Source organism: Silene latifolia, unplaced genomic scaffold (assembly GCF_048544455.1).
Source record: "Silene latifolia isolate original U9 population unplaced genomic scaffold, ASM4854445v1 scaffold_158, whole genome shotgun sequence".
Classification (NCBI taxonomy): Eukaryota; Viridiplantae; Streptophyta; class Magnoliopsida; order Caryophyllales; family Caryophyllaceae; genus Silene; species Silene latifolia.
The window spans coordinates 149,096-292,130 of record NW_027413142.1 but is presented as its reverse complement, the minus strand read 5'-3'; the positions used below and the strand labels follow the sequence as shown (position 1 = coordinate 292,130).

The 143,035-nt window shown below is 40.2% G+C and overlaps 8 protein-coding genes and 1 long non-coding RNA gene across 14 annotated transcripts; 8 read left to right on the top strand and 1 right to left on the bottom strand.

Moving 5' to 3' along the window:
• The first annotated feature begins 27,912 nt into the window (after positions 1–27,912).
• On the top strand, positions 27,913–29,172 carry LOC141637950 (uncharacterized). Its single transcript, XM_074447369.1, has one exon. The coding sequence runs from the start codon at positions 27,934–27,936 to the stop codon at positions 28,870–28,872; it is 939 nt and encodes a 312-aa protein (XP_074303470.1). The 5' UTR covers positions 27,913–27,933; the 3' UTR covers positions 28,873–29,172.
• A 3,110-nt stretch (positions 29,173–32,282) lies between these two features.
• Positions 32,283–34,181, top strand: LOC141637935 (uncharacterized protein At4g26485-like). 2 transcript variants are annotated; one of them, XM_074447352.1, is made up of 4 exons: positions 32,283–32,444; positions 32,674–33,171; positions 33,262–33,454; positions 33,719–34,181. In XM_074447352.1, exons 2-4 carry the CDS (start codon positions 32,697–32,699, stop codon positions 33,990–33,992), a joined length of 942 nt encoding a protein of 313 aa, XP_074303453.1. In that variant the 5' UTR covers positions 32,283–32,444; positions 32,674–32,696; the 3' UTR covers positions 33,993–34,181. The 2 variants fall into 2 exon arrangements, with proteins under 2 accessions (XP_074303453.1, XP_074303454.1); XM_074447353.1 differs by lacking the exon at positions 32,283–32,444 and having other exon boundaries at positions 32,644–33,171.
• A 1,718-nt stretch (positions 34,182–35,899) lies between these two features.
• On the top strand, positions 35,900–39,587 carry LOC141637910 (uncharacterized). 3 transcript variants are annotated; one of them, XM_074447316.1, is made up of 5 exons: positions 35,903–36,369; positions 36,737–37,059; positions 37,096–37,918; positions 38,720–38,912; positions 39,000–39,587. In XM_074447316.1, exons 2-5 carry the CDS (start codon positions 36,778–36,780, stop codon positions 39,271–39,273), a joined length of 1,572 nt encoding a protein of 523 aa, XP_074303417.1. In that variant the 5' UTR covers positions 35,903–36,369; positions 36,737–36,777; the 3' UTR covers positions 39,274–39,587. The 3 variants fall into 3 exon arrangements, with proteins under 3 accessions (XP_074303416.1, XP_074303417.1, XP_074303415.1); XM_074447315.1 differs by having other exon boundaries at positions 35,900–36,369; positions 36,743–37,918; XM_074447314.1 differs by having other exon boundaries at positions 36,737–37,918.
• A 4,318-nt stretch (positions 39,588–43,905) lies between these two features.
• Positions 43,906–46,578, top strand: LOC141637912 (uncharacterized). 2 transcript variants are annotated; one of them, XM_074447318.1, is made up of 4 exons: positions 43,906–44,359; positions 44,718–45,476; positions 45,811–46,003; positions 46,089–46,578. In XM_074447318.1, the coding sequence occupies exons 2-4, from the start codon at positions 44,759–44,761 to the stop codon at positions 46,360–46,362; spliced, it is 1,185 nt and encodes a 394-aa protein (XP_074303419.1). In that variant the 5' UTR covers positions 43,906–44,359; positions 44,718–44,758; the 3' UTR covers positions 46,363–46,578. The 2 variants fall into 2 exon arrangements, with proteins under 2 accessions (XP_074303419.1, XP_074303420.1); XM_074447319.1 differs by lacking the exon at positions 43,906–44,359 and adding an exon at positions 44,373–44,623.
• Positions 46,579–47,337: 759 nt separating this feature from the next.
• LOC141637913 (uncharacterized protein At4g26485-like) lies at positions 47,338–78,298 on the top strand. 2 transcript variants are annotated; one of them, XM_074447320.1, is made up of 5 exons: positions 47,338–47,615; positions 75,448–75,605; positions 75,926–76,812; positions 77,427–77,619; positions 77,720–78,298. In XM_074447320.1, the coding sequence occupies exons 3-5, from the start codon at positions 76,278–76,280 to the stop codon at positions 77,991–77,993; spliced, it is 1,002 nt and encodes a 333-aa protein (XP_074303421.1). In that variant the 5' UTR covers positions 47,338–47,615; positions 75,448–75,605; positions 75,926–76,277; the 3' UTR covers positions 77,994–78,298. The 2 variants fall into 2 exon arrangements, with proteins under 2 accessions (XP_074303421.1, XP_074303422.1); XM_074447321.1 differs by lacking the exons at positions 47,338–47,615; positions 75,448–75,605 and adding an exon at positions 73,973–74,160 and having other exon boundaries at positions 76,316–76,812.
• LOC141637911 (uncharacterized) lies at positions 47,419–66,326 on the top strand. The gene is made up of 4 exons (XM_074447317.1): positions 47,419–47,511; positions 64,437–65,242; positions 65,567–65,759; positions 65,841–66,326. Exons 2-4 carry the CDS (start codon positions 64,480–64,482, stop codon positions 66,118–66,120), a joined length of 1,236 nt encoding a protein of 411 aa, XP_074303418.1. The 5' UTR covers positions 47,419–47,511; positions 64,437–64,479; the 3' UTR covers positions 66,121–66,326.
• On the top strand, positions 55,571–56,781 carry LOC141637915 (uncharacterized). Its single transcript, XR_012541951.1, has 4 exons — positions 55,571–55,732; positions 56,030–56,222; positions 56,328–56,430; positions 56,546–56,781. It is a non-coding gene; the product is annotated as an uncharacterized LOC141637915 (long non-coding RNA).
• A 3,677-nt stretch (positions 78,299–81,975) lies between the features above and the next one.
• Positions 81,976–85,894, top strand: LOC141637945 (uncharacterized protein At4g26485-like). The gene is made up of 5 exons (XM_074447363.1): positions 81,976–82,167; positions 82,961–83,433; positions 84,144–84,336; positions 85,428–85,646; positions 85,732–85,894. The coding sequence occupies exons 2-5, from the start codon at positions 83,007–83,009 to the stop codon at positions 85,892–85,894; spliced, it is 1,002 nt and encodes a 333-aa protein (XP_074303464.1). The 5' UTR covers positions 81,976–82,167; positions 82,961–83,006.
• A 72-nt stretch (positions 85,895–85,966) lies between these two features.
• On the bottom strand, positions 85,967–88,016 carry LOC141637944 (trans-cinnamate 4-monooxygenase-like). Its single transcript, XM_074447362.1, has 3 exons — positions 87,099–88,016; positions 86,675–86,808; positions 85,967–86,562 (listed from the first exon to the last, which is right to left on the bottom strand). Exons 1-3 carry the CDS (start codon positions 87,881–87,883, stop codon positions 85,967–85,969), a joined length of 1,515 nt encoding a protein of 504 aa, XP_074303463.1. The 5' UTR covers positions 87,884–88,016.
• Positions 88,017–143,035: the final 55,019 nt, after the last annotated feature.

Genomic DNA, 143,035 nt, shown 5'->3' with positions numbered 1-143,035 from the left:
ATACTTTTCACAATTCTGGAGTCGTGCAGCCCTCCACCGGCGGAGTAATCCAACCGGAATTCGGAATGCCGATAATACCGGACACGCCGCTGCCCGCCAACCAGGTCACCATCATGGGACAGGTGGTTGACGTAGCAAAACTGAAGATGCTCCTGGACCTAATCGGGAGTACGCCAGATCACCCTGTCACGCCGACAAGAACGGCGGAAACCATCCAGGAGACCAGGGCCCAAAACGTGACTCCGAGAAACTTGAACGAAGCACTGAGAGAGGCAGATCATGCCAAGACGCCGGAGGAGCCCAAAGTGCTAGTGGTAGACCTGAGCCTGTGGGAAATAATCTGTATACTTCCCTTTAACATGAAGGATTATAACGATGTAATAAAGATGATCTACGGTCATAAAATAAAATACATAAGCATAAGTAAAAATATTTAGAATTAACCTCGGGTCCTTGCAAAATTGGCCTAAGAACAATATCAAAATTGATATTCACCTATTAGTTGCACCCAAGACGATCTAAGATATACCCTTTGATTATGCTAGAAATCAATCTAAAATTTTCTGTAAAATTTTATTGTCTTTGTGTTTTGTGATGAGAAAGAGAGGCTAGGTCAGAAAAAGCATTAGGTTAGAAATAATTCTCCCCTTCTCTCTTATATAGACCGAAATACCAATCAGATTAGGAAACATATTTCCTTATTTTGGTCTTTCCAAAAATATATAAAGTGTGTTAAATTGTCATCTAGTGAGGATCGAACCCGTGACCTCTTGGTATGTGTACCCTCACTATTACCACTATGACACATTCAACTTGTTGATTATTAAATACAACTGATTATATTTAACCACGAATTAACAGATTAATTCGTCCAAACTAACCTTATATATATATTTAATTAAATATAACTTATTATATTTAATTTACGAATTTACAGTTAATTCGTCTCAACTTAATATTATTTAATTTTCACTAAATAATTTTCTCATCAACACATTGACTAACTTTTTAGTCATTTTGGGCATCAATGTAATTATATTTCTATAACCACATTTCTCAAATACGTCCTATAGGTGTGACCTTTAGGGACCAGTTGATCACCGCCATCTGTATGATAATAACGTCAAACTTTCTAGCAAGCCAACCGTTATTAGGTAAACGTTAATCAACTGATTAAATATACAAAGTATACCCTTGTGAACCCGTAAGAGATTTACAAATGTTATCACACTAATTTGTGGAGGACACCACTCAACAAACTCCCACTTGTCCTCACAAGTGTATGTGCGATAACCGATTCTCATATCCTATAAAATTTCTCCCACTCAATGTAAAACAATTTGCAAATCCGAATTCACAAAGGTCGTATTTTACAAGCGATCAGTATCAAGAGTGGTTTTCCCGACTAGAGAGTAACTTAACTGATAAACGAATCAACATTCGAGCATGGCCATGCATTTCAGTTACAACTCCTCGAGTGGCCCTGAGAAATAACTATACCTGATAAGGGTTGGATATTTTCCTCAACTCGAATCCTGCAGATTTAAGCACAGTATGAAATGACCCGAAAAAATCTACTTAGCCCTGATTCACGGTGAGACCGTGAGAAAGAAACCAAAGTCACCCAAAAACTGCCTTAATCTCAAGAGACAATCGATAGTCAAAAGAATCGACTCTAGGAACACAATGGATGTCCTATCCACGACCTGGCACCGAATGTTATTAAACATTTAGGATTCCATTACGTTGTCACAAAAAGTTGTCCTACGAGGTATCGTCATAATCTCGTATCTCGTGATCGATCACCAACCGTTTGACTTATGGCTCGTTGAACCCACCATCAATCGACTGCACAATATAATAGCCGGAGTTATCAGCTCACATTGGCGATTACGGACAAAACAAATATAATGTAATTCAGTTCACTTTGTGGCGTTCAATGTTGTCAGTACAATCCACATGAAAAACAAAATATTATATATAAAACGATGAAGTTATAAATAGTATATGAAAAGATAATGTATCAAATCCATAATCAAGTACTACAACTCAGGAACATGTTTAATTCCCATGGAATTAACATGCCCTACATGCTTATCATAATTCAACGATTCAATAGTAGAATCTGCTACAACACACTAAGAGTGAAGACGAACCGGACTGAGATCCGTTTTGAAGCTAGCATCTGCGTAACCGGTTGCGCATAGCTTAGTATCTCCTCCATAAGTCAATACCCAATCCTTAGTCCTCCGTAGGTACCTGGATTCTTTTGGTACCGACTCGTCATACTCAATGCATGTGCCACGTCTGGACGTGTGCATATCATGGCATACATGATTGATCCTATAGCTGATGCATAAGGAACACGATTCATGCGTTCAACCCCTTCAGGCGTCGTGGGTGACTGAGACTTGCTCAATCGCATCCCGCGTCATAGGAAGGTTCCCCTTCTTGGAGTTGGTCATGCTGAACCTCTCAAGAACCTTATCCAAATAAGACTCCTGACTAAGTGATAACGTCCGTCGTGATCTATCTCGGTAGATACGGATTCCCAAAATGCGATGTGCCTCACCCAGATCTTTCATCTGGAAATGGTTCTTCAACCATTCTTTAACCGAAGATAGGAGAGGAATGTCATTCCCAATCAAGAGTATGTCATCGACATACAATATCAAGAATACAATATTGCTCCCACTCGACTTGATATATAAGCATGGTTCTTCGACCGATCGAGTGAAACCATACTCTTTTATCACTTGGTCGAAACGATGATTCCAACTCCGAGAAGCTTGCTTAAGTCCATAAATGGAACGCTTAACCTTGCATACTTTCTTAGGATGTTTAGGATCTATGAAACCTTCGGGTTGCACCATGTACAACTCTTCCTCCAAATAACCGTTTAAGAAGGCGGTTTTTACATCCATTTGCCAAATCTCATAATCATGAAATGCGACAATCGCTAAGATTATCCGAATGGAACGTAGCATGACTACAGGTGCAAAAATCTCATCATAATGCAATCCTTGCACTTGAGTGAAACCTTTTGCCACAAGTCGTGCCTTATAGATATCTGGTTGCGCGTCTACAGAACGCTTTATTTTGTAAAGTCATTAGCACTGTAGAGGTTTTACCTTATTAGGTAAATCAACTAGATCCCATACGTTATTCTCATACATGGAGTCCATCTCGGATTGCATGGCTTCAAGCCATAGCTTTGAGTCGGAATGTTATAGCACCTTTATAGGTTGCGGGTTCATTACTTTCTAGAAGTAAAACGTCATTCTCCTCGATCATACCAATGTATCTGTCCGGAGGATGAGAGTCTCTACCCGACCTCCTAGGTTCCTCAGGAATATTAACCGTATCATCACTTGGAGGTACAGCTTCCTCCATCTGTTCCTCGGTTGTTGGTTCTGGAATCTCCGACAGCTCGAAGGTTCTATTACTCGTCTTGTTTTCGAGAAATTCTTTCTCTAAGAACGTCGCACTAGCCGCAACAAAAACTCGATGTTCGGTAGGCGAATAGAAGTAATGACCAAATGTTCCTTTTGGATAACCTATAAAGTATGTCTTGACCGATCGCGGGCCGAGCTTATCCTCGTGTCTCCACTTGACATAAGCCTCGCAGCCCCAAACCCGAATAAAGGACAAGTTAGGTACCGTTCCCTTCCACATTTCATATGGAGTCTTGTCGACAGCTTTAGACGGACTTCGGTTAAGTATAAGAGCGGCCGACAAAGAGCATAACCCCATAATGATTCGAGCACTCTTGTGTGACTCATCATGGATCGAACCATATCAAGTAAGGTTCGATTTCTCCGTTCGGATACACCATTTAATTGAGGTGTTCCAGGTGGAGTTAACTGTAGAGCGATTCCACAGTCTTTCAGGTGTTGATCAAACTCATTTGAAAGATATTCGCCACCCCGATCTGACCGGAGTGCTTTAATCTTTCTACCCAGTTGGTTCTGTACCCTATTCTGGTATTCCTTGAATTTTTCAAAGGACTCACTTTTATGCTTCATTAAGTAGACATATCCGTATCTACTCAAATCGTCCGTGAAAGTGATAAAATATCTATAGCCATCTCTAGCGGTAATTGACATAGGTCCACATACGTCCGTATGTATGAGTCCTAATAGGTCACTAGCGCGCATTCCAACACCTTTGAAGGAAATTCGAGTCATCTTGCCAATGAGACATGATTCACACGTGCCATATGCAGAAAATCCGAATGAGGGAATAGTCCCATTATCGACGAGTTTCTTTACGCGTTTCTCATTTATGTGTCCCATTCGACAATGTCATAGATAGGTTTGATCTTTGTCACCAACCTTTAATTTCTTATTATTCATGTGTAATACTTCCGTGGTTTGATCTAAGATGTAAATTCCATTCATGGAAACTGCTTTGCCATAAATCATTTCATTAAAAGAGAAAATACAACTATTATCCTTTATTGAAAATGTAAAACCGTCTTTAGCAAGTACGGAAACTGAAATAATATTCTTAGATAAACTGGGTACATAGTAACAGTTATTTAAAGATAACTCAAAACCACTAGGGAGTTGGATTACATATGTTCCCTTCGAGGCGTGACTACTCGTGCTCCATTCCCGACTCGCAGGTCCACATCACCTTTTTCGAGAGGTATGATGTTCTTTAGGCCCTGCAAATGATTACACAGATGAGAACCACAACCAGTATCTAGTACCCAAGTTCCGAAACTTGCATGGTTAATCTCAATCATATGAATATAAGATGACATACCAACAGAACGACGCGGCTGCCTTGATGTCCTCACGGTAGACGGGACAGTTCCTCCTCCAATGTCCAGTCTTGTGACAATGGTGGCACTCTATGTCACCGCCCTTGCTCTTTGTCTTGCCCTGTGAGCCACTAGTCTCACTAGGCGCACTCTTACCGTTTCCTGGCTTCTTAAACTTTGGCTTACCTACAGCTAGGTCGCCATGAGCCTTGCCCTTACCTTTACTCTTGTTGTGAATCGTGAGAACATCCTGCTTCATGCTCCCACTCAATTTCATATCCTTCTCGGTCTGTACGAGAAGGGAGTGTAGCTCATGAGGACTCTTTTTCAAGTCATTCATGTAGTAGTTCGCCCTGAAAAGGGCAAAACCATCGTGAAGAGAATGAAGCATTCGGTCAATGACAATGCTCTCACTGATTCTACAATTCAGTGACTCCAGTTTCTCGACATTCTCAATCATGTGAAGAATGTGTGGGCTAACCGGTTGGCCCTTCTGGAGTTTCGCATCAAAGAAGCGAGAGGTATGCTCATATGTAACGATTCTCGGTGCCTTTGAGAATTCGTTAGTGAGCGTGGTGAAAATCTTGTTTGCACCTTGGGCAATGAAGCGTCTCTGCAAATTGGTTTCCATTGCAAAGATGAGTACGTTCTTTATCGCACCCGCTTCCATAACGAAGTCACTATAAGCAAATGACTCGTCGGCTCTTGCATTTGGGCCTGGGTTGACCGGTATTGGCTCAGTTAAATACCTGAGCTTACCGTCAGCAGTGGCAGCATTCCGTAGTGCCGCCTCCCAGTCCGCAAAATTGGACCCCTCATTCTTCAGTCGAGTGGACTGATTCATTTGGTCCATAAACATTTTTAGCCAGGACGAACGATCTAGTGTGGCACTAGGTATTGGGATTGCGTTATTTCCAGCCATTTGTTGTAACAGTATTATTGATAATAAGCGTGTTCTACACTGCGAAAGAAGAATAAAATAATAAGCATGCATCGTTTTTATTTTAAGTCTAATGAACTAATGTCATAACGCGAAGACTCAAAAACATTTATACAATTGACCTCCCTCAAGAATTATATAAATGACTCCAAGACTCAATTATCTGTAAATTGATAAGCTAACCTTTTAGCTAATTCTACCGTTAGAATTCTTGGTCGATAAATTTCTGTAAATACTATCTTTAGTCCATCATAATCACGAGAAACTCTTCGGACTACAATGTTGAGGTAAACTAAGTCAACACAACTACTTACCCAACGTAGAAGGGGTCATATTAGGCCTACCGACGAAGAAGGGATTCATAGATGTTTGCCCTTATAAAGACTAATCTCAATTTCCGTTTTAGAGGAAGATCCCATCAACTTTTTAATTCATTTTAAGTGAACTATAATCTAGCATGCGAGAATGATTTAAACTAAGGTGATGGCTTAAAGATCGTGACATCTCGCATGTCCATGAAAACTAACATACAACCTATATGAGTCAATTTTCATGCATTTTAGTAGTAGGTGGTTTGGTTTTAGGCGGAATATGATGCAATTACTAGCATGTGAATGAAAAGCAATAAAATGAAAAACGTAAAATAAAACAGTAAAAGTCCTAGTGTGGCCTATCCTATCAAAATGAACAAAAATACAAGTTTGGAATCCATCCTTGGACCCGAGAAGCTTGTCTTGATGTTCCATCTTGATCCATGTAGCGGGAGTGAGCTTGAATCTTCATCTTTAGTCTTCTTTGAAATTACAATAATTAAAATTACATAATTGACCTATTAATTACATTCTAATTTCAAAACCCAAAACTAAAATAAAGGAGATTCGAGATCTCATAATTACATAAAAATTATGTTTCCATCATTACGAAAACATAATTGACTAAGGCCACACTAAGTATTACAAATTACAACCGATTGCAAAATTAAATACGTAAATAAAATTCATTCATTCGATTCATTCAACATTATTAAAAGCATCAACTAAAATTAAATTAAACATACATAATACAATAAATAAATTATGTTGATTAAATTATCCAAACCACCTATTTAAATTAAATTAAGTGACAATTCCGCAATTTAATCACATTAATTTCAAACATAATCCATATTAAACTTGTAATATGAATTCTATCCGTCAAAAATTTTAAACTGCTTTAAAATAGCTCGGTATCATTAAATTGTGAACCGATTCACAATAACTAATTGGCCAAAATAAAAAAACAAAATCCAATATATTTTTTTTAAATTGGTCACGGCAAAAAAAAAAAACGATTTTTTTTTTTTTTTTTTTTTTTTTTTTTTAAAGTTTCAGCTGCACGGCTGAAAAGTTTTTTTAAAAAAACTTTTTCCTATTCAAATTAGGTAAATAGGAAAAACAAGAAAAACTTTCCTAATCTTTTTCTGATTCGGTAAATCAAAAATACCTAAAAACAGTTTTTTTTTTTTTTTTTTTTTTTAGAACACTATTCACGTGAACAGTACCGAACGAAAAAAAAAAAAAACAACGGCAAAAAATAAATAAAACAGCCGTCAAAATTAAAACTTGCGGCAAGAATTGCCCTAAAACAAGATTTGATGATCAATTGTTTACCTTTGCTATTAGAACATGATTAGCATATGACATAATAAACATGGTTAATTTATATGCCAAAATTTATATAGTAAAAACAATCTTTTAATCATAAACATGACGATTCCATTTGATTTTAACTTAATCTGCATTAAATCAAAAACTACCAATTCTTCATATGATAATTTTAACTGATTATAAACTATAATATGAAAAATAGAATGGAAGAACTATCATCAAACGGGAAAAAAACGGCACAACCAAACGGCATAAAAAAATTTTGATCCAAAAATCGAAACCCTAAATTTTTTCTTCTCGAAAATCTTATCGTTTACATACAAATTTTATGAAAATCATCAAGATTAAAATCGTAGCCAAAGGCTCTGATACCACTTGTGGGAAATAATCTGTATACTTCCCTTTAACATGAAGGATTATAACGATGTAATAAAGATGATCTACGGTCATAAAATAAAATACATAAGCATAAGTAAAAATATTTAGAATTAACCTCGGGTCCTTGCAAAATTGGCCTAAGAACAATATCAAAATTGATATTCACCTATTAGTTGCACCCAAGACGATCTAAGATATACCCTTTGATTATGCTAGAAATCAATCTAAAATTTTCTGTAAAATTTTATTGTCTTTGTGTTTTGTGATGAGAAAGAGAGGCTAGGTCAGAAAAAGCATTAGGTTAGAAATAATTCTCCCCTTCTCTCTTATATAGACCGAAATACCAATCAGATTAGGAAACATAGTGTGTTAAATTGTCATCTAGTGAGGATCGAACCCGTGACCTCTTGGTATGTGTACCCTCACTATTACCACTATGACACATTCAACTTGTTGATTATTAAATACAACTGATTATATTTAACCACGAATTAACAGATTAATTCGTCCAAACTAACCTTATATATATATTTAATTAAATATAACTTATTATATTTAATTTACGAATTTACAGTTAATTCGTCTCAACTTAATATTATTTAATTTTCACTAAATAATTTTCTCATCAACACATTGACTAACTTTTTAGTCATTTTGGGCATCAATGTAATTATATTTCTATAACCACATTTCTCAAATACGTCCTATAGGTGTGACCTTTAGGGACCAGTTGATCACCGCCATCTGTATGATAATAACGTCAAACTTTCTAGCAAGCCAACCGTTATTAGGTAAACGTTAATCAACTGATTAAATATACAAAGTATACCCTTGTGAACCTGTAAGAGATTTACAAATGTTATCAAACTAATTTGTGGAGGACACCAGCTCCAACAGAGCCCTCCCCGTACTCACGAGAGGACAGCATCGCCGGAGCACCGACGAGGTGCAGACCGGGGGAGCCAGAGAAGCCCAACTCAGCAGAGTCGGGGAAGGAGCCCGAGTCAGAGAAAGAGCCCTTCCCACTACGAGGAGAGGAGCCGGACCAGAAATGCGAGGAGCCAATCGCCGCGTACCATTCGACACGTGGTCAGACAGCCCCTCAGTGCTTACGTCCTTGACATCGCCGTGCCAACTAAACTGAAGTTTCCGGCATTCACGTACAAAGGAGACAGTGATCCGACCGACCACGCCGAGGCTTTCGAGTCCTACATGTCGGTATGGGAGCAGCCCGATGAGGTCTGGTGCCGAGTCTTCCCAACAACTCTGCATGGGATGGCTCAAAGTTGGTACAAGGGGCTTCCCGACGGTTCGGTATACTGTTTTGCCGACCTAAAGAACGCCTTTGTAGCCCAGTACTCTTGCAACAAGAGGAGAGCCGTGGAGACGTCGGACCTCCTAACTATCAAACAGGAGGAGGGCGAGTCTCTACGAAGCTATGTGAAGAGGTTCGACGGCAAGGTTCAGCAAATTAGGGAGATCAATCCCGAGCTGGCGGCTTTCGCACTGATGAAAGGTCTCCCAAGGGGAGACTTAAAAGATGAGCTCATCAAGTACGGGGGCCTGGGCCTAGACGCCGCTAGGAAGATGGCCGACCAGGCCATCAAGGTGGAAGATTACCACAAAACCTGGGTAGGCCACAGCGAGACTGGGCACTCAGAGAAGAGGAGTCACCGGGAGAACAACCCGGATGAAAGGCGCCGTGACGACAATAGGTCACGGTCCGACAAGTCCGACAGGAAACAGAACCCGGCGGGCGCCGGGGGGAGTCCAACACCATACTACCGAAAGCAGTACAATGATCACACCCCCCTGGTCGTATCCGCCGCAGAGGTCTTCGCCCTGAGCAAAAGCGAAGGTCAGAAGTGGGAAAGGCCCCCCAAGCCGAGGGGCGACGGTGACACAAGCCAGTACTGCGAGTACCACGGCTACACCGGCCACCTAACAAACGACTGCCGGCATCTGAAGAATGCCATTGAAGAGCTGATCCGGAAGGGGAGCTTAGGCAAATACATTGCCGGAGGCCAAAGAACAGACGCCGACGGATCAAATAAGAAATCCGTCTCAGAACGGAAAGGAGTAATCAATGTTGTCATCAGGGGCAACAAGAACGGTGAGTCCACTCGTAGGTACAAACGGCACCTGAATGAGCTATATCAGGCCGTCAACTCCGTGCCCAACACAGCAACCCCCGCTTCCGACATCCCCGACATGACCATTGGGAGGAGGGACTACGATGGAGTCATCGTCCCTCACATCGATCCACTTACAGTCAACCTGGGCATAGCCAGTCACCTAGTAAAGAGGTGCCTGATTGACACGGGCGCCTATACAAACGTCATGTACAGAGAGTGTTTTCTCAACCTCGGCTTGAAGGTTGAGGACCTGAACCCCTGCACTAACCCGTTATACAGCTTTTCGGGAGCCGGCCTGGTACCCATGGGGAAAATCAGACTGTTAGTCAGGTTCGGCGAGGGGAGCGCGACCAAGAATGTTATGTCTGAGTTCGTGGTTATTGACGGCTCGTCCGACTACAACGTTCTCATAGGCCGAGTCACTTTAAGCGAGGTCGACGCTGTGATGTCCGTCCGGGCCCTAACATTGATGTATGTCTCGGACCAGGGGGAAGCGCATAAGCTCGTCTCGGAGAACGAGAGAGATCCCGGCGTATGGGAGGTTCTCGCTAACGGCGTTTCCACAACGAGTAGCTCGAAGGCCAGCATCGTTATTATTAGCCCAAACGGAGACATGTTTGAGCATGCCTTGAACCTTACCTCATCGGCTTCGAACAACGAATCCAAGTACGAAGCGGTGTTAACCGGAATCGAGCTAGCTAAAGCCGCCGGGGCGGAGCATGTCATGGTAAAATCAGACTCTTTCCTAGTAACCAGCCAGATCAGAGGGGAGTACGAAGCTCGGGACCATGGGACGATGAAATATCTAGAATGGGTGAGAGCTAGCGCTTCAAAATTGAAATCCTTCCAGATACGGTACTCCCCCAGGTCCGGAAACGACCGAACCATCGGCATGGTCGAAGGAGCGGAGACCGAGGAGGTTGAGATTGACCTGGGCCGCACCGTAACTGTCGGTGTCAACCTGGAACCAAAATTCAGAGCCGACCTCCTCGACCTGCTGAGGAAAAATAAAGATGTTTTCGCCTACTCAGCGGCCGAGATGCCAGGCGTGAGCCGGGAGGTGATTGTTCACAAGCTGAACGTACTCTCCACCGCTCGCCCAATCAAACAGAGAATGAGGAACTCCTCGGCCGAGAAGGATGAAGCCATCAAGGCCGAGGTAGATAAGTTGCTAGCGGCGGGCTTCATTATGCCATGTACTTATCCTGAGTGGTTAGCCAATGTCGTGATGGTGAAGAAATCATCGGGGGCATGGAGAATGTGCGTAGATTTTACCAACCTTAATAAAGCATGCCCCAAAGATTGTTACCCTTTGCCTCGGATAGACAGTTTGATCGACGCCACGGCAGTTACACCATGCTTGAGCTCTTTGGCCGGACGCCTTCTCAGGGTATCACCAAGTATTCATGGCCCAGGAAGACATGCCTAAATGCGCATTCATCACCGCGAACGGCACATACATGTACAAAATGATGCCGTTTGGCTTGAAGAACGCCGGTGCAACGTATACAAGACTGGTGGACAAAGTGTTCCAAAGTCAAAAAGGGCGAAACATTGAGGCTTACGTCGACGACGCTATTGTGAAAAGCAAGTCTGACAGCGAGCACCTGGCCGATTTGCACGAAACATTTTGCTCACTAAGGAAATACAAGATGAAACTCAACCCAATGAAATGCAACTTTGGTGTCCGGGCAGGTAAATTCCTCGGTGTACTTGTCAGTGCCAGAGGCATCGATGCAAATCCAGACAAAGTCCGAGCAATCCTAGACCTGCCAGAACCGAGGAATCGAAAAGAGGTTATGATGCTGACCGGGAGAATGGCGGCTCTCGCCCGTTTCATCTCTCGGTCAGCCGACAAGAGCACCCCATTCTTCAAAGTGTTGAAGGGGAATAAAGACTTCACTGGGGGAGGAACAGAGCACGCTTTCAAGCAACTAAAAGCTCATCTTCGGACTCTCCCAACTCGTCTGTGCCGATCGGGGAGACGCTATACCTATACATAGCAGTTACCTCGGCCACGGTCAGTGCCGTGATCATCAGGGAAGAAGACAAACAGCAACACCCTATCTACTTTGTCAGCCATACGCTGTTGCCAGCCGAGAGAAATTACCCACTAATTGAAAAAGCGGCTTTCGCCGTCGTCGTTGCCGCAAGGAAGTTAAAACCCTACTTCGACGCACATCCCGTGACAGTCCTAACTGACCAGCCAATGGAGAAAGCCTTGGAGAAATTCGAACAATCCGGTAGGCTTATCAAATGGGCAGTAGAACTCTCCGGCTTCGGCATTCAGTACAAACCAAGGCCTTCGATAAAGGGGCAGGCACTTGCAGACTTCCTGGCCGAATGTACATATCAAGAAGAACCAAACCCAGGTGTATGGGAGGTTTACACCGACGGCTCCTCCACGACGAACAGCTCGGGAGCCGGCATCCTTATCATCAGCCCAAACGGGGACGAGTTTGAGTACGCCTTGAAATTTACCTTCTCGGCCTCGAACAACGAGTCCGAGTACGAGGCGGTGTTAACCGGGGTCGAGCTAGCTAGAGCTGCCGGGGCAGAACACATAGTGTTGAAGACAGACTCCCTCTTGGTAACTAACCAAATCAGAGGAGAGTTTGAGGCTCGAGACGACGGAATGGTAAGATACCTGGAAAGGGTGAAAATAGACACAGCAAAGTTGAAGTCTTTCAAAATTCAGTGCATCCCCAGGTCCGAGAACAATCGAGCCGACGCTCTCTCAAAACTTGCCAGTTCAACCATTAAGAACATCAGCCGAACCGTGCTAGTGGACATCAGGACCGTTAAAAGCATCACCGACACACTCTGCATGGTGGGCAACATCGAAGCCGAAACGACGTGGATGACTCCGATCATAAAGTACAAGCTCACAAATGAATTGCCGGATAACCGCAGTCTGTCTCAGAAAATAAGAAGGATCGCCGCCAGGTACTTGTTATTAGAAGGAGAACTGTACAGAAGGTCCGTAATAACACCCCTCTTGAAATGTGTCGGCCCAGCCGACGCGGAATTAATTCTGACAGAGATTCACGAGGGCATCTGTGGTCATCACATGGGGGCAAGAACACTAGCCCACAAAGCTCTCCGAGCCGGCTACTTCTGGCCCACCATGCTTCAAGACTCCAGAACGAAGACCAAGAAGTGCACGAACTGCCAGATGCATGCCCCGGTGATACATGCTCCTTCCCGAGACCTACAACCGGTGCTTAGCCCCCTTCCTTTCGCACAGTGGGGAAAGGATATGCTAGGGCCGTTTCCAACGGCCTCCGGAGGAAGGAAGTTCTTGATCGTCGCCGTTGATTACTTCACCAAATGGGTTGAAGTCAGCAGATGCAGGCGAAGACCACAATGGCGCCGTCGAAAGGTAATCTGGGAAAATGTTATAACCCGTTTTGGATTGCCCCAAGTCATGGTATTTGACCACGGCCGAGAATTTTGGAGTGACCTGATAATGAACTGGTTAGAAGAGCTTGGCATCAAGTATGCATACTCCTCCGTCTGCCACCCACAGAGCAACGGACAGGCGGAGGCAGCCAATAAGACGATCCTCAACGGTTTGAAGAAGACAGTGGAAGACTTTAAAGGAAGATGGGCCGATGAACTACCCGGTGTCTTGTGGTCCCTACGGACCACGGAGAAAGAAGCAACGGGGTACACTCCTTTCCACTTAGTCTACGGATCCGAAGCAGTCATACCAATTGAAGCGACGGTGCCAACATTCAGAACGGCTACCTTTAACCCAGTCGAAAATGAGGAAGGCCTTAAAGCCTCCCTGGATCTGGTCGAAGAAAGCCGAGATACAGCACGCCTCAACTTGGCAGTATACCAAAACCGAATGAGAAGAGCCTACAACCGAAGAGTCCACAAGAGGGACTTAAAAGTAGGATATCTAGTCCTAAGAAAGTCGGCCGCCACCAACAAAGGAAATATTCATGGTAAACTAACGGCCAACTGGGAGGGTCCCTACAAGGTGGTTGAAGAAATGAGGCCGGGTACATACCGGCTGACAGACATGAAGGGTGTGCCTTTGATGAGCCATTGGAACACCGACAACTTAAGAAAGTACTTTGTATAGCGGCGGAGGTGTCCAAACCCAATGTGGACACCCCAACGCGTGATCATAAATGAAGAAACAACCAAATTTTCCATCCAAGTGCTTGTCCTCTCCATAATTGCCACCCAAAGAGAAGAATTGCTATCGAGCCGTAACCCCGATTACCTCGGCTACTTGCCGAGAGCGACGGGGACACAACGACCGGTATGCTAGAAGAATTGCTATCGAGCCGTAACCCCGATTACCTCGGCTACTTGCCGAGAGCGACGGGGACACAACGACCGGTATGCTAGAAGAATTGCTATCGAGCCGTAACCCCGATTACCTCGGCTACTTGCCGAGAGCGACGGGGACACAACGACCTTGCTAGAAGAATTGCTATCGAGCCGTAACCCCGATTACCTCGGCTACTTGCCGAGAGCGACGGGGACACAACGACCGGTATGCTAGAAGAATCGCTATCGAGCCGTAACCCCGATTACCTCGGCTACTTGCCGAGAGCGACGGGGACACAACGACCGGTATGCTAGAAGAATTGCTATCGAGCCGTGACCCCGATTACCTCGGTTACTTGCCGAGAGCGACGGGGACACAACGACCGGTATGCTAGAAGAATTGCTATCGAGCCGTAACCCCGATTACCTCGGCTACTTGCCGAGAGCGACGGGGACACAACGACCGGTATGCTAGAAGAATTGCTATCGAGCCGTAACCCCGATTACCTCGGCTACTTGCCGAGAGCGACGGGGACACAACGACCGGTATGCTAGAAGAATTGCTATCGAGCCGTAACCCCGATTACCTCGGCTACTTGCCGAGAGCGACGGGGACACAACGACCGGTATGCTAGAAGACGCTACACAGTTGAGATATGCATTCAAACTGCCTCGGCCATACCAAAGGTAAAAACGAAGGCACTCAATTAATAAACGCAAGAGAACAAACAAGGGATTGTGATCAAAGCCTCGGCCAAGCCAAAGGCCAATGGGACAAACTTTGTTAAAAATAATTGAAAGAAGAATACAGACGACGGCCGTCCCCATAGGGGTAAGCCTAAACACAACCTACCAAGAAAGTTTTTACAAACAAGGAAAAGAAAAGCAAAAGATTACAAGCATATCAATTGAAGCGTCAAAAGGTGGCAGGGAGGAAAGGCTCAATAGTTGGCCCCCGAACAGCTAAAGCTATCCGAGATGCCGGGTGAGTCTGGTGACGACCGCCCGTCTCCCTATGCCTGTCGCTGCCTTCCATCGGTAGCAGCAGCATCTTCGGTGGCCGGCTCTGAAGAAGGCTCGACATTTTCAAGCGCCTTTAGCCTCTCATCCTCCCTCACCTTTGCATCATAGGCCGCTTTGGCCTCAGCTATCTGAGCCGCCTTCGCCGCCTCCGCCTTCTTCGCAGCTCTGCCGCTCCGCAAAGATCGCCATCTCATCCAGGAGCTGGTCAAATTTATCCCACGGGAAGGAGCCGTCGGGGATGAGCTTTCGATTGCCTCCCGGGTCGCCTCCTCGGCTGGTCCCTAATTGAACGCACATTTTAGGGAGGAGATCATCTTGAAGCATTTCAATATCCTTCTCTTTTTGAGCAAGGATAGCCTGTGTGTCCCTGAGCGTCTCCGCCTGCTTCTGGAACAGATCCTCCCACTCGTCCCTCTTAGCAACCATAGCGTCGTAGGCGCCCTTGTACCTGTCCCGCTCCTCCATCATCTTGGCCGTGGCGCCATCAGCATCCTCAACTTTGGCCCTCTCGGCCCTCAGCAGCTTCTCAGCTTCCTCCACACGCTTCTCGGCAGCAAGGAGATCCCGCTTAGCCTTCCCGGTTTCCCCCCTCGCAGCAGAGAGATCAAGCTTAAGCTTTGCGATCAGTGGCCCAGATTGGGCCATGGTCTTTTCCTGCTCCATGACGTGGGAGCCGGCTAGACGGATCCACTTCCCCAACCTTTTGTATATTCTCTCACCCTCCGCCACGAGCTCGGTGGGAGGAATTTTCTGAGCTGAGGAGTCAACGGTGATATTTCTATCACCCGCCTTCTCAATAACCTTCTCAGGCTGCTTCCCTGATTGCCGTTCAGTCAGAACGCCGGCGGCCGATGGTGGATCTACAAAAAATTTACACAGAGCATCCATGTCGCCATGCATTGACACATCAGAAAGTCTGTCATCAGGAATGTCCAACGAACCGGCTAAATCCGAACCACAAGTTAGATCCGTACCAGTTTGGACCCTCTTAGTTGGAGGGCTGGTGGAGGCAGGCTTCTCCCCGGCAACGGTGGAAGCAGACGGTGGCTCTTTCCTCTTCTTCGGAGAAGGGACCTTAGCAACGGTCACCTCCCCCTCAGTAATATTGATGACCTCCACATGATCCTTTTGGACCACTGGGGTCGAAGAGGGAGTTGGCATTGAAACCGCCGCCGACTTGGACGCTGCCTTCTTTGATCTCTTCGGCACGCCTCCGAGAACCCGTGCATGGGCCGTCTCCTGATCCAACCCCCTCGTCTGCTTGTCCATGATTTCGTTGGGGGCTAGTCTGCGATCACGAAAATCAGCTGTAGGACGCCGCTGAAGGACCTTCCCGTCCTTGTCAAGCCCTAACCTCTCCAAGTCCCTCTCAGACAGATCCTGACCAAACCGATCTGCAAGAAATCAAACAAGAGTTACACAAAGGAAGTAAAACAAAGCTCTAAAAACAGGAATATAGCAAGCAAAGGTGGGCCTCACACCGACCCCACTCACCCTGGTTGAGGGCCGGTATGAGGCCGACGCGGCAAAGCAGCTCGTCTTGGAGAATGATCTGAGTCGGAGGCAGCCATCCTTTCTCAGCGTCAAACACCGTGACGCCCGCTTCTCATCCGCGGTAAGGGGGACCAACGAAGCGTCCAACTTAACCTTACCCCGGGAGGTACATTTCTCGTATTCTTCCCGGGTCTCACACCGTAAGTAAACGGGGCTCTGGAAAGACCGAGGCAATGGGTAGTCCTCCGGCACTTGGACGTACACCCATCGCCCTTGCCAGTCTTTGCAAGAAGTAAGTTTGTTCACGGAGACATAACCTGGCTCCGTCTGTACGCTATACCACCCCACTTTGCCGGATTTTGACGGCCGAAGACTATGGAGTCGGCGGAACAAGTTAACCGTAGGGGTCTCCCCCTTAAAAACACAGAGCCATACAAAGCCGACTATCGTCCTCATGGCCAACGGATGCAGTTGGGCCACGTCAACGTTCATAGCTTTGATGATGGCCATGACGTGTTCATTCAAAGGAAACCGGAGCCCATACTCCAGGTGCCTGATATGCACGCCGATATGACCCGGGGGAGGGCAGCAGACCGCCTGACCCTCCCCAGGGATAACAATTTTATACCCCTCACCGAGGGAGAAGTGACCTCCGAAAAGAGTCTCTCCGGAGCTGCTTGCGAATTTATTTGTCCAGACACGGTCGAGGCCAGTCGTGCAGGCCTCACCATGATCCGGGATAGTCGTCCTCTCACCATCAACAGGAGTCCTCTCATCGTCATTAGCATCATTGGCATCATCCTCATCCTCCCATTCCTCCGAAATGGGCAGATCAGCTACGGGAAGAGGAGACCTAGGGCCCCCAAACCTTAGCGGGATGGCCTCTAGTACCCCCTCCTCATCAAAACGCGACGGGGAACCCCCCGGCGCAGAAGTACTAGCCCCGGCATCAGCAGAAGACATGTTCACAGCAATTACTAACGAAATAAGAAGTGAGAAAATTTGTTTGTTTACCTCGAAGAAAAACACTCGCCGGATCGAAGACTGAAGATGGGAAGGAGAGGAAGCCCTTGAAAGTTTAGAAAGATGAAGATTTTGGAGAAAATTTGAGAAGATGAATTTGGTGGCCAAAATCACGGAATAACTGCCCTATTTATAGGGAAAAGCCCATGAAGAATGACCAATCAGGGCACAGCCCATGAAGCGTCAACCAATCAGCGAACAGACACGTGTCAGACATGCAACCACGGAATGTCAATCGTTGCAACAGTTAAATGTCAATCAATGCAACAGTGACCAAGCGTATTCAATACGCCCATTCACATCTCTTCGCCTGTTTATCTTCCTCAACAAATTCCTAGGTACCTGCTCTCCGCCGGCCACATGATCAACCAAGCTAGGAAGCACCGGCCGGGGGCAATCAAAAACAACCGGCACTCTCAGCCCTGGTCTCGGCCAGCGTCACATTCTTTTCCACATCGGATACCCTTTATGCATCCATGTGGAGGGGGGATATGGTACGGCCTAACAAGAACCACGCCGATGCATCAGAAGAAGCCGATACCAGAAATTTTGCAAAAATACTTGCGCAGAATATACGCTCAACATACATCGGAGCCCATACCACGGCATAGACTACGCTGGGGGCAAATTGATGGGGCATATTCTGCACCGCTGACCAAGTCAACATATTGAGCAAGGTCAAGGGTATCCACAGCAAAGTCAACGGCTTAGACAGTCTAGCCGATGCAATCCATCGGCCTGTAACCTGGGTCTCGGCCAGGCAACTGACCAGCCGGGGCACATATCCGCGTACTCATATCCAAGACCCCTCGGCCAGCCTGCCATAAGTCCATCGGCCGAGGGTAGAACGGTCTTTCCACCTGCTAGCCACTTGGCCACTTGGCCACTACGTGACAAAATGTGAAAGTCTATAAATACTCCTCAACCTTCATTGATGAAAGGATCCACAAATTAACCTAAAAACCACTATTCATCTGGTAATATCTCTCTTATCTCTCTACAATACACGTTTAGTCAAGTAACACATACTTAGCCCTTTAAGTTTACTGACTTGAGCGTCGGAGTGAGTACGCTCGGCAAAAGCCGAGCCCTCAGTTTGTTCATCGTTTCAGGAGAGATCAAAGGAGGATTCAAGCAAAGATGTCATTCTACAAGCTACGAGTGGTAACAAATATCTGCTCTGGAATTACACCCGGAACAAAAGCAATTTGAATAAATGTTAGTTCGTTGTTAACATTGGCATTATTAAGCTAATTTGTTATCGAATCATCGATCAAGTTAATATATAATCTGGTCACGACTCATCTAAGATCAGTTCTGGTTTGAAGAAATAGAGTATTGATTGTCGATCCAAAGCGTCTTGCTTGTGACGGGCTAATCCCGTCACAAGCTGAAGACCTCTCACAAAAAGGGAGATGGGACAAGGTGGGGCACCCCTCATGTGCTTCCCCACTCACCTCTCATGGGTATTTTGTGAGAGAAAATGGTATCCGTCACAAGCTTGTGACGATATCGCCGTCTTCAATGAGATTTTGTGTTGTCGATTAGACCTCAATAACGCAGAGTTCATTCCAATTTATTATGTCGCGTCAATTTCTACCAATTTTAAAGAGTAGTCACACCAAACAGTTAATTTCTAATTCGTTCTTAATTAGTATCGTCTTGTGTTTTTCTCAATTTTTTTTATCTATTTATGAACAAGGTTTACTATTTTTTACAACACAATTTTTTGTTTAACACACGTATATCCGTCTTAACTCTTAACCATGAAACAAATCAAATATATAAATGAGATTGAAAAAAATAGAATTTCTAGCCTATTAGGTAATGACAATAAACTTGTCCCATAGGCTTATATACGGGACGATTAGTGGATAATCCTTACTTATATAGTTTAGCATGAAATAATTTAGAATAAGTATTGGATAGATTAGTTAATTAGGTTAGTTAACTCAATAACTAACCAACCTAAGTTAGTTAAAAGAACTCTAACTAACTCCCTTAGTTAGTTGAGGAAAGTTGTTAGGTTGTTACTATAAATACCAAACATATCAATCAATTGTAAGATACTTTTACATGATTCAATAATACATTCAACTAGATTTTGTGCCCGTACGTTGTACGGGTTATAATATTGACTCGCCTCTAATTGTATCTTCTCAATTGAGAAATTATGGTTACTTTCTTAACATTAGCTTTGTTGTGAGAATGCGAGTATATATAAATAAATTGACTTTTTTTTTAGAATATGTGTATATAGAAATAAATTAACTTTTTTATGATTTGTGTATATAGAAATTATAATCACTTTTGTGGGAAGTCTATGATTCTAATCAAACTAAAATTTTGAAGTAGAGCTTTAAATGCGGGTTTGGGCCGGACATGGGTCGGGTTGTAAAGAAAAAAGTTGTTCTTTAAGACCTTAGTGGATGGGTTGGGCCTTAATTATTGGTCAATTATCTTTGCCCTTGCCTGCCCTTTAGTCAAAGTCGGGCGAACTATGGGCTAATGGGTCGTAACACGAAAATTCAATTTAGATGTTTTATTAATTAAAATATATAAAGGTACCCAATATATAAATATTTTTGTTATATTTTAACCTTTATAATTTACGTATTATTTTAGTTTTCCTCATCCATATAAAATTGATACAATTTTCTTTGAAAATGTCTTTTTTTTAAAAAAAGTAAAAGTGAAGGATTTAAATAGTAAACGGACCTAATGGGCTGGCCCACGGGTTTTTCTTGTTGTCCATACCCGCCCATTTAACTTGGCGGACTGGGCTTGGCCCGCCCTCTTAATTTTTCAGGTAAAAAATACTTGTCCAAGCCCAGATAATAAGCGGGCTGGACGGGCGGGCCTAATAGGCGGGATGACCCATAAACTGGTATGAGTTTTAATATATATATATATATATATATATATATATATATATATATATAGTTGCACGGATACTAAAATAATTTGCTAACAATAATGTGTTACACTTCTTCATATTATTCTAATATGAGAATATGAGGTTAGACTTTTAATACAATTATTAGTACTAATAATATAGGATAAAAGTTCGGTAGACATGATAGAAATTCTCTTACTTGTTTTTGTTAACAAATTGTGTTTCAAAAAGATAAGAAAATTTACAAATTTTTTCTATCCAATCGATTTTCTTAAGATTTTTAAAACTGATGGTGTCCTAACATTCCACACACTTTACTTATTAATAGACTTTAGGGTAAAATAAAAAAAAAAATTATAGCAGATTAACTTGGTTAGATATTTTAAGCTAAATTTAAATTTTAAGTGTTTTAAATAGTTGGAGTCATGATTGACTTAGACTAATTGTGGAACTCTACTTAAAAGCGAATTTACAAAGTATTTATTTTGACCAAAGTTAAATTTTATCTCATAACTAAATAAATACGTATTTATTTTGACCAAAGTTAAATTTTATCTCATAACTAAATAAATACATGTGATCGTAAATATCTTTTTCATCTTAACTTATTGAAAATAAGATTAGAAAAACAAAGTATAATACTCACAATAAATCATGTTGGTCTTAGAAATCAAATCTTTACACTTGGTTCCTATTTTAACCGATCCTTAGGTTAACGAACTCATACATAACCCGTTCGACCGTTCCATTTGATAAATATATGACTACGTATAATAGCAGACAAAGTATTAGGAATCGAATTCAAACCCCATCTCTCGCTGTTTTGATTCGTGATTGCAAACTCGTACTATTGGATGAATTAAACATTATGCATATATCTTTCTGGGCTCAGAATTCATTTGCAGAGAAATCCAACCGCATCTCACGCTATTTTAATCTCGTGCGTGGTATATTTAGCCTTACTCAAAGTACATAACAATAGAGAAAGGTCGCCCCAAGCCCCTTCTCATTAAGTTAATTCACTTTCGTGATCGTATATATGTATATGAATCTTCATCTTAGTGTAATGTGATGCGTTTTTATCACGAATCTTCAAATATTAAACAGTGGAAATTATCATTGCCCTCCCCACATCACAACATTCATTCACATTACGTAACTTAATGTTTCCAATTCCATCGTTGATAGAAAACACTCAAGTTTTGCTCTATATGGCCAATCAAGATGTCACCGTAAGTAACGGCTCTGATCATCGTCGAAGCAGTGTTCTGTCTTCCACATAACTGAGGATATGATAGTGTGATACCTCATTGAATGTTTCATCAGTTAAATCAAAGCGAGAATACATAACCTTTTTATAATCCAATGCGTCTTCCCGTTAACAATGTGCCTTGCGTATATCATCAAGGAAAATACCATCTTCAAATAAAAATTTGTAATCATTAGTAGTTCCCGAGTATCCAAACGTTGCGATACATGATTCGAATAGACGATTCACTTTAGGAAAGATAACTCCTCGGCAGTTTCGAGTGGTCGGGTTATAAAAATAGAGCCTTTTCCAGTCAATATTAAGGCATAGTAAGCCATTACATGAATCGATAAACTCAATCCGGGAGCCTTGACTTATCGGGTCATGGTCAGGGTTTAAGTCTCGATGAACAACCACGTCTTGGGACTTAATACTACCATCATCTGCATGATTAAGAAAGAATATTGAATGCTATGCGTGAGCAAGGTAAGATGTTGGCTGGAGATCGATCGATGGAGATTGAAGTTTAGTAATGATAATGAGGGAGGGAGAGAGGGGATGTACAATATCAAAGGCTTTTATAGGGTAGTATCCTAGTTCAACGTAAATAGGCAAGTGTTGTAGGACTCTCATTATATTATATTTTATTTTTCCATTAGATTATCTTTTAAGTGAATTAATTAATAAAAATAAAAAAAAGTGTTTTGAAATAGTTGGAGTCTCTCACGGTGCCTGAAAAAAGCCTCTTTTATATATATATATTGATTGATTCTCTCAATGTCTTAATCCTTACTTTTAATATGGTATCAGTCTACCAAGGTGATTGATCCTTCACATCTTCATCCGTCCTTCACATCTTCATACTCCCTTCTTCGCATCTTCATCTGAATATTCATAAATTCTTCATATCTTCATCAATATATCTTCATCCTTCTCACGCTTCCGCATATCAAATCACAATCATACTTAATCATAATCAAGATTTCAATCTTTCATCATGCCTGAATCAGATTCTACTCCCACTAATAACAATACCAACTACGATTACTATGATGATCCGCTGTTTCTTTCCACTTCTGATCAACCATTCTCACAGCTCTCTCAATCTCTGTTTGATGGTCATGATTTTCTTGGGTGGAAACAAGATATCATCATGGCACTTGCTTCGAAGAATAAACTGGGTTTTATTGATGGGTCTTGTTCTCAACCTCCCAAGACAGACAGGAAATACAACCAGTGGGTACGCAGTGATCTCATGGTGATGCGCTGGATTCTTAATTCTTTGGTGAAGCCTATCAGGGAAAATCTCAAGTATGTCAGATCAGCTGAGGAATTATGGAGTGAGATTACATAGAGGTATGGGCAGGCCAATGCTATTGAGGTATATCAGTTAAAGAAAGATCTTGATGCTATTACTCAATCTAATATGTCTTTAGTTGATTACTATAGTAAGCTTAAAGTTGTCTGGGAAACTTTGGATAGTGTTGACCCTTTACCTCAATGTTCATGTGGCAAATTGTCTCTTTGTTCTTGTAATCTGATGAAATCTATCATCACAAGAGAAAATAATGCTAAACTCATACAATTCTTGATGGGACTTAACAATGGGTATGACACCATTAGGACACAAATCTTGTCTATGGACCCCTTGCCAACTATCAATAGGGTGTTGGGAATGTTACAAAACATTGAGAGACAGAAGCAAGTAACTGAATCAGTAGAAGTCTTAGCTGATGCTACTGCCTATGCTGCATATAAATCTGTTAATACTTCAGTCAAGAATGTTAAGTCTGCTGGAGAGTCTTCTAAGTCAGTTAAGAAATATTGTTCACATTGTAACATGGATAACCATAATCTTGATGAATGTTTTCGAGTAAATCCATGTGCTTATTGTGGCAAGGAAGGCCATAAGATTGAGAACTGTTACAGGCTTGTTGGTTTTCCTACTGATAAGGGTGCTGATAAAAAAGGGAAAGGGAAGACTCTGCCACCAAAGGGGGGATACAAGAAAACTGCACACAATGTTGATGTTGTTCAAGGTGTTTCTCCACTGGATACTCAGGATGATGGTCAGGGGTGTAGCACTTCTCAGGGGTTTTCTGTTGATCCTAGTATGCTTGATGGATTGGTCTCTTCTGTTATAGATCAGGTTTTAAAGAGGATCAATGAAAACACACCTTCTTCTTCAAATGCTAATTTTGCAGGTATGATTCCAAACTCTCATGTTAATTCAGTTAGTAGTAATTTCATGTTGCATGATTGGATCATAGACACAGGTGCATCTGATCATATGACCTTCAATTTACGTTTGTTGCATAATGTTAGAACTTTATCTAAACCCATGATCATAGGACTGCCTGATGGAACTCTTAAGACCGTTTTCAAGATTGGTGATGTGCATTTAACATCTGACATTTTGTTACATGATGTATTATATCTCCCTGATTTTAAACAAAACCTACTGTCTGTTAGCAAACTTATTGACAAGAACTCTTTATATGCTGTGTTTACTGTAACCAAATGTTTATTTCAGGACCATTCCAGTAAGACTGTGGTTGCCTCAGGGAGCAGGGTAGGAAATCTATACAGATTCCAGAATTTTAACACCAGGGCTCTTGTTGACAAAGTAGTTACTATAGTTTCACAAAAATTAGCATCTAATAAACCAGAAATTGTTCCTAAGTTTCAGCTTAATAAATGTACTGATCAAAGTGTATCTTTTGTTAATTCTGTTGCTTTGATTCATAGTAGATTAGGTCATATGTCTTTTGACAGACTGAAGCATGTACCTGGTTTTTCTGATCATAATAAAAGAAGTGTTCACTGTGAATCCTGTGTGCTTTCTAAACATCATTTATTGCCATTCCCTGTTAGTTCTTCTCGAGCTTCTTGCCTATTTGAATTGATACATATGGATGTATGGGGACCTTACAAGGTTCCATCTTTGTCTGGTGCTAAATACTTTTTGACTATTTTAGACGACTATTCTAGGAATACTTGGACAATTCTGTTTCAAACCAAGGATCAGGTTGCAGGGTTAGTTAGGGATTTCTTTTCTTACATTGAAACACAATTTGCTGCCAAATTAAAAGTAATAAGAACAGATAATGACACTGAGTTTTTGCAACAAGTTTGTGGGGACATTTTTAGGTCTAAGGGTCTGTTACATCAAACTAGTGTTGTTGGTAGGCCTCAACAGAATGGTAGGGTAGAACGCAAGCATAGACACCTACTTGAAACTGCTAGAGCACTTAGATTTCATGCTTACTTACCTATCAAATTCTGGGGAGATTGCATTCTCACTGCTACTCATCTTATAAACTTAATGCCGACTTCTATCATTGGTTGGAAAACACCTTTTAGTCTATTGTTTAACAAGGAACCTGCATATGATAATTTGAGAGTCTTTGGGTCTTTATGTTATTCTAAAATGCCACCCACTTTCTCAGACAAGTTTGGCCATAGAGCTAGAAAATGCATCTTTATTGGTTACCCTCATCAACAGAAAGGATATAGGCTTTATGATCTTTCTACACATAAAGTATTCATTAGTAGAGATGTTATTTTCAAACATAATATTTTTCCTTTTCAACAATCAAATGAGTCCAGGAATACCCTTGTTCAGTCAGATATTTTTGTCAATCCTGCTACAACTACCCTAATTATACCAAATAATACTTCAAATATTAACAACAATATAACTTCTAACCAAACTAGTCCTATGACTGGTGATACTACTAATACTCCATATATTACTGAACTTACTGCTGCAAGCCCTCACGGCACAGCAGTTGATGATCCAATTCCCTCAAATACAAACATGGAAACTTCTGAACCTTCAGTCAGACGGTCTGCAAGAGATACACAGGTCTCAGTTTGGTTAAAACCATATCATTGCCCTGTGAAGTTGCCAACAAGAAGTTCTTCAACCAGGCCAGCTGCACTTCATGCTACTGTTCTAAGTGACCTTCAAGATTTTTCTCCATCTTATGTAGCATCTTTGGCATCTACTCTGCAAGAAGTTGAGCCGTATACTTTTAAACAGGCCAGCAAAGATAAAAAATGGGTTGATGCTATGCAAAAAGAGATCAAGGCATTAGAGGAGAATAAGACTTGGGAAGTAGTTGATTTGCCAACAAGGACATAAACCTATTGGTTCTAAGTGGATTTTTAAAATTAAATATAAGGCAGATGGTACTATTGAACGTTTCAAAGCAAGCTTAGTAGCCAAGGGCTACAATCAAATCAAGGATAAAGACTATAAAGATACATTTTCTCCAGTAGCAAAATTCACTACTGTTAGAACTCTACTGGCAGTTGCTGCAGCAAGAGGTTGGCAATTGCATCAACTAGACATCAATAATACTTTTTTGCATGGCTACCTTGATGAAGAAGTTTATATGAAACCACCAGAGGGTTACTCTATTCCTAATGGTCAAGTTTGTATGCTAAAGAGGTCTTTATATGGCTTGAAGCAAGCTTCAAGACAATGGAATAAAGAACTCACCAAGTACCTAACCAGCATTGGTTTTCAGCAGTCTAAACAAGATTACTCCTTGTTCACAAGATTATGTCCTACAACAAGTGCTTTCACAGTTGCTTTGGTATATGTAGATGATGTTCTACTTACAGGAACTAGTGAGTCAGCTATCAAATTGGTAAAAGAAGGTTTGGATTCAGAGTTTTCTATCAAAGATTTGGGGAATATGAGATATTTCCTAGGATTGGAAGTTTCTAGGAATGAAACTGGTATAATGATAAATCAGAGGAAGTATATCCTTGATATATTAACTGATATGAACATGGAGAATTGCTCTCCATCCAATTTTCCAATGCCAAGAAATCTGAAGTTATCAACTGATGTTGGCGAGCTACTCACTGATCCTGAACAATATAGAAGACTGGTGGGGAGGTTGTTGTACCTCAATTCTTCTAGACCTGATATATCATATGCTGTTCAACACTTAAGCCAGTTTATTAGTCAACCTCGTGTCCCTCACATGCAAGCAACTGTCCATGTATTGAGATATCTCAAGACAACAATCAATACAGGACTCTTTTACTCAGCAAAATCAGATTTAACACTCACAGCATTCAATGATGCTGATTGGGGTCAGTGTGCATTCACTTGCAGGTCTTTGAGTGGGTTTTGCATTTTTTTAGGACAATCCTTAGTTTCCTGGAAAACTAAGAAACAAAGGACAGTAAGTAAGAGCTCAGCAGAATCAGAATACCGCAGCCTCTCTTACACTACTTCAGAAATAGTTTGGCTTGACAGCATTCTTCAAGATCTAAGGGTTGATATTCCAAAGCCAATTCCCTTATTCTGTGATAATAAAGCAGCAGAACACCTCACCCAAAATCCTGTGTTTCACGAACGCACAAAGCACTTAAACATTGACTGTCATTATGTTCGAGAGAAGCAACATGATGGGTTCTTGCATACAAGGCATGTTCGTTCAGGATTACAGTTAGCAGACATTATGACTAAAGCATTGGGAGCTGATCAACATCACTTTCTCTCTTCCAAGCTTGGTCTCATTTCCACTCCAACTCAAGCTTGAGGGGGGGCTATTGGATAGATTAGTTAATTATGTTAGTTAACTCAATAACTAACCAACCTAAGTTAGTTAAAAGAACTCTAACTAACTCCCTTAGTTAGTTGAGGAAAGTTGTTAGGTTGTTACTATAAATACCAAACATATCAATCAATTGTAAGATACTTTTACATGATTCAATAATACATTCAATTCTCTCAATGTCTTAATCCTTACTTTTAATAATAAGGCTATGTTTTCTTCGGCTTATAAAAGCTGAACTGAATTGAAATTAGCAGAAATTATCCGAAAAGAACAGGTCTAAGACTTAAAAAGTTCAAAGATAATCTTACTATATAGTTTAGCATGAAATAATTTAGAATAAGACCCTATTCTTTTTGGCTGATATAGGAGCTAAACTTAACTGATAAAGCTGAATTGAACTAAATAGAGCCGAACTAAACTGAAATTAGCTGAAATTAAGCCGGAAAGAGCAATGAACTCAAAGAAGATATATAATTACACACTATGACACACAAATTGCAGCCATACATCCTATGATTCCTATCCAATACAGTATGCAAAGAGCAATGCTCTCCCTTTCACCATTTCTTCACCCAAATTCCATCTCCTCTCCATCCCAAATCCCTCACTTTAATCCCACTTTTCTCACTTCAAAACCCTTTACAAAACCGCTTCGTTCATCATCCCAAAACTCCCCTACACAAGAACAAGAAGACGATTTTCGCGTATTAACCGCGACAAAAACAGAATACAACAACATAGTAATCCTAGAATCCTCAACTTCCAAAATCCTACTATTAGATGATTCCTGCAATGTTCATAGCATTCTGTACAAATCCGAAAAATGGACTAACTCATATTGGGATGAATTCACTACTTTACCTGCAATAATCCCTGATGGACCCATTGCAGTATACGGCCTTGCAGGCGGAACAGTTGCACACCAACTGTTACATTTCTGGCCTGGTTTAACCATTCATGGATGGGAACTAGACGAGATTTTAGTCGATAGAGCGAGGCAGTTTTTCAGACTGTCTGAACTCGAACAGACGAATAGTTCAGGTGGAATTCTAAAAATTCACGTAGGGGATGCATTGTCTAGGATGGCCAGTGTAGAAGGTGGTTACGCGGGAATTGTCGTAGATTTGTTTTCTGATGCTAAGGTATTGCAGGAGTTGGAAAAGGCTGAGACGTGGCTCGAAATGAAGGAGAAGGTTATGCTTAATGGTAGGATTATGGTGAATTGTGGGGGTGAGATTATGTCGGATGAAAGTGGTTGGGAGACGAACTCGACAATTCGAGCTATGTGTGAAGCTTTTGGGAAGGAACTGGTGAATTGGAAGAAGATGCCTTTGGATCAAAGTGGGAATTATTTAGCATTTACTGGTTCTTTGCCGGATTTTGATTTGTGGTGTAATGCTGTTCCTGAGAGACTTGGATCGACTGTCGCGCTCTGGAGGGCGTGTGGATAGACCTGTCAAACGGGTTACTCGGGTTGGATTATTATTATTCTGAGTCATTATAGCAGTTTGTTTGGGTGATGGGTAATGAATGTTAAATTGTTTTGATTAATTTCTGAATCAGGACTAATTCTGATTGTTTTCTTCGGGTTTGGTCAATTTTGTAAGTTAGTACTAGTAGATTAATGGGGCGTTTGTTTCAACTCATAAAGGTATGTGGTATGAGTTTGAAATGAGAAACTCATACTAGGTGTTTGTTTGGTAAAAATAGGGATTTTATACCCCCCATATCTCAAAAAAATTCATTTAAAATCATGAAACCCCTATTTTAAAATGTCTCATATGAGTTTTTTTTTTCTATTTTGGGAATATTTTTGATGAACAATTTGATTATTCACACCCAATTTGGTCAATTTGTTATCAATAATTGGTCATCTGCTTTTTTTTTTTGACTTTGTGCCAAAATAAAAGGTAAACAAATGATCGGGACTGACGGATACAATTGAGCCTATTTCTACATATAAGACCCTATACTTTTGAACTGAAACTACTTGACCTGAATTGAACTTATTGGAGCTGAACTGAATTTAATGGAGAACTGAAATAGTTAATTTGTGAATAGAATAGCTAAAATGAACTGAACTGAACTAAAAAGAGCTGAACTATACTGAAATAGGCTCAAGTTAATAAAAAGAACAAAGGCTAACTCCATGTAAATAGGGATGCCAATGGATTGGGTTCGGGTCGGATCGGGTGAAGCTTCATTTGTCATCTATCTGTCCTTTTAAAATCTCATCCAACCCGTCCATCAGCCGTGAAACATATCATCCATCATCCATAGATGAAACGGGTGGATCGAGTGATAAACGGGTGTTGTGTATTTATATGTCTAAAGTTAAAAAAAATGATGATTTTTTATTCTCTACAAAAATAAAGTTAGATGATTATTTTAGTTTAACTTTCTAGTAGATAAATTCACAAAATATTTATATTGAGAGTATAAAAATATGAAAACTTAAATATTTTATATCTTAATAATGCGTTAAATATATATAAAAAAAATTAAATAAAAAGTAATAAAATCGGATGATGGATGGATGGCGGGTGAAATTTCTTCTTCCAACCCATCATCATCCAGATTTTCATCCATCTTTTAGGATCGGGGGTGGATCGAATTTCAATCAGATGGGTAGACTACAAGTCTACAATCGGTCCATAATACTCCGTATGAAACTCGACCCATAAGCTGAAGACCTCTCACAAAAGGGAGAGGGGGACATGGTGGGACACCCCAATGTGCTTCCCACTCACTTCTCCATGGGTATTTTGTGAGAGAAAACCGTATCCGTCACAAGCCCGTCTTCAGTGAAATTTTGTGAAAAAATTTGGCCTCCATGAATCATCTCAAACATCTCCTTCTTCCGAGGAAGATGAACAAATCGGTATACTTGGTTGTTGAAATCAGTAAACACCACAAGAATGACTTACGTACGGCAAGTTAAGGGCAAATTGATTGTGCGTCAAGCTTATAAGTCATTCTTTTTAGGGTGGTTTGAGCGAGAGCGGATTCTCTGTCCCATTTTGTGTCGAAATGATCATTTCTCGCAAAATAAGAAAATACTGATTGCATCCTTCAATGACTCACTCCGAGCCAACCGAGTCAGCCATTCACGGTTGCAATCAATATTTTCCTATTGTGCATACCAAGTGTTCGACTAAATGCCTCGCAAAATTAAGAAAATACTGATTGCATTGTATTTTCTTATAGTGCATACCAAGTGTTCGACTAAATGCCTTAGAGAAATATGTGTCAGCTCTGTGTGTTATTATGCAGGGGAATAACAGGAGACTCGTAATCGTTGTTGCATGGTGCTTTGTTGTGCCATTGATGGCTCGTGATCGTTGTCGCATGGTGCTTTGGTTTGCCATTGATGGCTCGTGATCGTTGTCGCATGGTGCTTTGGTGTGCCATACTGCCATTGATGGCCCGTGATCGGTGTGGCAATGCTGTCACTTTTCCATCTAAATTTTATCAGTTGCAGGTACTATTTCTTTCTATTTCTAATTTTTTCGGCGTAATTTTGATTAAGATATCGGAATAATTATACATTGGTCAGCTAAGTTGTGTTATTTGGTAAAGAATTTTGAATTGTGGTATTTTTGCGTTTGGTTAGCTGCCTCCGCCTTTTTAATCGTTTGAATTTACGTCTCTATTGACAAGTGAATTGTAGAGCCTTAAAACGAAAGGCGAATAGTTCAGGTGGAATTCTTAAGGTTCATGGAGGGGATGCATTGTCTAGGATGGCTAGTTTGAGGGTGGTTATGACTTATGTGGGCATTGTGGTGGATTTGTTCTCTGATGCTAAGGTATTGCAGGAGAGACGTTGTTCGAAATGAGGGAGAAGCTTATAACTAATGGTAGGATTATGGTGAATTGTGGACTTGTGGTGGTGAGATTATGTTGGATGAAAGTGAATGGGAGACGAACTCGACAATTTGGGCTATGTGTGAAAGCTTTTGGAAAGGAATTGGCAAAGTGGAAATTATTTAGCATTTACCGGTCCTTTGCCGGTTTGATTTGTGGTGTAATGCAGTTCCTGAAAAACTTGGATCGACTGTCGTGCTTTGTAGGGCGTGTGGTAGACCTATAAACGGGTTGGATCATTTTAGTTAAGAGTCATTCCGGGGCTTTGGTTGGATGAGGGGTAATAATTAATAATAAAGGTTAAAAGTTGTTTCGATTAGGTGATCAGGATTAATTCTGATTGTTTTCTTCGGGTTTGGTCAATTTTGTAAGTTAGTACTCGGTAGATTAAGTAGTTTCACGGCGGAATCAGGTATCCTGTAATTGCGAACACATAAATTAGCAATTGAAGTTATGTCACACAATGACATTGTATTATGTAACAAAAATTGTTTCTTTGTGACAATCTATTTGCATATTGCTATAAACTAGTAGACCATGACAGCTAATTAAATAACCAATCATGCATATCCCGGAAGAGCGAGATGGATACATTGTAACCAACACCGGCTCATTTCCTTTGAACAAAGGTTACCTGATTCGTTAAGCATACACCATATCTTATGCGCGATACACTCTTATAGTCTTATATCACGTCTTTATTAATTCCTACTAAAAATAATATAATTGGTCATTCGACCAAAATATACCCGTCCTTAATCCGTCCACTCGACCCGTCTGACAAGTCTAAGATAAATCATTAACCATAGGCCCATACTAATAATTAACCGATAGTGGGAGACTAGGAGTGTGTTAAATTACTTGTTAATGAAGTCTTTGGCCAACTTACTTTTATGTAATTGTTCTTTATGTAAAGAAAGACAAGGAAGAGTACGAACCAATTAGCACATTGAATGTCACTGTTTTTCCCTCTACTTTTAGTCTTTTATGTTTCTTTCTTTTGATTGTTTCATCAACTGTGACTCTCACAATTCAGATTATCAATCCAAAAACTGAAATGAACTGATTCTAGCGTGATCCTTGAGACAGCATTGATCGTGTGTCGTGACTCGTGAGTTTGCGAAAATCGTCACCTTTTAGTTCATTATTTGAACGTCAGGTAATGTTATTAGCAGTATGTGCTATTTATAATTTCGGTCGCTTTTGCTGTTTTAATCTGTTCAAGTCATCGCTTGTACGAATATCTAGTTTGGGTAATTTAGATTCATTTGAGATGGTTGTAAGCGTGAAATGAATCTAAATTACCCAAACTAGATATTCGTATAAGGATACAGAGTATTAACATAATTATAATTACTTGACTCTCTACATAAAACTTGACCTCTTAGCATCAGCAAAAGCGGAAAACACGATGGGTCAAGTATTCTCTTACATATGGAAATGTATTCATCGTCCAAACATAGAAGCCGACACCACCACAACAACTCCCCAAAATGATCAATACGCCCACATGGAGGCGCAGAGCTACTACTTCACCATCCCTGACGGAGATATGTATACAGCTCAGCCGGATGCTATTACTGAAGTACTACCCTTCATTGCCGTTAATTTGGTAAACGACCGGGCAGAACAAGATGAGGAGGCGGAGGGGGAGGAGGAGGAAGAAGAAGTCGTCAAGAGAATGATACAAGTAGTAGTGCAAGAAGAGGTGACTAGTCAAGTATTTGATAGGCCTATCTCAGAAGAAACAGTTTGCAGGATCGGACCGTACAGTAGCATTCAGAAAATTCTGCTGGTTGGAGAAGGTGATTTTTCATTTTCAACTAGTTTGGCTGTGGCTTTTGAATCTGCTTCCAACATGATCGCTACTTCCCTCAATTCTCTAGGTATGTTTTATCGTTGGTTTACTTGAATGCAATACTCGACGTAATTTTCAGTTTACAAAGGTTGATTTTGGTTTACTCGAATCTCTGTAGAGTTTCTGACAAAACATTACCGCAAGTTCCGGACAAACAAGAAAAAGCTGGAGAGTCGTGGTTGCACTGTCATCCATGGCGTCGATGCCACAAAAATGATTCAACATCCTCTACTTGGGAACTTAAGATTTGATTGTATCATTTACAATTTCCCACATACCGGAAACTTTGGTAAAACTGACGCTAATATGCGGTAAGAATTTAAAAACCTTCAGTTAGTCTTACTTATAACCGTTCTAACTGAAAATGGAGGGGCCAAAAAAGTACTCCCTCCGTCAGGTCATTTGTTATCCTTTGGTTTTGGCACAAAGACCAAGCAAATGAGTCGTTCAACTCCCCATTTATCGATTGTATATAAAACCAATGATGGGTTGGAACTTGGAAGTAAGAAAATTCTACTGTATCGTCTGTATGACATAATGTCAAGTATTGAACAAACTGAGTTTGTTTTTCGCAGCAAAAATCAGAATTTAGTACGAGGTTTCATTAGGAACGCGAAGGAGATGATGAAGGAAGACGGTGAAATACACATCACACATAAATCAAGCTGTTTTTACCGAAAATGGGATATACCGAAAATAGGATGTGATGAAGGTCTACATCTGATTGAAGAAATCGGGTTCAAACAGAGAATGTATCCTGGATATAGGACCAAGTTAGGTTTCGGAAGCAATAAGGATTTTTGTTGCTACCCCAGTAAAACCTTCAAATTTGGCTTACATTCGGAATAGAGTATAAAAACATAAATTGCTTTGTCTGTACAATAAGTCTTGCTTGTGACGGTTATGACGTCTCAGAACCCTCTTTCCTTTTTAACTTTATGTAAATCGGTTTGAGTGTTGATTTAACTTGTACTTATTATTGACAATTCATCCCTGTTAATGGTGATGGCTCAATGAAGAGAAATTAATTGGCTTGTTTATTGAACTAGTGTACTTAAAACAAATATTTATGCTCTTAAGTGAGCCACAATGGTAATTTTGATGTAAACGAGATTTGAACCCATGTCTACAGCTTGTTGTTACGACCTTTTATCAGCAGCTCCAACTTGAGGGGGCTGTGAGTCAGGGACAGATGATGCAAATACACAGCAACAGCACCTTAGATATTTGTATAGAAGCTTCTAGAGGTTGGAAAGTTTGTTATGATTGTAACAAACTTTGACCGCTGTAACTGATTTGACTAGGATTAGTTAGTTGCTCTTCTTCTTGTATATATATACTCATACTTGTACATTCATCATAAGTTAAGTCAATACATTCACAAGTTTTATTTACTCTTTGTTTCCTCTATAATTCTCTTCATATTTTCTGTTACTAAGCTCGCAGTGTTCATCAATGGCGTTTCGTGAGTTTTATGCCGCCATTGTTACATACATCTTAATTTTACGACCAGTTCTTGTTTTCCTCTAAATTTTACGACCAGTTCTTGTTTAAGACCATCTTAATTTTAGACTTCTTAGTTCTCACCGTCTTTTCAGCATTTATGTTAATCGGATGTGAGAACTGTCATAAGTTAAGACGTCTTAAACAAGAACTGGTGATAATACAAGCTAGTGGAAGGGTGTTAAATTACTTCTTAATGAGGTTCTCTTCGTCTGCTAACTTTAATGTATAAAATGACTTTGAGAAGCACGAACCTATAAGCTCATGAAACGTCATTCAAGAATTATTTTTGATCCAATCCGCAGGAATCAATAAAAAAGGCAAAACCCTACTTTTTTTTTGCTTTTCAAGTCTTTTTTGTTTCTTTCTTTTGCTTCATCCACTGCACTGCCACTCTCAACATTCACATTAACAACACAAATTCTTATTTCAGACCGCCATATCTGTCTGAAATGGTAAGACGGATACTATTTCCTCTCATAAAAAAACCCATTTAGGGTGTGAGTGGGAAAGCACATGGGGTGTCCCACCACCCATGTGCTTCTCACTTGTGAGAGGTCTAATTACGGTCTGAAATAAGACGGTCTGAACTCTGAAGCAAGACGGACTGCATTAATAATCACAAAACTAAAAACATCGGGGATTCGGATTAGCCAATATGAAAAGAAACTTGCATGATCTATGAAAGTATGAAACGATGGGCATTTGATCGTGACTTCGTGACCTTCAAATTCTTGATTGCAATATCAGGTTATCTATAAGGCATTACTTGTACGATAATTATTGTGTAAGACGTCTTAGGTACAAAATAGGGAAACTCCCCTTATTTTATTCAATCAAATCTCACAAAATGGGTTAACTTTATTCATATTATCACAATTTGGTATGAAACCGACCCGCCTCTCCCTTGTGACGGATAGTGCAAGTCACAACTCACAAGGGAGACTAATTGATGAAATTGGGGGTTCGATTGTCACCCACGACATTGTGCGCTTAGTTAAAGAAAAAAAAAAGACAAACATCTAGTACTCTCCATATCTCAGTCAATTGTTGTCCTTTATCTTATATACTCATTAAGACAAATAATCAAACAAGATCACCTACGACTATATTTTACATTATACATTGGAGTTATTTTAAACACTCTCTTCCTGTATGAATAGTTTCCAAAAACAACAAAGGACAATAATTAATGGGATGGGGGAGTAGGATAAGAGCCGGTGCTAAATTACTTCCTTCATAACAAAGTCTTTGGTCAACTCATGGAGGAAGTAGGATAAGAGCTCGTGTTAAATGACTTCCTTCTTAACGAAGTCTTTGGCCAACTCATTTCACATCAAGTCTCTCTCGTAAAGGTCATATCCATTACAAGCTTACGATGGGTCTAATATTACTTATATTGGTAGATAAAACAAAACATAATGTTACTCACTAGGTACTCTTTTTCTGTCTTATCTACTCACATAGATATGTTTACCGTACCGCAAACTTGTGACAGATATACCTGTCACAAATGTGAATTCATTTGTGCTCATTTTAATGTAAAGAACAAACTAAAGGAAGTACGAACCAATAAGCTTTAGTTCCTTTATGTTTCTTTCCTTCAATTTTTCCACTGCCACTCTCACAATTCACACTGGAGAAGAACCATTATAAATTTAAAGTTGCTTGATCTTTGAAAAGGCGTCCTATCGATCACCGGTATTCATAATTGTAACGTCAGGTAATGTTACTCTATGCGTATTTCTTATTTTTCTCAAATTCTTATTTAAGATATTTAGTTACAAGTATATTATATGCGTACAACGGTCTTGTACAAAACTTGTTGGAGTTCAAAGTTGCTCCAAAACTTAAGTGTGATAACATTTGTCCCACATTGGAAAAATAGCGGGGGAATGTTATCTTTATATATGAAGTGGGTTAACAAGACTATATAGGATAGACTATAGTCTCTCCACGCGTGCTGCCGCCGTCCGGCTCGACTCGGCTCGTGACACGTGCGCGGTGTGATTGAGAACAGTTCCACTTTAGTCTTTGGTGTGCAACAATGTACGGAAGTCTAACTGATTTGAGTTGTTATTGAATGCCAGAATCAGCTAACCTCTGAGCATCGGCAAAACCAGAAAAGACAATGGGTCATGTATCCTCTAGCATATGGAGATACATCGGAAATGAGGAAGAACAAGAAGCCGTCGAAAAAGTGAGAGACGTAGTAGTCAAAAGAGAGGTGACTAGTCATGTATGTCCAAACGACAGCGGAAATGAGGAGGAACAACAAGAAGCCGTCGAAAAAGCGGTACACGTATTAGTCAAAAGAGAGGTGACTAGTCATGTATGTCCAAACGACAGCGGAAATAAGGAGGAAGAACAAGAAGCGGTCGAAAAAGTGATAAACGTAGTAGTCAAAAGAGCGGTCGAAAAAGTGATAAACGTAGTAGTCAAAAGAGAGGTGACTAGTCATGTATGTCCAAACGACAGCGGAAATGAGGAGGAACAACAAGAAGCCGTCGAAAAAGCGGTACACGTATTAGTCAAAAGAGAGGTGACTAGTCGGCAGGTATTGGAGACGCCTTATAAGGAATTTGGTGTCTCAAGAAAAACGGTTCTGAATAGAGAGGTGACTAGTCTTCAGGTATTGGCGAGGCCTTATAAGGAATTTGGTGTCTCAAGAAAAACGGTTTCGAATAGAGAGGTGACTAGTCGTCAGGTATTGGAGAGGCCTTATAAGGAATTTGGTGTCTCAATAAAAACGGTTCTGAATAGAGAGGTGACTAGTCGTCAGGTATTGGAGAGGCCTTATAAGGAATTTGGTGTCTCAAGAAAAACGGTTCTGAATAGAGAGGTGACTAGTCTTCAGGTATTGGCGAGGCCTTATAAGGAATTTGGTGTCTCAAGAAAAACGGTTCTGAATAGAGAGGTGACTAGTCGTCAGGTATTGGAGATTCCTTATAAGGAATTTGGTGTCTCAAGAAAAACGGTTCTGAATAGAGAGGTGACTAGTCTTCAGGTATTGGCGAGGCCTTATAAGGAATTTGGTGTCTCAAGAAAAAAAACGGTTCTGAATAGAGAGGTGACTAGTCTTCAGGTATTGGCGTGGCCTTATAAGAAATTTGGTGTCTCAAGAAAAACGGTTACGGTTCTCAGTAGGGGACCATATACTAGCATGCAGAGAATTCTGTTAGTTGGTGAAGGTGATTTTTCATTTTCAACTAGTTTGGCTGTGGCTTTTGGTTCTGCTTCCTACATGATTGCTACTTCTCTCAACACTGAAGGTATATTTATTATTTGACTTACTCGTATCCATTTTCAGTGTCCACGTAATCACTTTTTATTTTTATTTTCAATTTTTATACAAAATGTTAAGAAACCTTGCGGCTTTACAAAATGTCATCGTATAAATATTTGTATCTGTTTTATTATTAAAAAAAAAAATAAAAGCAAGGCCGCTGAGAACTTGAGCGGCTTATTCCAAAGTTTCCAACAACATGCATTAGCTACAGCCTAGGGGTGGTCAACACCGCGGGTCGGCTGGGTCCGGGCCGGGACAGGTTTTGGGAGACCCGAAACCCGGTAAGGGGCCGGGCCGGGTCAGAAGTGACCCGTGAGGCGGGTCAAGGGCGGGTTTATGGGCGGGTCCGGGTTTGACATTTGGGGACCCGTAACCGGCCAGGATATAGGGTGGGTCGGGCCGGGTTCGAGTCAGGCGGACCGGTTTCATCAGCGGGTCACAAGCGGGTTGGGTCCAGGTTAGCAAGGCCGACCCGCACTGTTGACCACCCCTAAGCTACACTACAACATGACCGTACTAATATGATAAGCAGCTAAGATTCCTAGCGGTTTTGCCTTATAGGTTTCTTAGTGGTTCCATATAAAAATTGGAAAATAAAAATGATGACATGGACACTATGGACCCAAATAGTTTCAAGTGAACACTTATTACGTAATTATTTTGCTAATTAACGCTAATTAACCAAAAAATTCTTTTTGTTAGAATATAAACCGATCTTGAGATTCCAACCATCAGCTTAAGAAGTTGGAGTCATATTCTAACAATATATATCTCGAATTTGTAGGGTTTTTGATAAAAAATTATAGCAAGTTCTTGACTAACAAGAGAGAGTTGGAGATCCGAGGTTGCTTGGTCATCCATGGTGTTGATGCCACAGATATGATTGGACATTCTGTACTCGGGAAGTTAAAATTTGATCGTATCATATACAATTTCCCACATGCGGGATGCTTTGGTAGAAGTTTTTCTGATATGCTGTAAGAATTTTATCACACAATAACAATGTGAAATTCATGTAGCATAGTGTTGATTATTGTTTTCCTAAATGTGTTCGCTTTTGACAGCAAAAATCGGAACTTGGTAAGAGGTTTCGTATGGAACGCAAAAAAGATGATGAATGAAGATGGTGAAATACACATCACACATAAATCAAGCTACTTACTCAATTTATGGGATGTACCGAAAATTGGACGTGAGCACGGTCTCCATTTACTTGAGGAAATCGATTTCGACTGCAGTATGTTTCCAGGGTATAATCCCAAGTACGGATTTGGAGGTGACAAGAATTTTGATTACGATCCCAGTAAAACCTACAAATTCGGATTGCATCCTAAGTAGATATAAACCTGCTTATGGCGAAGTATTCAAGCATGTTAAGGGGTGATAGATCCTCTCTACTTCCTCTCACAAACCCATTTAATAATATTATCTCATCTATACTCTATTAACCCTTTATTTTTATGCAAAAATCGTGAACCGTTCGATGTTGACAGGATACAATCTGAGCCATTGATAGGTAACTAGTATAGACCACGTGCAATCTATGCACGGTATAGATAGTATTTTACTTTTTTAGTGTATTATTTATAGATTTTAAATTGACAAATCCCATTAATTTTTCATGTTTTTTACAATATATTTTGATTTAAAAATTAAAATTACATTTACTCAAATTAAAATCGTAATAAATCTTGAATAACTCATTTAAAATATTTTGTGGGGAACATGATATATTGAATCTTAAAAATATTTACATTTAAAATTATGCCTTTTTATAACTCATTAGACATATAATATCGTACTCGTATATGCTAAAAATACAAAGTCCAATTTTAGGAAATATTTTTTAGGCGGGAAAAATGATACTTTTTTCTATTCTTTTAGTAGATAGGGGATTATAGCAATGATTGACAGTATACAAATTTTTTGGCAGTGATTGAGGAATTTATTTTGGGGAGTGCTAGGACGACACCGGGTGTTACCGAGTTTCGGTAACACCCTAAAAAAAAAAAAAAAAAAAATTAAAAATTAAAAAGTTATTTTATTTTTTGCGCCAAATATCATAGGGATAAAACCGGTAATTCACTATATATTAAAAAATAAAATATAAAAGATACTAACTATAATTAAACTACCTATATCTAATACTCTGTAGTCTGTAGTATAGTAGAATACATATCATAAAAAACCAATCTTCCTCCCGTTATATGTTTACCGACAATTAACACAAAATAACGGAGAAAATTTTAATTTATTGTCATACCTAAAATGACAAATACTTTACGAAAAATTCCTTCAATAAATTCATAGTTGTTAACGTACGTTCAATTATACGAACCTCCGACTACTCACTACCTCCCATAAGTTAGTACCACAATAGCAAAGTGATTTGTATGCACAAACAGTTGAATCATGGTCTACATGATTGTGTGAGTAGTGATTTCTATGGTGAATGCTACTAGTCAACATATATTTTTCCACACTTCCATCAATATAGCACAAAATATCGTACAAAATCTTTCATTTTATTTTGTTAATTTTATTTTGGTTTTTCTATCCTATGCTCACTAGGCATAGGATAAGAAGCTAAAATAAGAAAGTATTAAATGTATTTTTTGTGAAGAAAATTAAAAGTGATGAGATATTACAATTTCCCATGAAAATATCATTTAATACTTTCTATTTTTGGTTTATTATCCTATGCCTAGTGGGCATAGGATAGAAAAACCCATTTTATTATTATCATTAGGGATAAATTAATTAATTAATATTAATTTCCTAAACTACCCTTTACCACTAACAAAATTTTAAATTTTGATGGAGGGAAAACAAAATACATAAGTAAATTACAATAATAACCCGAAAGTCGCTCAATTTGAGTAACACCCAGTGTCGCCGACTCGCCGTCTCATCTTCCATTTATTTTATACTTACTCCCTCCAATTTCCTATTATCTTCCCTCTTTCTTTTTTCACACAAGTTTGATTATCTTCCCTCTTTCAATTTTTGGTAAATTTCATTCATTTTTTTTATTAATTTCTCTCTCCTAAAAAATCAACAACTCTCATTACTTTATCTATTCTTTATTCATTATTCATTCTTTATTATTTTATCTCCCTTATAAATTTCACAACTTACAATACTTTATTCTACTTTATTCCTTTTTTCTTCCCCTTTTTTAATTTTTGTGCCCAAAAGAAAGGGGAAGATAAAAGAAAATTGGAGGGAGTATTTTTTAGCAATCAAATTTTACGTTATTTTTGGGCAAGATCATTGATCTAGATTTCGCACAAACCAACCTGATGTAGAAATGTATCTAGAGATGTGTCGTATTACTATAAAAAAAATTTAACGATATTGAGGTTAAATAACAAAGTTAGTTTATAAGCCCATAGTATAATGCAAAAATTAAGCTCATTTAGAAGTTAATATTTTAGACGCGAAAAAAGTAGAATCACCTATTCATTTAGTAAATAGGGAATAGCCTTTTCATTTCTTTTTAGAAAATGAAGAGAATTTTGGCTATCGGTTATTTGGTAGCTCTTTACTCAATACTAATCATTAACATCTAGTAAGACAACGAGAACAAGATCAAGTCTTAAGATATTTTACTCCCACTATAAAATTGGAGGTTCAATTTTCACCCATAATATTGTGCACTTATTTGAAGAAAAAAAAAATCTAATACTCCCTCTATTTCAGTCAATTATTATCCTTTATTTTACGTACTCATTGAGACAAATTAAACAAGATAACTCACAACTATATTTTACATTATGGATTGGAAGTTATTTTAAACACTCTTCCTGTATGAATAGTTTTCAAAAACAAAGTACAATAATTAATGGGACGGGGGAGTAGGATAAGAGCCCGTATTAAATTACTTCCTTCTTAACGAAGTCTTTGGCCAACTCATTTCACATCAAGTCTCTCTCGTAAAGGTCATATCCATCACAAGTTTATGATGGGTCAAATATTACTTATGTGGGTAGCTCTACCAATAAACATAGTTTTATGTGCTTAAGCGCAACAGAAGAAAGCATCAAACATTTAAATCAACTACTTGAAAGTGTAAAACTCCGCTAGGAAAAAGGACATATTTTGAAACATGTTTTCACAATTGTGGTTACAAAATTCATTGTTGACGCTAATTGGGTCTTAACCATCATCTTAAGAGTACCACGTTTGGAGGTTATATTTGTCGCGTTTATAGATTCAACATTAGTTCCATGCCGGTAATTGTAATCTATTCTGATACTGTCAATCTAAAGGGGGCATCATCATCGTCGTCAAAGAGATCTATTATTCTATTTCATCTCTAATAGAAGTAGCCGAGTAAGACGTCAGTCAAAACATGGTGAAATAAGGGTGGGGGTTCAACTCTAGTATCTAACTCACATGTAGTGCCATGTTCGTTTTGCTTCTAGAGGTTGTTGGAAAGTTTGTTATGATTGTAACAAACTTTGACTGTTGTAACTGATTTGACTAGGATTAGTTTGTTGCTCTTCTTCTTGTATGTATACTCGTACATTCATCATAAGTTAAGTTAATACATTCACAAGTTTTATTTACTCTTTGTTTCCTCTATAATTCTGTTCATATTTTTCCTGTTACTAAGCTCACAGTGTTCATCAATTGCGTTTCCTGAGTTTTATGCCACCATTGTTACATACATTCTGGCACCATTTCACACTTTCCTATCGTATCGCAATGAAGAAAAAGTCATTAACTTGTTTTCCTCTAAATTTTACGACCAGTTCTTGTTTAAGACCATCTTAATTTTAAACTTCTCAGTTCTCACAGTCTTTTCAGCATTTATTTTAATCGGATGTAAGAGATGTCACAAGTTAAGACGATCTTAAACAAGAACGAGTGATAATACAAGCTAGTGGAAGGGTGTTAAATTACCTCTTAATGAAGTTCTCTTCGTCTGCTAACTTTAATGTATAAAATGACTTTGAGAAGTACGAACCTATAAGCTCATGAAACGTCATTCAAGAATTATTTTTATCCAATCCGTAGGAATCAATAGAAAAGGCAAATTCCTACTTTTTTTTTTGCTTTTCAAGTCTTTTGTGTTTCTTTCTTTTGCTTCATCCAATGCCACTGGCACTGGCACTACTGCCACTGCCACTGTCACTACCACTCTCAACATTCACATTAACAATCCAAATTCTTATTTCAGACCGTCATATCCGTCTGAAATGGTCAGACTGATACCATTTCATCTCACAAAAAACCCATTTAGAGTGTGAGTGGGAACGCACAGGGGGTGTCCCACCACCCATGTGCTTCTCATTTGTGAGAGCTCTTATTACGGTCTGAAATAAGACGGTCTGAAGCAAGACGGACTGCATTAACAATCACAAAACTGAAAACATCGGGGATTCGGATTAGTCATTATGAAATGAAACTTGCATGATCTATGAAAGTATGAAACGATGGGCATTTGATCGTGACCTTCAAATTCTTGATTGCAATATCAGGTTATCTATAAGGCATTACTTGTACGATAATTATTGTGTAAGACGTCTTAAGTACAAACCTAAAATAGGGAAACTCCCCTTATTTTATTCAATCAAATCTCACAAAATGGGTTAACTTTATTCATATTATCACAATTTTTTATGAAACCGACCCGTCTCTCCCTTGTGACGGATAGTGCAAGTCACAAGGGAGACTAATTGATGAAATTGGGGGTTCGATTGTCACCCACGATATTGTGCGCTTATTTAAAGAAAAAAGAGACAAACATCTAAGACTCCCCATATCTCAGTCAATTGTTATCATTTGTCTTACATACTCTTTAAAACAAATAATCAAACAAAATTACCTACGACTATATTTTACATTATGCATTGGAAGTTATTTTAAACACTCTCTTCCTATATGAATAGTTTCCAAAAACAACAAAGGACAATAATTACTTCCTTCATAACAAAGTCTTTGGTCAACTCATGGAGGAAGTAGGATAAGAGCTCGTGTTAAATGACTTCCTTCTTAACGAAGTCTTTGGCCAACTCATTTCACATCAAGTCTGTCTCGTAAAGGTCATATCCATCACAAGCTTACGATGGGTCTAATATTACTTATATGGGTAGATAAAACAAAACATAATGTTATTCACTAGGTACTCTTTTTATGTCATATTTACTCACATAGATATGTTTACCGTACCGCAAACTTGTGAGAGATATACCTGTCACAAATGTGAATTCATTTGTGCTCATTTTAATGTAAAAAGAACAAACTAATGGAAGTACGAACCAATAAGCTTTAATTCCTTTATGTTTCTTTCCTTCAATTTTTCCACTGCCACTCTCACAATTCACACTGGAGAAGAACCATTATTATAAATTTAAAGTTGCTTGATCTTTGAAACGGCGTCCTATCGATCACCGGTATTCATAATTGTAACGTCAAGGTAATGTTAGTCTATGCGTATTTCTTATTTTTCTCAAATTCTTGTTTAAGATATTTATATTTATTTTAAACTTAAAACGGGTTAAATAGTATGATTGGAAAAAAAAAAATGCTGGGAATAGGCACTAGCTAAAGTTTGCCCTATCTATACAAGTGCAATGTTATTTGACCCGTTTTAATCTCGATAATTTACAAATTGTGTCGCAAGATCATGCTTAACGACCTCCGAAGTTATGCATGGTGATAATGTCTTTGAATCATAAAGGTTAGTAATGATTGTTGAACCATGTTCCACTTTAGTCTTTGGTGTGCAACAATGTGCGGAAGTCTAACTGATTCGAGTTGTTATTGAATGCCAGAATCAGCTAACCTCTGAGCATCGGTAAAACCAGAAAAGACAATGGGTCAAGTATCCTCTAGCATATGGAGATACAGCGGAAATGAGGAAGAACAAGTAGCCGTCGAAAAAGTGATAGACGTAGTAGTCAAAAGAGAGGTGACTAGTCATGTATGTCCAAAAAACAGCGGAAATGAGGAGGAAGAACAGGAAGCCGTCGAAAAAGTGATAAACGTAGTCAAAAGAGAGGTGACTAGTCAGGTATTGCCGAGGCCTTATAAGGAATCTGGTGTCTCAACAAAAATGGTTCTGAGAAGAGAGGTGACCAGTCATGTATGTCCAAAAAATAGCGGAAATGAGGAGGAACAACAAGAAGTCGTGACTAGTCAGGTATTGGCGAGGCCTTATAAGGAATCCGGTGTCTCAACAAAAACGGTTATGAGAAGAGAGGTGACTAGTCATGTATGTCCAAAAAACAGCGGAAATGAGGAGGAACAACAAGAAGCCGTGACTAGTCAGGTATTGGCGAGGCCTTATAAGGAATCTGGTGTCTCAACAAAAACTGTTCTGAGAAGTGAGGTGACTAATCGTCAGGTATTGGCGAGGCCTTATAAGGAATTTGGTGTCTCGAGAAAAACGGTTACGGTTCTCAGGAGAGGACCGTATACTAGCATTCAGAAAATTTTGCTTGTTGGGGAAGGTGATTTTTCATTCTCAACTAGTTTGGCTGTGGCTTTTGGTTCCGCTTCCAACATGATTGCTACTTCTCTCGATACTCAAGGTACACTTTACTATCTCCCGTGTATCTTGATAGATGAACCATCTCAAAGAAAAACCTTATTCCTATTACGCCCCTTTACTCGAATGCCCATTGGGCCTGAAGAGTGGTTAGAGCACAGACTCCCTCAAACCATGTGCTGAAATTCCAATGAACCATCTCAGCCAAAACGTTAAGGTGATAATTGGTGTCCAACTATTATAAGTACGAATTTAGGATCGATACAACATGAATTGAACTGAATGGAAATTTAGTCGTTCAAACCGAATAGGCTCCGTTACATTTTGTAAGAGTGATATCTCGTATGTGTAAGAGTGATGATATCTCGAATTTGTAGAGTTTTTGACAGAAAACTATAGCAAGTTCCCGACTAACAAGAGAGAGCTGGAGCTCCGCGGTTGCATGATCATCCATGGTGTCAACGCCAGAAAAATGATTCGACACCCTGTACTTGGGAACCTAAAATTTGATCGTATCATTTACAATTTCCCACATACCGGATGCTTTGGTAAAAGTAATGCTGATGTGCGGTAAGATGTTAGGCTGAAATTCTGTAAGAATTTTATCATACATATAAAATGTAACTTGTACTAAAATACGGTTCGTTATTCACAGCAAAAATCAGAAATTGGTAAGAGGTTTCGTAAACAACGCAAAGAAGATGATGAATGAAGATGGTGAAATACACATCACACATAAATCAAGCTCTCTTTTCCGACAATGGGATATACCGAAAATTGGAAGCGATCAAGGTCTACATTTAACTCAGGAAATCAAGTTCAAACGCCGTATGTTTCCAGGATATAGCCCAAAGTACGGATTTGGTGGCGACGACAGTTTCCATTGCGATCCCAGTAAAACCTACAAATTTATTTTGCATCCTAAATAGATAGATACTTTCTTTGTCTCATTCATTTGTTTACCTGATGTATTCTTCTTTGTGAAGGGTATTTTAATCGGAGGTAAACAAATAATCGTAAACGCAGAAGTATAAGCGTGTTAATTGCTTTGTTTTTTAAGTTTGGAAGTTTGTCAAATTACTGGAAGATGTTAAGGTATTGTGATGTATGTAAAATATATAGGATGTGAAGAAATCGGGTTCAAACGCAGCCTGTATCCCGGATATCAAAGGCGCTAAATGGATAAAACACATATCGCCCCTGAACTCGTTTAACAGGGTTTATCGCCCCTGAACCCGTGTTTTCTGTTAGTAGAGGTTATCGATATAAAAACACATACTCCTATTGCTTTGCTTGTAAGAGTTGAAACAATGTTAAGGACTTTGTATCATATATACCTCATTGAAGAGATATTCATTTGGCTTGTTTATTCAATAAACAAGACAAAGTAGAATATATCTTGGCTCTTATATACGAGTAGTTTTTTTGTTGTAAGGGGGCCTTAATATCGATGTTGATGCTAACGGGATTTGATCTCAGGTCATAAACACTACTTTTTATGACTTAATCAACTAAACTAATTGACATCTGGAGTAACCCAATACTAAACCAGAGTAACCAAATTCACATTTATAAAGGGTACAAGCAGTCTGCCGGTCCATGCTAATCTGCAACCAGTGTCTGTCTATAATGAGCTGGACTGCCCGTTTGCCAGGTCCAACAACAAAGCATTATTTTATGGATAATGATAGGGCGTCACCGGGTGGCGCATAGATTTGGTGTCACCCTCTCACATGCATCCATTATTGTAGGGTTCTCCACTTATTGTATATAAGAAAGTGACGCCGAAATTGGGTGTTAAATTACTTATTAACGAAGTCTTCTCCGTCCTCTAGTCACTTTAATGTAGAAAATGACTGTGAGAAGTACGAACCTATAAGCTCATGAAACGTTATTGACTTACTGTTTCTCCCTACTTTTCTTGCTTTTAAGCCTTTTATATTTCTTTTGTTTAGCTTCATCTTGTGCCACTCTCTTAAAAAATGGAAAAACCCGGGATTACGAAACGGCGGGTATTGATCCTGAATTTATAATAGTCGTGAGTCGTCGTGACCTTCAATTCATGATTGCAACATCAGGTAATCTTCAAGTCATTACTTGTACAATAATTATCAATGGTCATTTTATATATAAAAAATCTCGTTTAACCAATAGAAGTACGGTCTCCCACTTCATGTTACTAGTGCTTACTCATTTGTGTTCTTAGGGGTCGTTTGGTTGCCCACTAAATTACACAGGAACTTTAATTCATGTGAATTGCAAAATGGGTAGGTTGTTTGGTTACCCCAATTCACATGAATTGGAACTTCCCATGAATTCCAATTCCTCCATAATGGAGGAAGTTGCTTACCTAGATCCCCCTAGGTAAGTGGGAATCTTACTACATGAATTACAATGCCTACATGTAACCAAACAACATTTTCTAATTCACATGAATTCTAAAATCATGTGATATGACACTTCCTAGGCATTGTAAGTTCCCGTATGTAACCAAACGACTCCTTAGATGAATCTATTAGAGATATATTAGGTTAGGATTATATTGTTAGAGATAATATAGGAAAAGATATAATAGATGATATTATGAGTATCATAATATCTCCGGAATATGCTAGGAATATTACTTGGTCATTGTACTATATATGTAACCGATTTCATTAATAATAAATCACTTCATTCAGTTATACTCTCCCTCCTATTATTAACATGATATCAGCCTAAAATCGATCCCCACAAAACTTCCGCTTTGCTACAAAATAGTGCGTACACCACCGGCCGGAGATGGTGGTCTTATACCATCTCCGACAGGTATACAATCCGTAGGCTAAAAGTACTTTGACCTTTCTTTATAGTAGTCGTATTAAATTAGGAAATAAATAAAGAGGTTTTGGTCTCATGGGTTCCACCAACTACACCCTTCCCACCAAATTCCCATACCCCGTAACCTCTTTGAAGAGTTAAGAACGATTAACACTTAAGAGGGGGAGGGGGTGAATTAGGTGTACCTTTTAAAATTTTATTCTTAACTTGGTTAATTAATTAACTTAAGTAAAGAATATTTGAAGTACAAAATTTGAGAAACTTAATTAAGTGTAAGTCCACATGAAGGTACAACTGTTCTATGTCACAGTATAGGTGACTATGACACAGAACTTGATTAGGTATATGCGAGAAATAGCAAAGTGGAAGAACGTAAAAGTAAATGAACAAACAAACGACATTTTAAAAATTGGTTCAGCCTCTACTCTGAGGCCTACGTCCAACCGTTATTTTATTGCTTGTTTAGAAATTTACTCAAACTACTAAACCCCTTATAATGAAAATAACTCGCCAACCTACTCCGGTTGCACTTAAACTTAAAGCTAATCCGCTTCAAGAGTTTATGGGTTCTATCTCAAGGTGTTACAGAATCTTGAATCTCAAGAGTTCACTTAAATGAACATGGAGATTACAATGAAAATCTAACACGAGAATCATGGAACAAACTCATTATGTCACAGTACAGCGAACTGATACTTGGAGGTTTTACAGCTTTTTCGAAAACAATTTTGAAGACTTAAAATCAGAAAACCGTTTTGCAAACACTTGAAGAACAAAACTTTAAATGCACAAATGATTTGCAAAGTTTTTACAATAAATACTTTGGAAGTCTTGAGAAATAAAAGTGACTAAGACACTCTATTTATAGTGAATTTAGTCTTAGGTAAGTACAACTTAGAAAGATTAAATCCAATATTAAAATGATAGCTTTGAGTGATGGTAAGTGTTAGACTATAGGCTTGAGGCTTAAGAAATCAGAAAACTTAAACTACTACACTCAACATGTGACAATTTACCAAAATGGCAAAAAGTTTTTCTTACTTTAGAAGTTTGACAAGTCTTCTTTGTCATTTTAGTAAAAGGTGTTTGCACAAATCTAGAGGCTTAGTCAAGTGGGCTTGTGACTCCAAAATTTCAGATTATTTTCAAACTTTTGAAAATTCAAATGTTTAAGGTTTAAAGTTTGCAAAGTTTTGACACTTAAAAACATTTGGTCGAAATTCCTCCTCCGTATGATAGTAACAGAAACCACAGTACAACGTACTGTTGCATGGTTTTGCCATTACTTGACTTAAATGAGAATGTTACACTTACTCTTACATTTTTCGACTAAGGCTTGGAAAATATCATTGTCTTGACTTCCTTGATTAGGTTGATCATCTTGAATCATTGTTGAAAGTCCATTTGATTGCTTCAATCACTAATTATTTCAACTAAGAACAAACAATCAAATAACAAAGGGACTTGGCATCATCAACCCAATGTGTTCTAACAAATTCCCCCTTTGATGATGACAAGTCCAAACATGTGTGATATTCCCCCTTAGCCCATGGTTAGTCGATCTTTGGTCATTTCAACATAAACATGATTTATAAACATGATCAAGGTAGTCGAAAGGTGCAACATGGTTGGCTAAGGTAAAACTTCTAATCATGGAAGCTAAGACATAGTCACGATGAACGTTAGCCTAAAAGTTAGAAGATCACACATAAGCATGATTAATTACTTCCCCCTCTTGACATCATGAAGGGAGGAGAAAACATGTTCAAAAGTTAAACAACACGATTTAAACACACACAAATAGTTCAAGCAAGATAAAAAACAAACATCCGAAAGTGCAAGAGAGTGTCTTAAAAACAACAAAGAGCCAAAGTTCATAAAGAGATAAACGGGTTAGGAGGGCATGAGCTTAGGAGGCATTCGACTTGGTAATCTGAAGACGTTCAAGTAGATCTTCATTCATACTGCGAAGATCACCCACCTCATCCCTTAACTTGCCCTGTTCTTTGACCAACCGATTGACAATTCCAAGAAGTTCATCCAACTTTGCTAGCACCACACCCAATTCAACAGTAGAACCCGCTGTAGAACCCGACTGATTTTTCCTTTCCAATTTCTCATTCTTAATCTCCAAATTCATCCGAGAAAGAAGGCCCGGTGTCATTTCATCACTCAATTTTTCAATTGCGGGGCTTCCCTTCAACACTAACCCCTCCCTCATAAAGATAATAGAGAGCCACATACCATAAGGGACCACGACATTTTTGTCAAAGTTGCCGCTTTGGAACTCAGTGGACATCTCAAAAATTCGGTGAAACATAAGGCGAGGAAGGTTAATGGGTTTGTGTTTGACAATGTGATGAATAAGGAGCATATCAAGGAGAGAACATATCCCACGGCTATTGTTGCTAGGAACAAGGTTACGAAAAACAAGGTTAAAGATGAACCTGATGGGTGCGGTTAATTCAAAGGCATATATGTTGGTTGGGTCATCGTCATCATGAGGTCGAAGAACCTTCATGACCTGGGTAGAGGTAACCTCGTCAACTTCACCCCAATCACGTTTGGGAAAGGAAGTAAGCCCGACATCACATATGTCCAGATGGGCAGCAAGTTGGTTGATTGTAAGGACAAAGGGTTTCTGATTTATATAGGCAGAGAGAGTTTCAAATGCAACATCTACCTTGAATGTTGCATAGAATTGGATGATTTCGGACAAGTATATAGGACTATAGGTGTCCAACAAATTCACCCAACCCTGTGCATACATAGCCTCTTTAAAGTATTTGAAAGTAAGAGAGGTGTCATACCAAGATTTCTTATAACGTCTTCCACTGTGGAAGCAACAAATCAGCATACCGTGGCATATCTTGAAAATCTCATCCGGAAGATCGAGAGAACTAAGATGGTTGAGGACGTCATTCTTGATTGATTCACCATAAGGAGAAATAACAAGGTCCATGCATGCGTTGAGTGGAACCTTCTCCTCAATAATCCCATTCTCATCTATACTTGGCAAATCCCGATGATAACGAGCCCGTTTGGGTGCTTTGGTCTTTGAACTGGATCCCCTTTTCCTTTGAGTGACTTTGGGTTTAGGAGGGGATGCCTCCGGTGTTACATCATCATCATTATCACCGAAGATCTCGATCATCTTTCGCCTGGACCGGGTTCTTGATGCCAGTTTTGAAAATAATGGGTCAAGCCCATAATCAAACATCTCTTTGGCATCACCATGGTCCTCAACATCAACTACCTCTTCAACATACGCCGTCATCGTTGAATCAGTTTTTGGATCTTCAATATTGGGACCGATTTCTCTTTCAACAGTTGAAGCCATAGTTGCATCAATTTTACTCATCTCATCCTTCTCCAAGTTTTCACTCACCAAATCTTTTAAGAGCACATCATCATCATTCTTTTCAAGTGCATCATTTTCATCATCACTAATCTCCTTCTTTTCCTTTTCTTTTGAATCACCTTCATTCTCTTTTGATTTTTCCTCACTTTCTTTTTCTTTTTCTTTGTCTCCCTCTAATTTTTCTTCACTTTCTTTTGATTTTTCTTTGTCTCCCTCTGATTTTTCCTCACTTTCTTTTGATTTTTCTTTACTTTCTTTTCCCTATTTTGATTTCTCACTTTCAAGTTCCCCCTCTTTCATCTCACTTGATTGATCTTCTTTTTCATTTGTTTCGGGAACATCACTTGGTTTTCGAATGTCTTCATCCTTTTTGGTTCCCTTAGAACCGGAGTCCTCTTCATCGGTGTCAAAGTCCACTTCAGCATCTAATTGGAGATAAATAGGAGGATTCCTACTTCTTCCTCCTCTGCCACGACCACCGCCCCTTTTGGCGGTTGTCTTCTTTCGTGTAACGGTTGGTTTGGCAGTGGCAGAGAGGATCTCATTTGTTTTGGCAGCGATTTTGGGAGCCATTTTCTTTTTTGGCAATGTATTTTGGGTTAAATATATCTCTGAGTTGAAGAATCTCTTTTGAGAACCTTGGAGGCATTTTAAGAGAGTGGAGAGGGAAAGGGTATTGACAGTTTTGGGAAACCGAAAAAGGTGAAGGTTGGTTATTGTTTAGTGGGTAATAGGGAGTTTTAGTGTGGAAACAGGGAAATAAATGAGGGGTTGGTGTAGTTAATCAAGGTGAGTGGACGGTTGAGTGTTGAGAGAATGAGGCTAGGGTGTAGACTTTAGGTGATGGGACATAAAGTGATTTTTGGAGGCTCAATGCAAAGATTAACACAAGTGCACATAGACGTTTGTTAATCTTATTTTGTTCGACATTTGCATGCATTCAACCATATTAGCTAAAATTTAATTACATGTAAATCCTTCCTCTAATCAATCATTGGAAAAAGTAACTTAATTTAGCGATATGTCACCTAATAAACTAATTTCCGGCCGGAGTCTTTCGAATTGTTCTCTTTCTAACGGTTTTGTAAAAATCACTAGTAGAAAAAACCCCTATCGTGACGCCTTTATCGCGGCGGTTCTAATAAAACCGCCACAAAAAGCCCAAAAATTTGGCGGGAGAGAATTTTTCATGGTGTAGAAGGTCTTTTGTGGCGGTTTAAATTAAGAACCGACGTAATAGTAGTAGCTATTTATGGCGGTTTTATTTAAGAAACGCCACCATAAGTCAATTGTGGCGGTTGTATTAACAACCGACGTTAATAACGACGCTAAAGGTAATAATACATGACAATACTTTTTAATAAAAAAACCGCCATCATATGTTTTTGTGTCGGTTTTAACAAGAACCGCCATAAATACCCACTAAAAAATAAACACAAAACCCTTTAGATTTCATAACCGACATAAATCACCATTTTTTTTTTCTTACCCCACGCAAACCCTGTTCACCTTCCTGCGCAGAAATCTCCATCTCTTAATCACTTCTGCTAAAACCTCAATATTTAGTCACCGTCGACCACCAAGGTACCGTCAATACAGTGTCCGCCTCTACCCCAATCCGAATATTCGAACTACTTCTACACGGCACTTTCACTCCGAATGTTGGACCTCCTCGCTAATACTTTGTTCACCGGCCCTACTGGTTGTTTCCGGCTAAACCGCGCCCTCCTCTGCCTCAATCAAAGGTAATCTATTTTGCCCCTATATAATTCCAATTTCAGTTCATTAAAATTATACAATACCATCTTTATCAATTTCATCACATTGATTGTTATTTGGGATCCCTTGTTATTTTGATTTATTGAATTATTGTGTATAAGTAGCATCTGTACAAGGATAATAGTATGAGCCGTATTCGTTTGAGCCGTATTCGCTTTAGTAGCATCTGTAGTAAGTAGCATCTTTATCAACCTTGTGAATTATTGGATTATTTTGATTCATACGAAGTAGCATCTGTATAAGTATAATAGTATAGCTTGGAATACTTGATTTAGGTTCTTGATTAAATATTGAGTTTAAAGTCGGGCATTTATTGTCCCGTATTCGTTTTAGTATGAGCCGTTTTGCCGGTTATTTTGTCTCAAATTGCAGTGTGTTGAACGAGGTTGTTAAAGGGGTCGAAGGGTATGAAACTAGGTTGTGTTTCATGACGTTTTAGAGTTGAAGTAGAGGCTGACGGTCCCTGTTCTAGTCAATTTGCATTGTTGTAATTTCTGGTAGTGTATTATACAATTGCCAATAAGTAATGCCAAAATCTGGGGTTGACAGTGCATCCCATATTCGATTTTTGTGCTATTATACTGAGAATATTATTGAGTATAGCATAGTTCATTGTTGGTATAATATCATCTATATTATACAATCACAATTATTGAACCTTTGCCTGGACAGTGGATTTTGCATACTGCACAGATTCCATCTCTTCCTTTATGGCTTCAGTCTCATCCACAATATCACCATTCTCGTACATTTCTATTATCTTCTCTCGTTGACGGTGAAGAATAACAGTATTCAGATGATTGGGATTGACATTATGATCATCTAGTAACGCTTTTGGCATTGCAATAACACCCAAAGCTTCTTGACAATTATTGACATAAGGAAAGTCAGACTCTTCCAAGCATAACTGCAGTTTTAAAGCCGCCCATTATTCTCCATCAGTTAATACTGGCAAATCCCTGCTGATACTCAGTATTATTTTATCAGCAGAAGTTCTAGGAATACAGTAGTCTAAAGACAGCTCAAACTTCTCAGCCAGATTAGAATTAAATCTGACTGACTGGACACACCGCTGATCAGGATAACGGTTGTCATGGAGTGAAATAGTCACTGTTGTGAATACTGAGTGAGCAGACACAAGAGGTACAAAGAGTCCCATAACAGAACCTAGCCTTATGTATTCCTTGCCTCTTCTTGGAACAGCTTTGTCTAATGTTAACTGCTTACTAGCTTTTGTTAATTTAATTATAGGCAATTTACCCTCAGGAATCAATGTCTTGTTGACAGCAGCTGAAAACGTAACAAGTCTCCTGATCCTAACACCATAGTTTTCAGATGCATTCCCTGTCAGTGCCACATATTGAAACCGCTTGCCAGGCTCATATGTCCTTGACAGACCATCAAAACCGGTTTCAGCAGATGGCAAAGAGAATTCATACATTTCCTTTTTGTTGTTTCTAGTAGATGCTTCAGCGATTATGGGATCTGTCCCCATCAACATCTTACTCTTCCTCTTGCTTTCTTTCTGAGACTTGACTCTCAGGTCCTGGTGCTTCTTTGCAGGAAAGCTAGAAAAGAGTTTCCCCAACATTATAGGCAGTTTAGAGTATTGAGATTATGTTGCTTGTAGCAATGGAATCTGTGTGAAATTCTTGCAGTTGTATTTATTGGAGTTGTATTTATTGGAAAGTTTGTTTATGTGATGATGGGAGTATGTGTGCTGATCTGAACTTATTTAATATAAGAAGCAAATTGAGTAGTGATTGAAATGGGAGGTGAGTGATGTAGGTCGAGCTGTTCTGTTTTGGTCAGAGATTCATGTGAACTAGATTTAGTCTTATGTAACATAAGCAAGACTAACTAGGCTTTCATTCTTTTGACAATTCTCCGTTTTGTAAATCTCCTTTTGATTTATATTATTATTACATTTTAACAAAAAAATAAATAAATAGAATGATTGTAATAAAACAGTAGTGCATAAAGTAGAGTGACATCAAAAAAGAATAATGGAAAAGCAATAAAACTTAATTATATTCAAACTTGTTACATAAGACTAAATTGATTGTGGATGAGCTCAATTTAACTTGTGTTTAGTCTGGTAGTTTTTATACTTGTTCGTTATGTATTATTCTTCATTTACTAATATAATCAATGTACAATGTACGTAGTTTCCTGCATCAATGTGCTACTGAAAGCGAAGCAACAAAAGTAGTCGGATACCTGTGTGCGGTGAAACTTTCTGAATATATGCAAAGGGGACGACAATGTGAAGATTATATTGCACATGTTTGGAAGATTCAAGAGGAAAAGAATTATATCTTGGGCGCATTTTATGAGAGGTAATAATTTATGGGTTATTTAACAAGAATACTCTGAACTATTAGGGTCCTACTCTAATTACTTCAAACTATAATTTAACTCGCATTATAGTCAACTATCACACTCCTTATCTTTTAATAGAATTGCGTCTTTTATAACCTGAAATAATATTCTAGTTGAGAAAATAAATTAATTAAGACAATTAATTTGAATTTAGATAAGCCTTATCATGTGCCTATTGGGCACATTATAGAAAAACCCTTTTAATAATATATGATTTATTAATATTAATTCTAATTATGAACATATATGTGTAGCAACCATTGGATGTTGATCGTTACTTGTTTGGGGCTAAATACTATTTATATTTTGGATTTGGATCAAAAAACAACAAAGAAATTGGACATAAAAGGAAGACTAAAAAACGCTTAGTTCTTACATTGCGCTCAAGGCGGAAGGCGTAATTTTGCTAGAAAGAATAATAAGCTCATCATAAAAGATGACGTCGTGGTAAGTGAAATATAAACTACTTTTATATTGTAACAACTAACTTTAAATTATAATTACATTTTACATTCTATATAATTAATATCATGTTTTTTCTATAAATTTTAGTGTCCTCAACAACCAAGTGATTACGAGTGTGGTTACTATGTTATGAAGTGGATGTATAATAACTTTTTTATTTTCGAGAAGCAAAGAAGAACAATTTGAGAAGGTATGTATTATTTAAATTTTTGGTATGGTTTATTTATCTAGTTCTAGCTTTATTCTCTTACTCATTGTAGTTCTAGCTTTATTCTCTTACTCATTGATCTATTTGTCAACTATAGCTTATGGCAGATTCATCCATGTCCGATGGCGATATTTATGAGATCAAAGAAGAGTGGGCTACCAAATGTTTAGAGAACTTGTAGATTAGTTTATCAGCTAAGGCGTGTGTTATTCATACACTTGGATGTATCTTTGGTGATTGTGATGATGTTATTTTGTTGGATGTGATGACACATGAATGTTAGTTTGTTGGACTCGTGTTGTTTGAAATATTACAAATGTGGTTACATTTCTATTCACAGGTCTTGTGTGGTTCATATAGTATTTGGAATCGTTAAATTTATGGGGAGGTGCTGCTGAAATTTTCGTAGAAATTAAAATATATATAATTATTACGACGGTTTCATGGTTTCATTAAAACCGACGTCAAAAGGTTAAATTTTTTTTTAAAAAAAAGGCCTTTAATGGCGGTTCTTCACCAAACAACCGACGTTATAATTACCTATAGCGGCGGTTTCCTAGTTACAACCGACGTTATAGATAACATGTAGTATCGAGTTTGAGTGGTAAATTTTTTTTGAAATACCTATGGTGGCGGTTTTAAAGAATTACAATGGCGGTTCTTGGTTAAAAACCGTCGTATTAGATAGGTTTATAATGGCGGTTTTGTATAAAAACCACCACTATAGGAGAGCTATAGCGGCGGTTCAACAACCGTCTACAACCGCCGTAAAGTTTATACGACGCCGCGATAAACGACGCACCCTAAATCTCTACAAACCGCCACAAAAGGTCATTTATAACCGCCACCGTAGGGGTTTTTTCTACTAGTGAATGTCCGCAATTTGATTTTCTGTTTTATAAAAGCTTAGACATATATTACCTTTTTCAACTTGATCACGTAGAAAATAATGTCGTATGTCGATGTGTTTAGTTCGTGAGTGTTGTATAGGATTCTTTGATATATTAATTGCACTCGTGTTGTCACAAAATATAGGGGTAGTCTCGAAAATAAGGCCATAATCATGCAATTGTTGACATACACAAAGAATTTGTGTACAACATAGAGCGGCACTCACATATTCACTTTCGGCCGTGGACAATGCAACGGTGTTTTGCTTCTTAGAAGCCCATGAAATGAGACACGGTCCTAGGAAAGTAGCAATGCCCGAAGTACTTTTCCTATCCAATGTATCACCGGCATAGTCCGCATCCGAAAAACCTACAAGATCAAGTTCGTAGTGAGTTGGGTACCAAAGATAAAGCCCTTGTGTTCCAATCAAATACCTAAAAATCCGTTTGACGGCTTTGAAATGTGATTCTTTAGGATTTGCTTGGAAACGGGCACATGCACACACACACTAAATTGTATGTCGGGTCGACTAGCAGTTAAGTAAAGTAAGGAACCGATCATACCTCGATATACCTTTTCACTAATGCTCTTACCGTTTTCGTCTTTTTCAAGCTTGACTTTAGACACCATTGGTGTAGGCATAGGATTAGAATTAGTCAACCCAAACTTACTTAGCATTTCTTTTAAGTACTTTTGTTGGTGAATCATCGTTCCATTTTCACTTTGTTTAATTTGAAGACCAAGAAAGAATCCAAGTTCTCCCATCATAGTCATTTTAAATTCCGAAATCATCAAATCAGAAAAGTACTTATAAAGAACATTGTTAGTTACTCCAAAAATAATGTCATTGACATATACTTGCACAAGCAACAGTTCATCTCCTTGTGACTTGATAAACAACGTTTTATCCACGGACCCACGTATGAAACCATTTTCCAATAGAAACTTTGAAAGCCTATCATAACAAGCCCTAGGAGCCTGTTTTAAACCATAAAGTGCTTTATCAAGTTTAAAAACGTGGTTGGGAAACTCCTTGTTTATAAAGCCCGGAGGTTGTTCAACAAATACTTCTTCATCAAGGTATCCATTTAAAAATGCGGTTTTGACATCCATTTGAAAGCTTTATACCTTCAAAAGACGCAAAAGCTACAAGTATTTGTATGACTTCAAGCCTAGCTACCGGTGCAAAGGTTTCATCGTAATCAATTCCTTCTTGTTGGTTAAAACTTTGCACCACTAGTTTAGCTTTATTCCTTACGATTTCTCCAACATCATCTAGCTTATTGCGAAAGACCCACCGTGTACCAATTACAGTACGTTGGGAGGGCCTAGGGATAAGATGCCATACCTTGTTTCTTTCGAATTGCTCCAATTCCTCTTGCATTGCAATTACCCAACATTCATCAGTCAAGGCTACTGTGACATGGTTTGGTTCAATTTTTGAGATGAAGGCATTGTGTGCACAGAAATTTTGGAGCGATGATCTGGTTTTTATTCCAGAGGTTAAGTCACTGGTTAGATTTGATAAAGGATGTGAGCTTTGGTGTTTCCATTTTTTGGGAATAAGTGGGTCAGTGGATTCGGTTTGTTAAATGCATGAGAGGATCATTGCATGAGGATTGTTTGAAGGAGGTGATTGTGGTTCATTTATGCTTGGATTGGGCTGTTCTTCACCATCCTTGTTCCCCCTGGATGAGGTAGTATCATCTTGTGTAGGAGGACGATTAGTTCCCCCTAAATTTTGGACATCCTCCTCATGCAACAGTGGCTCCAACTGTTACTCAGCCTCTTCCACCACTTGATCCATATCATGTCGGATCATACCAATCACAAAATCATCATCATATTCATCATCCTCATCATCAACCTGTGTGTTTGACACAAAAAGACTAGATTCGTCAAATATTACATGAACGCTTTCTTCAATTTTCATAGTCCTTTTGTTATAAACCTTATAGGCTTTACTATGATCGGAATAACCAACAAAAACTCCTTCATCACTACGAGCATCAAATTTGCCAAGGTTGTCTTTTCCATTATTGTGCACAAAGCATTTACTACCAAAGCATTTTAAATGTGAAAGATTAGGTTTTCTTCCTCGTAGTAGTTCATAAGGAGTTTTCTCAATGATTTTTCTAATCATGACACGGTTGTAAATATAACAAGATGTGTTTACGGCTTCGGACCAAAAATTCTTAGGAACTTTAGAGCTAATGAGCATGGTCCTAGCCATATTTTCAAGAGTTCGATTCATTCGTTCCACAACCCCATTTTGTTGTGGGGTTCTTGCGGCTGAAAAGTTATGGCTAACTCCATACTCATTACAATAGGACTCAAATGACGAATTCTCAAACTCGGTTCCATGGTCAGATCTCAATGAGACAAGTTTATAACCAAATTTGTTTTAACCTTTTTGACCCAAATTAAGAACTCATCAAATGTTTGATCCTTAGAACTTAAGAAGAGAAGCCAAACAAATCTTGTGAAGTCATCTACAATGACACAAATAAAACGACTTCCACCTCTACTCACAACTCGCATGGGACCGCATAAATCGATATGAATGAGTTCAAGAGGTAAGGAAGTGCTAACAACCTTTTTGGATTTAAAAGAGCATTTAACTTGTTTTCCTTTAACACAATCATCGCAAAGTGATTTAAATTCAAACTTAATGTTAGGAATGCCGTCAACTAGATCAAGTTTCTTGAGGGTGTTAAGTGTCTTAGCATTTACATGACCAAGTCGTTTGTGCCAAAGCCAAGGGTCGTTCTTTTGAACACTCATGCATGATAGTGATTGACCCGACAATGCATATAAGTTAGTCATGTAGACATCTTTGATACGTTTACCTTCAAGTATGAGTTCTCTAATTTTTCCATTGATGATTCTACATTCACTAGCAATAAATTCAACAATATTACCTCGATCACATAGTTGTGAAATGCTTAAGAGATTGTGTTTCAAACCTTTGACAAGTAACACTTTGTCCACGCATAATGACTTTGACTTACCAACTTTTCCAATACCAATGATTTCACCTTTCTTGTTGTCGCCAAAAGTCACCATGCCACCATATAGGCTTCTAGCGAGAGGAATTGGTTTTCATCTCCCGTCATGTGACGAGAGCATCCACTGTCTAAGTACCAATTGCTGCTGCCCCTCACTAGTGCCTATAAGAAATCAAACATTTAGTTTAGGAATCCAAACAAGTTTGGGCTCCTTCTTGACAACGACCTTTTTGACTTCCTCTTTCTTGATCCACACTTGTTTACCATTTTTAGTGTTTCTTTCTAGGTCACGGACTCTCTTGTCACAACCATTAAACTCATGACCTGTTTTGCCACAATAGTTACAAATGATTTACTCAGGAAGACCATCATACTTTCTTCTTCGGAAGTCTGTTTGACTTGGATCCTGGTTTCGAGTGCAACAGTGTGTGCTACTATTGCATTTGAAACCAAGTCCAGCATTCTTTGCAAATTTTTCGTATTTTTGTGATTTTTTCAAGAGAAACTCCAAAACATTCTGACTTTCTTCCCATTTTAAGTAGAACATCTTAGCCTCATCTAGCTCTTTAGTCAATGTTTCGATTTTAGCAAGATGATTAAGATTCAACTTACCTAAATTGTCGAAAGCTTGTTTTGCAAGTCTTGCTTCGTCACTAAGTAACATCCCAATTTGTTGCAATTGTTTATTATCCCTTTGACATAATTTGAGGTCAGTTAGAAGAGTGTCACGTTCCTTAGTCAAAGAAGACACTAATTTCGTGAGAGTATCTACTTCTTTCTCGACTCAAATGCCACAGTAGAGACCTCTGTGGCATGAGTCTATTCAGCTCTTTTTAACATGTCAACTTGAGCAAGAAGGTCGTCATTTGATTTTTGAGCTCGTTCTAAGGCACTTTTGACATGACTAGACTCATCATTTAACATTTCAGCAATCTTAACAAGATCATCCTTTTCGTTGTTACGAGTAGCTAAGTCAATCAAAAGTTGATCACGTTCTTTAGTTAGTAATGACACATTTCCTTTGTTAGAACTGGATGCAACAGTGCAGGGATCTGTTGCACTGGTTTCATCGAATTTGTTGGCTAAAAACAAATTTTGTTTTCGAAGTTTTTTGATTTCTTTCTCAAGACTCAACATTGAACTAGGTTGATCATTCCCATTTAGACTTTCTTTTAGGACTATATTTTCCTCAGCTATGTCCTCAATTTCGATTTTCATAGCTTCCAACTTATTATTTTGGACACGACATTTATCTATGAATTGATCTAGGAGGAGACAAACTTTGTCTTTAGAGAAAGATCGAACATTTTTCTTGAGCTTAATTACCTCATGGTCTGAATCAGAGTCTGAATCCGCGGAGTGAGCCATAAGACACTTGATGTCTTCTTTCTTTGATGATTTGGAAGCATTTTTTGAGGAACTAGACGAGATGCTAAGTTTGGCGTCTAATTCATCCTCAAGGACATCGTCCTCTTCAGAATCAGACATGCCCCAAATAGCAGTCATTACCTTGTTTTTGTAATCACGTTTTGCAAAGTCACGTTTTTCCTTAGATTTGATATCCTTCCACTTTGGACATTCCTTGATTTGGTGACCTTTGTCAACACATTTAAAGCAACCAACAGTGGAGTTAGATCTTCTCTTAGGAAAACGGCGTTTACTAGAGTTGTTGCTATACCTTTGAGAGTTTCGACCATTGATCATGCCAACAATGTTTTTAGTGAACATTGCAAACTCATCATCTTCATCCTCCTCATCACTTGAGAGAGTATTTAGAGCGAGTCCTTTCCGTTTAGAGCTTTCACTAGAACGCTTCATGAGAGTTAACTCATGAGCCATAAGTGAACCCATAAGTTCATCAAGGGTGAGCAAAGAAAGGTCCTTAGCTTCCTCAATAGCCGTAACCTTCGGTTGCCACTTTTCAGTTAGGCTACGAAGGATTTTACGGACTAAATCCTCGGATTGAAAACTCCTACCTAGACTCTTAAGGTCATTGACAATACTAGAAAAACATGAAGACAAACTATTAATTGACTCATCTCGTTCCATATTGAACATCTCATATTGTTGCATGAGAAGATCAATACGGTATTTCTTGACTTGTGACGTTCCCTCATAAGCAAGGTTTAGGGTGTCCCAAATCTCTTTGGCCGAAGCACATCCAGATATACGATTAATCTCTTGGTCATCGATCCCATATTGAAGAATGGACATGGCGTTAGAGTTTTTCTCGATTTTCTTATAGTCGGTCTCAACATACTTATCCTCACTTTTCAAGAAGCTAGTGCCATCAGCATTAGTCACTTTGATTTTGAGGGGACCCTTTTGAATGATTAACCAACATTCATAGTCCGCACTTTTGACATAGTGCTCCATGCGATGTTTCCACCAGGCATAGTTTTCTCCCTTGAAAATGGGATACTTAGTGTGTTTTGAATTGTCCATAACTATAGGATCAACTTGAGAAACTTAATTAAGTGTAAGTCCACAAGAAGGTACAACTGTTCTATGTCACAGTATAGGTGACTATGACACAGAACTTGATTAGGTATATGCGAGAAATAGCAAAGTGGTAGAACGTAAAAGTAAATGAACAAACAAACGACATTTTAAAAATTGGTTCAGCCTCTACTCTGAGGCCTACGTCCAACCGTTATTTTATTGCTTGTTTAGAAATTTACTCAAACTACTAAACCCCTTATAATGAAAATAACTCGTCAACCTACTCCGGTTGCACTCAAAGTTAAAGCTACTCCGCTTCAAGAGTTTATGGGTTCTATCTCAAGGTGTTACAGAATCTTGAATCTCAAGAGTTCACTTAAATGAACATGGAGATTACAATGAAGATCTAACACGAGAATCATGGAACAAACTCATTATGTCACAGTACAGCGAACTGATACTTGGAGGTTTTACAGCTTTTTCGAAAACAATTTTGAAGACTTAAAATCAGAAAACCGTTTTGCAAACACTTGAAGAACAAAACTTTAAATGCACAAATGATTTGCAAAGTTTTTACAATAAATACTTTGGAAATCTTGAGAAATAAAAGTGATTAAGACACTCTATTTATAGTGGATTTAGTCTTAGGTAAGTACAACTTAGAAAGATTAAATCCAATATTAAAATGATAGCTTTGAGTGATGGTAAGTGATAGCTTTGAGTGATGGTAAGTGTTAGACTATAGGCTTGGGGCTTAAGAAATCAGAAAACTTAAGCTACTACACTCAACATGTGACAATTTACCAAAATGGCAAAAAGCTTTTCTTACTTTAGAAGTTTGACAAGTCTTCTTTGCCATTTTGATAAAAGGTGTTTGCACAAATCTAGAGGCTTAGTCAAGTGGGCTTGTGACTCCAAAATTTCAGATTATTTTCAAGCTTTTGAAAATTCAAATGTTTAAGGTTTAAAGTTTGCAAAGTTTTGACACTTAAAAACATTTGGTCGAATTTCCTCCTCAGTATGATAGTACCAGAAACCACAGTACACCGTACTGTTGCATGGTTTTGCCATTACTTGACTTAAATGAGAATGTTACACTTACTCTTACATTTTTTGACTAAGGCTTGGAAAATATCATTGTCTTGACTTCCTTGATTAGCTTGATCATCTTGAATCATTGTTGAAAGTCCATTTGATTGCTTCAATCACTAATTATTTCAACTAAGAACAAACAATCAAATAACAAAGGGACTTGACATCATCAACCCAATGTGTTCTAACACTCTTCATCTGCCCCACCAATCAGCCCTTCAATGTAACCAAACCATCTCCAGCCGCTCCTACCGCCAAACCACTAAACCACCGCTTGACCTCCGCCCAACCTACCACCATCCTGACCAAACCCACCTGCCACACCATAACCTAAATACAAATAAACCAAACGCCGCCAATCCTTCGCACAACCATGCCGCCATCGCACAACCACCACCCATAACCAGTACTATATATGTAACCGGAGATATTATGATACTCATAATATCCTCTATTCTATCTTTTCCTATATTATCTCTAACAATATAATCCTAACCTAATATATCTCTAATACCAATGACTAGATTAACAAACTAATTAACTCTTTTTATTTAGATTAATTAACTTCTGAGCATTAGCAAAAGCAAGAAAAACAACAATGGGTCAAGTATTCTCTTACATATGGAGACGCATTCGTCGTCTAAACAATGTAGTCGATACCGATAATTTGCAAAATGATCTACTTGCCCCTCTGGATGACCAAAGCCACCGCATTACCATCTCTGACGAAGATTCGGCACAGCCGGATGTTGTTACTGAGGAGGAGGAGGACGATGACGACGAAGAAGAAGCTATCCAAGAAGTGATACAGTTCACTCCTTTGGAGCAGCGAAGTCTCTACATTGACAACCCTGGTAGATATACATTTCAGCCAGGGGTTGTTCCGGAAATTACCTTCATTGGGGTCGATTTCCAAAGCTACAGTGTCGAACATGAGGAGGAGGACGACGACGACGAAGAAGAAGCTATCCAAGAAGTGACACAGTTCACTCCTTTGGAGCAGCGAAGCCACTACATTGACAACCCTGGTAGATATACTTTTCAGCCAGGGGTTGTTCCGGAAATTACCTCCATTGTGGTCGATTTCCAAAACTACAGTGTCGAACATGAGGAGGAAAAAGAAAACGAAGAAGTCCCGGAGAAAGAGATACAAGAAGTCGTGAAAAAAGAGGTGATTAGTCGGGTATTGGGGCCGAATAAGGAATATGGTGTCTCAGAAGAAACGGTTCGTAAGATCGGACCGTATACTAGCATGCAAAGAATTCTGCTAGTTGGGGAAGGTGATTTTTCATTTTCAACTAGTTTGGCTGTGGCTTTTGGTTCTGCTTCCAACATGATCGCCACTTCTCTTAATACTCGAGGTATATCTTACATACTCTTGTTATCAGTTCACAAATAGGATTATACATCCAGCATTGTACAGTCAGGGTATAAGAATCTGAGCTTATATGTATTTTTTCTGAGCTAATTCAGAGTTCGTTTTTAACATATCATAGAACATAATACTTAGATATTTTATCACAAAGCTTAGATTCTACACTGTACAACATATACAACGTAACTGGTTGTATAATCCATGAATTGTTATCAGTTTATGAAGTTTGTGATTGTTGTTGAATCTATTCCGCATTTTATTTTCAAGTCCTGTCGAGTGCGAATGCTGATGGGATTATTCCAATTTGTAGAGTATTTGACAAAAACTTATCGTAAATTCCCGACTCACAAGAGAGAGCTGGAGACCCGTGGTTGCATGCTCATCCACGACGTTGATGCCACAACTATGGTTCGACATTCTGTACTTGGGAAATTAAAATTCGATATTATCATTTACAATTTCCCACATATTGCAAGCTTCGGTAGAGATTCTGCTCATTTGCGGTAATAATTTTTTTACCATCTAGTAGTTCATTCATTATGGCAAAATGTCGATTATTAACCTAATGTGTTTGTTTTTCACAGCAAAAATCAGAAATTGGTACGAGGTTTCATAAGGTGCGCAAAGAAGATGATCAACGAAGATGGTGAAATACACATTACGCATAAAACAAGCTCTTTTTATCGACTATGGAATATACCAAAAATAGGACGTGATGAAGGTCTACATATAATTCAGAAAACCGAATTCATTCTCAGTATGTTTCCAGGATATCACACCAAGTATGGTTACAGGGGCGATAAGGACTTCCACTGTGATCCTAGTAAAACCTACAAATTTGGATTACGTCCTAAGCCGGTATAAGTTCATCTGTTGCTTAGTTTGTAAGAGTTGGAGCAGTGACAAGTTTTGGAACATGTTTGATATTGTAAGTCTGTAAGACTGTAACCTATGTAACTCCGACTCTTCATCTCTGAATATAATGAAGAAAAAGTTATCGGCTTGTTTATTGAATTTGTGAACTTACACACTTATTTTTATTTTTATAAATTTTTATCTCGATTTACTCCCGCGTTACATTTCTAAGAGTGATATCTCGAATTTGTAGAGTTTTTGACAGAAAACTATAGCAAGTTCTCGACTAACAAGAGAAAGCTGGAGCTCCGCGGTTGCATGGTCATCCATGGTGTCAACGCTAGAAAAATGATTCGACACCCCGTACATGGGAACCTAAAATTTGATCGTATCATTTACAATTTCCCACATACCGGATGCTTTGGTAAAAGTAATGCTGATATGCGGTAAGAAGTTATGCTGATAGAGATTCTGTAAGAATTTTATCATACATATAAAATGTAACTTGTACTAAAATACGATTCGTTATTCACAGCAAAAATCAGAAATTGGTAAGAGGTTTCGTAAAGAACGCAAAGAAGATGATGAATGAAGATGGTGAAATACACATCACACATAAATCAAGCTTCTTTTTCAGTTTATGGGATGTACCGAAAATTGGGCGTGATCAAGGTCTCGATTTACTTGAGGAAATTGATTTTGACTGCAGTTTGTTTCTAGGGTATAATCCCAAGTACGGATTTGGAGGTGACGGAAGTTTTCATTACCATCCGAGTAAAACCTACAAATTCGGATTGTATCTTAAGTAGATATATGTTAAGAATACATAACCTCCTGCATATATTCTTTCCTATTCTTTCTCATATTGTTAATATTGTTAATAGTCAATATTAGTTCCTAGTCTTTAGCTAGTAGTTCCTCTTATCTAGCATCTTGTTATTTAGGTTAACTAGGTCTCCTTTGCTATATATTCTGATGTACCTTGTACGTTGTATTTATTCACTCAATATACATATCATTCATATTTTACATGGTATCACGAAGCCTTCGATCCTCACGATCATAAAACCCGAATCCCCGACTTTACTTGTCTCGTATATTCGTCACTCAGTCCAAGTTCCCTTCCTTCTGCAATGGCCAATCACCATCTCCAACTCGCCAATGCCGCACAACCAAACTCGCCCCTCACTCTTGTCACCCTCTCCAACTGTATTCAACTTAAGGATACTATGACCTTTCGACAATGGCGATTTCAAGTCCGCGCCATTATGAACGGTCTTCAACTCTTTTCCTACCTTGATGGCACGAACCCTGAACCACCCAAAACCATCACGGTAGCAGCCACCCCCCTGCCACCGAACCCACCATCGAACCCAACCCAGCCCATTCCACTTGGTACCGTCAAGACCAACTAATTCTTGGTGCCCTCACGGGTACCTTGTCTTCTCTTATCGCTGGACTTATTGTTAATGACAATACGTCCCATGAAGCTTGGTCTACTCTCACCCGGACCTTCGCTAATTCATCCCGTGGTCATCGACTACAAATTAAAGATCGCCTTGATAACATATCTCACACCGAAACTATGTCCATTACCGAGTACATGACATCCGTCAAAGCATGTACCGATGACCTTGCTCAACTCGAACATCCTATGGACATTGATGATATTACCAACAAAATCCTCAATGGCCTCGATCAAGAGAAGTATCGGTCCGTCATTGAAGCGGTTCGTGCTAGAGATACCCCGATTTCCTTTGAAGCTCTACACGAGAAGCTCATTCAACATGAACTCCGTGTCAAACACACCACAACCCCATCCGTCCCCACACCATTTCAACCATCCGCCCATGCTGCTACTCAATCTCGCTATCAATACTCCAACAATAATCAAAATCGCTCCTATTCTTCCTCATCGAAACCTGCCTACAACAACAATACCTACCAAAATTCGAACCGTACCTTCCCTCCCAATTCGAACACCTCCTATTCCCCGAAACCCTACCGCGGCAGATGCCACTTCTGTGATGAGGTTGGTCACGTCGCCTGTGCGTGCCCGCTTCTTCAGAAACTATATCCTAATGTGGTCTTTCCCACCCGCCAAAACAAAGGCCCACGTCCTCAAGCCAACACCGCCACCCAATCCAACACTGCGCCTCCTCGCTCTTGGGTTGTTGACAGTGGCGCCTCTCACCATATCACGGATGACTTGAATACTCTATCCCTTCATAACCCGTATGAAGGACCCGATGATCTTCTCATTGGTGATGGCTCGCCCCTCTCCATAACTCATACTGGTTCCTTTTCTCTTCCTTGCTCATCTCGCTCTCTTTCCTTTTCTAATGTCTTAGTTGTTCCACAAATATCTCATAAATTATTTTCCGTCTCTCAATTCTGCCGTGATAACAACGCCTATGCTAAATTCTTATCTGACTCATTTTCTTTCCATGATATTCAGACGGGCTCAATCCTACTCCACGGCAAGCTCACTGACGGCATGTACTATTGGACTCCGTCTTCGCCTCACGCACACACGGCTAAAGCTTCCGACTCTTCCTCGTGGCACCACCGCTTAGGCCACCCCTCAAATAAAATTATGCAGCTTTTTAATTCTAGGTTTAATTTACGTCTTTCTAGTTTTGATCATTGTATTTCTTGTCAGCTTAATAAAAGTCATAAATTGCCTTTCTCTATTTCTACATTACAATCCTATGCTCCTCTTGACTTAATCTTCTCTGACCTATGGACATCTCCCGTCACTTCTCCCGAGTCATTTAAATATTATGTCATTTTTGTCGATCACTTTACACATTATATATGGATTTATCCGTTAAAACAAAAATCCGACACCGCATCCACTTTTATTAAATTTCGAGCCATTGTTGAAAAATATTTCAACAAGTCCATCAGACAATTTTACTCCGACAACGGAGGAGAATTCATCAAACTTACACAACATCTTCTCACTAACGGCATAAATTTTCTCACTTCTCCTCCGCACACTCCCGAACACAATGGTTTTGCTGAACGCCGGCACCGTCACATTGTTGAGACGGGTCTCTCACTGCTCTCTCACGCCCAACTCCCCACTTCTTTCTGGCCTTATGCGTTTTCCACGGCAGTTTATTTAATCAATAGATTGCCCACACCGACTCTTCAAAATAATTCCCCATACTCTATCCTATTTAAATCCGAACCAAACATTAATAAACTCCATAGCTTCGGTTGTCTCTGTTTTCCGTGGCTTCGCCCATATACCCGACACAAGCTCGAACCCCGCTCTCTCCAATGTATCTTTCTTGGGTATTCCCAAACCCAAAGTGCCTATTTGTGTCTCGACCCGATTACCTCACGGGTCTACACATCTCGACATGTTCGTTTTGTCGATACTGTATTCCCTTACTCTACCCTTCTCCACCTTTCTGAAAACCCCTCCTCGATCAATCCCACTGACTGGTGCTCTTTCTCTGTTCCCGTCCTTCAACCCGCACCCTCACCAGCCACGCCCTCCCCTGCCACCACCAACGAACTCACCCAAAACCCTACCACCTCCTCTGCCACCTCCACTGGACCCAACCACACCACTACCACCTCCCCTGCCATCCCTGCCTCTAACCCCGACGCCAATCAGCCTCACCCCTCCTCATCGATACCTTCATCCTCTACCTCCCATCACAACACTCGTCTCTCCAACAATATCATTAAACCAAACCCTAAATACGCAAAATTATCCTCCGTTCCTACTGCATATGCTACTCCAACCACCGTGAAACAGGCTCTCGTTGACCCTCGATGGCGAGCAGCTATGCAATCTGAATACGATGCCCTCCTCCGCAATAGCACGTGGACTCTCGTCCCTCCCGATCAAGCCCAAAACATTATTGGCTGTAAATGGGTTTTCCGAATTAAATACAATCCCGATGGTTCCCTTAAGCAACACAAAGCCCGTCTTGTTGCCAAAGGATTCCATCAGAGACCTGGCCTAGACTATACCGAGACCTTCAGCCCCGTTATAAAACCCGTCACAATCCGTCTTATTCTCTCCCTTGCCGTCTCCAGTGGTTGGTCTTTGCGTCAAATTGACATTAATAATGCCTTTCTTCAAGGAACTTTGACTGAGTCCGTATATATGGTTCAACCTCCGGGGTTCGCGAATACTGATACTCCAAATCACGTTTGCAAACTAAGCAAAGCTATTTACGGTTTGAAACAAGCACCGCGTGCTTGGTACACTGAACTGAAAAATTATTTACTTTCATATGGTTTTCGAAATTCAATTTCAGACACCTCCCTATTTATTTTTGATCGCGCCAATGTTCGATTAATCGCTCTTGTCTATGTTGATGATATTGTTATTACAGGTCCTAACTCTACTGATGTTGATCAGTTTATTCAAGCCATATCAGCCCGTTTCTCTTTGAAGGATTTAGGGCCTTTGTCATACTTTTTGGGCATGGAAGTAACTCCAACGCAGCATGGCATTCATATTAATCAGTCCAAGTATATTTCTGACATTCTTGTTCGGTTTAATATGCTTGATTGCAGTCCCTCGACAACTCCCATGCTCTCGCATCCTCACTTGATTCGTGAAGATCATCTGCCAATTCTCGATGCTACGAACTACCGAGCAGCTGTTGGTAGCTTACAATATCTTTCTTTAACGAGGCCTGATATTGCTTTTCCGGTAAATAAGTTGGCTCAGTTCCTCACTCATCCGACAGCCACGCATTGGGGGGCGCTTAAGCGTCTTCTCCGTTTCTTAAAGGGTACAATTCATAAGGGCATCTCATTTGACAAACGCAATCAATTCAATTTTCATGCCTATTGTGATGCAGACTTGGCCGGTGATCACAATGACTACTTATCGACTACTGGTTTTATTGTCTTCATTGGTAAACACCCTATCTCATGGTCGTCAAAGAAGCAGCGTGCACTATCTCGCTCGTCAACAGAGGCGGAATTCCGTGCTATAGCCGATACAACTTCTGAAGTTCTATGGCTAAAATCCCTCTTCAGTGAGCTGCATATTTCTTTACCAAAATTACCTGTTATATTTTGTGATAACCTAAGTGCCACGAACTATTCTGCCAATCCTATTTTTCACTCTCGTATGAAGCACTTAGCCTTGGCCTTCCATTTCGTTCGTGAGCAGGTGCATCTCGGGCATTTACGGGTCCAACATATCAATGGAGATGATCAACTCGCGGACACCTTAACTAAACCCTTGTCTAGACCCCGGTTCGATTTGCTTGCATCCAAGATCGGTCTTACACTCCGTCCGTCCGTCTTGAGGGAGTGTGTTAAGAATACATAACCTCCTGCATATATTCTTTCCTATTCTTTCTCATATTGTTAATATTGTTAATAGTCAATATTAGTTCCTAGTCTTTAGCTAGTAGTTCCTCTTATCTAGCATCTTGTTATTTAGGTTAACTAGGTCTCCTTTGCTATATATTCTGATGTACCTTGTACGTTGTATTTATTCACTCAATATACATATCATTCATATTTTACAATATAAACATGCTTATGGCGAAGTATTCAAACATGTTAAGGGGTGATAGATACTTCCATTGCGATCTTATAGAAGCAACCGTGTTCAAGCGCACCATGTATCCTAGATATCACACAATGTGTGGGTTCAGGGGTGATAGGTATTTCCATTGCGATCCAAGTAAAACCTACAAATTTGGATTGCGTCCTAAATCGATATAAAATCATCTACCCCTAACCCATTTGTTTGTAACTTTGTAAGAGTTGTAACTTATGGTACTGTAATGAATTGCTTTGCTATATCATCCCTCAATGATGAGGAATTTACTGAGTTTGTGCCTTCTAGACTTCGAGTCTGCCACCCTCGGGTGACTTATCTGGTATACGTGATTTGCAGGCTATCACGTATACCCGAGGATTTACCCAATGCGTACTGAAGGTAGCGGCTGCGGTACTGTAAGAGTTGAAGCAATGTTAAGGACTTAAAATAGTGCATCATACCTCAATGAAGAGAGATTCAATGTTAGCACCATCTTTTATGACTTTACTGACTAAATTAGTTGACATCTGCTATTAATATATCCCCCTACTACTAAGAGAATAAAAATTCTCTTAGTTTTCCCACCTAAAGTGATTTTTTCTTAATTGGGCCTATTTTTCTGGATACTACTAACACAACAAGATTTGATGGATTGTAAATTGTAGACCATATACGTAGCCCACTTTTTCTATCTCATCTATCAAAGTAAAAGTTATTAATAGCCCATAATTTTGGACTCTACATGTCATATTATAAGCTAGATGAGTGAACTTGATTTCGTATAAATTTAAATTTATATTATATTTATATATTGCCTCTTTTGTAAGAAGTCATCAGTTATTTATTATGTAAATTTTTGTCTTAGTAATATGGACTTTTTTTTTGAAGGATGTAAAAACACTTATGTATTTTCTATTAGAAATAAAAAAGTGAAAACATTATTTTAATATTTCGTAAATCGTTTTTTTCGGCGCGAGGAATAGTTTTTACTGCTTTTCGTTTTAAGGTCAATATACGTTTTAATAAAATTATACAACTAACTTAATAATTGTACTATTAATGTCATAAATTAGTTGCATGTAATGGTATAAAATTATTGTATTATTTTTAATAGTAAAAAAATAACTTAACTTAAAATGTCTTCTTATGGTAGTAGACTTTTTTTTCAACCTCTTATTAATATTATATTTAGTAGATTTATAACATTAAATTAAAAATATACTTCATTCATGTAAATAATTTAATTGATAATATCTCTTTATAAAATAAATCTAAAAAGTACCGTGCTACAGCACGGGAACTACACTAGTTATTAAGTAAGCGTAAGCGTCATGCTTGAATACACACACTAACCAATTCATAATTCTCTTGAAGGGCAACTAAATCCTGAAACCCAACACTAAACCATTTCTTAAGATTCATCAAGGGTACTAGTAGTCTGCCGGTCCATGCTAATCAACAACCAGAGATATAACTAATTTTGAATTTAAGTGTAGTTATGTAGATATCGAAATGACAATAGTTAAAACGGAAAATGCACGCGGTGCTCTTGAATTTTGATGTTTTACCCGAAATACCCAACTTTTTGATCCGGAAAACTTTAAGAGGCTATAACTCGTGTTTACGAGCTCAGTAAGTGGCGATTTTTTTTTTTCAAATTGATTATCTTTTCGAGAAGTACGACTTAAAAAAAAAAATTGTCGAGTTTGATATTCGTGACTAAGAGATATGGTCACTCAAAGTTTGTTCGGCAAAAAAAACTTTGACGTACAAAAGTTCCTAGTCACGGGATCCAAATACGACATTTTTTTTCCAAATCGTACTTTTCGGAAAGATAATCGATTTGAAAAAAAAAATTATCACTTTCTGTACTCGTAAACACGAGTTATAGCTTCTTAAAGTTTTCCGGAACAAAAAATTGGGTATTTTGGACAAAATTCGAAACTTCAAGGACATCGCGTACATTTTCCTTAGTTAAAAAAACGATTCTAGTCTGTCCAAGAATTAGTATAACCCAAATTACACACGATACTTTATCCATTCACCTGACCCGTTTACCAGGTCTGGTCTATAAAGCATTATTTTACACAAATCATTATCAGCTAGTGCAAGGGTGTTAACTTATTGTATATGTATGAGAGGGTGAGAGGGTGGCACCAAAATTGGACACCACCTGACGGCCGGCGCTAACTCATTATCCGTGTTAAATTTACTTCTTAATGAAGTCTTCTTCGTCAACTCATCACTTTAATGTAAAGAATGACTTTCGCACCAAAAAAAAAAAAAAATGTAAAGAATGACTTGAGGGAGTACGAACCAATAAGCTCACTCAACGTTACTGACTTACTGTTTATTTCTCCCTACTTTTCTGCTTTAAATCTTTTATGTTTATGTTTTTTCTTTTGCTTCATCCACTGCCACTCTCACAAAAAATGAAAAAACCGGGGATTTTGAAACGTATATTGATCGTGAATTTGTGATAGTCGGAACCCTTCAATTCATGATTGCAACGTCAGGTAATCTTCAAGTCATTACTTGTACAGTAATTATTGTGTAAGCCGTTTTAAAGTGTGCAATAGTCATTTTATATAATTTAAAAACGGATTATTTAATAGGAATACTCTAAACTATAAGGGTGCTGCTCAAAATACTCCAAACTCTATTTTAACTACCAATAAAACCAACTAATACCCATTTTACTTATATTATACTAGGTCGACCGGCTACCTGCAAAACAAGTGAACTCTCTTTTTACAACTCTTTTACCCTCTAATTTTCACCATTCTTAAATCTATCAACCAAAACAAACGCAGAACCATCACATTACTTGTACATTCACAAAATTTTAGATTTAAAGACTGAAAGATTGAGAAGCAGAAGAGCCATTAAACAAGTTCTCTTGTTCAACCCTATTATTTTTCTCAAAATCCTCAAACTCTAAAGCTTGGATTTTGATATACCCTTTCTCCCATCAATCCTCTTTTTTGGGGATCATTTGTTTACCCAGAAATTAATTTACTGGAATTTCATAAAATTTGGGATCAATATTGATGGTGGAATGAAAGGGAAAATGAAAATGAAAGGGAATTTAATTGGGCACTTAAAAAAATATTGAATTGGGCACTCTAAAAATCAATACTTTGTGGCATAACATCATGTTATGCGGTGCGCAATGTTCGATTCGGAGTTTTTTGCTAACCATATTTTATCTCGCAAAATTATATCATTGTATTCTTATCAGTTCAATGATATTTTCAGATTTGGGTGAGTTACTGAACATCCCATTTGAAGTAATTTGGGCTGTTTTTGGTTGATTGGTGGTGGTGGTAGTTAGGGTGGTGTTGGAGCTTTGTAATGGTAGGAGGAAAATGGTGGCTTCCATGGTTGAGGTGGTGGTCGATGGATGTATGAAATTGGGGAATTTACCATGTTTTAACGTAAATAATTATGGTACAACATTTTTTTCCGCATGAGTTACGTAGTAGAGGGAAATTGAGGAATTGGGTCTTAATCCCACTCTTGTAAATGAGAAAGATGAAAACTGGAAAAGGAATAAAGAAGGGGTGAAAGATGAAGATGATGAAGATTAATTAAGAGGAAAAAAATTACCTGTTATAACAGGTTAACAAAATACCAATTCTATTCAAAGTGAAGCGGGTCATTAGTTGATTTTATTTGTAGTTAAAATAAAGTTTGGAGTATTTTGAGCAACACTCATATAATTCAGAGTATTTACATTAAATAACCCTTTAAAAACTCTCGTTTAACCGATAAAAGTACCGTCTTACACTTTATGTTAGTAGTGCCTACTCGTTTGTGTTCTTAGATGAATCCTTGTTATCTCTGTTAATGTTTCTCGTAGTACTTCTTTGTTCTGTTTTGATCTACAATCATTTTTACGAGTTAAATTAACCATTAAGTCTCTCTTCAGACGGATATATAGAACCATAGATAAAAACAAGTATGTTGCTATTATATACTTCCTCCATTCAATTTCACTCTACTTATTTGTGTTTTGCACAAATATTAAGAAGGGTGGGTTTGGGTGGAATATATTGTACTCCGTAATAAATAATGAGGTATGGTGTAAATAAGTGGGGTATGAGTGGAAAAGGATGGAGTTTAATGTAAAAGTAGTGGGGTATGAGTGGCAAATATTGTAAATAAGTAATGAGGTATGAGGATAAAATGGTCATTTATCATCCTTTTTAGGAAATAGGTAGAGTGGAGTTGAATGAATGAAAAAAGGAAATATGGTAGAGTGGAGTTGAATGGAGGAAGTATACATTTTGTTTTTGTCTTATTTATGAAAGTGATAAATATTTGACCTTCTTAAGCTTAAGACAGATAGTGCTCGTGTTAAATGAGAATTTCCGTAAATTAACATGTGAAAAAATTACCCTAGGTAATTGTAGTTCCAACTCCGTATTATGAGCCAAACGACTACTAAAAGGTTTATTTTTTTCCGAATATTCTGAGTTATGGTATACTCGTTAAACTCTCCAAAATTTTCGATATTTTACAAAACTCGTATGAAATAAGTTATAAGCATACAATAGTCTTACACGAGACTATTTGCCAATATTTTGTAAGTTTTAATTTTGAAATTTGAGTCGCGTTTGCACGCGATTGGATGAGCTGTGACTCTGTGAGCGTCATTGAATTCCATAGAAAACGGGCATTAGTTAAGAAAATGGGTCAAGTATTCAGCAAAAGCAGAGAAACAATGGGTCAAGTATTCTCGTTAATCTCGTACTTTTGGAGATGTATTCGTCGAATCAAACAAGCTGAAACACCAACAACAACAACTTCGGAGCAGCAAAGCCACTACATCGCTATTCCTGATGGAAAAACAGTTCAGCCGGAGGTTTATCCGAAAGTACCCTTCATTGTCGTCAATTTGGAAAACCACATAGTAAAACTCGAGGAGGAGCAGGAGGAGGAGGAGGAAGAAGAAGTCGTTGAAAAGGTGATACAAGTAGTAACCGAGGGAGACGTGAGTACTCAAGTATCGACTGGCTCGGGAGAAACACTTGGTTGGATAGGACCGTATACAAGCAAGCAGAGAATTCTGATAGTTGGGGATGGTGATTTTTCATTCTCTGCTAGTTTGGCTGTGGCTTTTGGTTCGGCTTCAAATATGATCGCTACTTCTCTCAATCGTCAAGGTACTATTTACTATTTTCGAAATGACTGAAACTATCTGAACTGAACTGAAATTAAGACAAAAGAGTAAGAATTCAGTCGGCCAAAAGTGATCGCTTTCATGCTGAATTGTTTGTAAACTAGTTTAGAACCCGTGCACTACATGCACACAGTATAATTTTTCACATTTCTCATCATTGAATTTTATTTTGTGGAAAAAAAAAATAAGAATTGAAAATTCATCAAGAAAATTGAGTAATAAGCCGAAATGTATTTAATGAAACTATTTTTATACCACAAAGTTAATGATTTCAATTTATAATTTTTTCTCAATTTTTTTTTTGTCATGAAACTAATAACAACGATTTATAGTTTTTTTTTTATTATCTAATAATATTATCAATAAAAGATTTTAATGAAAAAATAATTAAATGAAATAAATTGTAATCATTAGTTTTCTTATTTATTAAATACACTTAATTATCATTAGTTTCCTTAATTAATTGAGAAATGAACTAGTTGTCGATTGATGAATTTTCGTCTTTGGTTATTTGAAAACTGTTTATTTTCGTTTACAAAAGAGTGTAATAATAAGTTGGATTTCGGAGACACTAATCGTTGTTGTCCCAACTTGTAGGGTTTTTGATAAAAAATTATAGCAAGTTCTTGAGTAACAAAAAAGAGCTGGAGAGCCGAGGTTGCATGGTCATCCACAACGTCAATGCCACAAATATGTTTCGACATCATGTACTCGGGAAGTTAAAATTTGATCGTATCATATACAATTTCCCGCATACTGGATGCTTTGGTAGAAGTTATTCGGATATGCTGTAAGAATTCTATCACCCATGACCCATGTCGAACTTTATACATATGGATTATGGCATAATGTTGATTGTTCAACTAAATTAAAAAAATTGATTTTGACAGGAAAAATCGGAGATTGGTAAGAGATTTCGTGTGGAACGCAAAGAAGCTGATGAATGAAGACGGTGAAATACACATCACACATAAATCAAGCTTCTTTTTCAGTTTATGGGATGTACCGAAAGTTGGACGTGAACAAGGTCTCGATTTACTTGAGGAAATCGATTTCGACTGCAGTTTGTTTCCAGGGTATAATCCCAAGTACGGATTTGGAGGTGACGGGAATTTTCATTATAATCCAAGTAAAACCTACATGTTCGGATTGCATCCTAAGTAGATAAAATTAGTGAGATGGTCCTGTGACACTAAATCGCGTTTATTTTTATCAATATTAAGCTTAATAATTGTCGGGTTATCAATCTAATCGAGTCAATATATATTGGGCCGGGTTTTATGTTGGTTAGGGTCAGGTTTCTGGGCACTGATCATCGGGTTATATAGGGTATCAGGTTGTTAATTTTTCGGGTTCTTTCGAATCGGACCAGTTTATCAACTTTCCTTTCAGAATTCAGATGATAGGTGGAAGTCTGAAATGTTCATAGCATTTTGTTCAAGGGTAAAAAAATGGACTAATTTTTCTTACTGGGCTGAATTCACTACTTAGCCTGCTATCATCCCTTATGGGCCTGGCCCAATTGCAGTATTTGGGCTTGGAGGTGAAACAATTGGCCATCAATTGCTTTAATTTCTGTCTCAATCATTTGCTTGCATTTGTTTAAGATGAATACGCTCTCAATTGACATTTGCTTAAAATATTTTTTCCAAAGTAAAAGCCAGCCTGGGAAATATTCCCGTCGTACCGTTCAATTCTTTATTTTAGCCGAAAGACCAAGAAAATAAGAGAGTATTGAGTTCATGCTTAAGAAATAGGAAACGAGAAAATCCGACATGTGCATGAGAACAGTCAGTAAAATCTATGGATTACATATCGAAAACATAAACGTCAAAAGCTACCCGCAATCCCAAAATAAGATAAACGTAAAAGAAAACGACTGAAAATATACTCCGTATTTGATATTACCATTGTGTACATAAGACTTATAAATAGGGTAAGATTGACATTAAACCCAAATTTAGAGGACATTACCTTCCCTTTTTATAATTAGTTGTGGTATCGAGCCCTATTACGCGGGGTATTTCAACATTGAAAATAATATTTCTATTGTGAAATAATAGTGGTGCATCAATAAAAATGACCTTTGCCAAATTCATCACTAAATGTTAAGCAATACTCCCTCTTGTTCCGTGATTAAAATACCCCTTGTATGGAGTAATGAGTTAATGTTGTAGTTTCATGTAATAGAAGAGGCTCTGTTTTCTTGCCTTAATTTCAACTTATTTTAGTCCATATAGCTCAGCTTCATTCAGTTCATTTTCGCTTTGCTATATACAAATTGACTTTTGCTTCAAATCTATTCAGCTCAGCTCAGCTCAGCTCAGTTTCATTCAGTTCAATTCAGCCGAAAGGAATATGGCCTTAATAGAAGGGAGTTCCTTCTTTACTCAGGGCTTAAAAGTGTAGGGATTTATTACATTTTTAACAAATTTTAAATTACTTTCTAGAGGGCTTAAAAATTGTATTTAATTCATTTTACACTTAAATTAAAGATAAAAGTTACTTAAAATAAACATAAAAAGTACATTTTTAGATCAAGTAGTATAATGCCATATGGCCATATCTATGATGGTTTAGTGAAGAACAATTAGTCTTGCTGAAGACGGGTCGGAACAAGTGACGGATAATGCCACTCACAAAACGGATAGGGGGGACAAGGTGGGGGCACCCCCATGTGCTTCCCTCTCTCCTCTATTTGGGTCATTTGTGAGAGAAAATGGTATCCGTCACTCCAAAGTGACTCCAAAGTAACGGATACGTCCCGTCACAAATGAGATTTTGTGAGTGAAGAATCACTCCTATAGGCTATAGTCCTTGGAAGCTAGGAAGTAGGAGCATTGTATTGTCTTGTCGCTCATGACACCCATTACAAAATGCAGCTGACGTCTTCTATTTTCACGCAACAATCGAGTGGGATGGGACATTTTTCTTTTATTTTAAAAGTACGAAGCATTTTTTTCAACACACATCTAGACCTGGCAAAACGGGTCAACGGGTCGGGTTCGGGTCGGGCCAATTCGGGTCGGGTCAATTCGGGTCTCTCGTTGAGTTCGGGTTAATTCGGGTCGGGACGGGTCTTTTCGGGTTTCGGGTCTATTTCGGGTTTGTTGTCGGTCTGCTTTTGGTCAAGCGGGTCGGGTTGTTTCGGACCGGGTCATTTTCGGGTCAATGAATAATAGAGAAATAGCCATTTCAAGTCTTTTCGGTTCAATTAGAGTTATATTTTGTCGGGTCATTTTCGGATTTAGTGGTTTCGGATCGGGTCATTTTCAGGTCGGGCCAGTACGGGTCAAGAAAGCTCGGGTCATGTTCAGGTCGGGTCGGGTCAATTCGGGTTTTCGGGTCACATTCGGGTGATGTAGTTCGGGTCACTTCGGGTCTCGGGTCAACTTTTTCGGGTCGGGTCAGTCGGGTCGGGTTGCTTTTGCCAGGTCTACACACATCCTCTCCATTTCTTCTTCTCTCCATTTCCTTCCATTTCTTTTTTAACGGTCCGGATCATATTTTAGAACGATCTAATGGTGCAAGTAATTGATGAGATAAATGAGGAATAATAATATAATATATGAATGTGAGAGGAAATTGACAAGAAATGGAGAGGAGGAAATGGAGAGGATCCTTGCTCCATTTTTTTCTAGTGCGGGGATATAGCAAATTACCCCCATAACTTATTTACTATACAACTATTATGTGCAATTTAACTCCCTAAGTTTCACTTGTAGCAAATTATCTTCATAAGTTTTCAAAAATGTGCAATTAAGCCCAAATTAATTTTTATACCATTTTTTTTAACTAAACCCATTATTTTCTATTATAAAAATCATATTGAATAACTACTAAAAATTAGATACAATATTTACATATTTTTTCAACAAAAAATGTGAATCAAATTTAAGATCAAAAAAAATTTGGGCATGTACCTTTTCATTGTAACTTGACTAAAAAATAAAAATTCTCATATTATGAATATTTTTTCACCAAAATACCAAAAAAAAAAAAATTGAACATGTTTTTTAATAATTAGGAATTTTAGGATTAATATTTTGATCAATAAATTTGACTTTTAATAATAATAAATATATTTAATTTAGTAAATTTCATTAATTTCATTACTAAAAAAAAATATATATGGTGAATTGCACATTAAGATAAACTTATGGGGCCTATTTACTACATGGGTTTTTCTAAAATGTGCCATAAGAGCACATGTTAATAACCTTAATATGGTAAGATTGACAACATATTCTCATGAGATGTTCAAATATAAACTCATTGTTACCATAATTAGTGGGAATATATTGTTAATATTACCATATTAAGGTTATTAACATGTGCCATTAGGGCACATTTTAGAAAAACCCCTACTGTATTTATAAGTTAAAAGGTTTAATTGCACATAGTATCAAACTTATGGGAGTGATTTGCTATATTCCCGTTTTCTAGAGAGATGGAAGTGGGAATTGGGCCGTGACTCGTATCGACCTACCTTACTTGGCGAAAAATATAAACGGTGTAGAAATGAGAAGGTGCACAACCCACCTAGTGTCGAGTAGTGCTTAGAGGTGGCAAACGGGTAAATTGGATAAGTTTCGGTTCGGGTTCTTTCGGATCGGGTTATTTTGGTTTATCTTTTTTTTTTTCGATTTCAGTTTGGTTCAACTCAGGTTGGATTCAGTTTTCACTTTTAATCGGTTGTAGATATTTCAGGTCGGTTCAGGTTCGAGTTTGGTCAATATCAGTGCAAATAAGGTTCAAGTCCAGTCAATATCAGAGCAGATGAGATTCGAGCCAGGTCATAATCGGATCGGATGTGCTAGAATTTGGACCGGTCGGATCAGATTATTTCGGGTTCGAGTCATTTTCGGATCAACTATTATCAAGTTATTTATGAATAATAATCAATTTAAAATAATAAATATTCGGTTCGGGTTATACTAAATTGGGTCAATTCTGATTTTGGGACAAATTCAAGTATTAAGTTCGTGTGTCAAATCGGGTCAAATTTAGCCGGTCTAGCTTAAAGCCTTAAAGTCACTTTAAACTTTAAAGTACATAAATACTCGGAAGTAGTGAAGTACGAACCAAGTAGCTCATTGGACGTTACTAGACTTAATTACTACTTCCACTATTCCATGAGTATATTGTGGCTCTTTAACTTGTTCAACTGCCACTCTTCCACTAAACATTGAACATCCCAATTCCCAAATATGAAAACACCAAGAATTGACTGTGGATAATAATATCAACTCATGATCTTGCAAACGGCGTCGTATCTCCCACATTTGACTATTTTACCCCAAGTTCAAGTAATATCAACTCTTGATCTCAACAACAGGTCTAGTCTCTACTAACATTCTTCGTCTCCTTCCATTTCGTATTACAAGTCGTTTAACAAATTTTTGTATGTCAATTTATTTTCTCTTGTGTATTATACGTATTTCCTCCGTCTCAGTCAATAATTTACATTTTCTTTTTATATTCACTGTGACAGGGAGTAACTAATAATACCACATTTTAACAATTAAAGTTATTCCATTGTAGGTTAAAGTTTTTAGTTCATGGAATTTGTTAAAAGATGACATAAACAGGAAAAACTTTATTTTAAGAACTACCATTAATAAAATAATTTTGTTGCAGTTAGTCTTGCTATAGACGGATATATCCGTTTATAGTTAAAGACGTGTCAAATAGCTTGAAAGTGATGACAATTTTGCCCCCACTACCCCACTTGTTGCTTGTTCTATTAGAAATGTGGTATTGTATTTGACCTGTCTTTAGTTATAGACGGATATGTGCCGTCTATAATGAGATTTTGTAATTTTGTTGTGTGTTTACACTTTGCGTAAATGTAGTCTTTTCGATTATGTATGTTTTCATTTGATAAAAAGTTGCATATACATTTTATTTATTGCTAATTTGCTATCATTAAATGGGATGAACCGTCTTAGACGATAATTAAAATTTCTGATTCGGCTTTGATTTTGCATGCAGTGAATGAATATCACTATAATCCGTAAAAAAATGGTCGTAAATATTCAAGACAATAAACAACAATGTGTTTCTTCCCAACATAAAACCTTCAATTTCCAATGACTAGATTAACCAACTAATTAACTCTTTTTATTTAGATTAATCAACTTCTGAGCATTAGCAAAAGCAAGAAAAACAACAATAATGGGTCAAGTATTCTCTTACATATGGCGACGTATTCGTCGTCCAAAAAATGTAGTCGAAACCGATACTTTTCAAAATGACCCACTTACCCCTGTGGATGACCAAAGCCACTACATTACCATCACTGACGTAGACGCGGCTCAGCCGGATGTTGGTACTGAGGAAGAAGAAAAACAAGAAGTTGTTGTCGAAAAAGTGATACAAGAAGTAGTCAAAAAAGAGGTGACTAGTAGTAGTACTAGTCAAGTATTGGATATGCCAGTTAAGGAATATGGTGGTTTAGGAGGAACGGTTCGTAGGATCGGACCGTATAATAGCATGCAGAGAATTCTGTTAGTTGGAGAAGGTGATTTTTCATTTTCAACTAGTTTGGCTGTGGCTTTTGGTTCCGCTTCCTACATGATTGCTACTTCTCTCAACACTGAAGGTATATTTATTACTCGTATTTGTTACTTACTCGTATCCATTTTCAGTGTATGACCGTGATTAGGGTTGAGAATCGGTTCAAGACCACCCGACCGAAGACCGAAAATAAAAAGTTAGTGGACCGAACACCGGACCAAACCTGAAATATTTAGTCTGATCCGGTCTTGGTTAAAATTGGACCTAAAATTAGTTTTTTTTATTATTTCGTATACGATAATTACATTTTAATTCCGCTAAATAAAATGCATTTACCACCTAAAATAATTAAACGACTTTTTGAATACTAATTTCTAATGTCTTTTGAAGATAAAATATTAATTTGAATAATAATATTTTTATATTACGTCATTAAAAGCATGAAATTTGGTCTGGACCTAAATTAACCGGTCTTGGACCGGACCGGACCGAAAACCAAACCTTGAAAAATGAGGATTGAGGACCAGACCAAAATAATTCGATCCGGGTTTGGTCCAAACCATTTTTGGCAAGGCTTGCTAACAGAGGGAAACCTAGCTAGAAGCAAAGGGTAGCACTCGCTACCCCAAAATTTCAAAATTTGGTTAAAATTATCGATTTTTACTATACAAAATTCTTATATATGAACTTTAACATGAGTATAAAACAATATTAAAAAAATCCGCTACCCCAAAATTTTATTCCTAGATTCGCCCCTGCTTGCTAAGGCTCTGATGGGATTGTTCCAATGTGTAGAGTATTTGACAAAAAATTATCGCAAGTTCCTGGCTCACAAGAGAGAGCTGGAGAACCGCGGTTGCATGCTCATCCACGACGTTGATGCCACATCTATGGCTCGACATTCTGTACTCGGAAAATTCAAATTTGATATTATCATTTACAATTTCCCACATACTGGAAGCTTTGGTAGAAGTGATGATGATGTCCGGTAAGAACTTTAGTAGCTATGAAGTACTCCGTAATTAGTTCGGTTAAATGGGTTGGTTCTGGGTCGTGTCAAAATACAAGTCCAGTCAGATACGGGTTATGGGTTAGGTTACGGTTTGAATACGGGTCAAGAAACATTTTTTAATGTCTTTTGTTAACGATTTTTTTAATCAAAAAAATACTCCCTCCTATTCTAAATAACTGTCCTATTTGTCATTTTTGTCGATTCACATAACTGTCCCATTTGCCATATTTGGAATGGTTTTTTACTTTCCTACCCTTAGCTCTTTTCTTTATTTATTACCCCAACCAACTATAACACATCATATTCAATACTTTTCATTATTTAGCTCATATATTCTTACCCCTATGCAATAATTTTCATTATTTTAACTATATCCCTTAATTTTCGTGTCATTGTCCAAATGAGACACTTATTCGGAATAGGAGGGAGTATTTTTTAAAAATATAAAATATATTTAAAATTACAAAGCGTCTTGCTTGTGACGGACTAATCCCGTCACAAGCCGAAGACCTCTCACAAAAAAGGGAGAGGGGACAAGGTGGGACACCCCCATGTGCTTCCCTACTCACCTCTCATGGGTATTTTGTGAGAGAAAATGGTATACGTCATAAGCTTGTGACGGATATCGCCGTCTTCAATGAGATTTTGTGTTAAAATTAATATTTTAATCATATTCAATATTTACATTAATTATTAAAATAAAGTATTTTTAATAATTATTTAATTATTAAATATTATAAAACTTAAAAAACTTTTGAACTTTTTAATCATGTTTGTAATTTTCAGTAATAAAAAAATTGTTTAAAAACTGTTTTTTTCAAATATAATATATAAATAATAATATTTTAATAAAATTCTTGATTTAACTTTGATCCAACGGGTCGACTCATTTAGGTCGGGTTTCGACCCAAAATAACGGGTCATTGTGGGTTCGGGTCAAACGGGTAACCGGGTTCAAATTTACGGGTCTTGAACCTAAAAATGGGTCGGGTTGGGTCGGGTTGGGTTTTTAGGTCGAGTGAGAATTTGACGAAGTTCAGCTCTTGATGATGTTTTGTTTTCCGCAGAAAAAATCAGATTTTGATTAGAGGTTTTGTAAGGAACGCGAAGAAAATGATAGATGAAGACGGTGAAATACACATCACTCATAAAACAAGCCGGTTTTTCCGACAATGGGATATACCGAAAATAGGATGTGATGAAGGTCTATATCTAATTCAAGAGATCAAGTTCAAACGCACCATTTATCCTGGATATTACACCATGTTTGGATTTGGGGGAGATAGGTACTTTCATTGCAATCCTAGTAAAACCTACAAATTCGGACTGCGTCCTAAATCGATATGAATACATATATCGCTTTGTTTGTAGGAGTTGGAGTGATGACTTGTATCGGAACATGGTAAGGTACTGTAATATCGACTTATCATTAATCCTGTTAATGCTGATAACTTATGCATTGCTTTGCTATCGTATCTCGATGAAGAAAATGTCATTAACTTGTTTATTGAATTTGAATTTACAGAAGAAATAAACAAAATCGATTAAATAAAGCTAATTAGAAAGAGTAAATATATCCGACACAAGAAAAATAAAAATTTCAGCCTTAAACCCTGGATTTAAGCACAACGGTGGAGTGGTTGCGAACATGCAAGCTAAACTGTCCACATTGCTCCGTTGTATCGACCTTGGACTGCCCGGGAGGGGGAAGGAGGTCGAAGTTTTGGATCAAGCGGCCGACAGTAATGGATATGATTGGGAGGGCAAGGATAATACCAGGGCAACTCCTTCTACCAACCCCAAAAGGAAGGTATCGAAAATCATTCCCATTTGTTTCGACTTTGGACTCCTCTTCCAAGAACCTCTCGGGTCTAAACTCTTCAGGTTTTTTCCAATGTTCAGGGTTGTTGGCGAGCCACCAAGCGTTAACTAATACCTTGCTTTCAGCAGGGATGTCATGACTGCCTAGCTTGGCTTCGTGCACATTCATGTGAGGTACCAGCAACGGGATGGCCATTCGCAACCTGAGCGTTTCTTTCACCACAGCTTGCAAATATGGTAACTTATGTGTGTCTGCCTCGGTTATTTGGTTCCCTTTTCCGAGTACATTGTCTAGCTCTTCCCTCACCTTCTGCTGAATGTCAGGGTGGTTCACTAACTCTGCTACTGCCCATTCTATTGACCACAATGTTGTTTCGATTGCTGTTAACGTTCAGTACAGTTCAACTCATTAGTATTCAGTTCCTAAACACTATACATACAATACAAACAAGTCGTAGCGACGAGCTGAAGAAATTTTTATAAGTTTACTCACCAGCTATGTTGATGTTCTCAACAATGTACATTACGTTTTGTTCCGTGATTTCGCCTCGATTTTGTGCTTCCAGGATGTGATCTATGGCACATTTTGGTTCAGTGTTGTTTGCTGCCTTTGTTCCTGATAATTTCCTGTATTTTTGACAATAATTTCATTAATAATTTGTTTGTTTAAATTCAAAGTTTTAGAAAATACTTGGTGGGAAACTAAAATATTATTCCAACAGGTCTTTGTTTTTCAAGGTCAAACTTTGACTATTTTTGGTCAACGTTTGGCAAACTAAGTGCTTTGACAAAAAATAGTTGATAGACGGTGACAGTGACAGTGTTATCGATAAATACTATCTGATGACGTCCTATCATAATCTAACCCAAAATTACGTGACAGAAAAGTGAAAGGGTAAAAGCAGAGATTATCGTACCTCCGGACGTCGACGAAGTAGTCCTTGAAGAGATTCAATCTCTTATCTCTGATTTTTATACATAACTTGAGATATCCCCTAAGGAATGGTCGTAGTACTGGTATAAAATCGGCGTAATTGTAATCAAATGTTTGAGACAATAGCCCTCTTTCGGCATTAATGGAAATGAGTTTGTTGTAAAGAGGGTCGTCTACACTCTCAAAGCGACGGTTAAACATGATACGGTACATGTTATTGTACATCATGAGCTGGAGACGTTTACGTAGTACAATGCCAGTGGAGGAGGACTCGGGGTGTTTGATAACATCGTCAACCACACTCGCAGCCTCCTCCTCCCAGCCGGACTTGTGTTGTTGTACCACCTTGTTGGTAAAAAAAGGAACTGTCATGATCCTTCTCATTTTTCTCCAGTGTTCACCGTACTCAGTGAACACCATATCTTGTCCTCCCCCGGTGAATATGTCAAACACTAAGTTTCTCGGCCTAGACCCGAATTCAGCTCCCTTTGTCAGTAACACCTCCTTGGCATGTTCGGGAGAGGACACAATAACCACATTTCTAACCCCCATTCTTAACAATACTATATCTCCGAACCTCTTGGCAAGGTCCAAGAGGTTCCGATGGTTAAGATCATTCCCAACCTGAAGCCAATTCCCAAATATGGGAATTGGCAGCGGTCCTGGAGGAAGCTTCAACTTCTTTCCCCTCAGCTTCGATATTGTTATCGCAACCACGATCGCAAAGAAAAGTGCATACAAGGCCTTTTGAACTAGCACGATATCCATTTTTATTGATTGAAAGTGTATGAGGTTATGTTATAAGATTGAAAGTGTATGTATGTGAAAATGTGATGCTTAAACAAATTGAACAATTTTCTCTTATATAGAGGGTAGTGGTAGTTGGATTGCCGGAGAATACGTAAAACAATGTGTGTGCATTGAAAATTACTCAATGCAAACAGTGTAATTAAGTAAGTGGAGGAGGATCCAACCTCCTCGTCATCAAAAAAAAAAAAAAGTAAGTGGAGGAGCTGTTTATGAGTCGTCCCGTTTATTAAATCCGACCCATTAAATAACCGAATACAGGTAAGATATTTTATGTAAAAAATATAAAGGCTTAACCCGGTAACCCGTCCCCAACCCACTAAACTGCTTGTTTATAAGCAAAAAAAATTAAACTTTAACTCGATCATATTCAATCCAAACCCGCATTTGATCGGCTCCACCAACCAAGGGGTGCGGGAAAACAAGTTGCAGCGTATGTATGATCCAGGAAAATGCACCTCTCCATGCACGACTATTATTTGATTCGCGCGTTTAGATAATTGACTTGTCGCATATTCTTAGAATGTGGGGTTGTGCGTCAACCACCCACTTTTAGCAAAAATTGCACTCATATTGGGATTATTATGAGTGACTTGTATTTGGATTTTACTTGTTTCTTCAATTGTTCGATTCTAGAATGTTTAAGATTCTAGAATGTAGGGACTAGGTTAATCCATATTTATAGTTTTTTTTTTTAATAGAATGATTGTGGCAGAAAATATTGATGGTACAGCTAGACACGGCGATGTAGTAAATTATCCTCATAAATTATATATTATGTGCAAATTAATCCCTTAAATTTCACTTATAGCAAGTTAGTCGTACAAGTTTTAAAAAATGTGCTATTAAGCACAAATCAAGTTCTCTACCATTTTTTTAAACTAAAACCTATCATTTTCTGTTATAAAAACCATTTTAAATATATCTAATAAAAATTAAATACAATATTTACATATTTAATGAAAAATGTGAACTAAATTTAATATAAACAAAAATTTGATCATGTAACTTTTAATTGTAACTTCACTAAAAATTCTCATATTATGAATATTTTTTCACCAAAATAAATAAATAAATAAATAATATTTGAACATGCTTTCTAATAATTAAAAATTTTAAAATTAATATTTGATCAAAAATTTTAACTTTCAACAATAGTAAAATATTTATTTTTAAATTTCATTCTTAAAAATAATATAAGTGGTTAATTGCACACTGAGAAAAATTTATGGGGCCGATTTGCTACATTCATAAGTTAAGGGCTTGATTGCACATATATCAAACTTATGGGGGTGATTTGCTATATTTGTAAATGAATGATGGTGAGATTTGAACCCCTAATCTTTCAGCACACAGTATGGAAGATATGCGTTGCATTTACACTTCAAGTTGAAAGGGTAGTCATGTGGAAGGGCACGTTACATTATAAAATCATTCATGGGCCTTCAACCATTATTTCGACCCTATTGGAGTTAGGAAATACAATAAACTAATTAATAAGCTAACTAGACAATAAACTAATCCTATGATGTTTAGGAAACTTTTATTTGTTGAATAATAAACTCCTAAATAACAATAATAATATAATATAAGATGACAATATAAATTAATTCCCGAGCTGAACTTAAGCTAAAATGCTTCCTTGTTTTGCGTGAATTACTTCGCTCAACCCTAACATTCCGAGTTTGATCACTACTCAAACCTCTAGCTCATGTAGCCTTGTCATTTTTGGATCAGATCCTCAGATACGGTAAAGCGGTCACGCCAAATTTAAGGAGCAACAAAGGACATTTTGAGGTGCTTGTATTTGATTAACCAGCATTCGTCGAACCTCGGATAATCGTGAAAAATAGTTTAATACTCGTTATTTGGACCTAAAATCGAATTGCGTAACTCCATAAATGGAGATGTGGTTAAAAAATCCGGATAAAAGAAACATGGTCCGGTACGACCTCCCGAACGACTAAAATCGAAGTGTATAACACACGGTTTTCGAGATTACAGAGTCTAAGAACAAAATTATCCGGAAATCACACAGAAGAATTCTTGGATGAGGTTAAGCGGTCCTACAAAATTTGAGTAGCAACGGAGGACATTTGGGGGTGCCGGTATGCGATAAATCAGCATTCGTTGAACCTGAGATAATCATGAAAAATAGATTTATACACGTTATTTGGACCTGAAATCGAATTCGCTAACTCGAGAAACGACCTCGGACACGTGGTTGAAAAACCTGGAAAAAAAGAAACGTGGTCCTGTTCGACCTCTGGAACGGCGCAAATTGAAGTAATATAATACACGGTTTTCGGGATTACAGAGTCCGGGAACAAAATTCTCCTGAAATCACATTGAAGGATCCTCATATCAGATAAAGCGGTCACGCTAAATTTGAGGAGAAACGGAGGACATTTTGGGGTGCCGATATTCGATTAACCAACATTCGTCAAACCTCGGATAATCTTGAAAAATAGATTAATACTCGTTATTTGGACCTGAAGTCGAATTGAGTAACTCCATAAATGAGCCCGGACACGTGGTTTAAAAACGAGGAGAAAAAGAAACATGGTCCTGCACGAACTTCTGAACGACTTAAATTGAATTGTATAATACACGGTTTTCGGGATTTCAGAGTCTCGGATCAAAATTCTCCGGAAATCACACAAAAGGTTCCTCGGGTCAGGTAAAGTGGCCACACAAATTTGAGTAGCAACGAGGAGATTTAGGGGTGTCGGTATGCGATAAATCAGCATTCGTTGAACCTTGGATAATCGTGAAAAACAGAATAATATTCGTTACTTGGACCTGAAATCGAATTGGGTAACTCATGAAATGACCTGGGACACGTGATTGAAAAACCAGGAAAAAAAGAAACGTGGTCCAGTACGACCTCCCGAAAAGCTTAAATTAAAGTGTATAATACACGGTTTTCGGGATTAGAGAGTCCCGGAACAAAATTCTCATGAAATCACATAGAAAGTTCTTCGGACCAGTTAAAGCGGCCATACAAAATTTGAGAAGCAACGGAGGTCATTTGGAGGTGCCGGTATGTGATAAACCAGCATTCGTAGAACCCATGATAATCGCATATCGAAGTATATAATACACGGTTTTCGGGATAACAGAGTCGCGGAACAGAATTCTTCGGATATCAGACAGAAGGAATCTTGGATCAGATAAAGCGGCCATACAAACTTTGAGTAGCAACGAAGGACATTTGGAGTGCCGGTATGCGATAAATCAGCATTCGTTGAATCTCGGATAAATGTGAAAAATAGATTTATACGTGTTATTTAGACCTGAAATCGAATTGGGTAACTTTAGAAATGACCTCAGACACGTGGTTGAAAATCACGGAGAAAAAGAAAGGTGGTCCGGTACGACCTCACAAACGGCTCAAATTGAAGTGTATAGTACACGATTTTCGGAATTCCAGTGTCTCAAACCAAAATTCTCTAGAAATCACACAGAAGGTTCCTCGGATCAGGTAAAGCGGCGACAATAAATTTAAGTAGCAACGGAGGACTTTTAGAGGTGGCGGTATGCGATAAATCAACATTCATCGAACCTCGAATATCGTGAAAAACGATCTAATACTCGTTATTTGGAAGTGAAATCAAATTGGCTAACTCCAGAAATGATCTCGGACACATGATTGAAAAACATGGAGAAAAAAAACGTAGTCCGGTACGTCCTCCCGAACAACTCAAATTGAAGTGTATAATACACGGTTTTCAGGATTACAGAGTCCCAGAACAAAATTCTTATGAAATCACATAGAAGGTTTTTCGGATCAGGTAAAGCGGCCACACAAAATTTGAGGAACAACGGAGGTCATTTGAGGGTGTCGGTATGCGATAAACCAGCATTCGTAGGACCCATGATAAGCATGAAAAATTGATTAATACCTGTTATTTGGACCTGAAATCGAATAGGGTAACACCAGAAATGACCTTGGACACATGGTTGAAAAAACTGGAAAAAAAGAAACGTGATACGTTACGACCTCCCCCAACGGCTCAAATTGAAATATAATACAATGTTTTTGGGATTTTAGTGTCTCGGAACAAAATTCTCCGAAAATAACACAGAAGGTTCTTCGGATCAGGTAAAGCGACTACAAAAAATTTGAGTAACAACGGAGGACATTTGAGGGTGACGGTATGCGATTAACTAGCATTCATCGAACCTCGGATAATCGTGAAAAATGGATCAATACTCGTTATTTCGACCTGAAATAGAATTCGGAAACTCCAGAAATGATCTCAGACACGTGGTTGAAAAACCGAGAGATAAAAAACTGTGGTTTGGTACGACCTCCTGAACCGCTCAAATTGAAGTTTATATACGGTTTCGGGATTTCAGAGTCCGGAACAAAATTCTCCCGAAATCACACTAAAGGATCCTTAGATCAGATAAATCGGTCACGCCAAATTTGAGGAGCATTGGAGGACATTCAGGGGTGCCAGTATGCGATTAACCAACATTCGTCCAACCTCGGATAATCATGAAAAATGGACTAATACGCGTTATTTGGACCTGAAATCGAATTCGGTAACTCCATAAATTACCTCGGAAACGTGGTTGAAAAAGCGGAAGAAAAATAAATGTGGTCCGGTACGATCTCCGGAACAGCTCAAATTGAAGTGTAATACACGGTTTTCGGTATTCTAGAGTCTCGGAAAAAAATTCTCCGGAAATCACACAGAAGGTTCTTCGGTTCAGGTAAAGCGTCCATACAAAATTTGAGTAGCAACAGAGGACATTTGGGGGTACCGGTATGCGATAAATAAACATTCGTCGAACCTCAAATAATCGTGAAAAATGGATTAATACGCGTTATTTGGACCTGAAATCGAATTCGGTAACTCTAGACATGACCTCAAACACGTGGTTAAAAACCGGGAGAAAAAGAAACAAGGTCCGGTACGACCTTCTGAACAGCTCAAATTGAAGTGTATAATAAACGGTTTTCGGGATTGCAGAGTCCCGGAACAAAATTCTCACGAAAACACACTGTTCCTCATATCAAGTGAAGCGGCCAAACAAAATATGAGTAGAAGGGGAGGACATTTAGGGGTGCCGGTATGCGATAAATTAGCATTCGCCGAACCTCGAATAATCGTGAAGAATGAATTAATACTCGTTATTTGGATCTGAAAGCGAATTCGGTAACTCTGGAAATGACCTCGGACACGTGGTTAAAAAATCATGATAAAAAGAAACATGGTTCGGTACGACCTCCCGAACGACTCAAATCGAAGTATATAATACACGGTTTTCGGGATGCCAGAGTCTCAGAACAAAATTCTCCGGAAATTATACATAAGGTTCCTCGGATTAGTTAAAGTGGCCACAAAAAGTTTGAGTAGCAACGGAGGACATTTAGGGGTGCCGGTGTGTGATAAATCATCATTAGTCGAACCTCGTATAATCGTGAAAATGGATTAATACGCATTATTTGGACCTGAAATCGAATTCGGTAACTCAGAACTTGACCTCGGACACGTTGTTAAAAAACCGGGAGAAAAAGAAACATGGTCAGGTACGACCTCTCGAACGGCTCAAATTGAAGTGTATAATACACGGTTTTCGGGATTACGGAGTCCCGGCCCAAAATTCTCTGGAAATCACACAGAAGGATCCTCGGATGAGATAAAGCGGCCATACAAAATTTGAGTAGCAACGGCGGATTTTAGGGAGTGCCGGTATGCGATAAATCAGCACTCGTTGAACCTCGAGTAATCGTGAAAAACAACTTAATATGCGTTATTTGGACCTGAAATCGAATTCGCTAACTCCATAAATGACCTCGGACACATGGTTGAAAACCACGGAGAAAAAGAAATGTGGTCCGGTACAACCTCGGATATCGTGAAAAACGAATTAATACTCGTTATTTGGACCTGAAATCGAATTGGGTAATTCCAGAAATAACCTCGGACACGTGATTGAAAAACCGGGTGAAAAAAAACATGGTCCGATACGACCTCCCGAACAGCTCAATTTGAAGTGTATAATACACGATTTTCAGGATTACAGAGTCCCGGAATTTTTTTTCATGAAATCACATAGAAGGTTCTTCGGATCAGGTAAAGCGGCTGCATAAAATTTAAGGAGCAACGGAGGTCATTTGAGAGTGTCGGTATGCGATTAATCAACATTCGTTTAACCTCGAATAATTGTAAAAAACGGATTAATACTCGTTACTTGGACCTGAAATCGAATAGGGTAACCTCAGAAATGACCTCGCACACGTGGTTGAAAAACCGGCAAAAAAGAAACGTGATCCGTTACGACCTCCTAATCAGCTCAAATTGAAGTTAAAGTTCTCCGGAAATCACAGAGAACGTTCCCCGGATAAGTTAAAGCGGCCATATAAAAATTGAGTAGTAACGGAGGACATTTGGGGGTGCCGGTATACGATAAATCAGCATATGTAGAAACTTGGATAATCGTGAAAAACGGATTAATACCTGTTATTTGGACCTAAAAGCGAATTCGGTAACTTCAGACATGACCTCGGACACGTGGTTAAAAAATTGGGAGAAAAAGAATCGTGGTCCGATACGACCTCCCGAACGGCTCAAATGGAAGGGTATATATAATACACGGTTTTTGGGATTCCAGAGTCCTAGAACAAAATTCTCCCGAAATCACACTAAAGGGTCCTCAGATCACGTAAAGCGGCCACGCAAAATTTGAGGAGCAAAGGAGGACATATGGGGGTGCCGGTATGCGATTCACAAGCATTCGCCGAACCTCGGATATTCGTGAAAAATGGATGAATACTCGTTATTTGGATCTGAAAGCGAATTCGGTAACTCTGGAAATGACCTCGGACACGTGGTTAAAAAATCATGATAAAAAGAAACATGGTTCGGTACGACCTCCCGAACGACTCAAATCGAAGTATATAATACACGGTTTTCGGGATTCCAGAGTCTCAGAACAAAATTCTCCAGAAATTATACATAAGGTTTTTCGGATTAGGTAAAGCTGCCACACAAAACTAAGGAGCAACAGAGTCATTTTAGGGTGCCGGTATGTGATTAACAAGCATTCGTAGAATCCATGATAATCGTGAAAAATGGATTAATACTCGTTATTTAGACCTGAAATCGAATAGGGTAACTCCACAAATGACTTCGAACACGTGGTTAAAAACCAGGAGAAAAAGAAACATGGTCCGGTACGACCTCCCGAACGGCTCAAATCGAAGTGTATAATAAATGGTTGTCGGGATTCCAGAGTTTTTTAACAAAATTCTCCGGAAATCACACATAAGGTTCCTCGGATCAGGTAAAGCGGCCACACAAAATTTGAGTAGCAACAAAGGACATTTAGGGGTTCCTGTATGCGATTAACCAACATGTGTCGAACCTCAAATAACCGTGAAAAACGGATAAATACACTTTATTTGGACATGAAATCGAATTGGGTAACTTAAGAAATGGCCTCCGAAAAAACCGGGAGAAAAAGAAACGTGGTCCGTTACGACCTCCCGAACGGCTCAAATTGAATTTTATAATACACGGTTTTTGGGATTCCAGAGTCCTGGAACAAAATTCTACGGAAATCACACAGAAGGATCCTCGGATCAGGTAAAGCAGCCATACAAAATTTGAGTAGCAACGGAGCACATTTGGGGGTGCCGGTGTACGATAAATCAGCACTCGTTGAACGTGGGATAATGGTGAAAAATGGATTAATATACTCGTTATTTAGACCTGAAATCGAAACAGGTTCCGGTACGACCTTCCGAACAGCTGAAATTGAAGTGTGTATACACGGTTTTTCGGGATTCCGGGTTCCCTTAACAAAATACTCCGTAAATCACATAGAAAGTTCCTCGGGCCAGATAAAGCGGCGACGCAAAGTTTGAGCACAAACGGAAGACATTTGGGGGTGCCGATGGGCCACCAACCAGCATTCGCCGAAACTCGGATTATCGTGAAAAATGTGTTAAAGCTCGTTATTTGAGTGTGAAATCGAACAGGTTGATTCCTGAAATGAGCTAGGACGCGTGATTGAAAAACATGGAGAAAAAGAAACAGGGTCTGGTACGACCTTCCGAACGGCTGAAATTGAAGTGTATAATACACGGTTTTTCGGGATTTCGGGGTCCCGAAACAAAATTCTCCGGAAATCACATAGAAAGTTCCTCGGGTCAGATAAAACGGCCACGCAAAGTTTGAGCACCAACGGAAGACATTTGGGGGTGCCGGTGTGCCACAAACCAGCATTCGCCGAAACTCGGATTATCGTGAAAAATGTGATAAAACTCGTTATTTGAGGCCAAAATCGAACAAGTTGATTCCTGAAATCGAACAGGCTGATTCCTCAAATGAGCTCGGATGCGTGATTGAAAAACAGGGAGAAAAAGAAACATGTTCCGGTACTACCTTCCGAACGGCTGAAATTAAAGTGTATTATACACGGTTTTTCGGGATTTCGGGGTCCCGGAATAAAATTCTCCGAAAATCACATAGAAAGTTCCTCGGGTCAGATAAAACGGCCACGGAAAGTTTGAGCACCAACGGAAGACATTTGGAGGTGCCGGTGTGCCATAAACCAGCATTCGCCGAAACTTGGATTATCGTGAAAAATGTGTTAAAGCTCGTTATTTGAGGCTGAAATCGAACAGGTTGATTCCTGAAATCGAACAGGTTGATTCCTGAAATGAGCTCGGACGCGTGATTGAAATACAGGGAGAAAAAGAAACAGTTCCAAAGATTTACCTTCCGAACGGCTAAAATTGAAGTGTATAATACACGGTTTTTCGGGATTCCGGGGTCCCGGAATAAAATTCTCCGGAAATTACATAGAAAGTTCTTCGGGTTAGATAAAGCGGCCACACAAAGTTTGAGCACCAACGAAAGACATTTGGGGGTGCCGGTGTGCCACAAACCAACATTCACCGAAACTCGGATTATCGTGAAATATGTGTTAAAGCTCGTTATTTGAGTGTGAAATCGAACATGTTGATTCCTGAAATGAGCTAGGACGCGTGATTAAAAAACATGGAGAAAAAGAAATAGGGTCTGGTACGACCTTCCGAACGGCTGAAATTGAAGTATATAATACACGGTTTTTCGGGATTTCGGGGTCCCGAAACAAAATTCTACGGAAATCACATAAAAAGTTCATCGGGTCAGATAAAGCGGCCACGCAAAGTTTGAGAACCAACGGAAAACATTTGGGGGTGCCGGTGTGCCACAAACCAGCATTCGCCGAAACTCGGATTATCGTGAAAAATGAGTTAAAACTCGTTATTTGAGAATGAAATCGAACATGTTGATTCCTGAAATCGAACAGGTTGATTCCTGAAACGAGCTCGGACGCGTGATTGAAAAACGGGAAGAAAAAGATACAGGTTACGGTACGACTTTCCGAACGGCTGAAATTGAAGTATATAATACACGGTTTTTCGGGATTCCGGGGTCCCGGAATAAAATTCTCCGGAAATCACATAGAAAGTTCCTCGGGTCAGATAAAACGGCCACGCAAAGTTTGAGCACCAACAGAAGACATTTGGAGGTGCCGGTGTGCCACAAACCAGCATTCGCCGAAACTCGGATTATCGTGAAAAATGTGTTAAAGCTCGTTATTTAAGGCTGAAATCGAACATGTTGATTCCTGAAATCGAACAGGTTGATTTCTGAAATGAGCTTGGACGCGTGATTGAAATACAGGGAAAAAAAGAAACAGGTTCCGGTACGACCATCCAAACGGCTGAAATTGAAGTGATACACGGTTTTTCGGGATTCCGGGGTCCCGGAATAAAATTCTCCGGAAATCATATAGAAATTTCCTCGGGCCAGATAAAGCGGCCACGCAAAGTTTGAGCACCAACGGAAGACATTTGGGGGTGCCGGTGTGCCACAAACTAGCATTCGTCGAAACTCGGATTTCGTGAAAAATGTGTTAAAGCTCGTTACTTGAGGCTGAAATCGAACAAGTTGATTCCTGAAATCGAAAAGGTTGATTCCTGAAATGAGCTCGAACGCGTGATTAAAAAACAAGGAGAAAAAGAAGCAGGTTCCGGTACGACCTTCCGAACGGCTAAAATTGAAGTATATAATACACGGTTTTTCGAGATTCCGGGGTCCCGGAATAAAATTCTTCGGAAATTACATAGAAAGTTCTTGGGGTTAGATAAAGCGGCCACACAAAGTTTGAGTACCAACGAAAGACATTTGGGGGTGCCGGTGTGCCACAAACCAGCATTCACCGAAACTTGGATTATCGTGAAATATGTGTTAAAGCTCGTTATTTGAGGCTGAAATCGAACAGGTTGATTCCTAAAATCGAACAGGCTGATTCCTGAAATGAGCTCGGACGCGTGATTGAAAAACAGTGAGAAAAAGAAACAGGTTCCGTTACGACCTTCCGAACGGCTGAAATTGAAGTGTATAATACACAATTTTTCGGAATTCCGGGGTACCATAATAAAATTCTTCGTAAATCACATAGAAAGTTCCTCGAGTCAGATAAAGCGACCACGCAAAGTTTGAGCACCAACGGAAGACATTTGGGGGTGCCGGTGTGCCACAAACCAGCATTCGCCGAAACTCGGATTATCGTGAAAAATGTGTTAAAACTCGTTATTTGAGGCTGAAATCGAACAGGTTGATTCCTGAAATCAAACAAGTTTATTCCTGAAATGAGCTCGGACACGTGATTGAAAAACAGGGAGAAATAGAAACCGGTTCCGTTACGACCTTTCGAACGGCTGAAATTGAAGTGTATAATACACGGTTTTTTGGGATTCCGGGGTCCCAGAATAAAATTCTCCGGAAATCACATAGAAAGTTCCTCGGGTCAGATAAATCGGCCACGCAAAGTTTGAGCACCAACGGAAGACATTTGGACGTTCCGGTGTGCCACAAACCAGCATTCGCCGAAACTCGGATTATCGTGAAAAATGTGTTAAAACTCGTTATTTGAGGCTGAAATCGAATAGGTTGATTCCTGAAATCGAACGGGCTGATTCTTGAAATGAGCTCGGATGCGTGATTGAAAAACAGGGAGAAAAGGAAACAGGTTCCGGTACGACCTTCCGAACGGCTGAAATTGAAGTGTATAATACACGGTTTTTCGGGATTCCGGGTTCCGTAATAAAATTCATCGGAAATCACATAGAAAGTTCCTCGGGTCAGATAAAGCGGCCGCGCAAAGTTTGAGCACCAACGGAAGACATTTGGGGGTGCCGGTGTGCCACAAACCAGCATTCGCCGAAACTCGGATTATCGTGAAAAATGTGTTAAAGCTCGTTATTTGAGGCTGAAATCGAACTGGTTGATTCCTGAAATCAAACAAGTTCATTCCTTAAATGAGCTCGGACACGTGATTGAAAAACAGGGAGAAATAGAAACAGGTTCCGTTACGACCTTTCGAACGGCTGAAATTGAAGTGTATAATACACGGTTTTTCGGGATTGCGGGGTCCCAGAATAAAATTCTCGGGAAATCACATAGAAAGTTCCTCGGGTCAGATAAATCGGCCACGCAAAGTTTGAGCACCAATGGAAGACATTTGGACAGTCCGGTGTGCCACAAACCAGCATTCACCGAAACTCGGATTATCGTGAAAAATGTGTTAAAGCTCGTTATTTGAGGCTGAAATTGAACATGTTGATTCCTGAAATCAAACAAGTTTATTCCTGAAATGAGCTCGGACACGTGATTGAAAAACAGGGAGAAATAGAAACAGGTTCCGTTACGACCTTTCGAACGGCTGAAATTTAAGTGTATAATACACGGTTTTTCGGGATTCCGGGGTCCCAGAATAAAATTCTCCGGAAATCACATAGAAAGTTCCTCGGGTCAGATAAAGCGGCCACGCAAAGTATGAGCACCAACGGAAGATATTTGGGGGTGCCGGTGTGCCACAAACCAGCATTCGCCGAAACTCGGATTATCGTGAAAAATGTGTTAAAGCTCGTTATTTGAGGCCGAAATCGAACAAGTTGATTCCTGAAATCAAACACGTTTATTCCTGAAATGAGCTCGGACACGTGATTGAAAAACAGGGAGAAATAGAAACAGGTTACGTTACGACCTTTCGAACGGCTGAAATTGAAGTGTATATAATACACAGTTTTTCGGGATTCCGGGGTACCAAAATAAAATTCTTCGGAAATCACATAGAAAGTTCATCGAGTCAGATAAAGCGACCACGCAAATTTTGAGCACCAACGGAAGACATTTGGGGGTTCCGGTGTGCCACAAACCAGCATTCGCCGAAACTCGGATTATCGTGAAAAATGTGTTAAAACTCGTTATTTGAGGCCGAAATCGAACAGGTTGATTCCTGAAATCAAACAAGTTTATTCCTGAAATGAGCTCGGACACGTGATTGAAAAACAGGGAGAAATAGAAACAGGTTCCGTTACGACCTTTCGAACGGCTGAAATTGAAGTGTATAATACACGGTTTTTCGGGATTCCGGGGTCTCAGAATAAAATTCTCCGGAAATCACATAGAAAGTTGCTCGGGTCAGATAAATCGGCCACGCAAAGTTTGAGCACCAACGGAAGACATTTGGACGTTCCGGTGTGCCACAAACCAGCATTCACCGAAACTCGGATTATCGTGAAAAATGTGTTAAAGCTCGTTATTTGAGGCTGAAATTGAACAGGTTGATTCATGAAATCGAAGAGGCTGATTCCTGAAATGAGCTCGGATGCGTGATTGAAAAACAGGGAGAAAAAGAAACATGTTTCGGTACGACCTTCCGAACGGCTGAAATTAAAGCGTATAATACACGGTTTTTCGGGATTCTGGGGTACCGGAATAAATTTCTCCGGAAATCACATAAAAAGTTTCTCGGTTCAAATAAAGCGGCCAAGCAAAGTTTGAGCACCAACGGAAGACATTTGGGGGTGCCGGTGTGCCACAAACCAACATTCGCCGAAACTCGGATTATCGTGAAAAATGTGTTAAAGCTCGTTATTTGAGGCTGAAATCGAACAGGTTGATTCCTGAAATCGAACAGGTTGATTCCTGAAATGAGCTCGGACGCGTGATTGAAAAACAGGGAGAAAAAGAAACAGGTTCCGGTACGACCTTCCGAACGGCTGAAATTGAAGTGTATAATACACGGTTTTTCGAGATTCACATAGAAAGTTTCTCGGGTCAGATAAAGCGGCCACGCAAAGTTTGAGCACCAACGGAAGACATTTGGGGGTGTCGGTGTGCCACAAACCAGCATTCGCCGAAACTCGGATTATCGTGAAAAATGTGTTAAACTTCGTTATTTGAGGCTGAAATCAAACAGGTTGATTCCTGAAATGAGCTCGGACGCGTGATGGAAAAACAGGGAGAAAAAGAAACAGGTTCCGGTACGACCTTCTAAACGGCTGAAATTGAAGTGTATAATACACGGTTTTTCGGGATTCCGGGATCCCAGAATAAAATTCTCCGAAAATCACATAGAAAGTTCCTCGGGTCAGATAAATCGACCACGCAAAGTTTGAGCACCAACGTAAGACATTGGGGGGTGCCGGTGTGCCACAAACCAGCATTCGCCGAAACTCGGATTATCGTGAAAAATGTGCTAAACTTCGTTATTTGAGGCTGAAATCGAACAGGTTGATTCTTGAAATCGAACAGGTTGATTCCTGAAATGAGCTCGGATGCGTGATTGAAAAACAGGGAGAAAAAGAAACATGTTCCGGTACGACCTTCCGAACGGCTAAAATTAAAGTGTAAATAGTACACGGTTTTTCGGCATTAAGGGGTCCCGGAATAAAATTCTCCGAAAATCACATAAAAAGTTCCTCGGGTCAAATAAAGCGGGCACGCAAAGTTTGAGCACCAACGGAAGACATTTGGGGGTGCCGGTGTGTGCCACAAACCAACATTCGGCGAAACTCGGATTATCGTGAAAAATGTGTTAAAGCTCGTTATCTGAGGCTGAAATCGAACAGGTTGATTCCTGAAATTGAACGGGCTGATTCCTTAAATGAGCTCGGATGGGTGATTGAAAAACAGGGAGAAAAAGAAACATGTTCCGGTACGACCTTCCGAACGGCTGAAATTAAAGTGTATTTTACACGGTTTTTCGGGATTCCGGGGTCCCGGAATAAAATTCTCCAGAAATCACATAGAAAGTTTCTCGGGTCAAATGAAGCGGCGACACAAAGTTTGAGCACCAACGGAAGACATTTGGAGGTGCCGGTATACCACAAACCAGTATTCGCCGAAACTCGGATTATCGTGAAAAATGTGTTAAAGCTCGTTATTTGAGGCTGAAATCGAACAGGTTGATTCCTGAAATCGAACAGGTTGATTCCTGAAATGTGCTCGGACGCGTTATTGAAAAACAGGGAGAAAAAGAAACAGGTTCCGGTACGACCTTCCGAACGGCTGAAATTGAAGTGTATAATACACGGTTTTTCGGGATGTCGGGATCCCGGAATAAAATTCTCCGGTAATCACATAGAAAGGTCCTCGGGTCAAATAAAGCGGTCACGCAAAGTTTGATCACCAACGGAAGACATTTGGGGGTGCCGGTGTGCCACAAACCAGCATTCGCCGAAACTCGGATTATCGTGAAAAATGTGTTAAAGCTCGTTATTTGAGGCTGAAATCGAACAGGTTGATTCCTGAACTCAAACAAGCTGATTCCTGAAATGAGCTCGGACACGAGATTGAAAAACAGGGAGAAAAAGAAACAGGTTCCGTTACAACCTTCCGAACGGCTGAAATTGAAGTGTATAATACACGGTTTTTCGGGATTTCGGGGTCCCGGAATGAAATTCTCTGGAAATCACATAGAAAGTTCCTCGTGTCACATAAAGCGGCCACGCAAAGTTTGAGCACCAACGGAAGACATTTGGGGGTGCCGGTGTGCCAAAAACCAGCATTCGCCGAAACTCGGATTATCATGAAAAATGTGTTAAAACTCGTTATTTGAAACTGAAATCGAACAGGTTGATTCGTAAAATCGAACAGGTTGATTCCTGAAATGAGCTGGGACGCGTGATTGATAAACAGAGAGAAAAAGAAATAGGTTCCGGTACGACCTTCCGAACGGCTGAAATTGAACTGTATAATACACGGTTTTTCAGGATTACGGGGTCCCGAATTAAAATTCTCCAGAAATCACATAGAAAGGTCCTCGGGTCAGATAAAGCGGCTACGCAAAGTTTGAGCACCAACGGAAGACATTTGGGGGTGCCGGTGTGCCACAAACAAGCATTCGCCGAAACTCGGATTATCGTGAAAAATGTGTTAAAACTCGTTATTTGAGGCTGAAATCGAACAGGTTGATTCCTGAAATCGAACAGGTTGATTCCTAAAATGAGCTCGGACTCGTGATTGAAAAAAACGGCGAAAAAGAAACAGGCTCCGGTACGACCTTCCGAACGGCTGAAATTGAAATGTATATAATACACGGTTTTTCGGGATTCTGGGGTCCCGGAATAAAATTCTCCGCAAATCACATAGAAAGTTCCTTGGGTCAAATAAAGCGGCCACGCAAAGTTTGAGCACCAACGGAAGACATTTGAGGTGCTGGGTGTGCAAACCAAAGATTCGCCAAAATTCGGATTATCGTGAAAAATGTGTTAAAGCTCGTTATTTGAGGCTGAAATCAAACAGGTTGATTCCTGAAATCGAACAGGTTGATTCCTGAAATATGCTCGGACGCGTGATTGAAAAACAGGGAGAAAAAGAAACAGGTTCCTGTAAGACCTTCCGAACGGCTGAAATTGAAGTGTATAAATACATGGTTTTTCGGGATGTCGGGGTCCCGGAATAAAATTCTCCGGAAATCACATAGAAAGTTCCTCGGGTCAAATAAAGCGGCCACGGAGAGTTTGAGTACCAACGAAAGACATTTGGGGGTGCCAGTGTACCACAAACCAGCATTCGCCGAAACTCGGATTATCGTGAAAAATGTGTTAAAGCTCGTTATTTGAGGCTGAAATCGAACAGGTTGATTCCTGAAATCGAAGAGGCTGATTCCTGAAATGTGCTCGGACACGTGATTGAAAAACAGGGAGAAAAAGAAACAGGTTTCGGTACGACCTTCCGAACGGCTGAAATTGAAGTGTATAATACACGGTTTTTCGGGATTGCGGGGTCGCAGAATAAAATTCTCCGGAAATCACATAGAAAGTTCATCGGGTCAGATAAAAGGGCCACGCAAAGTTTGAGCACCACCGGAAGACACTTGGGGGTGACGGTGTGCCACAAACCAGCATTCGCCGAAACTCGGATTATCGTGAAAAATGTGTTAAAGCTCGTTATTTGAGGCTGAAATCGAACAGGTTGATTTCTGAAATCGAACACGTTGATTCCTGAAATGAGCTCGGACGCGTGATAGAAAAACAGGGAGAAAAAGAAACAGGTTCCGGTACGACCTTCCGAACGGCTGAAATTGAAGTGTATAATACACGGTTTTTCGGGATTCCGGGGTCCCAGAATAAAATTCTTCAGAAATCAAATAGAAAATTCCTCGGGTCAGATAAAACGGCCACGCAATGTTTGAGCACCAACGGAAGACATTTGGGGGGTGCCGGTGTGCCACAATCCAGCATTCGCCGAAATTCGGATTATCATGAAAAATGTGTTAAAGCTCGTTATTTGAGGCTGAAATCGAACAGGTTGATTCCTGAAATCGAACAAGTTGATTCCTGAAATGTGCTCGGACGCGTGATTGAAAAACAGGGAGAAAAAGAAACAGGTTCTGGTACGACCTTTCGAACGGCTGGAATTGAAGTGTATAAATACACGGTTTTTCGGGATTCCGGGGTCCCGGAATAAAATTCTCCGGAAATCACATAGAAAGTTCCTCGGGTCAAATAAAGCGGTCACGGAAAGTTTGAGCACCAACGGAAGACATTTGGGGGTGCTAGTGTGCCACAAACCAGCATTCGCCGAAACTCGGATTATCTTGAAAAATGTGTTAAAGCTCGTTATTTGAGGCTGAAATCGAACAGGTTGATTCCTGAAATCAAACAAGCTGATTCCTGAAATGAGCTCGGACACGTGATTGAAAAACAGGGAGAAAAAGAAACAGGTTCTGTTACAACCTTCCGAACGACTGAAATTGAATTGTATAATACACGGTTTTTCGAGATTCCGGGGTACCGGAATAAAATTCTCCGGTAATCACATAGAAAGTTCCTCGAGTCAGATAAAGCGGCCATGCAAAGCTTGAGCATTAACGGAAGATATTTGTGGGTGCCAATGTGTCACAAACCAGCATTTACCGAAACTCGGATTTTCGTGAAAAATGTGTTAAAGCTCGTTATTTGAGGCTGAAATTGAACAGGTTGATTCCTGAAATCGAAGAGATTGATTCCTGAAATGTGCTCGGACGCGTGATTGAAAAATAGGGAGAAAAAGAAACAAGTTCCGGTACGACCTTCCGAACGGCTGAAATTGAAGTATATATTACACGGTTTTTCGGGATTCCGGGGTCCCAGAATAAAATTCTTCGGAAATCACATAGAAAATTCCTCGGGTCAGATAAAACGACCACGCAAAGTTTGAGCACCAACGGAAGACATTTGGGGGTGCCGGTGTGCCACAAACCAGCATTCGCCGAAACTCGGATTATCGTGAAAAATGTGTTAAAGCTCGTTATTTGAGGTCAAAATCGAACAGTTGATTCCCGAAATCGAACATGTTGATTTCTCAAATCGAACAGTTGATTCCTGAAATGAGCTCGGACGCGTGATTGAAAAATAGGAGAAAAAGAAACAGTTAAGCGACCTTCCGAACTAACAAATTGAAGTGTATAATACACGGTTTTTCGTGATTCCGGGGTCCCAGAATAAAATTCTCCGGAAATCACATAGAAAGTTCCTCGAGTCAGATAAAACGACCACGCAAAGTTTGAGCACCAACGGAAGACATTTGGGGGTGCCAGTGTGCCACAAACCAGCATTCGCCGAAACTCGGATTATCGTGAAAAATGTGTTAAACTTCGTTATTTGAGGCTGAAATCGAACAGGTTGTTTCCTGAAATCGAACAGGTTGATTTCTGAAATCTAACAGGTTGATTCCTGAAATGAGCTCGGACGAGTGATAGAAAAACATGGAGAAAAAGGAACAAGTTCCGGTACGACCTTCCGAACGGCTGAAATTGAAGTGTATATTACACGGTTTTTCGGGATTCCGGGGTCCCAGAATAAAATTCTTCGGAAATCACATAGAAAATTCCTCGGGTCAGATAAAACGACCACGCAAAGTTTGAGCACCAACGGAAGACATTTGGGGGTGCCGGTGTGCCACAAACCAGCATTCGCCGAAACTCGGATTATCGTGAAAAATGTGTTAAAGCTCGTTATTTGAGGCTGAAATCGAACAGGTTGATTCCTGAAATCGAACATGTTGATTTCTGAAATCGAACAGGTTGATTCCTGAAATGAGCTCGGACGCGTGATTGAAAAATAGGGAGAAAAAGAAACAGGTTCTGGTACGACCTTCCGAACGGCTGAAATTGAAGTGTATAATACACGGTTTTTCGGGATTCCGGGTCCCAGAATAAAATTCTCCGGAAATCACATAGAAAGTTCCTCGAGTCAGATAAAACGACCACGCAAAGTTTGAGCACCAACGGAAGACATTTGGGGGTGCCGGTGTGCCACAAACCAGCATTCGCCGAAACTCGGATTATCGTGAAAAATGTGTTAAAGCTCGTTATTTGAGGCTGAAATCGAACAGGTTGATTCCTGAAATCAAACAAGCTGATTCCTGAAATGAGCTCGGACACGTGATTGAAAAACAGGGAGAAACAGAAACAGGTTCCGTTACAACCTTCCGAACGGCTGAAATTGAAGTGTATAATACACGGTTTTTCGGGATTCCGGGGTACCGGAATAAAATTCTCCTGTAATCACATAGAAAGTTCCTCGAGTCAGATAAAGCAGCCACGCAAATCTTGAGCATTAACAGAAGATAAATGGGGGTGCCAATGTGCCACAAACCAGCATTTACCGAAACTCCGATTATCGTGAAAAATGTGTTAAAGCTCGTTATTTGAGGCTGAAATTGAACAGGTTGATTCCTGAAATCGAAGAGACTGATTCCTGAAATGTGCTCGGACGCGTGATTGAAAAATAGGGAGAAAAAGAAACAGGTTCCGGTACGATCTTCCGAACGGCTGAAATTGAAGTGTATAATACACGGTTTTTCGGGATTCCGGGGTCCTAGAATAAAATTCTCCGGAAATCACATAGAAAGTTCCTCGGGTCTGATAAAGTGGTCACGCAAAGTTTGAGCACCAACGGAAGCCACTTGGGGGTGCCGGTGTGCCACAAACCAGCATTCGCCGAAACTCGGATTATCGTGAAAAATGGGTTAAACTTCGTTATTTGAGGCTGAAATCGAACAGGTTGATTCCTGAAATCGAACAGGTTGATTTTTGAAATCGAACAGGTTGATTCCTGAAATGAGCTCGGACGAGTGATAGAAAAACATGGAGAAAAAGAAACAAGTTCCGGTACGACCTTCCGAACGGCTGAAATTGAAGTATATATTACACGGTTTTTCGGGATTCCGGGGTCCCAGAATAAAATTCTTCGGAAATCACATAGAAAATTCCTCGGGTCAGATAAAACGACCACGCAAAGTTTAAGCACCAACGGAAGACACTTGGGGGTGCCGGTGTGCCACAACCCAGCATTCGCCGAAACTCGGATTATCGTGAAAAATGTGTTAAACTTCGTTATTTGAGGCTGAAATCGAACAGGTTGATTCCTGAAATCGAACAGGTTGATTTCTGAAATCGAACAGGTTGATTCCTGAAATGAGCTCGGACGAGTGATAGAAAAACATGGAGAAAAAGAAACAAGTTCCGGTACGACTTTCCGAACGGCTGAAATTGAAGTGTATATTACACGGTTTTTCGGGATTTCGGGGTCCCAGAATAAAATTCTCCGAAAATCACATAGAAAGTTCCTTGGGTCAAATAAAGCGGTCACGCAAAGTTTGAGCACCAACGGAAGACATTTGGAGGTGCCGGTGTGCCACAAACCAACATTCGCCGAAATTCGGATTATCGTGAAAAATGTGTTAAAGCTCGTTATTTGAGGCTGAAATCGAACAAGTTGATTCCTGAAATCGAACAAGTTGATTCCTGAAATGTGCTCCGACGCGTGATTGAAAAACTGGGAGAAAAAGAAACAGGTTCTGGTACGACCTTCCGAACGGCTGAAATTGAAGTGTATAATACACGGTTTTTCGGGATTCCGGGGTGTAATACTCCGTATTTATAAGTCTTGGGGTACTCTATCGAGTAGGCCTTACTCTGTCGAGTAAGGGTGAGTTGCGTTTTAGAAAAGTTTCTGACCTGTTGGGTACTCGATCGAGTAGCTAGGGTACTCGATCAAGTAAGGGGGTACTCGATCGAGTACCTCGGGTACTCGATCGAGTGTCCGGTTTTACGGGGAGTTTTCTCGGGTTTTGTTAATTATGCGATTAAGGTATATAAGCTTTGTCGTCATTATTCTAAATCAATTTTGCAAAACCTAAATTACTGTTTAAGAGAGAAAGCAAGCAAGTTCTTCATCCTAATCGCATAATTAGCAATCCCCGGAGTTTGGAAGGTCAGTTCTCGTCGTTGGTTATACCGTTGAGTTCCTTGCGTCGAGGGTAAGATCTGTGTACCCTTTTTATTGTCTTTCCTTTATTTTGGTTAAACCCTAATTAAGGGATTTGGGGGTTTTTGTATAGTATATGATTCGGTAGCATTTATATGTCGTATGATAGGAGGAGGTTTCATAGAGGAAGCTTTTTGATTCAGCAGTAGAGACCGTCTGATTGTGTGCTTACCAGGTAGGATTTCCTACTCATTATTAGTCCCATAATGGGATATTGGTTGATGTGTTGTGTTTGGTTGTTTGATATAGTAATTATATTGTGATTGTGATTATGATCGTTGTCTATGGTTCGCGAGGCGTGGCCTCGGCTGAGTGTGGTCACTTGCGAGAGTGGCTTCACGCCCTAGTTTCGCCTTCTGTGGAACCCGCCACAGAAGGGATGTGCACATTAATGGACAGGGTTATCGCTCACTGTGTGGAGCGGGGATTTGGTGGGTACGGTTGCGGTCCCCATCGGGGCGGGTAGGTCCAAAGGGATGATCGATGATTGAGATGATTGGATTTGGCGTATCGTGTGTGTGTGACAGTTAAGCTGTCTGTTTATCTTATTGTTAGTATATATTGAATTGTGTGATTAGTACTGACCCCGGTGTTGTTTTGTAAACCTGCGGTGATTCATTCGGGGATGGTGAGCAGATATTGAGCAGGTATTGAGTTGAGTACTGGGATAGCTGGGATTGTCACGACATGATGATAGGAGTCTTCCGCTGTAGTTTATTAGTTATTTACATTTCAGTTAGAACAGTCAGTTTGAGGACATGTATTACACTTTTGGTTTGGTTTTGAGAATTGTAACTCTTCGCTAAGTATTTATATTTAAACGTTGTCTTCATACCTGAGTGGTCCTGGTAAGGCACTTGGAGTATGGGGGTGTTACAAATGGTATCAGAGCGACGATCCTGAAACCTTTAACCAATGAACCTAATGAACATAGGGAGTCAATTAAAATGAACCCGGGGTAAAAGTTGTTGGAGCTAATGCAAAGGCTTGGGAGACGTCCTAAAGTCGCGAACTTGCCCTACAATTTTGAACCGGTCACATGGGGGGTGTATGTCAAGGTTGTATATGTTGCTTAGTTAGCTTGTGTAAGAATGTGATGAAGTGTGTTAATTGTTGGATGTTTGAAGTAGAAGTTGAGAACGTGAAAGAAAGATTAATGATATATGTAGACTCGTTGTTGGAGTGATAACATGTTGGATGTTTATAAGGTGGCATTTAATAGCATGATATAATGATCTCGTAGATCGTACGAAAGGATGCGTAGCATTATATGCTTAGTTATGATATAATATGTGGTTTTTATAAAGTTTTTAGCATGTTAGCATATGATATAGCATGCGGGTAGCGTTTATGAGTTAGCATGACTCGATCGTGTGGGGCTGACTCGATCGGGTGGGTTTTTGACGATTTTGAGTCCAGAATCGTGTTTTTGGGTACTCGATCGAGTAACTAGGGGTACTCGATCGAGTAGGGGGTCACTCGATCTAGCTACTCGGTCGAGTATGTTAGAGATCAGAATGTCTGCTTGGGGTCTGATGTTTGGGTACTCGATCGAGTATGTTGGGCACTCGATCGAGTAGCCCTTTACTCGATCGAGTGTGTTTGGGAACTCGATCGAGTAGGTTCTGGGCAGCGTGTTTTCGTGTTTTGAGGTTTAGTACGTGTGTTTATGTCTACCCTTTCTTATATATAGTTTCAAGATGCCGCCAAGATGATCGCTTTGTATGCGAGAGAGCCGAGCTCATGAACATAGATGACATCGTTAAGATGTTGGAGCATCAGGATGCTCTCACTGAGGCTTTAAAGACTGTGGGGAAAGATAAGGATAAGGATAAGGAGAAGGAGGTTGATCATTCTAAAATCAGCCTCTATATAGCGAGGTTTAACCCGAAAGAGTATAAGGGAGTTGGGGAGCCTAACCTTCTCGATAGTTGGCTTAGAGAGATGGAGAACATATTAGATTTGGTTCACCGTCCCGATGAGATGAGAGTGGAACAGCCGCGTTCTATCCGAGGGAGGCAACGGTGGCAAGTGGTGGGATACAAGGAAAGTAAGTGATAAGGAGATATATACAAACCAAGGCTTACCTGCTATACCTTGGGAGGAGTTTCGTAGGGCTGTGAGAAAGGAGTTTGTACCGGAGCATGTGAGGAGTAAGTTGAGAGAAGAGTTTGACAGTTTTAAGATGACCGCTGAGATGTCTGTGGCCGAGTACTACAGGCAGTTCAATGATAAGTCTAGGTATGCTGAGAATATGGGTTTAAGTGAAGAGAATTTGGCACTGAGGTTTGAGAGAGGGTTGACCCCTAAGATTATGGATAAGTTACCCGTGGGAGTCCTTACTGATGTTAAGGAAGCTTATGGGAGGGCTGGGAGAGCTGAGAGGTTGGTAGAAATGGCTCAGGAGAGGTCAGGTGGTGAGAAGAGGAAGTCTGAGAGCGAGGGTGGTGGCCAATCTATTCACAAGAAAGGCAACCACAATCAGTCTAAGGGGTTTTCTTCTGGGTCAGGGTTCAGTGCTGGGGCTTCCTTTGGGCGTGGCCGTGGAAGTGTTAGTGGTAGTTGGGGTGTGATCTGCTATAGCTGTGGTGGTGTGGGCCACAAGAGGCATGAGTGCACAAGTGCACCGGATCTTTCCGGAGACTGCGCGCAGCTATGCGAGCAACAGACCGGCCGGATTATGGCCAAACCGGGAAGTCGAGTTACCGAGTGGAGGCAACCACAACGGCGGTAATTCTTATCAGAAACCACCGACAAACAACAACAACAATCAAGGGTCGGGTGCTAAGCCGACCACCTCGGCCAAGATCGTCCCAGGAGGTGGACAAGAAGACCAGTGGAAAGTTATTCATGATGGAGAAGAAAGCAGCTGAGGAGGATGCTCAGGTTATCACCGGTACTTTTCTTGTTAATGGTGTTCATACCTTTGTTTTGTTTGATTAGGGGGCTTCTCAGTCGTTTGTATCTTCGAGTCATGTTAACCGGTTGGGTTTGAGGGTATATGAGTCTGTTAGTGAGCAAGTTTTTATACCTTCGGGTGAGTCTGTATCTTGTGGGAGGTTGTTTAGAGATGTATCTATGATAGTTGGGCAAGTTGATCTACCTGTAGACTTGCTAGAGTTTCCTTTTGACGGTTTTGAGATGATAGTCGCGATGGATTGGTTAGGAAAGTATAATGCTAAGATAGACTGTCATCAAAAGAAAGTGTCTTTAAGAGGCCCTAAGGGCGTTAGTGTGTCTTACCGTGGGTTCCTAGTCAAACCCAAAGTTAAGTTGATTGCAGCTGTTACTTTGAAGTCTTATCTGAGGAAGGGATGTCCTTTGATCTTGTGCCATGTGAGAGATGACCGGATAGAGAGTCCGGCAGTGGATGAGATACCAGTGGTGGGAGAGTTTGCCGATGTTTTTCCAGAGGAGATTCCGGGGTTGCCGCCGGGAAGAGAGATAGATTTCACAGTAGAGTTAAAACCAGGGACGAGGCCAATCTCTAAGGCACCTTACCGCATGGGTCCTAAGGAGATGGAGGAGCTTAGAAAGCAGTTGGATGATCTGATAGAGAAGGGATACATTAGACCTAGTGTATCGCCGTGGGGAGCACCATTTCTTTTTGTAAAGAAGAAAGATGGGAGTTTGAGGTTGTGCATAGATTACAGGGAGCTGAACCGAGTGGTGGTGAAGAACAAGTATCCTTTGCCAAGGATAGATGACCTGTTTGATCAGTTGAGTGGTGCATCAGTCTTTTCTAAGATTGATTTGAGGTCGGGGTACCATCAGGTGAAGATTAGAGAGGTGGACATACCAAAGACGGCTTTCACGTCAAAGTATGGTCATTATGAGTATGTGGTGATGCCGTTTGGGTTGTCTAATGTACCGGCAGTGTTTATGGATTTGATGAATAGGATCTTTAGACCGTTTTTGGATAAGTTTGTAGTGGTGTTTATCGACGATATCTTAGTCTATTCTAAGACTAAGGAGGAACATGAGGAGCATCTGAGGATTGTGTTGCAAACTTTGAGGGACCATGAGTTGTATGTTAAGCTATCCAAGTGTGAGTTCTCGTTAGAGAAAGTTGCTTTTCTGGGGCATGTGATCTCTAAAGATGGGGTAGCTGTGGATCCGGCGAAGATTGAGGCAACAAAGTGGGAAGCACCAAGAATGTTGCTTTGGTTAGGAGTTTCTTGGGTTTAGCTGGATACTACAGACGGTTCGTGAAAGATTTTTCCAAGATAGCTAGACCTATGACAGCGTTGATGAGGAAAGAGAACAGGTTTCGTTGGGATGAGAGTTGTGAGACGGCGTTCCAAACATTAAAGGAGCGTTTGACCACAAATGTCTTAGCATTGCTGAAGGGACCGAGAACTTTGAGGTTTATACAGATGCCTCAAAGAATGGGTTGGGATGTGTGTTAATGCAGAACGGTAAAGTGATTGCCTATGCTTCTAGGCAATTGAAGCCTTATGAGGAGAACTACCCTACTCATGATCTGGAGTTGGGTGCGGTGGTGTTTGCTCTCCAGATTTGGAGACATTACCTTTATGGAGCAATCTTTAAGGTATTTTCTGATCACAAGAGTCTCAAGTACATCTTCACTCAAAAGGAGTTGAACATGAGACAGAGGAGGTGGATGGAGCTGACTGGCGATTATGACATGGATATTATCTACCATGAAGGGAAAGCCAATGTCGTTGCATATGCTTTGAGTAGGAAGAGTGTACACTCCCTGTGTACAGCTCTATCTTTGATGAGGTTGAGAGATGAGGTGGGGAAGTTTGGGATACATATGATTCAGAGAGGAGATGTTGTGGGAGATTTGACAAGCGGCTTTGATCTTTATGATGATATTCGAGGTAAACAAGCTTTGGATCCTAAGATGGTTGAGTGGAGAGCTGGAGTAGAGAAAGGGACAGTGTACCGATTTTCTGTTCACACAGATGGTAGTTTGAGGTTTGATGGTAGGTGGTGTGTCCCTAATGATGAGGAGCTGAAAAAGACAATCATGACAGAGGCACATTGTACACCATATTCAAGACATCCAAAGGAGACAAGCTATACAAGGATTTGAAGAACACGTTTTGGTGGCCTGGGATGAAGAAGGAAACAGCTGAGTTTGTGGCCCGTTGTTTGACATGCCAGAGAGTTAAAGGGGAACAGCGACGACCACAAGGTAAGATTCAGTCTTTGGAGGTACCTGAGTGGAAGTGGGAATCCATTTCTATGGATTTTATCGTGGGTTTACCAAAGAGTCAACAGGGTAATAACATGATATGGGTGATAGTGGATCGACTGACCAAGTCAGCTCACTTTGTTCCAATAAAAGATACATGGACTAAAGCACAATTGGCTATGGCTTATCGAAAGAATGTGCTTAAGTTACATGGAGTCCCTAAGGACATAGTGTCTGACAGAGATGCGAGGTTTATATCACGGTTCTGGAAAGAGTTGCAGGAATCGTTGGGAACAACTTTGAAGATGAGTACAACATTTCATCCTGCGACAGACGGACAGACTGAGAGAACAATCAAGACTCTTGAGGATATGTTGCGAGCTTGTGTGATGGACTTTGGTGGTAGCTGGGAACAGAGGTTGGACTTGATAGAATTTTCTTATAATAACAGCTATCACACTAGTATTGGTATGGCACCGTTTGAGGCTTTATATGGGAGGAGATGTAGGAGTCCAATCTGTTGGGACGATAGTGCTGAGGTAGTGGTTTTAGGACTAGAGATGGTGCATGAGATGGTGGAACAGATTAAGATGATCAGGGAACGGATGAGGGTAGCTCAGGATAGGCAAAAGAGTTATGCAGATCTACATCGCAGGGACATAGAGTTTCAAGTGAGGGACAAAGTTCTTTTGAAAGTGTCTCCTATGCGTGAGTTTATGAGATTTGGGAAAAAAGTCAAGTTAAGTCAGAAGTTTATCGGGCCTTATGAGATCTTAGAGCGAGTTGGGGAAGTTGCATATCGTCTGGCTTTACCAGCTGCGTTAGAGAGAGTGCATAATGTGTTTCATGTATCGCAGCTGCGAAAGTATGTGAGTGATCCGTCACATGTGTTAGAGGCAGAGAACTTAGAGCTAGATGAGTCCTTATCATATCTTGAGGTGCCTAAGCAGATTCTTGACCGAAAGGTTAGAAAGACTAGGAGTGGTGAGACAGTTCTGCTCAAGATCCTTTGGTTTAAGCACGAGACCGAGGAAGCTACATGGGAGCCAGAGGAGGCTATGAAAGAGCGTTACCCTTTCCTTTTTGATCAGGTATGTATGGTTACGGGGACGTAACCTTGTTTCTTTTAGGAGGGTAGGAGATGATCGCGAACAGTTTTTAAGAGTTTCATACCCTTTTTGTATGTTGTGTCGGTATGTGTGTCGGGATGAGTTGGGTTAGTAACACGTTTTATGTTGAATTTTGTTTTGGTTGTTGAGTCGGGAATGTATGGGAGTACCTTTGTTTAGTAGTGGTTTGAACTTCGGGGACGAAGTTCCTTTTAAGGAGGGAAGACTGTAATACTCCGTATTTATAAGTCTTGGGGTACTCTATCGAGTAGGCCTTACTCTGTCGAGTAAGGGTGAGTTGCGTTTTAGAAAAGTTTCTGACCTGTTGGGTACTCGATCGAGTAGCTAGGGTACTCGATCAAATGTATTGGTACTCGATCGAGTACCTTGGGTACTCGATCGAGTGTCCGGTTTTACGGGGAGTTTTCTCAGGTTTTGTTAATTATGCGATTAAGGTATATAAGCTTTGTCGTCATTATTCTAAATCACTTTTGCAAAACCTAAATTATTGTTTAAGAGAGAAAGCAAGCAAGTTCTTGATCCTAATAGCATAATTAGCAATCCCCGGAGTTTGGAAGGTCAGTTCTCGTCGTTGGTTATACCGTTGAGTTCCTTGCGTCGAGGGTAAGATCTGTGTACCCTTTTTATTGTCTTTCCTTTGTTTTGGTTAAACCCTAATTAAGGGATTTGGGGGTTTTTTTATAGTATATGATTCGGTAGCATTTATATGTCGTATGATAGGAGGAGGTTTCATAGAGGAAGCTTTTTAATTCAAAGAAGAGAGACCGTCGATTGTGTGCTTACTGCAGGATTTCCTACTCAGTATTAGTCCCATAATGGGATATTGGTTGATGTGTTGTGTTTGGTTGTTTGATATAGTAATTGTATTGTGATTGTGATTATGATCGTTGTCTATGGTTCGCGAGGCGTGGCCTCGGGGAGTGAGGTCACTTGCTGAGTGGCTTCACGCCCTTGTTTCGCTTTCTTCGGAACCCGCCACGAAGGGATGTGCACATTAATGGACAGGGTTATCGCTCACTTGTGTGGAGCGGGATTTGTGGGGTACGGTTGCGGTCCCCCACGCGTAGTGGGTCCAAAGGGACATCAAAGATTGAGATGATTGGATTTGGCGTGATCGTGTGTGTGTGACAGATTAAGTCATCTGCTTATCTTATTGTTAGTATATATTGAATTGTGTGATTAGTACTCGACCGGTGTTGTTTTTTTGTAAACCTGCGGTGATCCATTCGGGATGGTGAGCAGATATTTAGCAGTATTGAGTTGAGTACTGGGATAGCTGGGATTGCCACGACATGATGATATGAGTCTTCCGCTGTAGTTTATTAGTTATTTACATTTCAGTTAGAACAGTCAGTTTGAAGACATGTATTACACTTTTAGTTTGGTTTTGAGAATTTTAACTCTTCGCTAAGTATTTATATTTAAACGTTGTTTCTTCATTGTTTATTTGATTATCATTGCCTCGGGTAACCGAGATGGTAATGTCTTCATACCTGAGTGGTCCTGGTAAGGCACTTGGAGTATGGGGGTGTTACACGGGGTCCCGGAATAAAATTCTCCGGAAATCACATAGAAAGTTCCTCGGGTCAGATAAAGCGATCACGCAAAGTTTGAGCACCAACGGAAGACATTTGGGGTGCCGTGTGCCACAAACCAAAGATTCGCGAAACTCGGATTATCGTGAAAAATGTGTTAAAGCTCGTTATTTGAGGCTGAAATCGAACAGGTTGATTCCTGAAATCAAACAAGCTGATTCTTGAAATGAGCTCGGACACGTGATTGAAAAACAGGGAGAAAAAGAAACAGGTTCCGTTACAACCTTCCGAACGGCTGAAATTGAAGTGTATAATACACGGTTTTTCGGGATTCCGGGGTACCGGAATAAAATTCTCCGGTAATCACATAGAAAGTTCCTCGAGTCAGATAAAGCGGCCACGCAAAGCTTGAGCATTAGCGGAAGATATTTGGGGGTGCCAATGTGCCACAAACCAGCATTTACCGAAACTCGGATTATCGTGAAAAATGTGTTAAAGCTCGTTATTTGAGGCTAAAATTGAACAGGTTGATTCCTGAAATCGAAGAGACTGATTCCTGAAATGTGCTCGGACGCGTGATTGAAAAATAAGGAGAAAAAGAAACAGGTTCCGGTACGATCTTTCCGAACGGCTGAAATTGAAGTGTATAATACACGGTTTTTCGGGATCCCGGGGTCCTAGAATAAAATTTTCCGGAAATCACATAGAAAGTTCCTCGGGTCATATAAAGTGGCCACGCAAAGTTTGAGCACCAACGGAAGACACTTGGGGGTGCCGGTGTGCCACAAACCAGCATTCGCCGAAACTCGGATTATCGTGAAAAATGTGTTAAACTTCGTTATTTGAGGCTGAAATCGAAGAGGTTGATTCCTGAAATCGAACAGGTTGATTTCTGAAATCGAATAGATTGATTCCTGAAATGAGCTCGGACGAGTGATAGAAAAACATGGAGAAAAAGAAACAAGTTCCGGTACGACTTTCCGAACGGCTGAAATTGAAGTGTATATTACACGGTTTTTCTGGATTCTGGGGTCCCAGAATAAAATTCTTCGGAAATCACATAGAAAATTCCTCGGGTCAGATAAAACGACCACGCAAAGTTTGAGCACCAACGGATGACATTTGGGGGTGCCGGTGTGCCACAAACCAAAGATTCGCCAAACTCCTGATTATCGTGAAAAATGTGTTAAAGCTCGTTATTTGAGGCTGAAATCGAACAGGTTGATTCCTGAAATCAAACAAGCTGATTCTTGAAATGAGCTCGGACACGTGATTGAAAAACAGGGAGAAAAAGAAACAGGTTCCGTTACAACCTTCCGAACGGCTGAAATTGAAGTGTATAATACACGGTTTTTCGGGATTCCGGGGTACCGGAATAAAATTCTCCGGTAATCACATAGAAAGTTCCTCGAGTCAGATAAAGCGGCCACGCAAAGCTTGAGCATTAACGGAAGATATTTGGGGTGCCAATGTGCCACAAACCAGCATTTACCGAAACTCGGATTATCGTGAAAAATGTGTTAAAGCTCGTTATTTGAGGCTGAAATTGAACAGGTTGATTCCTGAAATCGAAGAGACTGATTCCTGAAATGTGCTCGGACGCGTGAATGAAAAATAGGAAGAAAAAGAAACAGGTTCCGGTACGACCTTCCGAACGGCTGAAATTGAAGTGTATAATACACGGTTTTTCGGAATTCCGGGGTCCTAGAATAAAATTCTCCGGAAATCATGTAGAAAGTTCCTCGGGTCAGATAAAGTGGTCACGCAAAGTTTGAGCACCAACGGAAGACACTTGGGGGTGCTGGTGTGCCACAAACCAGCATTCGCCGAAACTCGGTTATCGTGAAAAATGGGTTAAACTTCGTTATTTGAGGCTGAAATCGAACAGGTTGATTCCTGAAATCGAACAGGTTGATTTCTGAAATCGAACAGGTTGATTTCTAAAATGAGCTCGGACGAGTGATAGAAAAACATGGAGAAAAAGAAACAAGTTCCGATACGACCTTCCGAACGGCTGAAATTGAAGTGTATATTACACGGTTTTTCGGATTCCGGTGTCCCAGAATAAAATTCTTCGGAAATCACATAGAAAATTCCTCGGGTCAAATAAAGCGGCCACGCAAAGTTTGAGCACCAACGGAAGACACTTGGAGTGCCGGTGTGCCACAAACCAGCATTCGCCGAAACTCGGATTATCGTGAAAAATGTGTTAAATTTCGTTATTTTAGGCTGAAATCGAACAGGTTTATTCCTTAAATCGAACAGGTTGATTCCTGAAATGAGCTCGGACGAGTGATAGAAAATAATGGAGAAGAAGAAACAAGTTCCGGTACGACCTTTCGAACGGCTGAAATTGAAGTGTATATTACACGGTTTTTCTGGATTCCGGGGTCCCAGAATAAAATTCTCCGGAAATCACATAGAAAGTTCCTCGGGTCAGATAAAGTGGCCACGCAAAGTTTGAGCACCAACGGAAGACACTTGGGGGTGCCGGTGTGCCACAAACCAGCATTCGCCGAAACTCGGATTATGATGAAAAATGTGTTAAATTTCGTTATTTGAGGCTGAAATCGAACAGGTTGATTCCTGAAATCGAACAGGTTGATTTCTGAAATCGAACAGATTGATTCCTGAAATGAGCGCGGACGAGTGATAGAAAAACATGGAGAAAAAGAAACAAGTTCCGGTACGACTTTCCGAACGGCTGAAATTGAAGTGTATATTACACGGTTTTTCGGGATTCCGGGGTCCCAGAATAAAATTCTCCGGAAATCACATAGAAAGTTCCTCGGGTCAAATAAAGCGGCCACGCAAAGTTTGAGCACCAACGGAAGACATTTGGAGGTGTTGGTGTGCCACAAACCAACATTCGCCGAAATTCGGATTATCGTGAAAAATGTGTTAAATCTCGTTATTTGAGGCTGAAATCGAACAGGTTGATTCCTAAAATGAGCTCGGACGCGTGATTGAAAAACAGGGCGAAAACGAAACAGGTTCCGGTATGACCTTCCGAACGGCTGAAATTGAAGTGTATAATACACGGTTTTTCGGGATTCCGTGGTCCCGGAATAAAATTCTCCAGAAATCACATAGAATGTAGCTCGGGTCAGATAAATCGGCCACGCAAAGTTTGAGCACCAACGGAAGACATTTGGGGGTGCCGGTGTGCCATAAACCAGCATTCGCCGAAACTCGGATTATCGTGAAAAATGTGTTAAACCTCGTTATTTGAGGCTGAAATCGAACAGGTTGATTACTGAAATCGAACATGTTGATTCTTGAAATGAGCTTGGACGCGTGATTGAAAAATAGGGAGAAAAAGAAACAGGTTCCGGTACGACCTTTCGAACGGCTAAAATTGTAGTGTATAAATACACGGTTTTTCGGGATTCCGAGGTCCCGGAATAAAATTCTCCGGAATTCACATAGAAAGTTCCTCGTGTCAGATAAATCGGCCACGCAAAGTTTGAGCACCAACGGAAGACATTTGGGGGTGCCGGTGTGCCACAAACCACCATTCGCCGAAACTCGGATTATCGTGAAAAATGTGTTAAAGCTCGTTATTTGTGGCTGAAATCGAACATGTCGATTCCTGAAATCGAACAGGCTGATTCCTGAAATGAGCTCGGACGCGTGATTGAAAAACACGGCGAAAAAGAAACAGGTTCCGGTACGACCTTCCGAGCGGCTGAAATAGAAGTGTATAATACACGGTTTTTCGGGATTCCGGGGTCCCGGAATAAAATTCTCCGGAAATCACATAGAAATTTCCTTGTGTCTGATAAAGCGGCCACGTAAAGTTTGAGCACCAACGATAGACATTTGGGGGTGCCGGTGTGCCAAAAACCAGCATTCGCCGAAACTCGGATTATCGTGAAAAATGAGTTAAAACTCGTTATTTGAGGCTGAAATCGAACAGGTTGATTCCTAAAATGAGCTCGGACGCGTGATTGAAAAATAGGGCGAAAACAAAACAGGTACCGGTACGACCTTCCGAACGGCTGAAATTGAAGTGTATAATACACGGTTTTTCGGGATTCCGAGGTCCCGGAATAAAATTCTCCCGAAATCACATAGAAAGTTCCTTGGGTCAGATAAAGCGGCCACGCAAAGTTTGAGCACCAACGGAAGATATTTGGGGGTGCCGGTGTGCCACAAACCAGTATTCGCTTAAACTCGAATTATCGTGAAAGATGTGTTAAAGCTCGTTATTTGAGGCTGAAATCGAACAGGTTGATTCCTGAAATCGAACGGGCTGATTCCTGAAATGAGCTCGGACGCGTGATTGAAAAACAGGGAGAAAAAGAAACAGGTTTTGGTACGACCATCCGAACGGCTGAAATTGAAGTGTATAATACACGGTTTTTCGGGATTCAAGGGTCCCGGAAGAAAATTCTCCGGAAATCATATATAAAAGTTCCTCGGGTCAGATAAAGCGGCAACGCAAAGTTTGAGAACCAACGGAAGACATTTGGGGGTGCCGGTGTGCCACAAACCAGTATTCGTCGAAACTCAGATTTCGTGAAAAATGTGTTAAAGCTCATTATTTGAGGCAGAAGTCGAACAGATTGATTTCTGAAATGATCTCGGACGCGTGTTTGAAAAACAGGGAGAAAAAAAAAACAGGTTTCGGTACGACATTCCGAACGGCTGAAATTGAAGTGTATAATACACGGTTTTTCTGGATTCCGAGGACCCGGAATAAATTTTTCCGGAAATCACATAAAAAGTTCTTCGGGTCAAATAAAGCGGCCACGCAAAGTTTGAGCACCAACGGAAGACATTTGGGTGTGCCGGTGTGCCACAAACCAGCATTCGCCGAAACTCGGATTATCGTGAAAAATGTGTTAAAGCTCATTATTTGAGACTGAAATCGAACAGGTTGATTCCTGAAATCGAACAGCCTAATTGTTGAAATGAGCTCGGACGCGTGATTAAAAAACAGGGAGAAAAAGAAAGAGGTTCCGTTACGACCTTTCGAACGACTGAAATTGAAGTGTATAATACACGGTTTTTCGGGATTCCGGGGTCCCGAAATAAAATTCTCCGGAAATCACATAAAAAGTTCCTCGGGTCAGATAAAGCGATCACGCAAAGTTTGAGCACTAACGGAAGACATTTGGGAGTGCCGGTGTGCCACAAACCAGCATTCGCCGAAACTCGGATTATCGTGAAAAATGTGTTAAAACTCGTTATTTGAGGGTGAAATCGAACAGGTTGATTCCTAAAATGAGCTCGAGCGCGTGATTGAAAAACAGGGCGAAAACGAAACAGGTTCCGGTATGACCTTCCGAACGGCTGAAATTGAAATGTATAATACACGGTTTTTCGGGGTTCCGGAGTCCCGGAATAAAATTCTCTGGAAATCACATTGAAAGTTCCTCGGGTCAGATAAAGCGGCCACGCAAAGTTTGAGCACCAACGGAAGATATTTGGGCGTGCCGGTGTGCCACAAACCACCATTCGCCGAAACTCTGATTATCGTGAAAAATGTGTTAAAACTCGTTATTTGTGGCTGAAATCGAACATGCCGATTCCTGAAATCGAACAGGCTGATTCCTGATATGAGCTCGGATGCGTGATTGAAAAACACAGCGAAAAAGAAACAGGTTCCGGTACGACCTTCCGAGCGGCTGAAATTGAAGTGTATAATACACGGTTTTTCGGGATTCCGGGGTCCCGGAATAAAATTCTCCGGAAATCACATAGAAATTTCCTCGTGTCAGATAAAGCGACCACGTAAAGTTTGAGCACCAACGATAGACATTTGGGGGTGCCGGTGTGCCAAAAACCAGCATTCACCGAAACTCGGATTATCGTGAAAAATGTGTTAAAACTCGTTATTTGAGGCTGAAATTGAACGGGTTGATTCAGAAAATCAAACAGGTTGATTCATGAAATGAGCTGGGACGCGTGATTGAAAAACAGAGAGAAAAAGAAACATGTTCCGTTACGACCTTCCGAACGGCTGAAATTGAAGTGTATAATACACCGATTTTTCGGGATTCCGGAATCCCGGAATAAAATTCTCCGAAAATCACATAGATAGTTCCTCGGGTCAGATAAAGCGATCACGCAAAGTTTGACCACCAACGGAAGACATTTGGGGGTGTCGGTGTGCCACAAACCAGTATTCGTTTAAACTCGAATTATCGTGAAAAATGTGTTAAAACTCGTTATTTTAGGCTGAAATCGAACAGGTTGATTCCTAAAATGAGCTCGGACGCGTGATTGAAAAACAGCGCGAAAACGAAACAGGTACCGGTACGATCTTCCGAACGGCTGAAATTGAAGTGTATATACACGGTTTTTCGGGATTCAGAGGTCCCGGAATAAAATTCTCCCGAAATCACATAGAAAGTTCCTCGGGTCAGATAAAGCGGCCACGCAAAGTTTGAGCACCAACGGAAGACATTTGGGGTGCCGGTGTGCCACAAACCAGTATTCGCTTAAACTCGGATTATCGTGAAAAATGTGTTAAAGCTCGTTATTTGAGGCTGAAATCAAACAGGTTGATTCCTGAAATCGAACAGGCTGATTTCTGAAATGAGCTCGGACGCGTGATTGAAAAATAGGGAGAAAAAGAAACAGGTTTTGGTACGACCATCCGAACGGCTGAAATTGAAGTGTATAATACACGGTTTTTCGGGATTCCGGGATCCCGGAATAAAATTATCCGGAAATCATATATAAAAGTTCCTCGGGTCAGATAAAGCGGCAACGCAAAGTTTGAGAACCAACGGAAGACATTTGGGGAATGCTTGGTGTGCCTGAAACCAAAGATTCGTCGAAACTCGGATTTCGTGAAAAATGTGTTAAAGCTCATTATTTGAGGCAGAAGTCGAACAGGTTGATTTCTGAAATGAGCTCGGACGCGTGATTGAAAAACAGGGAGAAAAAGAAACAGGTTTCGGTACGACATTCCGAACGGCTGAAATTGAAGTGTATAATACACGGTTTTTCTGGATTCCGAGGTCCCGGAATAAAATTTACCGGAAATCACATAAAAAGTTCCTTGGGTCAAATAAAGCGGCCACGCAAAGTGTGAGCACCAACGGAAGACATTTGGGGGTGCCGGTGTGCCACAAACCAGCATTCGCCGAAACTCGGATTATCGTGAAAAATGTGTTAAAGCTCATTAATTGAGACTGAAATCGAACAGGTTGATTCCTGAAATCGAACAGCCTGATTCCTGAAATGAGCTCGGACGCGTGATTGAAAAACAGAGAGAAAAAGAAAGAGGTTCCGTTACGACCTTTCGAACGGCTGAAATTAAAGTGTATAATACACGGTTTTTCGGGATTCCGGGGTCCCGAAATAAAATTCTCCGGAAATCACATAGAAAGGTCCTCGGGTCAGATAAAGCGGCTACGCAAAGTTTGAGCACCAACGGAAGACATATGGGGGTGCCGATGTGCCACAAACCAGCATTCGCCGAAACTCGAATTATCGTGAAAAATGAGTTAAAGATCGTTATTTGAGGCTGAAATCCAACAGGTTGATTCCTGAAATCGAACAGGTTGATTCCTGAAATAAGCTCGGTCGCGTGATTGAAAAACAGGGAGAAAAAAAAACAGGTTCCGGTACGACATTCCGAACGGCTGAAATTGAAGTGTATAATACACGGTTTTTCGGGATTCCGGGGTCCCGGAATAAAACTCTCCGGAAATCACATAGAAAGTTTCTCGGGCCAGATAAAGCGGCCACGCAAAATTTGAGCTCCAACGGAAGACATTTGGGGGTGCCGGTGTGCCACAAACCAGCATTCGCCGAAACTCGGATTATCGTGAAAAATGAGTTAAAGCTCGTTATTTGAGGCTGAAATTCAACAGGTTAATTCCTGAAATCGAACAGGTTGATTCCTGAAATGAGCTCGGACGCGTGATTGAAAAACAGGGAGAAAAAGAAACAGGTTCCGGTACGACCTTTCGAACGGCTGAAATTGAAATGTATAAATACACGGTTTTTCGGGATTCCGGAGTCCCGGAATAAAATTCTACGGAAATCACATAGAAAGTTCCTCGGGTCAAATACAGTGGCCACGCAAAGTTTGAGCACCAAAGAAAGACATTTAAAGGTGCTTGATGTGCCTGAACCAAAGATTCGCCAAACTCGAATTATCGTGAAAAATGTTTTAAAACTCGTTATTTGAGGCTGAAATCGAACAGGTTGATTTCTGAAATGAGCTCGGAAGCATGATTGAAAAATCAAGCGAAAAAGAAACACTTCCGATTTACCTTCCGAACATTTGAAATTGAAATGTATAATACACTGTTTTTCGGGATTCCGGGGTCCCGGAATAAAATTCTCAGGAACTCACATATAAAGTTCCTCGGGTCAGATAAAGCGGCCACGCAAAGTTTGAGCACCAACGGAAGACATTTGGAGGTGCCTGTGTGCCACAAACCAGCATTCGCCGAAACTCGGATTATCGTGAAAAATGAGTTAAAGCTCGTTATTTGAGGCTTAAATCCAACAGGTTGATTCCTGAAATCGAACAGGTTGATTCCTGAAATGAGCCCGGACGCGTGATTGAGAAACAGGGGGAAAATAAAACAGGTTCCGGTACGACCTTCTGAACGGCTGAAATTGAAATGTATATATAATACACGGTTTTTCGGGATTCCGGGGTTCCAGAATAAAATTCTCCGGAAATTACATAGAAAGTTCCTCGGGTCAGATAAAGCGGCCACGCAATGTTTGAGCACCAATGAAAGACATTTGGGGGTGCCGGTGTGCCACAAACCAGTATTCGCCGAAACTCGGATTATCGTGAAAAATGTGTTAAAGCACGTTATTTAAGGCTGAAATCGAACAGGTTATTCCTAAAATCGAAAAGGTTGATTCTTGAAATGAGCTCAGACGCATGACTTAAAAAAAGGGAAAAAAAGAAACAGGTTTCTGTACGACCTTTCGAACGGCTGAAATAGAAGTGTATAATACACGGTTTTTCGGGGTTCCGGGGTCCCGGAATAAAATTCTCCGGAAATCACATTGAAAGTTCATCGGGTCAGATAAAGCGGCCACGCAAAGTTTGAGCACCAACGGAAGATATTTGGGCGTGCCGGTGTGCCACAAACCACCATTCGCCGAAACTCGGATTATCGTGAAAAATGAGTTAAAGCTCGTTATTTGAGGCTGAAATCCAACAGGTTGATTCCTGAAATCGAACAGGTTGATTCCTGAAATGAGCTCGGATGCGTGATTGAAAAACAGGGAGAAAAAGAAATAGGTTCCGGTACGACCTTCCGAACGGCTGAAATTGAAATGTATATATAATATACGGTTTTTCGAGATTCCGGGGTCCCGGAATAAAATTCTCTGGAAATTACATAGAAAGTTCCTCGGGTCAGATAAAGCGGCCACGCAAAGTTTGAGCACCAACGGAAGACATTTGGGGGTGCCGGTGTGCCACAAACTAGCATTCGCCGAAACTCGGATTATCGTGAAAAATGTGGTAAAGCTCGTTATTTGAGGCTGAAATCGAACAAGTTGATTCCTAAAATGAGCTCGAACGCGTGATTGAAAAACAGGGCGAAAAAGAAACAGGTTCCGATACGACCTTTAGAACGGCTGAAATTGAAGTGATATACGGTTTTTCGGGATTCCGGGGACCCGGAATAAAATTCTCCGGAAATCACATAGAAAGTTCCTCGGGTCAGATAAAGCGGCCACGCAAAGTTTGAGCACCAACGGAAGACATTTGGGGGTGCCGGTGTGCCACAAACCAGCATTCGCCGAAACTCGGATTATCGTGAAAAATGAATTAAAGCTCGTTATTTAAGGCTGAAATCGAAAAGGTTGATTCTTGAAATGAGCTCGGACGCGTGATTGAAAAACATGGAGAAAAAAGAAACAGTTTCCTAATTTACCTTTCGAACGGCTGAAATTGAAATGTATAAATACACGGTTTCTCCGGAAATCACATAGAAAGTTCCTCGGGTCAGATACAGTGGCCACGCAAAGTTTGAGCACCAACGAAAGACATTTAAAGGTGCCGATGTGCCACAAACCAGCATTCGCCGAAACTCGAATTATCGTGAAAAATGTTTTAAAACTCGTTATTTGAGGCTGAAATCCAACAGGTTAATTCCTGAAATCGAACAGGTTGATTCCTGAAATGAGCTCGGACGCGTGATTGAAAAACAGGGAGAAAAAGAAACAGTTTCCTGATGACGACCTTTCGAACGGCTGAAATTGAAATGTATAATACACGGTTTTTCGGGATTCCGGAGTCCCGGAATAAAATTCTCCGGAAATCACATAGAAAGTTCCTCGGGTCAAATAAAGTGGCCACGCAAAGTTTGAGCACCAAAGAAAGACATTTAAAGGTGCCGATGTGCCACAAACCAGCATTCGCCGAAACTCGAATTATCGTGAAAAATGTTTTAAAACTCGTTATTTGAGGCTGAAATCGAACAGGTTGATTCCTAAAATGAGCTCAGATGGGTGATCGAAAAACAGGGCGAAAAAGAAACAGGGTCCGGTACAACCTTCCGAACGGCTGAAATTGAAATGTATAATACACGATTTTTCGGGATTCCGGAGTCCCGGAATAAAACTCTCCGGAACTCACATAGAAAGTTCCTCGGGTCAGATAAAGCCGCCACGCAAAGTTTTAGCACCAACGGAAGACATGTGGGGGTACCGGCGTACCACAAACCAGCATTCGCCGAAACTCGGATTATCGTGAAAAATGAGTTAAAGTTCGTTATTTGAGGCTGAAATCCAACAGGTTGATTCCTGAAATCGAACAGGTTGATTCCTGAAATGAGCTCGGACGCGTGATTGAAAAATAGGGATAAAAACAATCAGGTTCCGGTACGACCTTCCGAACGGCTGAAATTGAAATGTAAATATAATACACGGTTTTTCGGGATTCCGGGGTCCCGGAATAAAATTCTCCGGAAACTACATAGAAAGTTTTTCGGGTCAGATAAAGCGGTCACGCAAAGTTTGAGCACCAACGGAAGACATTTGGGGGTACCGGTGTGCCACAAACCAGCATTCGCCGAAACTCGGATTATCGTGAAAAATGTGTTAAAACTCGTTATTTGAGGCTGAAATCGAACAGGTTGATTCCTGAAATGAGCTCGGAAGCGTGATTGAAAAACAGGGCGAAAAGAAAAATGACTTCCTATTTACCTTCCGAATCTATTTGAAATTGAAATGTATAATACATCAAGTTTTTGGGATTCCGGGTCCCTTAATAAAATTCTCGGAACTCACATATAAAGTTCCTCGGGTCAGATAAAGCGGCCACGCAAAGTTTGAGCACCAACGGAAGACATTTGGAGGTGCCTGTGTGCCACAAACCAGCATTCGCCGAAACTCGGATTATCGTGAAAAATGAATTAAAGCTCGTTATTTAAGGCTGAAATCGAAAAGTTTGATTCTTGAAATGAGCTCGGACGCGTGATTGAAAAACAGGGAGAAAAAGAAACAGGTTGCGGTACGACCTTTCGAACGGCTGAAATTGAAATGTATAAATACACGGTTTTTCGGGATTCCGAGTCCCTAATAAAATTCTCCGAAATCACATAGAAAGTTCCTCGGGTCGATATCGGTGGCCACGCAAAGTTTGAGCACCAACGAAAGACATTTAAAGGTGCCGATGTGCCCAAACCAAAGATTCGCGAAACTCGAATTATCGTGAAAAATGTTTTAAAACTCGTTATTTGAGGCTGAAATCGAACAGGTTGATTCCTAAAATGAGCTCGGACGGGTGATTGAAAAACAGGGCGAAAAAGAAACAGGTTCCGATACGACCTTCCGAACGGCTGAAATTGAAATGTATAATACACGGTTTTTCGGGATTCCGGAGTCCCGGAATAAAACTCTCCGGAAATCACATAGAAAGTTTCTCGGGTCAGATAAAGCGGCCACGCAAAGTTTGAGCACCAACGGAAGACATTTGGGGGTGCCGGTGTGCCACAAACCAGCATTCGCCGAAACTCGGATTATCGTGAAAAATGAGTTAAAGCTCGTTATTTGAGGCTGAAATCCAACAGGTTGATTCCTGAAATCGAACAGGTTGATTCCTGAAATGAGCTCGGACGCGTGATTGAAAAATAGGGATAAAAATAATCAGGTTCCGGTACGACCTTCCGAACGGCTGAAATTGAAATGTAAATATAATACACGGTTTTTCGGGATTCCGGGGTCCCGGAATAAAATTCTCCGGAAATTACATAGAAAGTTTTTCGGGTCAGATAAAGCGATCACGCAAAGTTTGAGCACCAACGGAAGACATTTGGGGGTACCGGTGTGCCACAAACCAGCATTCGCCGAAACTCGGATTATCGTGAAAAATGTGTTAAAACTCGTTATTTGAGGCTGAAATCGAACAGGTTGATTCCTGAAATGAGCTCGGAAGCGTGATTGAAAAACAGGGCGAAAAAAAAGAAATTGACTTCCGTACGACCTTCCGAACCGCTGAAATTGAAATGTATAATACACTGTTTTTCGGGATTCCGGGGTCCCGGAATAAAATTCTCAGGAACTTACATATAAAGTTCCTCGGGTCAGATAAAGCGGCCATGCAAAGTTTGAGCACCAACGGAAGACATTTGGAGGTGCCTGTGTGCCACAAACCAGCATTCGCCGAAACTCGGATTATCGTGAAAAATGAGTTAAAGCTCGTTATTTGAGGCTGAAATCCAACAGGTTGATTCCTGAAATGAGCCCGGACGCGTGATTGAGAAACAGGGGGAAAATAAAACAGGTTCCGGTACGACCTTCTGAACGGCTGAAATTGAAATATATATATAATACACGGTTTTTCGGGATTCCGGGGTTCCAGAATAAAATTCTCCGGAAATTACATAGAAAGTTCCTCGGGTCAGATAAAGCGGCCACGCAATGTTTGAGCACCAATGAAAGACATTTGGGGGTGCCGGTGTGCCACAAACCAGCATTCGCCGAAACTCGGATTATCGTGAAAAATGTGTTAAAGCACGTTATTTAAGGCTGAAATCGAACAGGTTATTCCTGAAATCGAAAAGGTTGATTCTTGAAATGAGCTAAGACGCATGACTTAAAAAAAGGGAAAAAAGAAACAGTTCTGTCGACCTTTCGAACTATTTGAAATAGAAGTGTATAATACACGTTTTTCTGGTTCCGGTCCCTAATAAAATTCTCCGGAAATCACATTGAAAGTTCATCGGGTCAGATAAAGCGGCCACGCAAAGTTTGAGCACCAACGGAAGATATTTGGGCGTGCCGGTGTGCCACAAACCACCATTCGCCGAAACTCCGGATTATCGTGAAAAATGAGTTAAAGCTCGTTATTTGAGGTCAAATCCAACAGTTGATTCCTGAAATCGAACAGGTTGATTCCTGAAATGAGCTCGGACGCGTGATTGAAAAACAGGAGAAAAAGAAATAGGTTCCTGGTACGACCTTCCGAACGGTGAAATTGAAATGTATATATAATATACGGTTTTCGAGATTCCGGTCCCTAAATAAAATTCTCCGGAAATTACATAGAAAGTTCCTCGGGTCGGATAAAGCGGCCACGCAAAGTTTGAGCACCAACGGAAGACATTTGGGGGTGCCGGTGTGCCACAACCAGCATTCGCCGAAACTCGGATTATCGTGAAAAATGTGGTAAAGCTCGTTATTTGAGGCTGAAATCGAACAAGTTGATTCCTAAAATGAGCTCGAACGCGTGATTGAAAAACAGGGCGAAAAAGAAACAGGTTCCGATACGACCTTTAGAACGGCTGAAATTGAAGTGATATACGGTTTTTCGGGATTCCGGGGACCCGGAATAAAATTCTCCGGAAATCACATAGAAAGTTCCTCGGGTCAGATAAAGCGGCCACGCAAAGTTTGAGCACCAACGGAAGACATTTGGGGGTGCCGGTGTGCCACAAACCAGCATTCGCCGAAACTCGGATTATCGTGAAAAATGAATTAAAGCTCGTTATTTAAGGCTGAAATCGAAAAGGTTGATTCTTGAAATGAGCTCGGACGCGTGATTGAAAAACAGGGAGAAAAAGAAACAGGTTCCGGTACGACCTTTCGAACGGCTGAAATTGAAATGTATAAATACACGGTTTTTCGGGATTCCGGAGTCCCGGAATAAAATTCTCCGGAAATCACATAGAAAGTTCCTCGGGTCAGATACAGTGGCCACGCAAAGTTTGAGCACCAACGAAAGAAATTTAAAGGTGCCGATGTGCCACAAACCAGCATTCGCCGAAATTCGAATTATCGTGAAAAATGTTTTAAAACTCGTTATTTGAGGCTGAAATCGAACAGGTTGATTCCTAAAATTAGCTCGGCCGGGTGATTGAAAAACAGGGCGAAAAAGAAACAGGTTCCGATACGACCTTCCGAACGGCTGAAATTGAAATGTATAATACACGGTTTTTCGGGATTCCTGAGTCCGGAATAAAACTCTCCTAAATCACATAGAAAGTTCCTCGGGTCGATAAAGCGGCCACGCAAAGTTTGAGCACCAACGGAAGACATTTGGGGGTGCTTGGGTGTGCCTGAAAACCAAAGATTCGCCGAAACTCGGATTATCGTGAAAAATGAATTAAAGCTCGTTATTTAACGCTGAAATCGAAAAGGTTGATTCTTGAAATGAGCTCGGACGCGTGATTGAAAAACAGGGAGAAAAAGAAACAGGTTCCGGTACGACCTTTCGAACGGCTGAAATTGAAATGTATAATACACGGTTTTTCGGGATTCCGGAGTCCCGGAATAAAATTCTCCGGAAATCACATAGAAAGTTCCTCGGGTCAAATAAAGTGGCCACGCAAAGTTTGAACACCAAAGAAAGACATTTAAAGGTGCCGATGTGCCACAAACCAGCATTCGCCGAAACTCGAATTATCGTGAAAAATGTTTTAAAACTCCTTATTTGAGGCTGAAATCGAACAGGTGATCGAAAAACAGGGCGAAAAAGAAACAGGGTCCGGTACAACCTTCCGAACGGCTGAAATTGAAGTGTATAATACACGATTTTTCGGGATTCCGGAGTCCTGGAATAAAACTCTCCGGAACTCACATAGAAAGTTCCTCGGGTCAGATAAAGCCGCCACGCAAAGTTTTAGCACCAACGGAAGACATGTGGGGGTACCGGCGTACCACAAACCAGCATTCACCGAAACTCGGATTATCGTGAAAAATGAGTTAAAGATCGTTATTTGAGGCCGAAATCCAACAAGTTGATTCCTGAAATCGAACAGGTTGATTCCTGAAATGAGCTCGGACGCGTGATTGAAAAATAGGGATAAAAATAATCAGGTTCCGGTACGACCTTCCGAACGGCTGAAATTGAAATGTAAATATAATACACGGTTTTTCGGGATTCCGGGGTCCCGGAATAAAATTCTCCGGAAATTACATAGAAGGTTTTTCGGGTCAGATAAAGCGGCCACGCAAAGTTTGAGCACCAACGGAAGACATTTGGGGGTGCTTGGTGTGCCAAAACCAAGATTCGCCAAACTCGGATTATCGTGAAAAATGTGTTAAAACTCGTTATTTGAGGTTGAAATCGAACAGGTTGATTCTGAAATGAGCTCGGAAGCGTGATTGAAAAACAGGCGAAAAAAGAAACAAACTTCGACCTTCCGAACCGCTGAAATTGAAATGTATAATACAATGTTTTTCGGGATTCCGGGGTCCCGGAATAAAATTCTCAGGAACTCACATATAAAGTTCCTCGGGTCAGATAAAGCGGCCACGCAAAGTTTGAGCACCAACGGAAGACATTTGGGGGTGCCTTTGTGCCACAAACTAGCATTCGCCGAAACTCGGATTATCGTGAAAAATGAGTTAAAGCTCGTTATTTGAGGCTGAAATCCAACAGGTTGATTCCTGAAATCGAACAGGTTGATTCCTGAAATGAGCCCGGACGCGTGATTGAGAAACAGGGGGAAAATAAAACACTTTCCGGTACGACCTTCTGAACGGCTGAAATTGAAATGTATATATAATACACGGTTTTTCGGGATTCAGGGGTTCCAGAATAAAATTCTCCGGAAATTACATAGAAAGTTCCTCGGGTCAGATAAAGCGGCCACGCAATGTTTGAGCACCAATGAAATACATTTGGGGGTGCCGATGTGCCACAAACCAGCATTCGCCGAAACTCGGATTATCGTGAAAAATGTGTTAAAGCACGTTATTTAAGGCTGAAATCGAATAGGTTATTCCTGAAATCGAAAAGGTTGATTCTTGAAATGAGCTCAGACGCATGACTTAAAAAAAGGGAAAAAAAGAAACAGGTTCCTGTACGACCTTTCGAACGGCTGAAATAGAAGTGTATAATACACGGTTTTTCGGGGTTCCGGGGTCCCGGAATAAAATTCTCCGGAAATCACATTGAAAGTTCCTCGGGTCAGATAAAGCGGCCACGCAAAGTTTTAGCACCAACGGAAGATATTTGGGCGTGCCGGTGTGCCACAAACCACCATTCGCCGAAACTCGGATTATCGTGAAAAATGAGTTAAAACTCGTTATTTGAGGCTGAAATCCAACAGGTTGATTCCTGAAATCGAACAGGTTGATTCCTGAAATGAGCTCGGACGCGTGATTGAAAAACGAGGAGAAAAAGAAACGAGTTCGATTTACCTTCCGAACGGCTGAAATTGAAATGTATATATAATATACGGTTTTTCGAGATTCCGGGGTCCCGGAATAAAATTCTCCGGAAATTACATAGAACGTTCCTCGGGTCAGATAAAGCGGCCACGCAAAGTTTGAGCACCAACGGAAGACATTTGGGGGTGCCGGTGTGCCACAAACCAGCATTCGCCGAAACTCGGATTATCGTGAAAAATGTGTTAAAGCACGTTATTTAAGGCTGAAATCGAACAGGTTATTCCTGAAATCGAAAAGGTTGATTCTTGAAATGAGCTCAGACGCATGACTTAAAAAAAGGGAAAAAAAGAAACAGGTTCCTGTACGACCTTTCGAACGGCTGAAATAGAAGTGTATAATACACGGTTTTTCGGGGTTCCGGGGTCCCGGAATAAAATTCTCCGGAAATCACATTGAAAGTTCATCGGGTCAGATAAAGCGGCCACGCAAAGTTTGAGCACCAACGGAAGACATTTGGGGGTGCCGGTGTGCCACAAACCAGCATTCGCCGAAATTCGGATTATCGTGAAAAATGTGTTAAAACTCGTTATTTGAGGCCGAAATCGAAAAGGTTGATTCCTGAAATGAGTTCAGACGCGTGATTGAAAAACAAGGAGAAAAAGAAACAGCTTCCGGTACGACCTTCCGAACCGCTGAAATTGAAATGTATAATACACTGTTTTTCGGGATTCCGGGGTCCCGGAATAAAATTCTCCGGAAATCACATAGAAAGTTCCTCGGGTCAGATAAAGCGGCCACGCAAAGTTTGAGCACCAACGGAAGACATTTAGGGGTGCCGGTGTGCCACAAACCAGCATTCGCCAAAACTCGGATTATCGTGAAAAATGTGTTAAAACTCGTTATTTGAGGTTGAAATCGAACAGGTTGATTCCTGAAATGAGCTCGGAAGCGTGATTGAAAAAAAGGTCGAAAAAGAAATGTGACTTCCATTTACCTTCCGAACCAACTGAAATTGAAATGTATAATACATGTTTTTTTGGATTCCGGTCCCTAATAAAATTCTCCGAAATCACATAGAAAGTTCTCGGTCGATAAAGCGGCCACGCAAAGTTTGAGCACCAACGGAAGACATTTGGGGGTGCCGGTGTGCCTGAAACCAAAGATTCGCCGAAACTCGGATTATCGTGAAAAATGTATTAAAACTCGTTATTTAAGGCTGAAATCGAAAAGGTTGATTTTTGAAATGAGCTCGGACGCGTGATTGAAAAACAGGGAGAAAAAGAAACAAGTTCCGGTACAACCTTCCGAACGGCTGAAATTGAAGTGTATAATACACGATTTTTCGGGATTCCGGAGTCCCGGAATAAAACTCTCCGGAACTCACATAGAAAGTTCCTCGGGTCAGATAAAGCGGCCACGCAAAGTTTGATCACCAACGGAAGACATTTAGGGGTGCCTGTGCCACAAACTGCACTCGCCAAAAACTCGGATTATCGTGAAAAATGAGTTAAAGCTCGTTATTTGAGGCTGAAATCCAACAGGTTGAATCCTGAAATCGAACAGGTTGATTCCTGAAATGAGCTCGGACGCGTGATTGAAAAATAGGGATAAAAATAATCAGGTTCCGGTACGACCTTCCGAACGGCTGAAATTGAAATGTAAATATAATACACGGTTTTTCGGGATTCCGGGGTCCCGGAATAAAATTCTCCGGAAATTACATAGAAAGTTCTTCGGGTCAGATAAAGCGGCCACGCAAAGTTTGAGCACCAACGGAAGACATTTGGGGGTGCCGGTGTGCCACAAACCAGCATTCGCCGAAACTCGAATTATCGTGAAAAATGTTTTAAAACTCGTTATATGAGGCTGAAATCGAACAGGTTGATTCCTAAAATGAGCTCGGACGGGTGATTGAAAAACAGGGCGAAAAAGAAACAGGTTCCGGTACGACCTTCCGAACGGCTGAAATTGAAATGTAAAATACACGGTTTTTCGGGATTCCGGAGTCCCGGAATAAAACTCTCCGGAAATCACATAGAAAGTTTCTCGGGTCAGATAAAGAGGCCACGCAAAGTTTGAGCACCAACGGAAGACATTTGGGGGTGCTTGGTGTGCAAACCAAAGATTCGCCGAAACTAGGATTATCGTGAAAAATGTGTTAAAACTTGTTATTTGAGTCTGAAATCGAACAGGTTGATTCCTAAAATAAGCTCAGATGGGTGATCGAAAAAAAGGGCGAAAAAGAAACAGCGTCCGGTACAACCTTCCGAACGGCTGAAATTGAAGTGTATAATACACGATTTTTCGGGATTCCGGAGTCCCGCAATAAAACTCTCCGGAACTCACATAGAAAGTTCCTCGAGTCAGATAAAGCGGCCACGCAAAGTTTGAACACCAACGGAAGACATTTAGGGGTGCCTGTGTGCCACAAACCAGAATTCGCCGAAACTCGGATTATCGTGAAAAATGAGTTAAAGCTCGTTATTTGAGGCTGAAATCCAACAGGTTGAATCCTGAAATCGAACAGGTTGATTCCTGAAATGAGCTCGGACGCGTGATTGAAAAATAGGGATAAAAATAATCAGGTTCCTGATTTACCTTCCGAACAGTTTGAAATTGAAATGTAAATATAATACACGGTTTTTCGGGATTCCGGGGTCCCGGAATAAAATTCTCCGTAAATTACATAGAAAGTTCTTCGGGTCAGATAAAGCGGCCACGCAAAGTTTGAGCACCAACGGAAGACATTTGGGGGTGCCGGTGTGCCTGACAAACCAAAGATTCGCAAAACTCGGATTATCGTGAAAAATGTTTTAAAACTCGTTATTTGAGGCTGAAATCGAACATGTTGATTCCTGAAATGAGCTCGGAAGCGTGATTGAAAAACAGGGCGAAAAAGAAACAGCTTCCGGTACGACCTTCCGAACCGCTGAAATTAAAGTGTATAATACACTGTTTTTCGGGATTTAGGGGTCCCGGAATAAAATTCTCCGGAAATCACATAGAAAGTTTCTCGGGTCGGATAAAGAGGCCACGCAAAGTTTGAGCACCAACGGAAGACATTTGGGGGTGCCGGTGTGCCACAAACCAGCATTCGCCGAAACTAGGATTATCGTGAAAAATGTGTTAAAACTTGTTATTTGAGTCTGAAATCGAACAGGTTGATTCCTAAAATGAGCTCAGATGGGTGATCGAAAAAAAGGGCGAAAAAGAAACAGCGTCCGGTACAACCTTCCGAACGGCTGAAATTGAAGTGTATAATACACGATTTTTCGGGATTCCGGAGTCCCGGAATAAAACTCTCCGGAACTCACATTGAAAGTTCCTCGGGTCAGATAAAGCGGTCACGCAAAGTTTGAGCACCAACGGAAGACATGAGGGGGTACCGGCATGCCACAAACCAGCATTCGCCGAAACTCGGATTATCGTGAAAAATGAGTTAAAGATCGTTATTTGAGGCTGAAATCCAACAGGTTGATTCCTGAAATCGAACAGGTTGATTCCTGAAATGAGCTCGGACGCGTGATTGAAAAATAGGGATAAAAGTAATCAGGTTCCGGTACGACCTTCCGAACGGCTGAAATTGAAATGTAAATATAATACACGGTTTTTCGGGATTAAAGGGGTCCCGAATAAAATTCTCCGAAATTACATAGAAAGTTCTTGAATCGATAAAGCGGCCACGTAAAGTTTGAGCACCAACGGAAGACATTTGGGTGCCGGTGTGCCACAAACCAAGATTCGCCGAAACTCGGATTATCGTGAAAAATGTGTTATAACTCGTTATTTGAGACTGAAATCGAACATGTTGATTCCCGAAATGAGCTCGAAGCGTGATTGAAAAACAGGCGAAAAAGAAATGACTTCCTAGATTTACCTTCCGAATCAATAAATTGAAGTGTATAATACACTCGTTTTTCGGGATTCAGGGGTCCCGAATAAAATTCTCGAGAACTCACATAGAAAGTTCCTCGGGTCTGATAAAGCGGCCACGCAAAGTTTGAGCACCAACGGAAGACATTTGGGGGTGCCTGTGTGCCTGAAACCAAAGATTCGCCAAACTCGGATTATCGTGAAAAATGAGTTAAAGCTCGTTATTTGAGGTTTGAAATCGAACAAAGTTGATTCCCAAATAAGCTCGAACGCGTGATTGAAAAATAGGGATAAAAATAATCAGGTTCCGTGCGATCTTCCGAACGGTGAAATTCAAATGTATATATAATACACGGTTTTTGGGATTCCGGTCTCGGAATAAAATTTTCCGAAATTACATAGAAAGTTCTTCGGTCGATAAAGCGGCCACGCAAAGTTTGAGCACCAACGGAAGACATTTGGGGGTGCCGGTGTGCCACAAACCAGCATTTGCCGAAACTCGGATTATCGTGAAAAATGTGTTAAAACTCGTTATTTGAGGCTGAAATCGGACAGGTTGATTCCTGATATGAGCTCGGAAGCGTGATTGAAAAATAGGGCGAAAAAGAAACAGCTTCCGGTACGACCTTCCGAACCGCTGAAATTGAAGTGTATAATATACTATTTTTCGGGATTCAGGGGTCCCGGAATAAAATTCTCAGGAACTCACATAGAAAGTTCCTCGGGTCATATAAAGCGGCCACGCAAAGTTTGAGCACCAACGGAAGACATTTAGGGGTGCCTGTGTGCCACAAACTGACTCGCGAAACTCGGATTATCGTGAAAAATGAGTTAAAGCTCGTTATTTGAGGCTGAAATCCAACAGGTTGATTCCTGAAATCGAACAGGTTGATTCCTTAAATGAACTCGGACGCGTGATTGAAAAATAGGGATAAAAATAATCGGTTTAGATTTACGACCTTCCGAACGGCCGAAATTGAAATGTAAATATAATACACGGTTTTTCGAGATTCCGGGGTCCCGGAATAAAATTCTCCGGAAATTACATAGAAAGTTCTTCGGGGTCGATAAAGCGGCCACGCAAAATTTGAGCACCAACGGAAGACATTTGGGTGTGCCGGTGTGCCACAAACCAGCATTCGCCGAAACTCGGATTATCGTGAAAAATGTGTTATAACTCGTTATTTGAGGCTGAAATCGAACATGTTGATTCCTGAAATGAGCTCGGAAGCGTGATTGAAAAACAGGGCGAAAAAGAAACAGCTTCCGACGACCTTCCGAATCCGAATGAAAATTGAAGTGTATAATACACTGCTTTTTTCGGATTCAGGGGTCCCGAATAAAATTCTCCGAACTCGGATAGAAAGTTCCTCGGGTCTGATAAAGCGGCCACGCAAAGTTTGAGCACCAACGGAAGACATTTGGGGTGCCGGTGTGCCAAAACCAAAGATTCGCCGAAACTCGGATTATCGTGAAAAATGTGTTAAAACTTGTTATTTGAGGCTGAAATCGAACAGGTTGATTCCTAAAATGAGCTCGGGTGGGTGATCGAAAAACAGGCGAAAAAGAAACAGTTCCGGTACAAACTTCCGAACGGTGAAATTGAAGTGTATAATACACGGTTTTGGGATTCCTGTCCCTGGAATAAAACTCTCCGAACTCACATAGAAAGTTCCTCGGGTCAGATAAAGCGGCCACGCAAAGTTTTAGCACCAACGGAAGACATGTAGGGGTACCGGCGTGCCTGAAAACCAAAGATTCGCCGAAACTCGGATTATCGTGAAAAATGAGTTAAACATCGTTATTTGAGGTCAAATCCAACAAAGTTGATTCCAAATCGAACAGGTTGATTCCTGAAATGAGCTCGGACGCGTGATTGAAAAATAGGGATAAAAATAATCGAGGTTCCGATTCGACCTTCCGAACGGTCAAAATTCAAATGTATATATAATACACGGTTTTTCGGATTAGGGGACTCGGAATAAAAGTTTCCGAAATTACATAGAAAGTTCTTTGGGTCGATATAAGCGGCCACGCAAAGTTTGAGCACCAACGGAAGACATTTGGGTGCTTGGTGTGCCTACAAACCAAAGATTCGCCGAAACTCGGATTATCGTGAAAAATGTGTTAAAACTCGTTATTTGAGGCCAAATCGGACAAAGTTGATTCCGATATGAGCTCGGAAGCGTGATTGAAAAACAGGGCGAAAAAGAAACAGCTTCCAGTACAACCTTCCGAATCAATAAATTGAAGTGTATAATACATCATTTTTTTCGGGATTCCGGTCCCGAATAAAATTCTCGAGAACTCACATATAAAGTTCCTCGGGTCAGATAAAGCGGCCACGCAAAGTTTGAGCACCAACGGAAGACATTTGGGGGTGCCTGTGTGCCACAAACCAGCATTCGCCGAAACTCGGATTATCGTGAAAAATGAGTTAAAGCTCGTTATTTGAGGCTGAAATCGAACAGGTTGATTCCTGAAATAAGCTCGAACGCGTGATTGAAAAATAGGGATAAAAATAATCGAGTTCCGCACGACCTTCCGAAAGGTCAAATTGAAATGTAAATATAATACACGGTTTTTCGGGATTTGAGGTCCCTGAATAAAATTCTCCGAAAATCACATAGAAAGTTCCTCGGGTCGATAAAGCGGCCACGCAAAGTTTGGGCACCAACGAGAAGACATTTGGGGGTGCTTGGTGTACACAAAACCAAAGATTCGCCGAAACTCGGATTATCGTGAAAAATGTGTTAAAACTCGTTATTTGAGCTGAAATCGAACAGGTTGATTCCTGAAATGAGCTCGGAAGCGTGATTGAAAAACAGGTCGAAAAAGAAATGACTTCCGTCGACCTTTCGAATCAATAAATTGAAGTGTATATAATACATGCTTTTTTCGGATTCCTGGTCCCTGAATAAAATTCTCCTAAATCACATAGATAGTTCTCGGTCCGATAAAGCGGCCACGCAAAGTTTGAGCACCAATGGAAGACATTTGGGGGTGCTTGGTGTGCAAAACCAAGATTCGCCGAAACTCGGATTATCGTGAAAAATGAATTAAAGCTCGTTATTTAAGGCTGAAATCGAAAAGGTTGATTTTTGAAATGAGCTCGGACGCGTGATTGAAAAACAGGGAGAAAAAGAAACAGGTTCCTGACGACCTTTCGAACGGTCAAATTGAAATGTATAATCCACGGTTTTTGGGATTCCTGAGTCCCTTTAATAAAATTCTCCGAAATCACATAGAATGTTCCTCGGGTCAGATAAAGCGGCCACGCAAAGTTTGAGCACCAACGGAAGACATTTAGGGTGCCTGTGTGCCACAAACCTGAAACCACGCCGAAACTGGATTATCGTGAAAAATGAGTTAAACATCGTTATTTGAGGAAATCCAACAAAGTTGATTCCTCGAAATCGAACAGGTTGATTACTGAAATGAGCTCGGACGCGTGATTGAAAAATAGGGATAAAAATAATCGGGTTCCGTCGACCTTCCGAACGGCTGAAATTGAAATGTAAATATAATACACGGTTTTTCGGGATTCCGGGGTCCCGGAATAAAATTCTCCGGAAATTACATAGAAAGTTCTTCGGGTCAGATAAAGCGGCCACGCAAAGTTTGAGCACCAACGGAAGACATTTGGGTGTGCCGGTGTGCCACAAACCAGCATTCGCCGAAACTCGGATTATCGTGAAAAATGTGTTATAACTCGTTATTTGAGGCTGAAATCGAACATGTTGATTCCTGAAATGAGCTCGGAAGCGTGATTGAAAAACAGGGCGAAAAAGAAACAGGTTCCGGTACGACCTTCCGAACCGCTGAAATTGAAGTGTATAATACACTGTTTTTCGGGATTCAGGGGTCCCGGAATAAAATTCTCCGGAACTCAGATAGAAAGTTCCTCGGGTCAGATAAAGCGGCCACGCAAAGTTTGAGCACCAACGGAAGACATTTGGGGTGCCGGTGTGCCTGAAACCAAAGATTCGCCGAAACTTCGGATTATCGTGAAAAATGTGTTAAAACTTGTTATTTGAGGCTGAAATCGAACAGGTTGATTCCTAAAATGAGCTCGGGTGGGTGATCGAAAAACAGGCGAAAAAAGAAACAGTTTCGGTACAACCTTCCGAACGGGTTGAAATTGAAGTGTATAATACACGGTTTTTCTGGGATTCCGGTCCCGGAATAAAACTCTCCGAACTCACATAGAAAGTTCCTCGTCGATAAAGCGGCCACGCAAAGTTTTAGCACCAACGGAAGACATGTAGGGGTACCGGCGTGCCACAAACCAGCATTCGCCGAAACTCGGATTATCGTGAAAAATGAGTTAAACATCGTTATTTGAGGCTGAAATCCAACAGGTTGATTCCTGAAATCGAACAGGTTGATTCCTGAAATGAGCTCGGACGCGTGATTGAAAAATAGGGATAAAAATAATCGGTTCCTAGATTTACCTTCCGAACGAGCAGAAATTCAAATGTATATATAATACACGGTTTTTCGGGATTCCGGGGACTCGGAATAAAAGTTTCCGGAAATTACATAGAAAGTTCTTCGGTCCAGATAAAGCGGCCACGCAAAGTTTGAGCACCAACGGAAGACATTTGGGGGTGCCGGTGTGCCACAAACCAAAGATTCGCCAAACTCGGATTATCGTGAAAATGTGTTAAAACTCGTTATTTGAGGTCAAATCGGACAGGTTGATTCCTGATATGAGCTCGGAAGCGTGATTGAAAAACAGGGCGAAAAGAAACAGCCGGTACAACCTTCCGAATCAATAAATTGAAGTGTATAATACACATTTTTGGATTCCGGTCCCGAATAAAATTCTCAGGAACTCACATATAAAGTTCCTCGGGTCAGATAAAGCGGCCACGCAAAGTTTGAGCACCAACGGAAGACATTTGGGGGTGCCTGTGTGCCACAAACCAGCATTCGCCGAAACTCGGATTATCGTGAAAAATGAGTTAAAGCTCGTTATTTGAGGCTGAAATCGAACAGGTTGATTCCTGAAATAAGCTCGAACGCGTGATTGAAAAATAGGGATAAAAATAATCAGGTTCCGGTACGACCTTCCGAAAGGCTGAAATTGAAATGTAAATATAATACACGGTTTTTCGGGATTTCGGGGTCCCGGAATAAAATTCTCCGGAAATTACATAGAAAGTTCCTCGGGTCAGATAAAGCGGCCACGCAAAGTTTGGGCACCAACGGAAGACATTTGGGGGTGCCGGTGTGCCACAAACCAGCATTCGCCGAAACTCGGATTATCGTGAAAAATGTGTTAAAACTCGTTATTTGAGCTGAAATCGAACAGGTTGATTCCTGAAATGAGCTCGGAAGCGTGATTGAAAAACAGGTCGAAAAAGAAATGCCTTCCTACGACCTTTCGAATCAAAAATTGAAGTGTATATAATACATCATTTTTTTGGATTCCGGTCCCTGAATAAAATTCTCCGGAAATCACATAGATAGTTCTCGGGTCTGATAAAGCGGCCACGCAAAGTTTGAGCACCAATGGAAAACATTTGGGGTGCTTGGTGTGCAAAACCAAAGATTCGCCGAAACTCGGATTATCGTGAAAAATGAATTAAAGCTCGTTATTTAAAAATTTGAAATCGAAAAGGTTGATTCTTGAAATGAGCTCGGACGCGTGATTGAAAAACAGGAGAAAAAAGAAACAGTTCCGTGCGACCTTTCGAACGGTGAAATTGAAATGTATAATCCACGGTTTTTCGGATTCCGAGTCCCTAATAAAATTCTCCGGAAATCACATAGAATGTTCCTCGGGTCAGATAAAGCGGCCACGCAAAGTTTGAGCACCAACGGAAGACATTTAGGGGTGCCTGTGTGCCACAAACCAGAATTCGCCGAAACTCGGATTATCGTGAAAAATGAGTTAAACATCGTTATTTGAGGCTGAAATCCAACAGGTTGATTCCTGAAATCGAACAGGTTGATTCCTGAAATGAGCTCGGACGCGTGATTGAAAAATAGGGATAAAAATAATCAGGTTCCGGTACGACCTTCCGAACGGCTGAAATTCAAATGTATATATAATACACGGTTTTTCGGGATTCCGGTTTGAATAAAATTTTCCGAAAATTACATAGAAAGTTCTTCGGTCGAGATAAAGCGGCCACGCAAAGTTTGAGCACCAACGGAAGACATTTGGGGTGCGGTGTGCCACAAACCGATTCGCCGAAACTCGATTATCGTGAAAAATGTGTTAAAACT

Bases quoted from the DNA above. Each gene is read 5' to 3' on its own strand.
- LOC141637950 (XM_074447369.1), top strand. From the start codon at position 27,934: ATGATTCCTATCCAATACAGTATGCAAAGAGCAATGCTCTCCCTTTCA.
- LOC141637935 (XM_074447352.1), top strand. From the start codon at position 32,697: ATGGGTCAAGTATTCTCTTACATATGGAAATGTATTCATCGTCCAAAC. The intron at 33,172-33,261 runs GTATGTTTTATC...GAATCTCTGTAG, and splicing joins TACTTCCCTCAATTCTCTAG to AGTTTCTGACAAAACATTAC. The intron at 33,455-33,718 runs GTAAGAATTTAA...TGTTTTTCGCAG, and splicing joins AAAACTGACGCTAATATGCG to CAAAAATCAGAATTTAGTAC.
- LOC141637910 (XM_074447315.1), top strand. From the start codon at position 36,778: ATGGGTCATGTATCCTCTAGCATATGGAGATACATCGGAAATGAGGAA. The intron at 37,919-38,719 runs GTATATTTATTA...TCGAATTTGTAG, and splicing joins TACTTCTCTCAACACTGAAG to GGTTTTTGATAAAAAATTAT. The intron at 38,913-38,999 runs GTAAGAATTTTA...CGCTTTTGACAG, and splicing joins AGAAGTTTTTCTGATATGCT to CAAAAATCGGAACTTGGTAA.
- LOC141637912 (XM_074447318.1), top strand. From the start codon at position 44,759: ATGGGTCAAGTATCCTCTAGCATATGGAGATACAGCGGAAATGAGGAA. The intron at 45,477-45,810 runs GTACACTTTACT...TCGAATTTGTAG, and splicing joins TACTTCTCTCGATACTCAAG to AGTTTTTGACAGAAAACTAT. The intron at 46,004-46,088 runs GTAAGATGTTAG...CGTTATTCACAG, and splicing joins AAAAGTAATGCTGATGTGCG to CAAAAATCAGAAATTGGTAA.
- LOC141637911 (XM_074447317.1), top strand. From the start codon at position 64,480: ATGGGTCAAGTATTCTCTTACATATGGAGACGCATTCGTCGTCTAAAC. The intron at 65,243-65,566 runs GTATATCTTACA...TCCAATTTGTAG, and splicing joins CACTTCTCTTAATACTCGAG to AGTATTTGACAAAAACTTAT. The intron at 65,760-65,840 runs GTAATAATTTTT...TGTTTTTCACAG, and splicing joins AGAGATTCTGCTCATTTGCG to CAAAAATCAGAAATTGGTAC.
- LOC141637913 (XM_074447320.1), top strand. From the start codon at position 76,278: ATGAGCTGTGACTCTGTGAGCGTCATTGAATTCCATAGAAAACGGGCA. The intron at 76,813-77,426 runs GTACTATTTACT...CCCAACTTGTAG, and splicing joins TACTTCTCTCAATCGTCAAG to GGTTTTTGATAAAAAATTAT. The intron at 77,620-77,719 runs GTAAGAATTCTA...TGATTTTGACAG, and splicing joins AGAAGTTATTCGGATATGCT to GAAAAATCGGAGATTGGTAA.
- LOC141637945 (XM_074447363.1), top strand. From the start codon at position 83,007: ATGGGTCAAGTATTCTCTTACATATGGCGACGTATTCGTCGTCCAAAA. The intron at 84,337-85,427 runs GTAAGAACTTTA...TGTTTTCCGCAG, and splicing joins AGAAGTGATGATGATGTCCG to AAAAAATCAGATTTTGATTA. The intron at 85,647-85,731 runs GTACTTTCATTG...CTTTGTTTGTAG, and splicing joins TTTGGATTTGGGGGAGATAG to GAGTTGGAGTGATGACTTGT.
- LOC141637944 (XM_074447362.1), bottom strand. From the start codon at position 87,883: ATGGATATCGTGCTAGTTCAAAAGGCCTTGTATGCACTTTTCTTTGCG. The intron at 86,809-87,098 runs GTACGATAATCT...TCAAAAATACAG, and splicing joins TACTTCGTCGACGTCCGGAG to GAAATTATCAGGAACAAAGG. The intron at 86,563-86,674 runs GTGAGTAAACTT...GAACGTTAACAG, and splicing joins TGAGAACATCAACATAGCTG to CAATCGAAACAACATTGTGG.